At 40.3% G+C, this 129,284-nt stretch overlaps 4 protein-coding genes and 1 non-coding gene across 11 annotated transcripts in view; 3 read left to right on the top strand and 2 right to left on the bottom strand.

The window, feature by feature from the left end:
• GPRIN2 (G protein regulated inducer of neurite outgrowth 2) overlaps window positions 1-18,987 on the top strand; it is a 19,868-nt gene extending 881 nt beyond the window's left edge. For all 3 annotated transcript variants that reach the window (XM_033066708.1, XM_033066709.1, XM_033066710.1), the window contains exon 2: window positions 13,094-18,987. In XM_033066708.1, the coding sequence (XP_032922599.1) occupies window positions 13,111-14,868 (1,758 nt within the window). In that variant the 5' untranslated portion in view covers window positions 13,094-13,110 and the 3' untranslated portion in view covers window positions 14,869-18,987. The remainder of the gene's footprint in view (window positions 1-13,093) is intronic.
• Window positions 18,988-25,438: 6,451 nt separating this feature from the next.
• Window positions 25,439-37,657, top strand: NCOA4 (nuclear receptor coactivator 4). Of its 5 annotated transcripts, none has more exons than XM_033066616.1 (10): window positions 25,439-25,481; window positions 31,006-31,159; window positions 31,612-31,752; window positions 31,872-31,960; window positions 32,421-32,529; window positions 33,109-33,180; window positions 33,567-33,710; window positions 33,940-34,950; window positions 35,272-35,361; window positions 35,867-37,657. In XM_033066616.1, exons 2-10 carry the CDS (start codon window positions 31,019-31,021, stop codon window positions 35,870-35,872), a joined length of 1,803 nt encoding a protein of 600 aa, XP_032922507.1. In that variant the 5' UTR covers window positions 25,439-25,481; window positions 31,006-31,018; the 3' UTR covers window positions 35,873-37,657. The 5 variants fall into 5 exon arrangements, with proteins under 5 accessions (XP_032922507.1, XP_032922504.1, XP_032922505.1 ...); XM_033066613.1 differs by having other exon boundaries at window positions 33,564-33,710; XM_033066614.1 differs by lacking the exon at window positions 25,439-25,481 and adding an exon at window positions 25,492-25,578 and having other exon boundaries at window positions 33,564-33,710.
• Window positions 37,658-41,157: 3,500 nt separating this feature from the next.
• Window positions 41,158-57,857, bottom strand: TIMM23B (translocase of inner mitochondrial membrane 23 homolog B). Its single transcript, XM_033066619.2, has 7 exons — window positions 57,721-57,857; window positions 57,220-57,278; window positions 54,211-54,304; window positions 53,897-53,981; window positions 51,686-51,744; window positions 49,856-49,966; window positions 41,158-41,728 (listed from the first exon to the last, which is right to left on the bottom strand). Exons 1-7 carry the CDS (start codon window positions 57,815-57,817, stop codon window positions 41,613-41,615), a joined length of 621 nt encoding a protein of 206 aa, XP_032922510.1. The 5' UTR covers window positions 57,818-57,857; the 3' UTR covers window positions 41,158-41,612.
• Window positions 52,252-52,454, bottom strand: LOC116999840. Its single transcript, XR_004418630.1, has one exon. It is a non-coding gene; the product is annotated as a small nucleolar RNA SNORA74 (small nucleolar RNA).
• A 272-nt stretch (window positions 57,858-58,129) lies between the features above and the next one.
• PARG (poly(ADP-ribose) glycohydrolase) lies at window positions 58,130-118,015 on the top strand. The gene is made up of 18 exons (XM_033066612.1): window positions 58,130-58,280; window positions 61,315-61,381; window positions 63,686-64,666; window positions 65,680-65,866; window positions 66,995-67,117; window positions 67,830-67,913; window positions 68,978-69,052; window positions 83,913-84,005; window positions 86,057-86,214; window positions 96,935-97,014; window positions 99,041-99,101; window positions 99,729-99,804; window positions 101,783-101,930; window positions 106,918-106,996; window positions 107,777-107,885; window positions 110,601-110,706; window positions 113,886-114,014; window positions 114,554-118,015. Exons 1-18 carry the CDS (start codon window positions 58,145-58,147, stop codon window positions 114,724-114,726), a joined length of 2,865 nt encoding a protein of 954 aa, XP_032922503.1. The 5' UTR covers window positions 58,130-58,144; the 3' UTR covers window positions 114,727-118,015.
• The last annotated feature ends 11,269 nt before the right edge of the window (window positions 118,016-129,284 follow it).

Below are 129,284 nucleotides of genomic sequence, written 5' to 3'. Positions count from 1 at the left end.
TAAATTTCTACCTTTTAGTACTAATGTGCCAGGGAATCATTTACCTTACTGTTTTTCCCCGTGTGTACCACGTGCTTTTTTTAATTCCAAATATCCAATACTAGAAAAAGCTGAGGAATATTTCAGTGCTTTCTGCATATCAGCTTTGTTTTACACTTTTCCTTCCTAGATAAATGATTAATTGCTATTTTAAATGGCAAATACGATTTTTCTCTTAAACCAAAACATGTTTTTTCCAAAGTCACAAATTTGATTTGGTTTGGCTTTTTATTGTCACTAGATTAAATATTTTATATCAGAATCCTTAGTAGAAGACTATTTTGTGTATATGTTGTGATTAAAAGGAAAAGTCTGTGCTGATGCACTCCTGGATTTTAGGGGAAGAGGGAAAGGGGAGGGAGAGCAAGCAATTACTTCCATTTAGAGAACTCTAGGCATGAAAGGTGATGGGAAAGGTAGCCATGTGATAAATACATTTTGCAAGATGTTGATCTCGGGCACAAATGAGATTGACCCTACATAGATCAAAATCTACCTCTCTTCCATTGACTCATGCTTGAAAGTAATATTCTCGTACAAAAATATTAAAATATCAGTGGTTTTCTTGCTCCAAGACACAGATGAAAGCTTGCAGATGGTTGTTTGCATGTTTTTGTGTGTCTGAATATTTGCAGAATGTCATTGTGGTAAGATCTGAGTTTGGAGACCTCTGTGTGGAGTCTGTGTAAAACAATTAGATTTTGAGAAGTTTTCATTTGGGAGGGAGGGTTAGAGGAGGGCTTTATGTTTTCATGCTGTGTCTTGGTTACTCCATAAACACTGCTCCACTTACAGGGTTTTGTTGATTTTTATTGTCCAGACATTTTATCTTGACTGTATTCCAGGGAAAGCTGGAATTGCAATGCAGTTTATCTGTCAGTTATTTAGGGCTGCATAAACAAGAGCAGTAAACTGGATATGGCCTTGTGGTGTCAGAGTTGGTTTGTAATACAAAATGTGATAAATTTCCATCAGATAACCATGCCAATTCCACATTTTTCCTTCCATAGTAAACGATGCATATTCAAACTGCACTTGAAAAATAAAAATGTGTGAGGCAAGGTAAAACAGAGGAAATTTGTTATTGATGATCATTGGACTTCTGAAGTTTGATTTTCTTTCTTGCCTGTTAGGGCAATGACAGAGGGTAAATTGGAGGTAGCTTAATCACTGCAGATGAGCAGAGATATTTGCTTCTATCAGGGAGATACTGTTACACCTGACTGCAGGTTATTTCTGAGCAGAACAGCAACAAAATCCTGTTTCTTCTCCAGTGGACTCTTCTGGAGGTTAGAGAGACTGAATTGTTCATTCCTTTGCCCTAAGTTAATGATTTTAATGAGAATTTTAATGACTGTACTTCACTAGTCCTTTGTATTTGGATATTGCAAGCTATTACACAGTTTGCAGGAGAATGCAGCCCAGGAATGATGCTTTCCGAGGCTAGGGACTTGAAAGAACCTTGTAAATGGTATTTGCTCTGCAAGGCTTTTTTTTCAGTTAATAGGAAAGAAAAAAAAAATCTTATTTTTATTTTCATTCCGATATTTTTGTTGCAGCAAGTATCTTTGGCAGGTGTGTGATAGTTCATTGCTTCTAGTCTCAAACCATTTTGGCCCTAGAGCAACAGTACATGAGGAATCATAGACTGCAAATGATGTTGCACTTCACTTTCCTTGTCAGCCTTAACTCTTTTTTTTTTTTTTTTAAATAAATCGTTTCCCATGGCCATGAGCTGCACCATAGGGACTGCAGGCACTGGCCTTTTAGTAAATTCTTGCAGCTTCACTGTACAGAAATAAGAGGTTTTTAACTGGTATAAACAGTAAAGCTGTATGCATACATAGTATCTCTCTGGGATATTAAGATTCTGAAAGATGTGAATTATCCAAACTTTGAATAGCTTTTCTGTTTTTTTTTTTTTTCCTTTTTTTTTAGGGGGGAGTGTTGAGGGCAATGTTTCAGTGGTGAGAGAGAGATCTTTTCTGTGAGAGCAAAATGAGCAGGAAAATGAAAATAAATGTTGGAGTACAGTGGTCAGGAATATCTGCATGAGGGATACAATGAGCAGGCAGTGAACAGAAAGACACTGCTGAGCTTTTCTCTTGTTAAGATAATTTGATGCAATATTTCCTATGGATGCTTTATAACAATTAATCTATAGCTGTGCAGGTAGTAGTTCATCTGTATGTTAAGAATTCTCCTTTAGGAGTATTCTGTGATTGCTTAGGAGGTTGTTGGGAAGAAGATGGCCTCTTCCATTTAGAAAAGCTGTTAAAGTTCTTCAGAATAAAGTTTCACTCTGAAAAATCACCTTTAGCAACAGGAAACCACAAAAAAAAAAAATCACTTTGGGGCTGCTTAGGTAGATGCACTCAGAGCATGGGAATTGGGTCAGGCCAACTAAATGAAGTTGCCATCAGCCTGGTCTTTCCTAGTTTGGTGTGTGAGCATTAAGCATGTGAGTTATAGCCAAGCACCGTTCTGCACCCAAAAAAAGCTTCATAAGAAAGATCACCTCTAAACTGGCCTGTCCCTGTGTGGGGAAGTTCTTGCAAAATGGTGGCTTGGCTTGTGCACAGTGTGGATTTAATACAAAGCAGAGAAGCAAGCAGGAGTCTTTCTCCATCTGCAGAATATTTGCTAATTAAGCTTTAACAAGGGCACACCTGAGTGTGCAAATGAAGGTTAATGGGATTGAGCAGTTGTAAGACCTTCATTTGGCTTGCAGAGCTTTACTCCAGTCAACAGCACAGAAGACTGACAGAAACCAGTTCATCTGAGCTGAGGTGAAAGATCTGACTCCTTTTCAGCTCAGGCTAAGCAAACCTGGAAATTGGAGAGATGATGAATGCACAAAGCCTCCTAGCTCTCATAAACTGAATTTTTTTTTTGTCAAGTTTTTTAAAAAGCTTTAAAATTATTGCTTTCTGCAGAGAATCTGCTGGGAAAGTTCAGTGTTTATGACTGAGCAGGGTAGATCAATACTTCTTGAAACATCAAGGAAAAACATACATCTTGTTATGGCAGTCTTATTTGGTTCTCAATGACCTCTAATTTTGTGATTTTGTTGATTTAGTAACAAGAGAGCTGCTAATGAATTGGAAAGAAACTTTTGGAGACACTGCCTTCTTCCTATAGATCACCTTTCGTATAGTACATGGGGATCACCTTTGTGCTTCCTTGCCAAAGTCAAAGTGGAGATGTCTGCAGCTTGGTTTATGATTGGGATTAACCAAGAGGAGGGGACATTTGTTTGTTTACATGGAATAGGGTGTAAACATTTGTTCTAGAGGAAGTCCTTCACATACTTGGATTTGACAAAGTATTTGCACACTTTAGTCTGCTGCTCTGGACTGTTACTCTGTCTTGGGTTTTTTCTCCTGATGGTCTCTGGTGTCAAGCCTTGGGAGGCAGGGGCTCTTCTCTAGCCAAGCTCTAATGTTTGTCTTCTCTCAGTCCTGGAGAGTAGGGAAATGCTCCCTTTCATCCCTTTCAGATGTTCTCTGAAAACGTTAGATAATAGTTCCCCATATAGGTCTGATTTGACCAGAGATGAATTGGACACTTGCTTTCCTGAGGGACAGGCATGGCACTTTGACATGTTTTTTATGACAAAATATCAAGTTGGAAATGAAAACTTCCTCTTCCCATATTCCTTGTTTAAATAGATTCAAAGCTACCTTATACCACAATGGCAACTTTTAATACTATGAAACACGGTTAGCTAGTCCCCCTTTTAGTTCTTTTCAATACTCAGCCCCTTGGATAGAGGTTGCCAGCTCTTTTCCAGCTAAGGATATATAAAAGACAGCTTGCAGTGTGAACTGAAGGCTTAAATTAGTCACAGAATCTCTTTTTCCTGAGAAGTTCATCATAGTAAATAAAAGCCTATCAGCACACGTGGCACTGCAAGACAATGTGGTCTGCAGTTGTGACAGCTCTGCTTAGAAAGTTTAGTGAAGCTGCTTATAATAATTAATAATTGCTACTTAATATACCATGCTTATACATGGTATATTATATACATGTATATAATATATATATGTTGTCAGCATGCATGTTGTATAGAGAGGAAATACATACAACGAATGTGAGAAACTCTGCTGAGTTTAAGTATTTGAAATCCTTGAGATTACTTATGCTCACAGTGCTGGAAAGTTGCAGGGGGTGCTTCAAACATCTGCTTCAGAAGCACAGATAGTGTCTGAACTTTACTGGTAAGTTGAGTTTTCTGCAAGTGCAACAAGAACTTCCTGTAGAGATGCTCTATTTATTTCTTCCAATCCAAATACTACAAAAGAAGGGCCAGAATACATTCTCTTCAGCATCTTATATTTAGTACCTTTTATTCTAGGATCTGAGAGTGCTCTGCAATCATGAATTAAGCCTTTAAGTACCTACATTAGGGCCTTCTGCATCTAATCTGTGAGTCACAGATGAGTAAACTGAGTCACAAAGGGAATGAGTTGCTCAAGGTCATGCACTATGTCAATGAGCACAGGCAGAATTAGAAAGCAATTGCCTCCTCTTTCTAATTTCTGAGCAGTTTTTTTTTGAGTTCTGGAAGTCAGTTTTCTGTCAGTCCACAATGTTGAAGTCAGTCTTTGCCACCACTGTGAGCAGCTTCCAGAGGTAGATGGATTGTGGTTTTGAATTCTTTATTTCTCCAAGGTTTTGCATGCAGTTTATAAATGCTGTTATTTAAATAAAGAATTGAAGGGGAATTTGTGACCCTGGTATAGTGTTCAATCCCAGTGGAAAACAAGGGAACAATCAAGGAAGGCAAGTTGCCAGGTTTTTCTAGGTAGGAAAGAGATTCAACTATTGCATGTTGAACAATAATGAGTCATCTTTAATTGTTTTGGTGAAGCATCCTTCAATCTAAAATATTGTATTTATCCTAATGGAGATGTTTGGAGGCTTCAGATTGCTATTACTGTTGTTTATATCCCCACTATTCCTGTTTGATGCTGCTGTAGGAATTGCCATCCTTCAATTAAGGATGATATGTGAACATGAAAAGCTGTACTTGCGGCTATATCTATTCGGTATTTTTAAGGCAGATTTGAGCTTCCTTTGTCTGCCACTGCAGCTGGTTGTAAAGCTTTTATCTCTGTTGGCACAACACTGAGGCAAGGGAGTGAGTTTTATGGGGAGGCTGGGCATGTTAGGCTCAGCTCTGTGCTTTTCTGCCTCCTTGCAGCCAGCACAGAGCACACACTCTGCACTGCACATCCACTCACACAGGTTGGGACGCTGCTTCAGCTGTCCCAGGAGCCTTCACCTGGCAGGGAGGGGTATCCCACTGCCCTCACACTCAGCAGTGCAGAGCCATTAAAGCTGGCATGTCCACAGGACCCTCCCTCTAAATGTCACTGTTAAGCTTTCAAGCAAACAGCAACAATTATTATTATTTGAATATTTCCTACTCAAACACATGAATTTGCAAGTAGATACTCAGCCGGTTTGGGTGGAGTTTGTTGGAAGTGCAAACTGCTGGCCTCTTGTGCAGGTTGCGCTGATACCCAGCTGTACTCTGAGGTTGGAAGGAGGCTGTAAGCAAGCTTCTTGTTTTCTGTATGATTTTTAAGTTCATGCTGCTGCCCAGGCAGCTGTGATTCACACAGTTGGCAGGCTTGAGCCTCTCACAGGCAGAGGCTTAGTGGGCAAAGCTATGGCCACGTGTTTTTGCAGAGTTCCAGGTCAGTGGGATTGCTTTGGAGCTGGTCTGCACAGGACTGAAGAGTGGATACAAAAGGGGGGGGCTCTGAGGAGCATGAGTTGTTCAACACGAGACAAATCCTGTCTCCTCCAAGCTGGAACGTGTGAAGGAATAAGATTTGATCCCATGCTGTGAAGAGGAAAAGGCTCACTAGTGTCTGTCTCTGAAATAAATCCAAATGTGGATAGGCCACTGCATATTTTCTGCATTAAAGATGAATTCCTAAAGAAACTATCAAATATTTTAGTCACAGGACTTCAGCAATACCAGTGGATATCACTGGCCATCAGTTCTTAGCAGCATAATCCTGGAATCTGAATTAACAGTTTCATTTTGCTTAATTCTGATCTGCTTCAGCCAGAAAGACAATTATATTAATATACCACTTCTTTAGGCATGCACTATCCACTGTAATCATGATTCTAGGTCAATCTTGCCTGCTGTCATTATATTATATTTTCACCAGCTGGTGAAAATAGCTGATTACATGACCATATCATCATATTTAATTTGTAATTAAAGTTTTAAGTCTTCTAACTGAAGAGATGAGCTTTAAAGAAGTGAGCTGTCAAGCATAAAAGTGAGCATCAAATATGACTGTACAGTATCTCATATTTTAGCTCTGTTGGGTATACTGTAGGGTAGTTTGTATGCTGAGGCAGATCTCCACGTGGAGATATGGTGGGAGTAATGTTTTGCTCATAAAATTCTTCTAAAAAAAGATGAAGTCCAAGAGATTTTTGAAGTTGTTTCTGGGAGAGATGATTAAATAAAAAAGGTGGCAAAAAAGATGCCACATATTGCAGTAGTAAATCATGTGGTGGTGTCAGGACAGTGTCCCAACACATGCCTCCCTTGTGACAGGGTGCACCTCTCTGGTTTCCCAATAATTTATTTACAACCATGTGATTTGTCCTTTGTGGGAATTCAGCTGAAGGTGTCACTGAAATGGTCTCCTTTGGTCCATCTCTATCAAACTCCTCTCTCCTGGTGCTTTCATTTTAGCCTTGTTCAATTTTAAATTCAGAGTTGTCAGCTCTGCTTTGCTGGCTCAGACTGTGCCCAGGCTCTGGGCTGTCCCTGGTCCTTAATGCTGACCTTCCTGCACGGCTCTTCTAAGCTGTGGGATAACTGTGGGCACTGTGGCCAGCGGCCTTGTCGTTCCACACTGAGGTGAATGCATTGGCAAATGGTGGAATCTGTTCATTTTCTGGTGTGGCAACTCATTTGTTATCTCCCTGAGGCCAGCGTTTGGGGAAGAGCTCTCTGCTGGGGCCCTCAGGAAGGAGAGAGCTGAGGTTCATTAACACCCAGGGGACTCCTCACTCTGTCTTGTCACCAGTCACTGCAGAGATACCTGCCCAATGTGCTCAGCACAGGATGGGGAAAAGGTAGAAGTCGTTTATGAAAGCCTGGCAGCCAAAGCAGTAATTAGCAGAACTAACGAGGCTGTGACCAGTGGCCTTGTGAGGGCATCAGACACAAGGGCTCTGCTCTGGCAGTGCTGGGCACTGAGGGTCACAGCTCTTCTGCTCTCAGGTTTTCCTGTCAAGTGTGCTCCCCCTCCTGAGTGATGGTCCCAGTGACACGGCCCCACTGTCCCCAGTGCTTCTTGCAGTGCAGAACTGGAAATCAACCCCATCCTTTGCATACAAAGTGTGCACTTGTCTGTTGTGTTTGTCTGTTGGTATCTCTAGATCCCAAACCAGTCTGTCCTGTAGATCTGGCTGATTCTTGGAAATATTTAGGATGATAGGAAATATTTACAAAAGGGCATTAGCTGATTAAACTGAACAAGGCATAGTTTGTTTATAATGCTATTCCAAAATGGAAAGCCTACAGAAAGATGATGGATTAAAGGTTAAGTGATTGGGGTCTCAACCTAAGTCTTTATTAATCTAGTTGACAGGATTTAGAGAAATTATTTTTTGTATTGACAGAATTTAGAGAAATTCTTTAATGTTCCCTGACAGGTGATACCTTTACCCCCCACTGTAAGTCCTCTATTTCTTCCTTTCACTTACACCTCACCAAAATAAAATAACAATTAAAAACAGCAACAACAGAACTGCTAATCCCAGACACTTGAATCTCTAAGCTTTTTACCATGGCTAATCCTGTTTTGCCAATGCCTTTCAAGTGGTTTGACTCCCCTCCTAATGTAAATGTTAGTGATTACTGTTAATGAACTATTTCCTTCAGTAGTAGTAGTAGTAGTTAGGGAGAGGCCATCAGCTCTCATAATGCTATCATGCCAATTTTTGTTGAAGCAAAACTGATCTTTCTTGTCTTTTGCAAGTAGTTCTCCATGTGGGCAAGCAAGGACAATTTTTACACATAAGCACACTCTATTTTTTTTTATTTTGATGGTATAAGTTTCTTTAAAATTAGTACAGCTATAAAAGAAATGAATGCCATATTAGATAATGTTCCTTTTTTTGTCATTTTACCACATTAAACATGTATCTTAGAAGTTTAGTCATGGATTGCAGTAAGGAAGCCACATTGCTTTTAAAATACCAGGCCTGAAGCAAACCCAGTGTGAATACACTGAATTGCTTCTGGTACCTGAGGGAGCTTGGCTGTTTGGGCAGAAATGCAGATTTTCCTCTATGTGCTGTCTTGTGCCCCAGGCAGGGATCAGCAATGTTTATGGCTAAGTGACTGCTGCCCCTCAGGATGTAATTTAAGTTCTGTCATTTTAGCAATAAACTGCTCTTAACTTTCAAATTTATAACCATGGTGTTTGCAAGAAGATTATCAAATAAAATTAAGAACCTCTCTCTAGCAGCCTTCTATTCAAGTAAATTTCTTAAATCAATTAAACTGTCACTATTCTTCTTGTATAAAATATAACTGTGTTTGTCTTGGTGTTGTTGCAGAAATTCTGTGTTTGCTTTGTGGAGCAGATTGTTGCATAGCAGAGCAGAATGATGCAAATGAAGGAGCAAATTCAGGACAAAGACCTTGCAACCCCCTAACACTTCCCAGAAAGTGTCTTCTCTGAAAGGGCTAGTGCTCCCATGGAGGGTCCTGATCAGCATCCAAAAATAACAGTCATCATCCAAAAATGTTGGTATAGATCAGATTGCTTAGGTTTTCTCAATTCCACATTTGCATATTAGTGCTCTCACCACTGAAACTTGCTTTGATTTTATAAATTATTTTGCGATCAGATGCTGGTTTTGAAAACATAAAATTAAGAAAAAAAATTTATTGGATGATCAGCCAAGTGAAGATGGGTGAAGCAGCTGCAGTCATTATAGTCATTATTACAAATCTTCTTGACTTCTTGGGTTAACCATCAGAGTTATATAAACATAAAATAGCTGTGGAAGATTTAGAGAAGTCTCTGGCATTGCATACATGTTTCTAGTAAATAATATTAAATTTGTCTGACTCTTCCCAAATTCTGCAACTAACTTGTGGTGTTCAGCATGTCAGATGATTCTCACTGCCTCACTGTTAACTTACTATAGTAACAAAGTACTAAAAGGGGATTCTTAAAAAAGAGGAAAAAGGACTTTTTATGTGGGCAGATAGCACAAGGGGGAACAGTTTCAAACAAAAAGATGAGTGTTGTCAAAATTTCAGTTAAAGTACATGTGTGGAATACAAAAATACCAAAGGATTTTAGAATCATAGTTAATTTACAGTGAATGTCTTTCAATTGATAACATATATTATATTTAATATTTTGAGACTAAATTTACTAGTGCATTAAATAGGTCAAAACTTTAATCATAAGTCATAGCAAAATACACATTTGTTGTTTTAAAGTAGTTCAGTGGAATTAGTGAAAGCAGCCTAGATCCCCTCATAAGCTATCTGAAGCTAAGCCAAAAATAGTGGATGTTAATTCCATTTCTATCCTAATCCTTTCTCTGCTTGTCTAACAATTTTCTATTTATTCATAGCAGAGTATCTACCTCAAAAAATCATACTTTCTTATTTGTGTATTTGAAGTGTGAATTTCCTTTGAAATTTCAAATCTAAACTTTCAGACTCAGAACTCATAGTAGGTGTTTTTGAGTAAAATTCCCTTCCTATAAATTATATTTTTACATTTTAGAAATGAAAGTTAAGCCAAACAGTCTGCTCATACACAAAGAAAGTTGGCTTGGGTGCCTATGTAGCTACAAAATCAGTGTGTTTCTATCCATGTTTCATGTGGGTAATCCGTTCCTGATTAGCTGATTCACAGAATACAAAGGTGTTGCATGGCTGTGACATTGAAGAGGTTCCTTGTTTTGGGGTTGGATTTTTAAAAAGCTGGGCATCTCATTCTCCATACGTGACCCAGTCCCTGGCTGGCAGAGGTGCCAGAAGGACCATCCAGACCTTTCTGCTCCCCAGCCTTTCCCAGAAGCCGTGGGCTGGACTCCAGGCTCAGAGGGAGGTCTGGCACCTCAGGAGGTGTGTGTGTGGTGTTGAGCTTCTTCTCAGGGATTTGTGTGCACCCTGAGCAATCCGTGCCAGCAGTGCACGTGTGAAATGATGTTTGGGAAGGCCCAAGGCCATAGGAGAATTGCTACCATTATGCTATCATAGGAACATTGGTCTGTCTGAGCAACAGTGTTCAGATGCTGTTGGGAGTAGCTGGTTACAATATTCTACGTATACGTGTGTAATATACATCACATCAGCCCATGTTTGGTCATGATTTCACCTGCAGTGGGCAAAAATAAATTTCTTCTGAGTTTTCTGTGGAGGTTTCCTTGCCAGCATCACCCCTCATGTTGCTTTCAGTGAAGTCACTGTATTTCATCCATCTGAAAGTGTTGTGTGACAAATCAGTTTCAAATGCACTACTTCCTACAGAGGCTTCTGCAGCAACGTCCATTGCTACATAAAGAAAGCAAATAGAGGCCTCGGGTTTTGTGTACATGTATCTATTTGACTGCTATAAACTTTGTAAGAGAGCCCTTCAAACTTCCCACAGCCTTGTATCATTTGTAACAGGATATGTTTGAGGCTTCCTTTCCCTGAGTCTCAATATTTGTGTCTAAGGATTTCCATTAGTAAGTGTGCTTTCATCCAGGTGTGTGTGAGAGCCTTTGCAGGTGTTATCTTTTAAAGAGATTAAATGTAAGGTTTTCACCTTGTAGGCAGCTATTGCTCTGATGTTTAATCCTCTTGACTCCTTTGAACCATGTGTGTCAGACTATCTTCATGTGCAGAAGTGGCTGCAGGAGAGGTAACATAAATGAAGGATGGAAAATCACCCTTTTTCTCATGCAGTCCAAATTGGAGCAAACCCTATGCTAGAGGATGTTGCTCCTGGTCACAAGTCCTTGCTACACAACCCACAATGAGAATTTTCATAAGAATGTGATTGCAAATATTATTATTTTTTAACGTTGTCATGCTCAATTTAATTTCATTATGGAAAACAGGTAACACGAGTGGATTTCAGGTGATGGGAAAATTGCAAATGTGTTAGCTGCCAAAGTTAACAATGGAAATGGAATTACAAGCTGCCTGGATCAGCTGTAGAGCTCTTGGTTGGCAGAGGGAGCAAAAGGCGTGTTCTTATCAGTTACGTTGGTACATGACTCTTGAAACCTCTAAATATCACATTAAAAGGATCACAGTGAGAAGCTTCTCACTGAGAGGGTTGAATGTGAGCCCTTGCAGCCACTGTCCTTGATGGTAAGAGTGAACTTCCCTGTTACGTTTGCAGAATGCTTTTGTTCACCATGTGTATGTACCTTTCCTGTTCCACACATTTGTTTTTATTTCTTTATTTAGTGCGCAAGAAATTGTGCAGGTTTCTGTCAGAGACCTGATAAGGAAGCAGAAGGAATAAAGTGTGTCTGAGGGAAAGTTGTCTTAAAATGAGAAATTCTGGCTTTCACTCTCTACATCTGCACAACAAAATATCCAGTAGTACTTGGCTTGGAATCAATGCACAAATACTCTGGATCTTTCTGCTCAACACAGTGAGCTCTTGTAGAAAAGGCATATATGTATTTGTGTGGGTAGATATGGATATATAAGTGCATTAAAATAACTTTAATTGTACAAATGTTGCAACACCTCTGTGACACCGAGGCAATATGTATAGTCAATCAGTGCAATATCTGATTCAATCAGCAAAAATGGATCGCTAAATCTGGTGAGATTCAAAGTCTTCAATCACAACTTCCCTTAGATGTGAAACTGCTGACATAAATGTTAATAACATATGGGGTACTGTACCAACTGGTAGAAACAAGCGTTTTCTGAAAAATAGAAATGACTGAGTCTTCTATAAAAAAGGACAGAAGAACTTCAAGACTTTGGCTAAAGATTTTCTTGGTTTATTTTTATCTTGCCTCTGGTGCTATGAGTGTGCATGTTCCACAGCCAGCATGAAACTGTGGGTTTGGAAAGGTGAGTGGCACAAGAGCCAGAGCATGCACCCTTAGCAGAGGCAGTGCTGAGGTGCAGATTCTCCGTACACAGAGAGGGGAATTTCACTTCCAGCCTTTCACTGGAGCCATCTTTGCAGACACCTCCTGTGGTGCCAGATGTGAGCACAAGCTGGAATGCTGCCCAGCATTATTTGTTCTGGGAACACTGGCAGTGACCCTGCACTGGCCTGGCAGAGGTCATTTCCTTGGGTTTCATGTCATCTCTGTCACAGGGGGTCAAAACAGCTTTGTCCATACTTACTGTACACTTGTGTGGGCTCGGGGAAAACAGTGGACTGAAGCAGTGATCTTCTTGTAACATGAAATATCAAGAAATGTGTAAGGAAAGGTATGGGGAAAAGGGAGAACTTGTTCTGTTGTTGTGGCTTTAGGGTTTAAAAGCTCCATCAGTGACTGGATAATTTCTGAAATGACGATGTCAAGAAACTAAAAACTAAGCTTTTGTTTTGTTTTGACAATACAGTTAATATAATTGGCTTAATGACCACTGTGATGAAAAGCTATACAGTTTGAAAATACTTCTGTCTTTGCTTAAGTTACATGACATCTCTGGATGTCCCAAAAATGGCTCCAGTGAATTTGGGGAGATGGTACTTGGTAATGTTCAAATAGTTATTGTTAAAAGGTAGAAACCATGGAGGAGTTTTTTCCTTTTGTGTTTATGAATTGGGGAAAAAGTGCCAGAATTTTAAAAAAATCCTGGGTCTAATTTAGGGAAAAACTCTTTGGGAAAAGTGAAAATGGAAACTGACTGGTCTGAGTACACTTAGACTAGAGTACTGTGCTTTTTAAAAAGTACTTGTGAACTATGAAAGGCAAGAAGCCCAAGCAGGAGGTCAGTGGAGATTATAGTTTCCAGTACATTTATTTCCTACTTAAATTGCTTCTTTTTCTTTTCCACCATTTCTTGCAGATCTCTCTTTTTTTGCCATGTCATCTGACAGCCACCAGCTGATCACCCATTCCTATCAGGACTCACCAAGTTCTACTTGTCAGAGTCTCTTGAATGTCAACAGTCACCCCCTATCCAAGAGCTCCTCAAATCTGGCCTGTATTGGACACTCAAGGAGTTTAGAGGAAAAGCAAAACAAACAGGAGCTGAAAAAAAGCCATAGTAGCCATATCCTGGAAAACAGGAGTGATGCGAGGAATGTGCAGAGTCCTGGATGGTCCTCCACGCAGCCTGGGATGATGGGACATGGATCAGAGGTCCAAACTATGAATGACCAGTCAGCCAATGACCATTCAGAGGACAGAACTAAGAATACAAACCATGTTCTTGTCACTGAACAGTCCTCAGCCCCCTGGGGAGTGGGGGACACTAAAATGTGTGTAAAGAGCAGCACTGTTGAGAACGTTTCTTCAGCCTGCTTTGTTCACCAGCAAGACATGTGTAAAATGGAAGAATCAGGAGCTGCCCTTCAGAGAAGCCACTCAGACCTAACCTGCAGCTGCAAAGAGCAGACTTATGTCACTCACACAGAAACCAGTGCTACTCACTCCAGCCTAAGCTCTTCTGGCTGCAGGCATGGTCTGCCAGTGGCTAGGATGTCTTTCCAGACACAGGGATATGGATCAGAAACAAATGAAAATGCATCTCACTATCAAAACCTTGTGACTCATCTTCCAGTCCTACCTAGAGGCCAACAAGTACCCACAAATAGCTTTGACAGTGGCAGTATTCCACATAACACTACTGTTTACACAGATCCTGGCACATTTCACTCTGCTGTTCTAGGACCCCACATGCCTGGAAATGGTTTCCCAAACAGGACAATGTTCAGTCAAGCCCCTGGGATTGTTCATGGTGGTCTGACTTATGGTAATATTCCAAACTCTGTGTACTCCCCCATGGTGATGACAGTTCACAACAACTCTGTGGGGCCCTGCAGTCTCAGGCAGGATGCCTTGAAGGCAGATGCCACCATCCCAGCCTACTGTCACTCCTTGCCCATCCCATCCATACAGCTCATCCCACGGTTGGTATGCTCCGTCAGTGAGACAGGAAAAGAGCAGGCAGCACCTGGCTACTTTAATTCCTTTTCTGCTTCAGACATTCTGACATATCCTAAGCTGGTGTCTTCAGTAAGTGAATCAGGCCTGGATGCCAAGAAAATCCTGAAGTGCTGTAACTCTCCTGGAGAACAACAGCAACCTGCTCAGCAGGAGAGAGCTCTTCCAGAAGCCAAGGCTACCTGTGTTGCCCTGAGTGTCCAGCAAGGTGCAGACATGGTAGTGACAACTAAGGATATGTGGACTATGACCTCTATGAATGACATAACCAAAGGCCTAAAACCAGCTCTGGAGCATAGAGATGCCGAGGTACAAACTCTTCCAACCAGGGAATGCAAGTCAGTGGCAACAAGCCCAGCAGCTGCAGCAGAAGGTCACTCACATGTGTTCCCAGAGGTGAACCTGGAGCAAGACTCGGAGACCCCCAAATCTCCAGTTCGTGAAGTGAGATGGGATGATGAAGGAATGACGTGGGAAGTGTATGGGGCATCTGTGGATCCCGAAGTCCTCGGAGTAGCCATTCAAAAACATCTTGAGATTCAAATAGAACAGTTACAATCAGAGCCTGCTGAGGCAGCTGGGAAAAGCAATGAGAAAAAAAGGCCTTTCAGAACAATGATGCATTCCCTGAGATATCCAAGCTGTTGTGCTCGCTCCAGTACTGCAGTGGAGTGAGCACAGCTGTAGGGTGTAGGATAGCTGTGCTGCTTTTAAACTGTACATAAATGCTGACTCTTAAGTGTTAACATAGTGTACGTGGACAGCCCACATCAGGATGAATGGGAAAAGTTCAGTGATCATCAAATCATCATCAATACATTAAAGCAAGAAAAAGTCCATGGCTGGGCCATATAACAGAGAACATGAGATTATACTTAAATAATGCTATCCAAGTGTTCTTGACTGTATTTAATGTAGCACTGTTTTCTTTTATGTTAGTTTTAAACTGTTTTGCAAGGAATGGAACTTCTTTTTTAATGATACATCTTTTTGAAATAATTATGACTTTTTTCTGTATTTTAATAATTTAGGGTTAGAAAACAGAGTTTTAAAAGTTCTTAGCTTTCAATCAAATTCCCTTAAATTGTTTTGGCAGCTGTTTTACTGTTAATTTAATAATCCTGACTATAAGCCCACTTTAACTGTAGGCAAAATAACAAACTAGTGTAATGTTCTATGACAAAGAATTGTAACTTTTTTCTACATAATTATGAAGTAATTTCAGTGTTGCTAGTCTGAACTCTTCCCTTAGCAAGCTCATGTACAGTTGGAGGACACTATCAACGTTGCAATTAGTTTATATTTATGATGAATTACATTCTAAATATCCAGAACTTGTGTTTACCAAGTGGTTAACACAAATGTACAGTATTACCAAAGATGAATGATGTAATGTTAATTGCTTACTGAATGCTTGTGTTAGAGGCCTGAAACAGAAGCTGTTCAGTTTAGTCTGTGGTACCACCATACCCTACAATTCATGAGCCATTTTGGTTTGGTTATATTAAAAGTAATTTCCAGTGAGTTCTTTTTATGTGCATCTATCCTGAGCAGTGGTTGTTTGGCTCTTGCATAAGCCACAGGGGACAATTTGCACGTAACCTTTGCCTGTCTTGTGTTCTCTCTGTGGTCTGACGTCAGGCATCTGCTGAAAGTGAGACCTTGTGTCTTCCGCAAAGGACAGTCCTAAGGTTATTCCGAGTGCCTTGGTCATTTGGGCAGCTAAAAGATTTATTTTCTTCTGAAAACAACTTTGCAAACAGGTTGTCAGTGAGCAATGTGTTATGACAGTGTAATGCAGCTATAGTGCAGGGCCTGATGGAAGTGAAAGATTTGACAAGGAAGCTGAGAATACTGCTGCCAGTGTCATATGTGCCTTTGGTGAATGCCTAAGATTCTTGGGGAAACAACATGTGCAATGCTTTCTTTTATTGGAGAGACAGGAAACATTCATTTCTGTCTCAAAGGAAAATCTGCAGTGTCTGAGAACTTCCTGCTGTGGAATTAGCCACTCTTACTTTAAATGTGTGTGGTTGTGCTTTGTTGGTTTGGTTTGGTTTTTGTTCCAGTAAGGCAGCAGACTGTCTCCACAATGTTCACCTGACATTTGCATATCAAGAGGAACCCCTGGTGATTAGGACAGCTTTAAACTTTCATCTAGAAAACCCTTAAATGTAGGATCTCCTAGCTGGAATGTCCTGTGCTGTATTAATTTAATGATGTAGAGTAGTTAAAAATCAAATTTTCACTCAAGTGAAAATTTAACAGTGGGATTTAACAGAGCTGGCTCCAGTGAAATTCACCTTGCTTTCAGGAGGCTTCATTCAGACCTTAGGACTTTAGCCTCAAAGAAGTCTGAGCTCAAAATAAGTTTTATACAAAGCGAGTGTGAAACCACTGGAATATAATGCCTTACTTAGGATGCCCCTATAGCTGTGAGCATCTAAGTTCTGATAATGATTCTGGATGTTAAAATTCCTTTTATTGAAGCTTTCATAGGAGTAAGGAAGTAATGAGTAACTACATAAAATTACTCTGCTGTTATTTAGAGTTTAGCTAAGCAGTTTCTATGCAGGCTTATTTTATGGCCCAGAGTATTGAACATTGATTTTTCCTTTTCTTCAAACATTTCACTTTGAGAATTTTAAGCACTATAGTGGTCTAAAACCTTGTGCTGTCTATTAGCTTGTCCTCGGGTGTGCAGGAGAATTAAAGATAGTCAAACTAAAGCTTTGAAATAGCAAGAATACCTTCCTCCCATGGCCATTGTAATCCATACTTTATTTGACATGTGGAAAATATGTATTCTCCTTCCCACTCCTGCCATTCCAAACACCAAAATAAATCCCCCACCTGTAGGAAGATTATATAATAAGACCAGTATCAAACTGATCAGAGAGTTTGCAGAAGGGACTAGAATAAAATGGCAAAGTCCCTTGAATTCTTTGTCTGTTGTGCTATAAAACCTGGAAAAAATAATGTATTTCATACAGTTCTTATGTGTCAATTACTTATGGTTTATGCATTGGTATAGCTTGCTACTACAGTCCTAAACACTGATTATCATTCCTGGATGATAAAAAAAAATTACAAGTAAAGGCAAAGGATACCAGTGATTTGCAAGTTCAGAAAAACAGATGCTCCCTCATTATGGGCATTCTGAATCTTCATGTTATTAATCAGGGTTGCTGTTATTTACAAAAAATAGTGCTTATGTTTGAGGACTTCCTGCACTTTTGGAGGGGTTTAAAGTACAAGAATATAATGGAAATCTGAAGAAAAAAGTAATAACAAACTTTCATCTGAATATTAGTTACAGGGATAAAGCAAGTTGTTTTACTTGTCAAAGTCAAAGTCTTTAAAAAGGGTTATTTGGACTAGTTTTGCATTTGGGTTCAATTTTATAAAAAATCAAATGCAGCCATTTTGTATATTGTTTTCTGTTGAAGCATTACTCTTGTAAATGTGAAAACTCTGTTTTTTCATGTTTTCTGACTCAGGAAAATCCAAATCCATTACGTTCTACTCTTAAATATAAATAAAGTAGCAGGAAAATTCACACTAGATTTATAACTTAGTGGGTCAATGCTGAACACAGATGCTTGTCAAGCTAGGGTGAAATCAGGGTGTATTGTTTTCTCAAGCCCATTTGAAAACCACTTTGCACTGCACCATGCTGCCTCTGCTCCTCACACTGAATGCTCAAGTACCAATCCAGCTGAGCAGACTGGGGCTGCCTTTCCCAGGAATTCAAAGGGAGGGATGCACTGGCACACTGGGTGTTTAACCCTTTTGTCTCAATACGCCTTCTTTACATTAACATGTGGGAACAGCTCCAGTTCATGCATGATTTTGGATATGTTATGTTGTCCCTAGACACTAACTAATGTCTCTAGAAGGATTTCATTGTACATTGATACTTGATGGCTGAGATTGATAATGGGCTATGCTTAGCTCAGTGGCTCAGCAGAGATTGAAGGCAATTGATACTAATATCACTGTGCTGTTGAAATAGTCCAGAAAAGGTGTTAGAATAATTCATTTCATTCTGAATTAGTATTTACTGTTACCATTCCTAGAGGAGAGGCTAACACCTGTCAGACATTTGACACTGACTGTTATCATTGCAGTTTCAGTTTGAGGAAAAGGCAGTCATCTGTTCTGTACTGAAATGTAACAAAGATGTTCCAGGGAAAAAGAGCATCTCCACTGTGTGGACAGAGCAATGTATTTCTTCCTGGTCACTTCTCTCCTTACAGCCAGTAAGAATAATGACAGGCTGGACTAATTGCATTATTGGATAGACATTTAGTCTTTTAAATCCAAAGCAGTAATGACCTGTCTGGAGATGTGCTGAGGTAAGAGGCCTTCTAGAAAGATGTAACTCATTATTAAAGACTGAATAAGAAAAACAGTGTAGCTTTGCACTAGGAGAAGTAATGTGTGGTGAGGTTGGGTTAAAGCAGAAGCTGAGAGTGGAGGGGAGATTGGGGGACCCCAGCTCCACAGAGGGAACAGGGATAGGGTGTCCTCCAGACACTGCTACTGCCTCCTCTCCCAAGAGATTTTCCAACTGTGAAATTGCAATGTTAATACTTCATTGCCATCTGTTCCTTTCAGACATGTTGAGGTCATTAATTTGTCTTCTTAAGCCCCCTGAAAATGAAAGCAGTTTATTAGTGCTAAGTAATACTGTTAATTGGCAAGAGAGAAAGAAGCAGCGTGTGGGTTTATGAGTTGGAAATAAATAATTCTAATCAACTCTCACAATACCAGATAAATAACTTAGTAGAACTTGCTGTGTCAGTCTCTTTTGTCTTTCCCCTTTGGGGACTTTAGGGTCTAGGATTGATTTCTAAATTTTATTTCTTTTCCCTCCATTCAGAACTATGGATCTGAAGTGGAGAATACAATGTTCTATTCAGCTTCCTTCCAAAGCCTTGTTATTTACACAGGCCGCAAGATCCAGCTGACCCTCCTTAAAACAGGGGAATCTGATGCTTGTGAGCCTGTGTGCAGAGCCCTGGGCTGCTCATGTCTGCAAGTGCTGCCTGTCCACAGGTACTGGGTGTCCTGCAAGCCCCTCGTGCCCGCTGAGGAAGGGACCTGTGGTGCTTTTTCTTGATGCCATAGTCCAAGCCATCCCATTCCCCTGCCCCTCTACAGGAGCAATTCTACAGAGCCATGTGGTTTTAAAGGGAAAGAGATGGGTAAGCTTTGTGGGTGACGTGGATCAGTGAGAATTTTGTTCGTTTTCTTGCTCAGAAAGCAACCTGCAGACAGAAGTTCTGCCCCATATAAAAATGGTTGTGTTCCCTTTTCACCTCTGCCAGTTGGAATGAGCGTGTCCATTTTCTGTGGGGCAGCACCCTGCCACAGGCAAAACCAGTGTCATAAAGTTGTTTCCTTCCCCTGGAACTCTTTCACCAGACTTGGCACACAGTTGCTCGTGGCTTTTACTGCATCTGTGAAGGGAATGATGCATATCCTTTGCCATGGTTGCTTGGATGTCTCGCTTCCATCTTTCTTGAGGTAGAGAGGTGCTGACAGCCATCACATGTACCAGGGCCAATGTGTTCAGATAGCAGAGTACTAAGCTGTAGCTTGTAAGTCTTTGGAAGCATTAATCCTTTCTAATATGTGACCTAAACAGATGTCATCTGTCTTATTATCAGGCTTTCAGTATACTAAGACTATGTCACTCAGATGGCATGTGAAAGAAGCTTAGAAAACAAAGGGGAGAGACACAGGCAAGGAAACGATGCTGCAGAATTCCACCCCCTTCCAGCCACCTCCTGCTCACCTACAGGCACTAAAGACAACTCCAGTCACAATGGTGTCACAGGTGTGATGAAGGGGAGATTTTGTCTCCGAGGTAGCAGGACATAAAGAATGTGGGTCAGGCATTCCCTTGCACTCCTGCTGGTCAGGATTATGTCTCCGAGCTCCACCTGGTGCTCAGCGCTGGCACATAGCTCCGCAGGACAGACCTGCTTTTCCCTCTGACATCTTCTGGTCTCTGCTCACCTCCGACAATTTTTACTGTAGGGCAGAGATGGGGTCACAGCTTGGGGTGCAGTGAATCCTGCCTGAACACCCTTTTGTTTGTGCTTCCCAGCAGACCAGACCTGCTGACAGGCAGCATTTTGTGGTGCAGGAAGACACAGAGCTGTCCAGACCTGAGTGCCAGCACCTGACCTGTGCTATACTGCCTTCAAAGCAACTCCAACGGGAGCTGGAGTTTCTAGTCCTTCCCCTGACACAGACTCAACACCCTCAGTGATGACACATGCATAAAAGTCAGGCCTTTCCCCTGCTTTGACGGCTTTTTGTAGGCTTGTAGGTAATTTGCTTACACTGCCTGTGGTACTGGTTGTACTGCAAACTGATTCACTCCAGATTGGGATTGGGTAGAAATTCCTATGTGCAGGTTATTTGAATACTGTCTTGTGTTCACATTGTCTGGAAAACCCAACAAATGCAACTGCCTCAGAGAATCCAATTTTAGAAAAGCTTTTACATTGATTTAAATTCACAATGTGATGTTATAATTTGTTATGTGGTAATTTCTCCCTTGTTCACAGTGATCTGTGTTTTCTAAATTCCGTGCTTTTTTTCAGCATCAACCTCACTCTTAACAGTAGAATGAGGGGCTAATTTACTGTCATGCTGCCATAACTGCTTTCTTTAAAAGGATCTTGGGAAAAGATCAGCATTTCTGAGAAAGCAGAAGAGACCTGTTTCGATGGTGTGATGCATGTTGTTCAACAGCCTGCTCCCCACTGATGAGAGCAAACCCTGGAGCTGTAACACAGCTCTTGTGTTCCAAGTCTGCACTGCTAGTCCTTTCCTGCTCCCACTTTGACTGGAATATATGTGTGTGTATATATATACTGGGGAGAGCTGCAGAGTGTTTAGTGACCAAAATCACACTGCTGTTCTGCTACAGGCTCAATCTATGTTTGTGATAGAGCTTTTCTGAAGCAGGTTGAAGCTTTGTAAAAACAGTTTTAGTTTAGTTAAAATTGTTTATACACTGTTTACATGCCTCCCTCCTTCTAGCGTGAGTCCTTCGGTGCTGTGCCTGTTATTTTTTGCATCAATAGGTCTGGGCCAAGTAAGTAAGAGATTTGTTCACATCTGTGCTGGGATCCTAATTCACAAAAGCAACCCATTGCTTCCAGAAGTTCTGCCTTTGGTTGGGCTGTCTGGAGAAGCTACAGAAGACCTTCCTGAGGGCCTCTTTAAATGAAAGATGAGTGTGGAGTTAGGTGTAGTCGCTACTTTTGTACAATCTGAAGTGGAATAGAAGAATAGATGGTAATTTAAAAGTGTGGAGAAATGAGAAATCCCTAAACTAGAGAGAGGAAAAAAGGCAGGCTGTGGTGTGCAGGAAAATGCTATTAAAACATCTGTTTACAGGTCTATGTATGAAAGTGCTTCTGTGGGAGTTCACAAACGTTTAGTTCCTCTCTAGCACTGAGGTACCTCGACACACACAGCAAAGATTCAAGGTGAGTAAATACAGCGCAGAGAGCTTTGAAAGCGCCCTGCAGGGCAGTGAAGCCTTTGAACTTCAGCGCAAGTGGCGGCTGCTCCGCTGGGTTCCTCGGGCGGGCTGGGGGCTGAGCTCGCCCGGGCCCTGCGGGAAGGCTGGGATGGACCTGGCGCACAGCTGTGGGACCGAGGGCCAGGTCACGGCCGGCTGGAAGGGGACCAAGGACACACGTCAGAGAGGATACGTGCGGGGGAGGGTCAGGCACCCGCGCTGGCAGGGACGAAGGGAAACCAGCCCCTTTCCAGCGGCAGAACTGCAGGAAACTGCTCCCGCGGGAGCTGCATGAGGGTCCCTGAAGGCTACAGTGACGACTCTTCTGGAATTTCATACTCTGCCTTGGGGCTTCTGCTGCTTCTGACGGAAGCAGCCGGCAGCTTGGTCTGCCTTGGGTCCGGCTGCATCCGCAGCTGTGCCGGGCTTGCTGCGCTTCCCCATTCCCCCTTCCCGAGGCAGGGATGGACCGCTCAGCTGTGTGGTAGCATTGCAGAACAGGGAAATCACATTCCGGGACATTCAACAGAGAAGTTAACACAGCTGATGCCCTTCAACTACATTACTGCAGTTGTTGAAAGAGGAACAATCTGAACAGAAAATAACCATTCTTTAAACCACATAAAATTTGCTCTAGAGCCATTGCACCAGAGAGTACAGTAAATTCACGAATACAAGCCGCACTGACTATAAGCCGCATCTCTGGGTGTTGGCAAATATTTCGGTTTTTGTCCATAGATAAGCCGCACACGAATATAAGCCGCTCTGTCGTTCGCAGCGAGGACCCGCGTGCAATTAGTAACAGAACCGCGGGAGGGCGGGGTTTACTGGCTGAGCTAAGGCTGTGCAGGCTCGGCCCGCTAGGGGCCGCTGACGGGGCCAGGTGGGCCAGCACGGTGCTGCCGCTCGGGGCCGGCCGCCGCTGCCACTGGGCTCGGTCACCCCGGGTCGGCGCTGCCCTGCGGTGGCAGGCAGGGACGGAGCTTCCCCTGCTCCTACGGCGCCGGCGGCGGGCAGGGACGGAGTTTCCCCGCTCCTGCCGCGGCGGCGGCGGGCGGGGACAAAGCACCCCGTCGGCTCCCCGGGCCACAGCAATGGCGGCGCGCGCTTCCCCCCCCTCCCCGGGCCACAGCAATGGCGGCGCGCGCTTCCCCCCCCTCCCCGGGCCGCAGCAATGGCGGCGCCGGGCCCCCCCCGCTCCCCGGGCCGCGGTAGGGGCGGTCCGGGTCCCCCCTCTCCTCCCCGGGCCGCAGCAGGGGCGGCCCGGCTCTCCCCCCTCCTCCCCGGGCCGCGGCAATGGCGGCGTGGGCTTCCCCCACCCTCCCCGGGCCGCGGTAGGGGCGGCCCGGGTCCCCCCTCTCCTCCCCGGGCCGCGGCAATGGCGGCGCCGGGCCTCGCCCTGTCTCTCCCCTGGGCTGTGGCAGAGGAGGAAAGAGAGCTCTCCCGCCTCTCTCCCCGCCCCCTGTGCTGCCTACAGGGAGCCAGGCTCCACCCGCAGTGCAACAAAGTAGCGATTTGTAACAATCGCAAAATGCCGACTTTGTAGCTGCTCGGCTCAGCACTCTGGCAGGCACTTCTGAGGTTGTATTAGCCGCACCTGATTATTAGCCGCATTTCCGGTTTAGGAGCAAAATCTTAGTCAAATTGGTGCGGCTTGTATTCGTGAAATTACTGTATTCTTCAAGTTCCTTGTGTTTTGAGTGGTGTCCAGTAGTACAGTTTTGCAGGCCATACATAAGAAACGCAGGAAGAGCTTCCAGTTCTCTATCAGACCTCATGTTTCCAGGGGATGGGAAGGGATGAATCTCTCCCTGGTCTTCATTCCCACACTGCAGATGAGCAAGAAAGAATGTCTTTGAGTGTGACAAGGGAGTCATTACACACTTTTGCCAAATAAAGGAAGGATGGGCTTTATGCTGTAGAGCTATAATTGGGATTCCCATTCAGCAAGAAATAACACTGAATTTTGGGTATAGGTATGGATTATGTGGTGTCACACACTTCTGAAGGGAAAAGCTGCAGGTTTTATCATAATTAACTATTTCTGATGTGTCTTTAGATTCCTTTTAGGCATCCAAAATGCTTTTCTTCACGCTCTGGTTGGAGACTTATTGTGAACGCTGATACAGTTTCATCCAGTGCTGAGGAACTGCCCACTACATCTCCATCTTTGCTGCCGTTTTAACATGAGCAGATTATACTGTCTATTTTCCCATAAAACTGCATCTCTACCCAACCTTTTGCCTGTCTTTTAGTAGACCACCAATTTGCCTTTTGCTTAAGCTGATGTAATTTTAAATTTCTTTTTCTGATCCACTATGCAGGTTTGTGTAAAAAGGCACATCTGGCATGGCAAAGGGTATGGCTGAGGGAGGAGCAGTGTGTACTGATGGGTGGGAGGAAAGAGACCATTAAAAGATCCTTGTGGTTCCTTACCCTTGATATTCCTTTAGGGGTAAGATGGAAGATGTATCCAAAGAGCAAATCCTCTTAGGAAGGCATGACCTTAACCACAATGAATCCACACAGAAAGTGTACTGTGTGAAGCAACAACAAAAAAGCTCTCAGAACCATCTGGATTTTGATATTGCCTTGGTCAAGACCGTGGAAGACATGACAGAAACCTGTCATTGTCCACTGTGCCTGCTTGCCCAGGACAGGCAGCTTTTCTTCCTCGGGAGAGTCCTGCTGGGAAACTGCAGGGGGGACACAACAGGTGTATGGGCACTCCTGGTTTTCCAAGGTCAGAGAGGGTTGGTATTATTTTTCCTCTTAAATCCAAGTACACAGAGGACGATTATATAACACACCCTGTGTCTCCTACGTGTTTAGACGAGGAAGCCAAATACCTGAAACGCTTGTTCCTAAGGTAACAGCACATCTGGGATTAGGTGGCTGACTTCTACTTTCTCTTGTGTCAGCGCTGAATAATTTGTACTTGTAAGGTCCTGTTCAGAAGACCTGGGCTCCTTGGTCTGTGCTCAGACGAGGAAATGTGTAGGAAATTGTGACTCAGCTACCACATGTACCCACCTGCTTAGATTTCCATTTGGAGTCCTTTCTGCTTGAAGCCCCCATACATTCTCTGTCAAGCACACACCTACAAAAAGCAGCACTTCACAAATGTGCTGGCTGGGTGGTCACGGGAGGGCTGAATTCTCACAGAATCACAGAATAAACACTGTTTGTTGGAAAGGACCCACAAGGATCGTCGAGTCCAGCTCCTGCATGGCCCCGTGGGGATCGAACCCGCACCCTGGGTCCCCGGCTCGCCCCTGGCAGCTGCAGCGCGCGGGCAGCGAGCAGCAACCGGATCCTTTTCCCAGCTGGAAAGCGGAAGGCGGTACTGGCAGGTGCTCTGCCGTGCTTCACACTTGCGGAAAGGAAAACCCAAACCCTGTACCGCGGAAGGCCATACCGAGCCACGTACTGTGGGGAATTTCCGGTGGACACGAAAAAGACCCGGACCGGTGGCTCGCCCCACGATACACTCCGTGCAGCGAGGATTTGCCGAGCCGGGTCAGGCGAGATTCCCGGATTTTGGCTGCCGTGAGGAGCAGCAGCAGCAGCAGCACCCCCGCCGCCCCCTCAGCCGCTCCCCCAGCGCTCCCTCAGCGCTCCCTCAGCCGCTCCGCCGTGCCGGCAGGGGGCGCGCGGGCTGGCGGTCTCGCGAGAGCGCGCGGGGCGGCGCGCGGGCGGACGGACGGCGCGGGGCTGAGGGAGCGGCGCGCGGACGGCGGTGAGCGGCGGCGGGGCCGGCAGGGCGGGGGAGACGCTGAGGGGGATCCGAGAGCAATCCCGAGAGGAATCCCGTGAGGAATCCCGTGAGGCATCCCGTAAGGCACCGCGTGCCGCGCTGTGGGAAGTGTCAGGCACCGGGCCTGGGTCGTTCAGGTCGGTCGGGAAATGGACGCTCGGCGGCGCAGGGCTCACAGCAGACGGGGTTTTGTACTGATCTCACCCTCGGTGTCCCGGAGAGGTTGTGCCGCGAGCGCTCCTAAAGCCACGTTTCTGATTGCAAAGGCAAAGTCTTTTGTTAGCAGCTGCGCTTCTCAGAGGTTATATAAGCAGTAAATGTCTGGGTTAGGAATGGTCGGGGTTGTGCCACATCGCGTTTGTTTGAAGTTTGTCAGACGTGTGTTGTTCGATGCTGGTAAATGGTGAGAGCCAGAAACCTTCCGGGAGTTTGCTGAGCATTCTGACAGCTTTAAACTCGGTGTTTATGTCTGGGATTAAGAGAAAAGCTGGCAGAGAAACGAGGTTGCCTTTCCCCTGATTTTGGATGAGGCTTGCAGTCAGGGCAGCGGAAAAGGCTGTCAGCCATGTAAAATCGCTGTTCATCCATCCCGCTGCAAGCGCAGAACCTGGGCTCCGTGGAGCCGGAGCCTGGCGTGGGGCCTTTGGGGCCCTGTGCTTCGGGCAGAACCAGCGTCTGTCACTCGTTTTCCGAAGGGTTTTTAAGTGAAATCCTCGGGAAGATGCGTTGTAATGTGCAAGCTGCGTTAAAATAAGTGTGTGTCTACCCCACTCTGGGTATCTTCTTTGGTATTGTCAGTAATTATAGCATGGAGATTTCAGGCCTTCATACTCAGATACTTTGTGATTTCAGCTATATGCTGCTTGTGCATAAAATACATATTTGTAATAGACGGAATAAAATGGTGATCAGACTTCTTCACAGCAGTGACTTGTGACTGTTCAGAGCCCATCTCTTGTGAGGGTGTCTCAGTACAACTGCTTTGTGTACTGGCCAGGCTGTTTTGGGGCTAAAACAGGCAGAAAAGGTAGTCGCATGTGTTCAGGTCTGTGGCACAGACTATATACTGTGCAGACAGGTGAAAACTACCTGAATTTTAGAAAATGTAATACCTGGCACTTCTGTTACTATTTCTTAAGGTGTTTATGTCACTTTTTCCCTTACTCGAAACTCTTAAAGGTTATTTTATTTTTCTTCACATGTCTTGTGATTTAAAGATAGGATGTTATACAGTTCTTTTGGAGTAAAATAATCCCCCTAGTAGGAGCAGGAGCTCCGTACATTACTGGCACGTAATGCTGATGCTGCACTGTACAAAGTGCTTGTTATGCTTGGATGTAAATGGGAAGTTCCCAGATTCAGCTCGTGTACTTAGAGTACTTCACCCCCTGACCACAACTCCCATCTACCTAATTTGGGAGAGTTTCTTAAGAGGAACTAGTGTTTTTTTGGGTTGGATAGAAATCCATGGGGATTTCAGTTCAAGCAAGCCAGCTGGTTTAAAGCCACGTAAAGACAGGTCGGTGAGGCTTTTGGAGCAGCCTTGTCCTGCCAAATGGAAGAAGTCATTCCACATTTATAAATAGAGCCTGTTCAATGGGAGGCTTCATTCCCTTCAGAAGCTTTTCCTCAACAAGGGCTTTGCACAGCCCTGTTTTTTCCATCTGAGATGGAAAACAATGCTTTTCCCAAGGGCAGCGGGATTGTTGTGCTGAGGGTGAAAAGCTGGTAGAACCAGTTTCCTGCCGGCCTGTTTGCAGACTGTGCAGAAGAGGCAGGGTTGCCTCCTCCCACTCTGCTCCCCAGCCACCAGATACTTTATTAAAAGCTTAAAATTATTCTTGTCCAGCTGTTTCTGACCTGTGGGAATTAACATCTCGGGGTGGAGTGTGGGCAGCCAGGAGGCTGCACAGAGCACCTGTGACCAGGAGTTGTAGCTGCAGGGTCTTGTGGTGACACCTCTCCAGCGAGCCAAAAGTCTTCCTGTAAAAACTGGTAGTTATTTTGCTATTTTACTATTAGGAACAATAATATCATCTTCCTTACCATTGAGGCAGCTCCTTTGGTTTCATGTCTATAACATTTTTAGTGATTACACGCTGGCAAGGACACGGGCGTGGCCCATCCCTGGGAGTGCTCAAGGCCAGGCTGGATGGGGCTCTGGGCTCCCAGGTCTAGTGTAAGAGGTGTCCCTGCCTATGGCAGAGGCATCCGAGCAACATGATCTTCGAGGTCCTTTCCAACCGAGGCCATTCTGTGTGCTTTCCTCAGCTCTGTGTGAAATTGTGGAAGCGAGAGTAGATGTGACAAGAACTGTGCATGTGTGCGAGTCACTTTGGTCCTTGCAGGAGTTAATTTGCACCCGAGCGGCTCGGTGTCAGATCTCGGTGCTGGGTGGGGAGCCTCACTGCTGGCTGTGCATGGCCGGGGGCGGAAGGCTGAGCTCGGCAGCTGCATCGACTCGCAGCTCTGCAGCTTTGCTGCTGCATCCGCGCTGGATGCCTCAGTGCTCGGGTCTGCTTTGTGGTTGCATGAAGCAGGCACATTGCCACAATTCTGAAGTTGCAAGAAACAGCGGTTTTGTTGCAAAACGTTGAGGTTTCGCGGTTTGAACTACTAGTTGGGTGTTTGGAGGCGCTCGGTGTCCTGGCTGAGCGGAGCCAGGCCGGGCGGAGCGGACGCGATTCGGCCCGGCCCGGGGTCGGTGGTCCGGCCCGGGGTCGGTGGTCCGGCCCGGGGTCGGTGGTCCGGCCCGGGGTCGGTGGTCCGGCCCGGGGTCGGTGGTCCGGCCCGGGGTCGGTGGTCCGGCCCGGGGTCGGTGGTCCGGCCCGGGGTCGGTGGTCCGGCCCGGGGTCGGTGGTCCGGCCCGGCCGGCGCTGCCGACGTGCGGCTCGGCTCGGCCGGGGCGGGGCGCGGGCTGTGCCGCCCCGATAAGCGCGGGGCCGCTCCCGGGAGCCGTGGCTTGGGGCGGAATTTACAGGGCTGGGAGCCTTCCGGAAAGCATTCCGGAGGCCGTGCCTGGGGATGGAAGCCGCGTTATAAACAGGACATTGCGGGATTGCTTCCTGAGCGCGGAAAGTAAGTGGAGCTCATCTCTTGGGGTTTGCATCCCGTGAGGCACATAGCGGGGGCTGGTGGGGACCCCCGTGTGCTTGGAAACTGTTTGATGGCACGGAAATGGCCAGGGCAGGTGACTGTGTGTTGCAGCCATCTGTCTTCTTGCAGAAATAATTGTATTTCGTTACTGTTGAGCCGAAGTGTGTGATCGCGGGTGTTTCAGAGCATGTGACCTGAAATCGTCTTAAATTCTCCTTGCTATTTGGGAGTAACTGGGAGGCAAGGAAATAGGTGCTTGCACCCACTTAGTTTTGTTAGAGGCTTGTGGAAATTGAAAAGAAGGGTGGATTGGATCTCATGCTCAACATGTGAGTTTTACTGGCTTATTTGCCACAAAGCCTAAGAACAGCCATTTTAACAGGAGCTGGTTGGCTGGAGGAAGGCAGCATTCATTTTCTCTCTACATTCTGGAGCGAGTCTCTTGTAATCGTGGAAAGAAGGAAAAGCAACAAACAGTAGTTTCAGAGATCATTAGAGAAGTGTTTGTAAGCTTCTTAAATTCAATTGTGCCATTACGAAGTTGCTAATACAGAGTGTGATAACAACTCTTGTGAAAATTATGTTAACCTACTGTAAGTACATTATCTATTGTGTGAGCAAATATGGTAGTTCTATTTAGCCTTTCAGACTTTGACTTGTTTGTAAGAATATAAAAATGAAATAATAACTATTTTTTTTTTAAAATTTACTTTTGAATATATTATAGTTTTTAAGGTATCTAATATTCTTGTTTTCTTGGCTGGGTATATTGCTGTCATCTACTTGTTAGATTACATCTGAGAGCTAGGGCTCCCACTTACACTGTTGGCTCCTACTTCTGCAGGCTGTACATGAAAAGCAAGATAAAGTCTAGGGAGTGCTGTGAGAAAAAGCTTAGCTTACCTTTTATTGAGCATTGCTAGCATGGTGAAGATCATGAAACCTTACAGAAGTGAAAGTGAACAATCTGGGGCATCCAAATAACAGGACAAAACTGGTTTCATAGCTCAGCATGGAGAATGATGTATTTTGGACTTCTGCACCATCTGATTTGGTGCAAAATAACATAAACTTAAAGATTACCTTAGAGTTCTCTTGTGTTTGTGCTCTGCAGTTGCCAGAAGATGAGATGTTATGGTGAGGATGGTATTGAGCTGTGTGCAGGGTCTTGGGGTGGCTTCTGTGCCTGGCCTCGTGTCTGGAGGTGCTGGAGAGACAGGAAGGCCCTGGTGTTGAGGGAACTAAGGGAGGTGCAGCCTCTGCTCCTGCCCCACGGTGAACATTGCTTTTTCTATCACCTTCCACTAGCAAGCCACTCTTAGCCCTCTCCTGTGTAAAACACTTTTGTATAGGTCTTGTAGATCTTGGCTGTAGAAGGACTTTTGGGTTGCAGTCTATGTGATCATGGAACTTGGAAGTTGCAGAGTAAATATCCGCTCAGTAACACAAGCTCTTGGTTATCTTGTCATCTTCAAAACCACTTTCAGTTCTCTTCAGAGCAGTGGTAAAATCTGTGACATTTTAGATTGGAACATGTGTACGCTTTAAGTCTGCTAGGAATTTCCATAGCTGTCATTGCTGAGGACTTGTTTTAAATAGAACAAACACTATGAATGTTTAGTGCTTCAGAAATCCCACTAAACTGGCAGGAGAATTCAAACTCTGAGGAACAAAATAACCCACTGTTTAGGAAAAGTGCTTACACTGATCCTTCCTGTTTTTACTAAAAATTCATACTTTCGTTTTCCCCTTACTTGCAGAATCCTTACCATTATAACTTCTGTAGCAGTTTTGTATTTGAGCCCCTTCTACTTGAGACTATGCTGAAACTAAGCTACCACAGCTGTGACCAGGACAAGATAATAGGTAGCTGTTAAAAGTTCTGGCCTTTCCAGCCTAGTAAAGAGTGATCTTTGTAGCAACATGTGGGTTTTCAGTTGATGCAACTGTGTGGGACTTTCTCATTTATGGGAGCCAGCTCATTCACCTGCAGAGGAAAAAAAGATCGCTGAAATATTTCCTGCCCCTGGTCAGGCTGTTCTCCCCCAGCTGAACCTTTTCTGGATCAGCCCCTCAGCTCTGGAGTTTGCTGGCTAGACATAAAAGCTGGAGGAAGGTGACTGGCAGGGGAGGATTGCCTAAACTTCTGTGGTTAAAGCTGTTGTCAAATATCTGTTGGTTTTCCTGTGATTGTGCAAGTTCTGTGGGCTGAAGTGTTTGAGAGACCGTTGTTGCCTCTGGAGGAGAGCTTTATCTATGTTTAGAAAACTTGCATCTGGTAGGGTCTTGGGGGCTTTTTTGTTCACCTTTATAGTGAAGTAGAGCAGATGGTTCTTCATATGATGCCCTTCCTCTTCTGTTAAAGAGGAAGAGAAACCATTAAGAAATCGTTTTTTCCATTGTGTTTTAGGAACACTTCAAGAATGAGTCCACCACAAGACAGAAATAGAAATTCCTGCAGCAGTGAGACTCTGTCAAAGTGCCTTCAAGCAAAGAAGGACTTGGAAACAGCTATATCTGGAATTGTCAAAGCTGAACAGCAGATTAAAGAAAACTGGCGGGAGGTAATTTTAAATTACTTCTTATAGATTTTTTAATAACTAACATTGCTTCAATTAAGCTTTTTATTATTCCAGAATATTTTTACTATTATCATGGTGGTCTGAAATTTTTGTAGCAATTTGCAAACACATTGCTGTCATTTGGCCATGCTCTTGATAAAGGTATTCCTGTATTACTAGCTTAGACATGCAGAATTTCCAAAAGCTGCTGATTGAAACATCAGAATAGAGAGAGATAACAAATAACATTATTCTTTGATACCTCTTTAAAGGTACCCATGGAATTCTTACTGACCTGAGCCATGTGATGTTGTGGGTGACTGTGATTAATTTTTGAGAAATAAGTCACTCCAGAAATTCCAGTTGCCACTGACAAACAGTAGTTTGCAATCAGGGCAGCCCAGGTATGCTCACTCTGCTTGACAGATGTAGAAATGGTGTGTGTTCCCTGACAGGTCAAGGCCAAGATCCACAGCCACATCAGCCGGCAGCTGGAATGCCTGCGCAGCCGTGAGGTGTGGCTCTTCGAGCAGGTGGATCTCATCCAGCAGCTCAAGGAGGAGGCCTTGCAGCAGCAGGCACAGCAGCTCTACTGGGTAAGCCCTGGTTGTCAGTCTCTGCACTGGCATTTTCAAGCCAACCTTGTCCTGCAAGTACTGGCTCAATTTTAATGCTGGAAGCTGAAACAATAACGTGTGTTTTGTTTTCCACGCAGTACTTGGGACAGTTCAATTGCCTTATTCATCAGCTGGAACGTTCCTACAGTAACGAACTGGCAAACCAGATCTCAGTTTGTCTGGAGAGGTAAGTATATTTTATCATGCAAGTTACCACAGTTGGGTTTAACTTAACTTACGAATTTAATCTGATTTTTTTATTCTAATAGAACTAATAATTGGTCTAATTGTTCATACATTTTTAATAGTTCCTAGAAATAAGAATGTGAAAGCAGTCTGAGGTTATAAACCAGGACTGTAATGAGCAGGAGAGGTACTCATTTATGCAGATTGTTTCAAATATCAGTTGTTGATGGCAGCTGAAGTAAGAAGGTGAAACTTGTGTTTTGCTGGCAATTTATTTTGTTCTTGGTTGGTAGATAGCAATTCCTTTCTTGTATGCCATATCAGAAGTCTTCTTTGTTACCGAATTATTGCCAAGTAGGTTGAAAGCTGTTATGGAGTAATGGACTGACTTCAAAAACAGGACAGATGAAGAAGATTGTATTTTTTTTTTCCTTTCTGTACCTATCACCTTACTCTTTCAGACTGGGAAGTCTTACACTTAAACCTGAAGAGTCTTCCATCCTGAATTTTGAGGCTGACACATCTTACCTTCGCCAAGCTATTACCTCATTTGGTTCCATTAAAACGATGGTAAGCACCAGGACTCCCCTGGGTTGGAACACTTGCCTCCAAGATTTTTTTCAGTAGTGCAATATATTCCAAGTGATATTTTTGCTTTTAGTGACAGCTTGAGTGGATCCTGTGCATGAGTCATACAACTTTAGATGTATAATAAATACACAGTGGCTACTAATTACTGCATGTAGTTTTCACTGAGTTTAGTTATGTGCATGTTATTTTAATGTATTTTGGCAGACGCTGAGGGAATGACTACTGCATTCTTGCTCTGTTCCAGCGAATGAAAATTCGTTACTGTTTTCTTTAGATAGCAATAGTTAAACATTGTAAACACTTTCTGTAATTAAAGTATTTTGGGATTCTTATGTAAGCAGCATATTTCCTGTATTATTGAACACAATTCTGTTAAAGGAAGCAGACTCAAGGTAGTATTTTATAGTCAATTTTTCTCCATTATATTTGTAAATGTTGAGAACATTGTTCGCTATAAAGCACTGAGAATTTTAACTGTGCTTTACTTCTTTATTGTAGAATTTGTCCTAGAAACTGGACAAAATGGAGATTTAAATTAATTTTTACTTTTTTTTTCAGCAAACCTCAGAGAGAGAGAATGCTTCTCCCTGGTTCCCAGGCCAGAATTGTGCCCTAATGAACTGTGAGCAGGTAAGATTGACCTCTATGTGTTTAATTGTATTAGAGGGAAGAGGAGAACTCAAGCACATTAGTGAGCTTGAGTAATGCCTTGTGTTTAAGATGCTTGAGTAGCCAGTAACAGTGGCTGTGGTGAGCAGAGTGATGTGATATTGTAGCTGCTCCAGGAACAGACAGGCAAGAACAGAGTATGAGAGTGTTTGTGGGGTGTGACTTCCAGATTTTTTGAGTGTTCCTTGATATTGGAACTAGCCAATTCCTATGGGTTGTAATTAGAGGGCACTGTTTTTCCTTTTGGTGCAGAAATACTGCTGCCTGCTGAATGTGTGTGTTGATGCCCAGCACAGATTGGCTCAGCAGTCACTCTCCTAACCAAGGCACGCATTCTCTCTCAGCAGCAGACGCTGTGTGGCACAGTGAGTGCCTCGCTGGCTGACTGGTTACTTGGAAGCAGGCCTGCGGGTGGGCGCCAGGCTCCCTATGTTCCCAGCACCAATCTTGAGGAATGGATTACCCAAAAGTGTGTGTTAGAGCCCAGCCAGGTAAACCTTTTGTGCACTAACCTAGTTTTGAACAGAGGGGAAAACACAGTATCTGATTGCAAGCAGAATATGGTGGGAATGAAACCTTCTGTAGTACTCTTCATTCTGCCTCATGTTCAGCTGATGCTTTGGCACTTACTAGCTGAATGCTCTAAGCTCTAACTGTGGAAATAGGTACTGAACATTGCCTTTTAGTTTTAATAGATGTATTTCAAAATGTCTTTACTAGGATTTGAATTCTTCCAAAGTCTGCTTTTTTGAGCAAGCCTGGGGAAATCTGAAGGATTTGGAGAACTGGCTCCTGCACAATCAGCAGTGCGATGTTGCTGGGAAGACAGATTCCCCTGGTTGCAAGGACTCCACCTCTACTCTCAACTCATCCTTTTCCACTATTGAAAAGGTGGAGGAATTAGAATTCCTTGGACAAGAAGAGATGGACCTTTCTGACTGGCTGCTCACTCCTGACACAGAAAATGGAAGTATTGCTTCAGATGAGAAATGGAAGAATGAATTTAAACCTTTTAGGGAAGAATGCAATTTGAATGATTGGCTCCTCAAAGCTGAAACATGTACCAGTTGTTGTGGCAGCCAGAGCAGAAGTGTGGAAATTGAGAACCTGGGAAATCTGAAGTGCCTGAATGAGCATCTTGATGGAAAGAAATCACCCACTACACCTGCTGTAAGTGCTTGGCTTCTTCAGCATCCTCAGGCCCCCTTTAAAGTGGAAGATGTGTGCAAAGCTAATGATGTGTGTGCCAGCTTTTCAGAATGTGTGTGTGATGAAAACTGTGGAAAAGAGGCTCTTTGCAAATGGCTTCTGAAGAAAGATGGGAAGGACAAAAATGGAGTTCCGGTCAGCCAGAGAGATGTACCAGACCCTGAGCATGATAAGACCAAGTTTGCTGCCAGTTCCTGGCTTAGCCCTACACAGCAGCTCCCAGGGGAACCCGTGAGTGCAGAGAAAGCAGATTATTCAGCAGAGATTGCAGAACCCTGGAAAGCTTTGCTCGAGAGGCCTCTGACAAGCTGGCTGGCCAAGCCCGAGCACAAAGCAGAAAGCACAGAAGAAAAGGAGCATCGGGAAAAAGCAGACAAGAGTTTCAAGAGTCCTTTCCTAGACCTCTTGGCTCCATTCCACCTCCCCTTAAATGTGAACAGTTGGGTGTTGACTTCAAATGACCTAGAAAATGCAAACCCGCCTCCAGTAGAAGATAAATGGCTTCTGCGCAAGAAAGCACAAGTGAGCAAAAGTTTTGATACATTTGTGTCTTATGTGACAGTTTGTTGCTTTACTAAATTTAATGACTTCATTCTCTTCCAAAGTCATAACTCTTCTGGATAATACTAACTGAAAGTTTTCAGATTTTTTTGTCTCTTTTAATGTTTTCACAATTACTAGTTAACTTAGCACTAAACAAGTTAATATGTTATACTAAATGAAGAAAGCGTTAATCTCAAAAACTCAAAAATCGGTTTTGGTTTTGAACACTTTAGAGGATTTGAAGATACATCAGAATGTATTTATGTTTGGGGTTGGTAATTAAGGTGGTTTGTCTTTCAGGACTTTGGCCTTCCTACAGTTTGTGACCTTTTTGCCTGTATGAAACTCAGTGGAGATAATGAGAAATGGCTGTATCGGTCTCCTTTACAGGTAGGATACAGATTGATTAGCTCAGCTGTTCTAATACATATCTTGGGGGTACAGAACACAGACACTGGCAGCTAATGGCCATCTTCACTTCTTTAAATGTAGTATTTTCCTCCCCATAGACCTTTTTAACAGCTTGGACCATTCTCCTCTGTTATTATTCCTCCTCTTTTGATCTTGTGTAAATCTCTCAACTGATTGACACTTGGTAACTCTTACTGTAACTAAGATATGAAATTAATGTGTCAGTCTCCAGACAGCTTCTTTCTTCCTCAGTAATGGATTTACAGCTGACATAATGTTTTTCCTTTCTGATGATAACTCTTTGTAATTGTTTTTGAAATTAATGAAAATGGTCCCTAGCAGGAGTACTTCAAACCCCAAAAGGCAGGATACTCAGTTCTGGGAGGAATGTTAGTATCACTTTTTTTAAGAGTATCTTATAGTTGTTTTTTTTCCCAAAGTGTTGCTGTTTATCAGAGAATAACCCTATTTTAAATTTGTTTAGATGTGAAGAACTGGAAGTGTTGAAATCATCCTCTTCCTGCTATCAGTCGCACATCACACTGAGTGACTGCAGCCAGCTGAGTGCTTGTGTTTTGTGTTTGGCCGTCTGCTTTCTCTTCTAAAATTTTAACAAAAAGATTCCTTATCTAACAGAGTTATGGTGCAGAAGATCCCTTTCTGTTGTCATTGATTCTGAAATGTAAACCCACTGACCATAAGCAATCCAATGTTTAGAGGTGTTAGCAAATTTGTATCTGTTATTGGAGTACATGGATCTTTAATGGGTTGTCACTCGAAGTATGTTGAAGCCAGTGCAGGTATAAAGCAGAATCTTCCTGGTGCTGTGGGATGCAGGAACAATAAACCACATTTGACAGTGACTTCAGAAATGCTGCTGTTTCTTTCAGCTGCTACAGTGTTTTCATGCAATGGGTTCCAGCTTACTTAGGCTGTACTTGCAAGCAATTTGTTTTATGGAGCAGTTGCTCACTTTGGAGCTTTCATTTGCATCTTGTGTTGGTGCGTTTCCCAGCTAAATATGTGAAATCCAGACATTGAAAAATACATGGATTTGTGGGACCTAACATGTGACAGGAGAATTGGTAATGTACTTCTAAATCAAAACTCTGCTTGTGAATTTTGAGCCTTTCAGAGAACAGGGTAGGGTGTTAGTATTCATGCACCAGTAGATCACTGGTCCCCAGCATTTACAAACTATTTGAATGTCACTGAAAAAGCTGTAAAAGGAAATGTGTGTTTCTGTTAGTTCTAGATAATTCATAATGAATTTTTATCAACAAAACCACTGGAAAGCAGGCATCTTTGCCACATAATATTTAAAGGTAATATTTGGGGAATTAGATGCCTTCAGCAGATTGATGTCATGCTAATTGGGAAACACTCACTTGGTAAACTGTGGCTACCACTGATGCAGTTTAAAGGTATTTAATCTGTGGTTTCCATGTGATTATGGATGTGGAAGTGGGGTCCAGTAACTTGGATCTTCCTGAAGCTGTGGACATAATGTGAGCAATACCTCTTCATATATTTAGCCTTTTGAGCCTGTAGGAATGAGTGCAGAGAGTTCTGTGGAAATGTGAATCATGCCTGTCAGGCTCCATGGAAAAACTGTGAAGTTCCATAGTTTCTGGTGCAGCTTCTACTCACTTAACAAATTGCTCTTAATGACTATGAAAATAGGACCCCTTCTCCTCATCCCTGCACCCTGCCTGGGAATAAAAGTGATTTGAGTTTTTCACAACCCTGTAGAAAAGAAATTGTTATTAAGATCTGACCTTGGTGTCACTTTGCAGTGTCAACACATTCCTGTCTGATCAATCCCATGCATTCACTTAAAAGTAAATTTTTAGTCTGAGAAGGGGAGACTGCACATCTGAAACCAGACCCTGAAAGGGCTTTAACATCAGCAAAACATTTGAGGCTTTTGTACTTTCATAGCCAGGGCTTTCTGCTGGAGGCAGAGAGGTGTTTTAGGAGTTCACTTTCCCCTTCACATGTGTCCTTGTTGCTGCATGGGAAGGCTGCACTGTGACTAACTCCAGTAACAGCCTGATGTGATTATCAGTTGAACTTAATGAAGGGGATTGACGTGCAGCCCACCTCTTCCAATTAATTCCATGTAGTCGTCATTGTGCTACTTTGTCATTCATTCATTATGAGCCTTTAAAACTTGGGGCTATGTATTCCTTTACTCAACTGACTTGTTGTCACTAATGGATATTTATGTAAAACATTGATTAGTCTTTTCCATTAAAAAATAATTGTAACCAAAGTGTGTGTTATGTTTCATTTACAAGATGGTCAACAAAAACTGCCGTGGCACACATCCAGTTTGCCTCTGTCTGGAGGCTGTTGAAGTTGTGCTTCCATCCAGATGGGCTTCACATGCTTTAGTTCACCTCTGCCTGGAGCTGCACTAAGCTCCACAGCAGGGAAACTCTGGGAGCTGGCACACTCCTACACATGCAGTGGGAAACTCCTGTCAGGTACTGCCTTGCAGTGTGACTCCCTGGCCACACAGCTGGTGTGTCTCAGTCACCTGGCTCTGCTCAGCTGCTGGAAGAGATAGATTTGGACGAAATGACCCATTTGCTTCTTACCACTCTTGAATGGTGATTTTAGTAGCATTTGGTCCTCTTCTCCCATGGCTGAAGAACACCTGTGGGCTGACTGTGCACTTGGAGGGAGTTCCTCTGTCTCCCTGGTGTTTGAGCGTCAGACTCCCTGCATGATTGGTTTCTCCACGGAGTATTTTCCAGTATTTAAACTGCAGCCTGCGTTGTTCATTAGCAGAACATTTACAGCTGGGCCTGGCAGCCTTTCAACCATGATACCTTTCATGGGGGGATGTGCGCACTTTTTTTTTAAGTGGACTGGAAGTTCCTTGTTAGGAGTCACATGCAGAACTCCTGAATGTGCATCCTGAATGTTGAGCTTTTAAAGACAAGGAAAAAGTACTTCCAAATTATCCCAAGACAAGGAGGACAGAGTAGTATTAGAGAATGCTATTCATGGGTTCTCAAATGGCTGGAGAACTTTCTTTGAACGAGCTGAGCTGAGAGATTGATGCCCTGTACTGAGGAAGTGCTTCCTTCCCTCCCACACTTCCCTGGAGGAAGGGTGGCCACAGGCCCCTGGGCCCCTTCAACTCCTTGTCCTCAGAGCAGCTCTGAGCGAGTGGGGCAGCTGTTCTTCCCACAGGGCAGGGAGGGGAACCTGTGAGGAACACAGAGCCGGTATTAATCATGCTGGGTAAGTGCCCAAAGGGGTTGGGGTACTCTCTGGTGTCCCTGCCCTGGCTGGCATTGAACAGCACAGACCCAATACTCACAGAGTGCACAAAGCTCCACTTACAACATACCAGTTTCCTATCTAGAATTTATTAAGCACAGGGGTAACCTTCTGTTAAAGCATACAAAAGGATTTCCCCCTCTTTTTGAAGTCCCAGATTAGATCACAGGAAACAGACTATGAACACTGGATTGTTTTTCTGCCCTAACATACATTTTGCCCCCTGTTTTCAGAAGCTGCTTCTGCTTCAGGGTGCCCAGAGATTTCCACCCTAAATAGTATTTTTTCAACAAATTCCTCCAACTATAAGAAAAGTCACCTGCTGACGAAATGGTGTAAGTGAATTTGCTTTTCTGTTCCAAAGACTAAGCAGACCCAGCTTCACAAGACTCAAAACCCTTCCATTACACCTGCTGGCTCAGCTCCCTCACTTGGTGCCAGAGCATGGAAAGCTGCCTTGGATCTATCAGCATAGATACCACAACTAGCACCAAAACCCCACTCTTCCAGAAGACAGTCAAGGTCTCCCCCATGCTCACATTTATGTCATGCTGCATGGGAGGGCTCTAACTTGAGCCAAATCTTGTTTTCAACTTGATTTTACATCCTTTTATTCCTACTGAACTTGGATATATTTTTGGTCACAATTTAAAGCAGCAACTTCGTACTGATTGCCAGTAAACCACGAATGCAGTATGTCATGACACAGAATATTGTAAACACGTTCTCTGTATTCTCCCTCACTGCTGCCTCTGTGCTGGTTGTGTTTCATAACTCAAGCTACAGATTATTCCATATACAAAGATTATGAACCAAAACTTTTAACAGCTGTAACACAGCTATTTCACAAAAATGCTCCCAGCTCTGCCCTTGATGTGAGCAGTTCCAGGAAATCTGAGCACACTGCAGACCAGATAACAGGCTAAGTTGTTCAAGAGTCAGCCTAGCCTTAAGGTTGTGCTAACTATGAACCTGAAAAGGCTTGTTTCTCTATTATCTCCAGTGCACCTGAAGAAGAAAATACATTTGTTAAGCTTCATGGTTTACCTACCTGAATCAGGGCAGACAGTTCCTGGGTCACATTTTAGTCCTGAAAATGTCTTTAGAAAACCTAAGATACATTGCAGAGTTCCTGACATTTAAAAAGCCACCCCTGCCCTCCATCAACCCTCAAAGCAGTTCTCAATTCTTTATCTGGCGTGGTCAAGAAGGCAGGGACACAAGTCCAACCAGTGGTGACCAGGAAACATGCAGGGAAGGAACTCACTGATGCCAGCGGGGAGAGAAAAAGCTCAGAAGAAAGTGCAGGTGTTTTCCTGATGTCCCAAGTGAAAGTGCTGTGCAGATGAAGCCCTTCTCACCCCTCTGCAGCCTGCATGTGGGGGACAGTTTCTTTGGTGGCACAGCCCTCAAAAAATGCATGCTAGGAAGGTCCAGCTCTCACACCACAACAGCAACATGCAGAGCACTATGGAATTGTGGAACATAAGGCTTAACAAAAAACACTTCGACATAGGGGGTGAGAAGAGGCCTGCTTCCTTTATGCTACTTTAAGTGTTGGCATAAAGCATCTAATCTGACCTGGTAGACAAGCAAAGCTAATTGAGTTCACCTGTGAGGGCTCATTAGCTGGAGGACTTGCTCTATAAAAAGCTGGTCTCAGTGGTCATTTGCTGTCAATGAGGCTTCTTAGCAAAGTGGTGTTTTCTCTTGGGGGAAGGTAAGAGCAACCACTTTCATCTTACTGCTTTTTGTGTATTTTGGTGTATGCAATATAATTGTTAAGAGCAGTTTCAGTAGCAAAAACTCAAAGGTAAACTTGGTTGGCATGAAGCTGTCTGCTGACCAGCAAGTTCCCTGTTTTTCCCTTGCTTTGCCTTCCCTGTCTTCAGATCTCCTTAATAATTTACCTGTTTAATTATTTAAATGTGGAAGGAAGGAATTGTTATACATTAACTACTGAACTAATTCCCAACTTACTGTTTAATTTATCTGCAAGATGCTTAGTATGTGGTTTAATTTTCTCACTGGAGAATGCACAGGTTCATTATGGTCTTTGTTCTGCTCATAATCTATGAATGGTACTTCAGGCAGAAAGTTTCTTGCTAATTAAAAGTCCTGTAACAGATAATGAGTGTAGTCTTTACACTGTTTGGTTTCTAATTGTTGGCTAAATGATTTCTGAGATACTGGAGCACCCAAATGTTTTGATAATCCACTGGCAGCTGTTCTGCAACAGCAACTGTATTTCATCCATAAACAACCAGGTCCTTATTTGTCAGAGCAAATAAGGGATTGAAGTCAAGCCTGCTATGCCTTACCATAACCACCCATCAGGAGATGATCAGCCTGCTTGTCCACTTCCCCTCACCCATCAACTCCCCCAGGATTTCATCACATTGTCCTTTAAAATGAATCTATAAATAGATCATGGGGTACAGCCCACTTCTGTAGCAGGAAGAGCAAAGGATAGAAATGGTATTGAGTAAGTACCACCCTTTTTATTCTGATGATGTCCCTTTTGCTAGCTTGCCTTGTGCTGTCAGAATAGCAAGCCCTGCCTGTGCCATGGCTGCTGGGACTGCAGGGAATACTCCATGGACACAGACCTTACAGGCACCCAACAAACCTGGCAGCGAGCAGGGGCAGCTATGGGGGCCCAGCATGCCCAGCAGCTCTGGCCAGGGCTGCCTGAGGAGCATGGCAGGGAGGCTTTGTCTCAGTAGCCACTCTGTTCACTTGCAGGTCCAACAAATATTGTTGCCTCTCCAGCAACTGGCTGGTGGGAAGGGCCAGTCCAGCTACACGGGTGTCAAGAGGTTCCTCCCAGCACAGCTTCCATGTTTCACACTAATTGTAAATAAAATAGCAAGGGGCACCAGATAGATCTCACAAGTGATTTGATAGGTGACTAAGCAAGCACGTCCTCTCCCTGCTCACAGGGACTGCCGGGCTAGGGAGCCCTTCATGTGCTCCCAGTTGTTGTACAGGGCGTAGAGGCCAGTCAGCGTCAGACCTGCGATCCCACCTCGTGCTATCCCGCGCACTCCACCTGCAAGAAACAAAACACATTGCAGCTCATTAGTGCTACTCTCAGGAAACGGTCAGTGAACAGCAACTTCCAAGAAGTTTAAATCCAGAGGCATTTTAATGAACAGTAGTTTCTTTAGTAACTCTCCAGAAAGAGTCCCTATACTTTTTCTACCTTCCTCTACCTGCTGCCAGGCTCATGGTCACTCATCCCTGATCCTGACACCAGTTCTGCTGGAATGGCTTCCTCTCAAACTGTGTTAGCATTATTGCTTCAGGGAACCACTATGGAGCACTGGAAGCCGAGATGGCTTTTCCCAAGTCCTACTTAATCTATTCTATCTGTCCCTATTACATTTGTTTTTACAGTTAGATATGCTCTCCTTCCATTATACAGTCTCCTCCAATTTTCAATTACGATAATTAGCTCTGGGCAGGAGGGAAATAAGTTAAAACAGCAGCTCATATGGACATGACATTGGGCTCCAGAGATTCATTAGGCCATTGTGCAAAGTCTATCACTGCTTTTGTGTCTTTGGCATTTTAGAACTTTTTGATTAAAAAAATAGGAAGTAGATTAAAGGTATTAACTGGCAGGTATTTATTATGGTGTACATTGAACAGCTTTCTTTATTCTTTTATTAGTAATCAGAATTATCACCTTGCAATGGTAAAAATTGAGTCACACGGGTGATAAAAGTCTTAAGGTGCTGGTGAGCACCTTAGTGTAAGGCAGAAATAGAGGGCAAGTTTGCCTACTGCCTGCAGGTAGTGCACCCAGCTGGAGCTGGGAGTCAGGTGCCATCTTACTTCAACTCCATCCACGTGAGCTCTGGGCTGTACAGAGGCACAAGCACAGATTTCTGTTGCTTTTATTAAACAGTAAAATACTTCTGTGCCTTGGCAGAGCTCCCAGAATGCACTATAAGTGCACAGAACACCTGGGAATATGACCCTCAATGCTAGGAAACCTTTGGGGAATTTGATTCTGCAATGTTTATCATTGCAGCTGAACCAAGCTAGATAATGGGTCCAGTGTATAGAACAAGGCCAGTTTCTGCTGACAGCAAGATAAAAACCCTGCCTGCTTTATTGGAGAAACTGGCAGTGCAGTTCAGGTTCCTCAAACTTGAAAACAAAATGTATCTCGGTAATCAGAGAGATTGTTTTTTTTTTTTTTCTTTCCATTATGGGCCATGAAGTTGTCTCATAGAATTGCCTTTAAACTTTCAGTGAGGCAAGAAGCTGTTGGCATCAGCTAGACTGACACTGATCAGCAAGACTGTGCTACCTGTGCTGCAAGGTTAAGTGGGTCTCACTGGAGTTGTTAAACCTCCCTGTACTGCCCAGGCATGCAATGAAACCAAGAAGCTGCAGAAGCGGGACTTGGTATTAGAAGCCATGTCTAGCTATAGTTTCTAGAAATTTCACTGCCAGACCAGCTGTGACAATTTGAGAGCTTTTTAGGGTATAAGGCAGAGTTCTGTTGGGAATTCAACAGTTCTAAGAAAAGTCCTACTGAATACAATCTATGTGCCTAAATCAGCATTTAGGAAAGCAAATGTAGATGTCTGTGTTTGTTAATTGATCCTGAACTTGTTGCACAAAAAACTTTTCATATGAAGGGCTTGCAGCTGGGTACACAAAACTAACCATGTGCAAGCAGTGTCTGGCAAAAAGCCACAGGTGAAATTTAAAGGACACTTTGTGCAAAACAGGTATTTGAGATAATCTGTAAAAATACTGACTCCTCATTCCTACTGGGGTAAATGAATACAACATTAAAGCCCAATTTTCTGCTGTTCATATCAGGATTCAAGAGATTACAGCAGTAACCCCCAAAGGGGGCTCACGACCATCAGGTGTACAAGGAAATGTGTAACATCCCCGCAGAATGTGATGCACTGACTATTCCTGTAGTAGGCTCTTTCCTCACCCCCCAGATTCAATTCCTCTACTTTCCCCTTAAAATCCTATTCTTCTTATGCAAGAACAGGTAGTTGAAGGATGATGAAGCCTGGCTCAATATTCTGTGAAGTCAAGGTTGTACAAGAAAGGCGTCATCTTTAATTTGGATTGCTGAGCTGTTTTCTAGCATCCATGTATGAGGACTTTAGATGTGCTGCTCCTACTACAAAAAATACTGGTGTTCTCATGTGCTGAGTGAGCCAGGTAAGGATGGCAGCTCTGAACCCACTGGCAAAGTCAACCAGAGGGCCTAAAGCCATCTGTAGGCCTGCAGACAACTTGGGGACATTGCTGGAGATGCTTCATGAACAGGGTACTAAACTTGTGCAGATGGTATAAGTGTGTGTTTCTTTACCAGTATTTCTATACTATGCTTCTGCTATAAAATGTTGGGTTTTTTTCCTTGGTAGCAGTTGCTCCTGGCTTCTGAACTACCCACAAAAATTACAAAAATAAAAGGGAAAGAAAACTTTCCCTAACTGGTCAGATTTGTGTTTTTGTGTTTGAGTAAATATGCCCAGGTCTGTGGCAGACTTCAAAGAGTAATGCACTTTAGAATGCAGCCCTGTTGCTGGGCAGAAAATCTTAGGGCCTCTTAGAAAATTAACTTGTTAACAAAAATAAAAAAGAAATTCTCCACTCCCATCCCAGCTGTGTTTGCATGATAGAACATGTTCCCACCCCTCCTCTGCAATCATTCTCTGCAAGCCTTTGATACCAAGTCTGCCCTGACAAGCCCTGCAGAAATGTGGCTGTGAGCCCCTAATCTTGCATGTCCCAGTTAGATAAAGGTTCCAGCTGACAGACACTTCTAGAAGCAGGTATTTTGAGATCAAGCACCTTGCACAAGAGTTGAGAATTGCTGTGGGTTTCCAAAGATAGATCTGATGCTTTTTAAATGGGAAATTAGTTCTCTGGCTTCAGCTTCTGCACCCTTTCATCACCAATATTGTCCCTCCTCTATCCATTTCAATAGGTTCCAGCCTACACTGTGCCATGGTGCAGCTCAGCATTCCAGTGCACTGTGCCATGGCACACAGCACACCAACAGCACAGCTCTGCACTTCAGCATGGCAGGAGCTCCTAACACTGAGCTGCACTTGTCCAGTATGAGGACTAAATCTTCCCATTAGGAAGTTACTGTCTCTATTTTCAGAATGTTACTCCCAATGTCCTGGGATAGTTCCTGGAATGCTTAAAGCAAGAACCATCCAACAGCAAACATTACAAACACATTCACCAAAACCTCAGACCCACATACTTATGCCAAACAAAAGAAGAATAATCTTTAAATTGTGATCAGTTTTCTGTCTTCCAATCTCTCTCTGATACTCTGAGTGAAAACAGCTTCTCTTCCTTCCAGGCCTTCAGGAACAAAAATACTTTTAAATTATTTAAAGGGCTCAGCTCAAGTGTACAAGGCAATCTCAGTTTTGCTCCTAAAGGGCTGAACTCAAGCGTATGAGGCAATCTCAGTTTTGCTCCAAACTCAAGCTCAGTAACCAGAGCATCTCAACCATCAAGCTCTCATTTGTTTGAACATGGTATCATTAGAAAATATCAAGAGTTTCCTCCTGCTCCTCCATGGGGCTCATTTAATGCAATCTTGTAAGTAGTGGACAAAGTCTGTTCATACAGAAATTACTGAGAAAACTGATAAAAGTTCTATTTGGAAGATACATTACAAAACATATTCCATTTTCATATTGCTGCAGTTAAGGCAGTATTCTGCTTAGACTACAGAAACAACAAAGCTTAAAAGAGGAAACATTTCCTGTAGTTAAAAAACAGTGGGAATATACAATTTAATTTACTGATTTAGAAGTACTAGAGCTGTTGAAGTTACTTTGCAACATGATTAAAATTTGCAGTCTTCTCATTGAGTGAAAGCAGCAGCACCTGACAGGAGACTACTTCAGCTACTGTAAATGGCACCTGTAAACCCTGCAAATCCCTGCAGCTCTGAGTTCACTGCCCCTGACTAGCAGAGCTGGGCAGGACTGAAGGCAGCACTGCTCTCAGGGGCCACACATATTCCTAGACATCAGTCCTCAGGAAATTAGGAAAGCCTCAACAAGCTGTTACCTGTAATGCTGCTTGTACATTGTCCTTACCTCTTTCTTATTTCAGATTTTTAAAAAAATCCTTTAAACACCATTTGATTGATAATCCTAGGGACTTGTTATGTGAAAAGGGGTTCTTAAATTTCTGAAATGCCTGACAGCCCTAAACTTAAGTGATGACAAGCAAGTTCTTTACTTTTTTCAAAATGCTGTAGAAAAATAAGATATTCCAGGCCTGTACCTGCAGCAGTCCCCCAAAAGCTCTTCCTGCCCCCTCCCTAGCCAAGAGAAACAAGAAAACAGCCCTGTCTAGCCCAAAGAAAAACATGGGTTGGGCTCAGAGAATAGGCTTTTTACAGCTCAAGAAGTTGTCAGCTAACACAACTGCCCTGAATTACCCACTGGATGTCACAAAACTGATCTTTAGCTCCAGCCAGATTTTACTGCTGGCAATAAAACATTTAGCCCTTCCTAATTCATAACGTATTGCCTTTTCACGGTTGTGTTCTGAGGTCTTAAAATGACAACTGCTACCTTCAGCTATTGCTAGCATAGAATTTCCTTGTTTTTAGACACACACCATTTTCTATACCAAATTATGTAACATCTATTGCTCCAACAGCATGAGATGCTGTAGCTAGGACTGGATTCCTACTGCAAAAAAAGTAAACAGAGGAATTTGGTTTGTCCAAAGAATTAGTTTACTTTTGTTGCTGTTACCCCTCACCTCGAGAGAGGAAAAAAATTATCTAAGAAAAAGAACATCTAGAACCTGTGTAACCCTCAGATAAGAGGTAAAGGTTGGTTAACTTTTTTGCTTGCTGAAGTCCAGCAGGAATGCCAGTGAGAAATTAATTGCTGTCACACTGGGTCAGGCCAAAGTCCCTCCTAGCTCTGTATCTTTTTTTGAGTGACCAATCCTGCATGCTTGAGGGGTGTAGGAGACTCAGCCAGCTGTACCTTGTGACAACTGGAACCATGCATTTTCATGGTGGGAGGGTATAACAGCAACATGGTGCACAGTGAAATAATTTTTGTTTGGTGGGTTTTTGGTTACTTTCATGACTAACACAATTATAAGAAAACCAAATAAAGATGGGCAGTTTAGAAAAGAGGTTGAAAACACGCAAGGAGGCTAAACATTTGTTTTAGATATGTTTGTCCTTTGTAACATTTATTAGAAAACACATGGCATAACAGATACTAATTGCTGCCTTTGCTGAAAACCGAAGAATAAAGAATGGCATTTTATTAAATGGGAAAGCCATCCTTGTAGACTTAGGATGGTATCAGACCTCCTTTTAGCAAAACCTGAATTGACTGTAACTGATAACTGTTGCTGTAACATTGCTATTGCATATGCCACTGGCAGAGGAACCCAAAGGGTTTTCTTCTAACTGAATGTTCTGGGTAGAAGTTCAGTGGTGAACTCAAAAGTTGCTCCCATGAAGTTGTAAGACCGGCATAAAAAATTAATATGCACTCTTATTGCTGCATTTGGGCTAAAATCTAGTCAGTAACTGTGGTGTCAAGTTTAAATAGATGTGAAAGCTGGACATCATTTTGGTCAGATGAATCAAGCAGAAGTTGTTTCCAAACTCCTCACATCAGTTTTCCACTCCCACTCAATAGGTGTCTTTTCCCTAAGGCATGCAGCACTGCTGAGATGGAGCCCAGCTATCACCTCCTCTTAACTGGGATTGAACTGCTTCAGCCACTTCAGTGGGAAGCTTCAATGAGTGATGGCACTGCCACTGAATGCAGGCAGGGGGCTGAACTGCCACTGTCCTCACTTGCAGAGTTTTCAATCCTCTCTTCTCCCACATAAGCTGTGTCAAGTAGCTTTACACAACTGCCCACAATCAATGAATTTAGAACGTGCACGTTCTGTTTGACTGCTGCCATTTTGGTAATGATTAACACTTCTACAAGGACAAATTGTGAAAACTGGGACCAGTTTGGGGCAACGAATCTCAGTCATCATAAAGTCTTCCCACTATTTTTTTCCCCTGACCACTCACCAGATGCTTAATCATTGGTTTCAGAAATTCAATCTAAGTTTTGCAGTGTCCACAGGAGTGTTTTTCAGTGCAGCAGAACTGCTGATGTGATTCCATAAGTGGTTAAGTGTGAGATTATAATAAAAGTCCTGCCATAAATTATCCCATTTCTTTTTAAGTATGTTCCTGATCTCTTTACAAAGCAGGAATGATGGAAGTGGGAAATTGGAGTGTTTGAACAGCACTGCCTGCAACTTGTATCCACCCCTTGTGGACTACAGAGCAGCCTTGATTTGCAATGGCATGTTTGTCTGAGCTTCAAGCTGACACTAAAATATACAGATTTATAACTCAGTGTCCTTGACAGCTTTTATATTTTCCTTCTCTTAATGCCAACATATCATGGTGTTCTATGCAATACAGGTAATTATTACAGTCTTGATATGTCAGATGTGTGCTGATCTTTTGCATGGTTTAAATATTCAGGGTTTTAAAGTAAATATATACACTGATGCAGTCTAAAGGCAGAACTTAACAGTTTCACCATACAGAATAAGAAAGGGTGTTCAGGCATAAGGTGACAGGAGAGCCAGCAGTTTCTCTGCACTATGGCTCATATGCTCAACACACTTGAAATACAGTAACATAATGAATAGAGATTTATTGACTTAATTTGCATTTATCAGGGCTGCCATTAGCTCTGTAGATCTTGTGTTACACAACAAATGTCCCGCTGTGCTCTGGAAATAAAAACCTTAGTAGTGTCAGATGACTGTGCATGTGACTGGAGTAGATATCTGTGGTTGCACTGTGACAAAAAAAGATTACTCATAATGCTCTATACTTCTGAAAGGTAAGGGGGATGCTTCTGCTGGAGTATTAGATGACAGCTCTTCAATAAACTCCTACAGAAAATATTAGGCTTCTATACGCTACCCTTTCCAGATGTTCTTGGTAATCTGTTGTATCACTCATGAAATCCCAAGGAAGAAGTGGATTACAGGAGAGCTATGTGCCCTTGCAAAGTTAGGTCTCATATTTATGAAGGTTGCTCCAGCTAATTATTTTTGGCTTCAAGTAGTCTAAGCCATGGAAAATAGAGTTACTCAAATTGTTTTGCCCCATATATAAAGTAGGCCTTCAGGAACACTGTTAAGACACTGAGGCTCAGTTAGATATGAAAAAGTACATAGGTTAATTCTTGCATTATCTCCTCCATAAAATGCAGGTGTGTCATGCAGCCAAACATTTACTGAGTTACTTAAAACATAAAACTTTTTTCCATGTGCTAATGTCAATCTGTGGTTCCCAGCAATCCCCTAAAAAAGATGATACCTCCCATTGTTAAGTTTGGAATATGTGCTGACAGCCATTTTGCTGATGAAGCTCAGACACTCTCCGACAAACAATTCAGTTTGCATCAGCAAACTCACCTTAAATCTATGCTGCTCTCAAATAACCTTGGTTGTTGGTTTTGACTACTAGGCAGAGAAGCATCCTACTACAAGACAACAGTTTCATGAACACCTAAGTAATAACTTCACAAATGCATCAATTTCTCTGTGAGTAGGGTTTTTGCAGCTCCAGGTACCACTATCACATGATTTACTATCACATGGATCACTTGCAGTAAGTTTAATCTTCATGCAATCAAGCTCTGTTTTCCTTCCCTGTCCCCATTCACTTTGGAAGGTAGTTCTCATTTGCCTGCATCCACTCATGGAGTTGAGAAACAACTAATTTTATTCCTGCTATTGCTAAAAACATGGCTAGGAATGAGGTGGGTATGTATTTTATACCACCTTACCATGTATTTGAGGAAATAAGTGACTGTCTCTTCAATATATATGTACAACAGTCATAACAGCTTTCATTACTGTCAGTCCTGTGCAGTTGCAAAGAATCAAATTTAATTCAGCTGGACTTTTTTTTTAGTGCAAATTTTCCCTAGGTAGCCTTAGTTGGGTGAAAAACACTGGGGTTAGGGGACATTGAGCTAATAGCCATTTTGACACTGTCAATTTTCAGAGCAGGTCAGTATTTAGTAAAAGCAATGAGAATCCTAATAACTAGGATAAGCACAAGAGAAGGAAAAGGAGAAACATTTTGCTACTGTACCAGTGCTTTTGTATAGCATTCCTGTCAAGGTTCCAGCAGCTATGGTGTTCAGGTCATCTTCTGCACCTCGTGTTTTTTCAATGATGACTCCAAATGCACTGTAAAGTAGAGCTGGGTAAAAGAAAAAAAATTTAGAAAGCCTTCAGTGGTCTGAGGCCCAAATCTTAGAATCCAGGCTTGGTGTACCTATTTGGACTACACTTCTGAAGAAAAGATTTTCTCCTTATTTGAAGGGAATCTTCTGCAAAACCTCATCTTTGGTGTTTCTTCTCCAAATCTCTTTCTGTAAAGCTATTTCTTTTTTGGTTATAAAGTAGCAGTCTTCATGACAAAATGTGCTATAAAGCACTGACTGAAGTTTAAGCCCTTTTTGCTAGTTCAAATTTGTTTGAAAATTCAGGGTTTAAAAGGAGTTTCTCTGATAGCTAGGACAAGATAGAGGTCTACCAGAATCCCAAATATAAAGTTCTGCTTAACTCTGTGATATTGGAGGCCATATTTTGTAAGAAAAATAACTTGTTACTGGAATGCACAAACATTTTCTTGAGTAATCTTTCTTCAAACACAGCTGAAAAAACCTGTTAATGTGTCACTTAAACTGAAACCTTGAACTGCAGTGTGCCTGCATCTCAGTTCTCAGACATGTTTTTGTTAGACTTGAAACAAAAAAAAAAGAAAAAACCAAACAAAAAATGGCCCAATAAAACTCAGCAGGCAACACGCATTTCTTATAGAACAAGTGCCTTTCTTGCTGTAGCTCAGGATCCCACCTCTAACCATGCCCTCTGTACTATGCCTCGAAAGCTACTGCCTAAATTAAATGGCAGCTAATCTGCTCCTCAGAAATAAGACTGAAATGAAGTGTCATAGATGCAACTTAGCCTATGCTTTGATGCATTTCTCAAAAGAATCTAGACTGGGCTATAACATGATTTAAATATTGCTAACTTCTACTACAACTTTGTAGGACACCAAGTTCCATCATTATTTTTCTTCAAAATAATTTAATCAATTTTGGATTTTTCCTTCTAAAGTTACTGCATTAGTTTTAATTTTTTAAGATTGTGGGGAGAGGTAAAAAAATTTGTAATTTCTAGGCCATTAGTTATTTCACTGACTTTTATGAAGTAATCTTGTTTTTCTGAGGCAATTGATGTGATTTTATTTCACAGCCCCCCCCCCCACCCAAACCTCAGTTCACAGAAGTTTTTTCTCATACACTGGGTTATTGGTCATTTTCTTTTCTCTTTTTTTCTAACCCACATCAGTTATGAGCAACATTTAGGTTTAGAGTCAGTGATATCATGTGTGATTTTTCTAGCTAATGTAGCATAATTGAAAGGATAAATCTTTGTACTATCACATTTCTTCTTCACATAAACATTTTGTTGACTATAACACAAAGCAAACATTGGGCAGTTGGTCACATGACCAGAGTTTCAACGTAGGGTATTGAAGTTATTTCAGAAATATTAAATTATAGTTTTTTCCTTTAGTTGTAATTTAACTGGAATGTATTAACAAGTACACATTACCTGTAATTTCTAGTTATTTCTGATATAGCTAGAGTTTGTTTATAATACAGTAAAAAAATTGGGTTTAATTAAAGGCTTTTTGCTCGTTATGCTGCAAATCCTATTTTAGCCTTTAATTTCCTTTTTCATGTCTGAGATACTCTCAAGCTCCCAAAGAAAAAAAAACTGCACATTTTCCTGATGGATTTAATAATGATAATTTAGAGAACACTCTTATTCAGATAATACACAAATACACTTTGCCAACAATTACATCTTTAAATTGCTTTCCCTATGAAGCAATGATTTTACTTACCCAGTGATCCCAGAGTGTTAGCCCATAATGCTCCTTGCCTTGTCACCATATTCAGAATTCTATAAAGGAGTTACAGACGTATGAAAACCTTTAGCACTCTGTGTTTACATCAAGACAGTGTTTATGACAGTAAGGCTTGTGTGTTTACACTATATATGTGGTTAATTAAACGGCCATGATGAACTAAATGCTTTTGAAAGCAAATATTCAGTCCTGTAAAGTCTTAAGAAAATCTTTCTCTCTTTTCAAGGCCAACTTGACCCTCCCCAAAACTCAAATCTCTTCCCTCCAAATGTCTAACCCAGGTTGTCCTTCCTTATGTGATGACTACACACAGCTCCTGGAATAACTGATACACTTATGCAGACTTAGCTGAGTAAAATATCTCCAAGAAAGCCTCAGTGCTCCTCTACAAGGACCATGCGTCAGGGAATGTGGGGATACCTGGCAATAAAGCAAGTCTGGACTGCAGCAAGCCAGGAGGGAAAGAGACAGTCCCTTACAATCCCATCCATCCACTCAACACCCAGCAACAGGCCAAGAGGTGTGGCTGTGTGTATGGTCTGTGTGTAGGCTTCCAGACTAGCACTAAAGAGGAGAAGAGAACCTTTAGTGCGCTCTCAGGGAAGCACAATGTCACTTCCTGCTGGCACCAGTTGCTTCCAGAATGGTGACAACTGCAGCCAGAAGAAATGACTGATCTTTATCTCCCAGCAGTGTAACACTATCACAGGCATAGGATGGCTCTGGACAGCTGACTACCACTGGAACTTAGTTCAGCATTTAATGTCTAACATTTCCATTGCTTTATGTTCCTTCTATTGTTTTTCCTTTTTTTTATAATTTTCATTAGGACACAGATCATTACTGAATATGGTTAGGCAATGAACTAAACAATAATGGAACATTTCATTTTGAAACAAGAGGGAAAAAAATCTACGAGGCTAGGGTATTGATAACCTCTAATTACAACCCCCACCTTTTAGCTTCATATTCATCCTGAATTGATATAAGAATCAGTAAATCTAACAGCCATGGCATACTGTGAGGTATTTGATGACAAGTGAATAACAGCAAAATTAACATTCATTAAGAAAGAAATCTGTGTACATTAAGGATAAATTTGGAGGAAATCTAGTTAAGCAAATCTGTTCTCTGCATGAGGGGAAAAACAGAACTTAATGCACTGTTGGAAGGTGATGACCTTCAGCAGACCTTTGCCTTGCAGAGCCAGGATAAAAGCAGCATGTGCACTGAGTGCCACCTCCTGGGCTTGACCTATCAAAGTTTGTGCTTAACATTAAGGCTTTGTCCAATTCTGCTCATTCCAAACCCTAAAATACAATTCCTTTCATCTAGAGCATTATGAAAGAGTCAGAATTATAGTGGTGAATATTTTGATAAAGAAGAGGATGAATCCACTAACAGTTTAAAAAGGAGCAGAGCCAATATAAACTGTACCAGGAAATACTAAATTCCCCTTCTAAAATGCCCTTGTTCCAAAGTATTCTGGGAGTAAAAATTTCCCATGTTTTCCCCCACTTATTCTGTTCCTCTGGTTTCAAATGTCTCTTCCACATAGGTTTTCCTATGTCTAAGCTACCATTATTTTAAGAAGAGGCATCCTGTTGAAACAAATGTTCCTCTCTTTGTTGTGTTCCTCCAAACAATCAGGTAAGGCAAAAACATGGTAATATCATGGGTCCTCATGGATGTCACAACCCAGAACAGCTCTCCCTGCAATGCCTGCTCAGCAGCACGCTCCAATGTCATCCCTAATGCAAATCCAGGCAGGCCCAGCTCTGCATTTGAATCTTTTCCGGGTTGTGAAAAGCTTGGGAAAGAAGGGAGAGTAGTGCTCAGATAAATTACAGCAAAAAATAGCTCAAAGCAAAGCCTGCTGCTTCTGGGAATATTTCTACATATAAAAACACTGCTTTTACTTTGAAGTAGATTTTTAGTAAACATCAAAGTAGTAATTATTTCTCAAATATTTAAGGTAAGGCGTAGGACACGCCAATTGTGACTAAATAAAAAGCAAAAAGGTTGAACTGAACATCATTGTAACTAAAAACTTAAGACAAATACCAACTCCCATTTGTCCCCACTAAAGAAAAAAACACCAAAACATTTATTGCTGCAGTATATTCAGATCTAACCTTGTATAAACTGGAAGAAACAACTGTCATTAAGAAGTAATGGAACACTTACTGTACGTTTCTAGGTTTTGACCACGCCATATTTTGTGTCTCCTTCAAGCCAAGTCTCAAACCATTCAGTGCACCAAATGCCGCCCCTAGTTGGAATAATACCAGCTATTACTTTTTAAGAAGCAAAAGAATAAACAATACTAAAAGCAAATACTGAGAATAGAATCCAGTGTATAAACTAAAATAAAATATCTCTTTACTTAAGACTAGAACAGACAATGTCTTGCAGAACAAGACATTTACAATCTCATCAATCACTGTAGCACATAGGTGTTACCTGGACAGCTGGGAAAAGTAAAATCCACAACCATCTACCTGTCATGCAACATCCTCCAATGGTAAAAAAGGCCAGCTCAAATCTGCCTCGAGTTTTGTTGGCTCCTGTGGGCAAGATAAACTCGTCTGTATCCTGGGGGAAAAATAAACAAATGCTTTTGTATTTTCCAAGTCCAGTTCAAAATGTAAGCCATATTAATTTTTTTCTTTAATCAATGCAATAAACTAAAGATAGATGAGTATTTCTGGAAAATTCTTGCCTACAGTAGCAGAGAGACAGAATACACTAGGTACATATTGCATTAAGAATGAAAAAGGACTGTAAAAAGTTCAATTGACAGAGCATTTTTTTCTTCCTCTAGCTATGCTAACTCTTCATCAATTACATCAGTCAGCCAAGGAACTCATGTTGTGGGAGTTGTTGTTTGTTTTTGGTTTTAATGACTATTTGCTTTATAATTAATTACATCTTGCAGCAGGCAATACAAACCTTCCAAAACATTCCTGTTGTCTGATTACATAGCACCGTTTCCTCTCTGAGAAACCCAGTCTGATACAATAATGCATTAAGTTTCCCCATTACTCTGATACTAAATAAAAATTGCCTTTTTATGAAAAGAGGTATTTCTTTGCACTGAAATAAGTGACCTATTTTAAGGATGTGAAAAATGCAAGGAATACACTCAAAACTAGCTATGATGAGGCATGAAATATGTGAGGTTGAATAATTTTTTGCTTGTCCTTCATTCTCCCACAGGGACACGCTTGCGTTCTTGCAAATCAGTGGTCTAAAAAGCTAGAGGAAAGGCTTAGAGAAACTGGCATATGTGCAGAGATAAGGTGTGCCAAGGCACTTCTTCAGGAGACATTGAAGATGCCTGTTGTTGACAAGGTGCTAAAGCAGCAGATCTCTTTTAAGCTTCTTCTGTGCTTTCCAGTCACAGTATTATCCACCCCTACTTACCTGACACATGACTCCAACAGCTGCAGGCTCAAGGAAATGCATTCTAAAGGGTTTTACTAGCCCACACTTGACACTGAATGTGAATGGCAATACAAAAAAAAATAGCCCCTGAAACTGTGAAGTGTTATCAATGAAATTAACTTATGGTTTCTATCTTCCTTAGGCACTTGGAGAAATTCAGTGTTTACATGAGTTAGTAGTTTCCAACAGTTTTCACTACTATCCCAAGATGAAGCAATCCTTGCCTACATAACATCTAAATTTCTAGAGACAATCTCAAATGCCCATCCTCTAGGCTTCTGCCAAAGGCTGACATGCAAACTTGTAACACCTGGTACCTGCTGCAGGCAACAGCAGCACTGCAGAAAACATCTCGTTCTGCGCCTGCATTCACAGACCAACCAAAAATGTGGGGCTTAAAGCAACAAGTACCAGTGGACATTTGTAACTAGGGGAATGTAAGATTCTCAACAGTAAGGCTGACTTTCCTGCTGCATTGTGAAAACAAGTAGAGGAGGGTCTCCTTGTGTTTAAAGATCACCTCTCCACATGCATCTTCACGAAACCCCCAAATTTAAGGGCTAATAATTTAAGTTCTTATATTCCAAACTATTAGCTGTATCTTTTTCCTTCAGTATTTAGAATCCTAGGAACCTGTGGAGACTGTTTAGTGCAACCCCCATTGTTAAAAGAAGGGGCAGTTAGTGCTGGGCAGAGCCATTCCCACATATTGTGATTCTCTAAGGAAGGAGACCTCCCAGCTTGTACGGGCAACTTCTTCACGTAAAAAAAAGGAATTCCCTTTTATTTCAATGCACTTTGCTATTAATTCAAAACACTATTACTAAACTTGTAACACAGTGAAGTGTTACAACACAGATTGCAGCCTCTAGTGTTACATCAGTAAGTATTTTTAGAACTGTATCATGACACTAATGCCAACACCTTCGCATTTAAAGCAAACTTCTTTTTTGTCTCTGAAATCTATTAGTACACACACTTTGTTCCAAAATCCTGCTATACTGTTTTTAACACCACCATGTTCTCAGACAAACTGTACTAACTAAACAAAACTACATCAGATGTTTTTGGAGAAAGTCTAAATAATCTCAGCTTCTTTCTGACCACTCAACAACAGCAGTCACAGTAGTGAACCCACTTCCACCAGATTTTCTCAATTTCCATCCTTCTAGGAATGTTACATTGTAATCTGGACTACAACAGCTTCTAGGCCCTAGAACTGCATGCAGAGCTTCCACTTACAAAAGAAACAGTGACCCAGCCTACCAGGAAACAAGGCACAGAGGTTAGGAGGTACAATGCAACTGTTGGCCTTTAAGCACTAATTCTAAGAAACTTCATGCTCTCAGACAATATGAACCATATAGGTAGAAAAATGCTAACCAAATAAAATCACTGATATGCATCCTAATTGGATTAACTTAAACATTTTCAGCGACAGTTAACATTTATGAAAAAGAAAAACATTACTTATGATGGCCTTGTTTTATATTAATTGATGTTAAGATGTGCAAGTGTGACAGTGACATTATTCTACAGAATAAATGGGAAGTTGTACTTCATGGTGGTCTCCCTTCAGCTGGGTAATGATATCAGGACAGTGATGTGAAATGGTAAAGCCTGTTATCAGGTCTGGAGCTTGGCTGAACACCTCAGTAAACTGATCGGACTCGTCACAGTTCAGAAAACTCATTCATGAAAAAAGGGGAGAGATTCTGGCTGCTCCTACTGATTTAAGGGGCTTGGAGGAGGTGTGACCAGTACCAGAACTTGTGTGAGGTAGTGCTGGGCTGTCTGCCTCAAAGCAGGGAGGGAGACCTCTTTCCAACAGCTGTGAAACAACAGCCCTACTTATCCTCTGCATTATTAGTGCTCACTTTTTTCTACATGTCCCAGCACTTCAAGATTTATTAGGGACAATACTGAATCAAATCGTCTCTTTCCTCTGTTCTTCAGTTCAAGACATCGGTGTACAGAGCTCAGCACTGCAGAAGGTTTGAGGTGTTCACGTAAGATCGTGCAAACACTGAAATGAACACAATAAATACAAGCCAGCTTCTCACCTGTACTAGGTACTTGGGGTCCAAGTTTAAATACGGTGACAAAGGGCTCATCCCAGTTACTAAAAGGAAAAAATACAGAACACTTTAACATCATCGTTCCGTAGTAACAATTCACATTATGTAAGGTAAAAAGGGGCACATCTCGCGCGTGGCAGCAAGGAAAATTCTTCCGTGAAGTTGCCCAACTCCTTAAAAGGCGGCACCGGCGGCAGCTCGCCCTCTCCAGGAAGCGACCGGCAGCTGGGGTGAGGGGAACGCGATGTCCCTGTGACCAGCGCCCGTCGCGACACGCGGCCCCGCCGAGGCCTGGCACCTCGGCGCCCACCCCCAGCAGGGGCTGGCGGCCGGGATCGGCCTCCCGCGGCCGGGCGGCGGCGGAGCCCTCGGGGCCGCGTGACCCGGCACCAACACCGGTCTCGGTCCCGGCCTCCCGGCCCTGCAGCGGCCGGTGCGCGGACATTGCCCCCCTGGGCCGGCCCCGCCGGCCGCCCCAGTACTCACGCGGCACTCCGGCCAGATCGGCGTGCGAGTACCCGAGCCCGCCGGCGCCGAAGAGGCCGCCGAGCCCGGTGCCCTTGGAGTTCCCGCCGCCCTCCATGGCGGCCCCGCGCCCGCCGCCCTCGCCACCACCAACGGCTGCCGCAAAGCGCCGCCGTAAAGCGCCGCAAAGTGCCGCTCGGCCCCGCTGCTTTGCGGGTCGCCATGGCGACGGGGTGAGGCGCGCTGGGCGCCATCTTGCTGCGACCGCCGGGCCCCGCTGGCCGGACGCCGCTCGTTCCCGGCCCCGGCGCACCCCCCGCGCCTTGGGAAGAGCCCGGCGTGCGGGACGGAGGATGCGGACGGGCGGAGTTGTTGCCGCAGCGTCGCGCCGTCCCCGGGGGGCGAGTGCTGGCCGGCCCCGGCGGGCAGGGCGGCCCCGCCGAGGATGAGCGCGGGCTGCGGGCGGGAACCCCCGCAGAAGAGAGCCCGGCTTGGCCCCGGCAGCCCCGGCGGCGGCTCCCAGGGAGAGCGGCAGGAGCGGCCCGGGAGCAGCAGCTCCGCCACCGCCGTGGGGAATAAAGGTTTGTACCGGCCCCGGGGCGGCGGGAGCGGCCGGGCGCGGAGCGGGGCTCGCTGGGGTCCGTGCTGCCCCCGCCTCCTTCGGCCGCCTGCTCGCTGTCGGTGCGGGGCTGGCCGGCGGTGCCCGCAGAGCCTGGGCAGCGCTGAATGGCCCGAGCTGGGAGCGCTGCTCGGCGCCCCTCGCCAGCCCGGCCCGCCCGCGGCCGCGCCTGGGGCTGGACGGGAGGAGGAGGAGGAGGTGACCGGGCCGGAGGCTCCGAGTGCCGTGTCCCTCTCTGCCGCCCAGGGCATCCCTGCCGTGCTGCTGCCGGCCTGGGCAGCGCTGAGCGGCGAGGGCCGCATGTGCCATGCACGGAGCCTCCCCGGAGCTGCCTCTCCTCGCCGGGCTGGAATTGGCTCTAACTTCGCTTCCCGGTGCCAGCGTGTCCCCCGCATCCCAGCCCCGTGGCGTGGTCAGTGCGCGCTGCTTCCCCTCGGAGACGGCTTTGCGTGCAGGATCTTCATATTGATTTTGTGCCTGATTCTTTGCAAGTTTCCACTAATAGTGCAAATCATCGAGGAGCGAGCGGTGTGAGCCGCTAAAGGCTTTCCGCAAGAGAGGGGACAAATACTTATTGCGGGGAAAAAGGCTCTCAGCGGGGCTGTGCCAGGCTGTCACGCAGGGAGAGCCAGGAGTAATGACAGGAGCTCACAGAAGCACGTGGCTGCCAGCCTGGAGCGCTGCTGGCCCCACGGGGTGGGGTGGCTGCTCCTCCTGCCACCTGACAAAGCTGTGTAGGCAAAGTTCCCGCCTGGCTTCCTTAATTTTGTTTTATATTTGGAACTAACGCTGCCATAATAAATTTTTCATGCACCTCTTTCAGGAATGGAAAGGAATGCATGGAAGGGGAAAAAGACCCCAGACAGATTTGCTGTCATCTGCAGCTGATGAGTTAAAACTATCTAACCCGTAACTAAGAGGCAACTTTGAGTAGATGATAGTTTAGAGGTGTACACTCCTACAGAGTTAATGAGAATCTTCTGAAAATTAGGGTGTTTTCCTCAAAAGGTAGATTGTAGGGGATGATTTGTGTAATGGGAATGGTTTGGGGAATCTTTGAGTAGAAATAAAGATGCCATTAAAAAAAAAATGGCAGCAAAGTCTGGTTCTGTTGTTTACACTGAGAATAAGCATGTGTTGTCTTTTTGTTGCATCTTGCTTTCACCACCTTATCTGTAACAAAAAGCCATGCTGGAAGTATGAAAGTGATGTGTGCTGTATTGGTTGGAGGGCTTCTATGGCTGCACAGATGTTGCAGTTCAGACTAAACCCTTTTTGTTCTGCTCTGGTGCTGCTGCCATCATTTCTATTTATTGTGCTGATGAATAAGTATTTCTTCCTCAGCACAAGTTTACACCTCAAGAGGTAGTCAGCTGCCTTTGAAGAGGTTTATTTGTCCTGTGTTTCAACATGTCTCTTCAGGTTTTTGTGTTTGTTTGGTTTTGGTTTTTTTCTGGCTGTTTATCTGTAGGCAATTTGTATTAACACTTCAAATGTTAGAAGGTGGTGAAATTTGCTAATCAGAATGACTGCTAGATTTAAATTGAGTGAATCTTTGGGAGTAAAAACACTTTAGTTTGTAAAATCTGTCAGTGTTATTTGTGTCTGAGTGGGGTGAAGCTGAGTGTTTGAACGGCTGATGATGGCCCAGGTACCCTTGTGCTTGTAGCCTGCATCCAGCTTGGCACTGCCCCCTGGTAACCCATTCACATGGTGGCAGTTTTGCACTGTTTGTGCCATTACAGAATAACTGAAAATGATTGTAGTGTTTTCTGGAGATTACTTCTCATTCTGAAAATTGTGGTATCCTCTGATGAGGGCATTTGATAAGCAGCTGTATAAGTGTTCAAGGCCTGGAATGTTAGGGAAAGTGTTTATGAAACAATGTCTCTTAAGTTACCTATGGCCTCAGCGATCTTTGTTACAAGTTACACAACCTCCAGAACCAGCAGAACGCTGCTGAGACCTCCCATACTCAGAATGAGAAGAGCCAGATCTGATTTACTGGTTTTGAAGTTCTGCAAAACTGTTGTTATGGTAAGGTACTCCAGCTGTTCCTTACCCAGCTGAAAGCAGTGAGCAAACACCTTGCACAGTCAGCAGCGGCAGGGAGATGCTTTCTCTTGGCAAATGGAAAGAAGGGAAATGGAAGCTAGAGGCCAAATTCACAGAATATCTTTAAATAACAACAAAACGAAATACGCCTTATACTAATAAAGACTGCTTTCCAGTTTTGAAATAATTGCTTTGAATTTTTTTCTCCCTGTTCTGGTGCAGCAACACACAGATAAGACTGGAACTGTGTTGTTGGTAGTAAATCTGAAGAAATTGTGTCCTTCATTTTGTTACTGTTTAGGGGTGTAAGCACTAAAGCTGTTCATGGATGGAGGAGAAAGGAAAAAGTCTTTTTCTGAGTGCTTGTCACTTCTAGTATTGAGCCTTATATTGAGCTTGTATTGAGCCTTATGTTTCACACTATGCTACATACAATAAAGTTCTTGGGTGGGTCCTCAAAGAGGCCTTGTTTGTTCTTTTTTGATTTTAAGTTATGTCATATTACCTCTTCATTCCAAAATTCAGCAGAAGCTTTTTGGGACTCACTGTGGTGGTGATTAAAGGTAATGATGAGAGCTAGAAAGTTCAAGTTCCTTTGTTTTTTTGGTTGTTTTTTTTGTGTTTTGTTTTTAATGCTACACATTCTGTATATTTGTAACCTTTTAACTATATTAAAAAAAATGGTTGGATGAAACAAATCACCACACACCATACCTGGAATTTATAAAGATTATTACAAAACCTACAGCTGCAAATTAAGTATTGCATCACATGTACTTCTAATACTGCTAGTGTCTGGATGCACCCTACAGTAGAGATGCTAATGAGGGCTTAATTGGAGGTGTTTTTATCTTCAGTCAGTACAAGTTATCTTATTCATATACAATGATGTTGCAGTGTTATCATGTTTCATATAATAACAGTGAACTGTGGTTTTTCAGTTTGTAAACAGAGGACAATTACCAGTTGGTTGGAGAATAAAGGATCCAAGACAACGGAGTCCAGAAGGTAAAAAGTACAACATAAACCTGTTCAAAAGTTGTGTTCTTTGAGGGGGCCTGGTGGGAGCTAGGAGTGCAGGTTGCTGCTGGCTAAATGGAGGCAGCCCCATTTCTACTGCTTTCCTTACCTTGGCACATCCTCTGGAGTAACAAACGGATGCTTTCACTACAAACAGCTAAACTAGTCCCCCACCCATCTCTAAACACCCAAGCCCAAACTTATTGCTGACATAGATTCACATCACTGTGTAGGTGAATTAAAACATCTGCTCCTACAAAGCAAAAGATGGGAAGGCAAAGTGGGAGTGTTGCTTCCAGTGGCAGCCAAACACAGTTGCAGATTTGCACTGATAATCCTGTGACCAGCTTACTGTTTTATTGTTAATTTACACACAAAAATCTGTTTTGGTTTGTCTCGTTGGTCTTCAATTGTAGTTTAAATATGTGCAGCTTGATTTAATTACAGCCAGAATTTACAGGTGCTCAAATGTGCGTTGAGGTTTTTTTATGAAAGTTGTTACAAGTTTTTGCTACTGAATGGTATCAGGTAGTTCTTGTCTAATGTGGTCAGTCAGGGGCAGTGACTGCACGACTGCCTTGAAGTTATACTCCAAAGAATGTAACTGTCTGGCACAGAGGAATATCAGATACTGTTTTTCTGTAGTTGCAGTTGTAAATGTGCTGGTTTATTTTTCTTTGATGTTTGCTAGTAAATAGAGAGTGAAGTCCATAGTGATGCTAAAAATAACTGGGAGGACTTGTGATAATGATTAATACAGAAGCATACAGGGTTAATTACAGGCTTACAGGTTCCACTAAATCAAGGATATTAAGAGGATTCTTAAGGAGGGAATGAATTATTTTATTTTTATTAAATTCCCTTTAGAGTACTGCTCTTCTATGCCCTTCTGCATCCCAGGTGACAGAGTAGAGCCTGGGCAACTTTAAGAAGCAAATTTGTTGTGCAAACATTTCATGTGCCTTTCTATTGCAGTTAGCATTGCAGTTTTAATTTAGATTTGTCTTTGTGTTAGATTTAATTTCTCAAGTTGGTGACAGATATTGTCAGTACCTTTAAAGAGTCATTGAGATGGCAGCAGTATCGTAACTCTCATTTTTGTTCATCAAAATTTTCAGGAATAAAAGCACACATGGGACGTTAAACTATCACGAAATAAAGCCCTCCAAGATCCTTTTGTTTTCAAATAATCATTCTGTGGATGAAGTTCCAAGCTATCATCTCTCCTTATCCTGAGTGGTCTTTTAGAAGTGGATCTGTTACCATTCATGGAGAAAGTTAATGCCTTCAGGAATCTATAGTCTGTTAAAATGTGAAGTGGCTGAATTTAGGATGATGTATTTAGGTGGTAATTGTATATTTTCGTATTTAGTGTAAATGGGAAGCTGGGCAGTGACTAGACATAAGGAGTTTAGTGTGCTCACTTTGCATTGGGAGTATACAGTGTTGTAACAATACATTCAGGAGAATATGTTGTTCAGAGTGGTGTATTCACCAAGACTAGTCAGGTTTGCTTTTTTTTAATACCTGTGTGTCCTCTAAGTAATTTTCTTTATCAGTACATTGACACATAAATTAGTATGTAAATGTGAAATGAATTTCTGACATCTGGTCATATAAAACTCAATTCATTTCCCTGTGTAACCATTAGGACGTGTTTCTATTCTGCCTTGCCTTATATGAAGAGAAATCAAGTTATTTTTCTCTTTAAAGCCTCCTGATTTAATGTATCTTTTAGTTTTTATTATCAGTTTGAAATATATTTTACACTTGAGCTTTTGTATAGAATTTTTTTGAAGTTACGGGTTGTTTATAAAAGTAAGGGAGTAGTAGGAGATTGTGGACTGCTGTGCCCTCTTCTTCTTTGATGAATTTGTAGTTCTGAGGGTATGGCCATGAAACCATCGATTTCCTTGCTCATTGTATTTAATAGATAAAAATGAGAGTTATGGAAAACTTTGTCACAACTTCTCATTTTTTTTAATCTGGAGAAAATAGCTAAATTATAGCATCATAGTGTTTAGATTTTAAGATAAGGCTAATGAATGACTGGAATAGATTCCTGAGGTAAACAACTGATTGATCATCCTTTGGAGCCTTTAAATGGAAATAGGGTGTAGTGAGCTGCAGTCCTCAGTAAAACCTGTTGCTTCTGGTAATGCTCACTTACTGAGTAGAATGAATAAAAATCTATACTTTCTGTTGTTTGTTTATCATTGTTCCTTAAAACAAACATGCACAGAAATTTCGTTGAGAAATTAGACATTGAATTCCCTTACTTCTCTTCCACAGCTTACACAGCAAAATTAATAACAATACTGAAGCAAATCCTAAGATGACTTCCATTAAAAAAGAGAACTTTTGTGAGCATGATGTGAAAAAGCTAGAGAACACTTGTCAGCAAAATTATGCAAAAATATCTGTGGAAGTTGGTGTGAAGCAAGTAAATTTGCCTCAGACAGGCAGCATATGTAACTGGGAGGCTGAGGAAAAAGATGCAGCCTTAGATACAGATCCTGTGCAGGCACCACAGTCTGCAGACCTCTTTAAAAATGCCAACATTGATCAGATGCACAACACTGGCAAGCAGAGAGGCTGTGAAGAAAGCAGTGCCACTTGGACTCAGAGGAAGTTAACAGCAGCAGGCCGGGCTTCAAAACCAGGAAATTCGAAACCTTCTTCAAAAGATGTTGAGACAGATGGACAAGTGGCTTCATGCAATTCACAGAAGCTGAAGAGTTGCAATTCTGTCTGTTTAATGGGTGAGCAAGAGCAAGGGGATGTAGTTCCAGAAAGTCCACTTTCAGATGCTGGTTGTGATGCCTGTATATCTGATCTTGGAGGTCCTGGGAGACTGAGCAAATGTCAGAGCAGTTCAGGGGACTCGCCTGCTTTTGAAAAAGAAAGTGAACCAGAATCACCGATGGATGTGGATAATTCTAAAAATAGCTGTCATGGGTCAGAGGCTGATGAAGAAACAAGTCCATTTCTGGATGAACGAGAGGAGATTAATATGTCAAAACCCATAAACAAATCTTTTAGAATGCAATATGGGGATGCTGAATTGGAGTCAAGGAAATCACGTTTTTCTGCCAAGGGCTGTGGAAGCTTTGAGGAAGTAGATAATTCTGTTAAAGAGGACAGCCTGCACACTAAGGCACCTGGGAACTCTTCTGCTCCATCATCAGAATGCAAAGGTGCAAAACAGGGTGTGATGAGAGACTCCAAAATCACTTCTCACTTCATGAGGATACCTAAAGTTGAGGATAAAAGGTGGTGTTCTGTTTGTCTCTTCATCTGTTCTTTTCATGCTTAGAAATTTCCTTTTTTGTGATAGAATTTCAGAGGCTGGATTGTATGAAGAGTTTTGCAAAATGTATTTTAAGATACAAAGACAATTGACGTAAGATTGAAATAACTTATTTCTAATGGGGTTATTTGTGGGGTTTTTTAAGGATGTCTTTGTCCAGTGCAATTCTTAGAATTCTTACTAGTTTGATCTGTCAAAAATAGTGAATCTGTTTTGCTGAACTGTCAATGCTATTGATGCTTTAATTGAAATAGACATGGAAAAATTCACTTTTGAGAACAGTTGTAGAGATGTTTGGGATTTTTTGTTGATGTTTTTGGGTTTGGGTCGTTTTTTGGTTTGTTTTGTTTGGCTCTAGTCATAATTTGGGAGAGAGAAGGACTGGTGATTACACTGCAGCAATGGAAACAGGACCCCTGAGCATGATGCAGGAGTCTGCATGCCAGGTGTTGTGGAAGGACAAAAGGATAATCTCTGCTCTGAAGACGTCAGATTTCAGTGGGATCTGAGAAAGTGAATAAGTATCTAAGGAGTGAACAGGAACTAACAGGACTCTGTATTTTGGTATAGGATACAATTCTTTGACTTGACTCAAGTCCTTCAAGTAGGGCAGGAAGTAGTTTTGCACATCTTTTCTGGGGCATTGTCCATGGACAAACAGATTCTGTTGGGAAGGAGCATGGCTCTGGAGAGAAATGCTCTGCTTTGCTAACCCACGGCAGTTCTGGGAAGGGTTTTGTCAGCCTGTAGAGAAGAATGTTTTGGTAGATATGGACTTGGGTTAGGGTTAGGGTTAGGGAGGGGAAGGTTGTTGGTGGTGGGAGTTCTCCCCAAATAAAGCTTTGGCGTGAGGCTGCAGCAAAGGCTGGCAAATAAACTGACTGCTATTACTGTAACCCTGGGGTGAAAGTTTGTATATTTGCCTATCAGTTTTTTCAGTGGAAATAAAATGTTTCAATGCATTGTATTTTAACAGCAGGAAAGAAAAGTGTGAATTCAAGCCCCAGCGACCAGGAAGGAAGTTTGCTAAATATACACCACCTGCTCTGCCAACCAACAAGAAATGGTTTGGAACCCCGATTGAAGAGATGAGAAGGACGCCGGCGTGTGGGGCCCGTCTGCCTCACCTGCGACCTTCAGCCACCCACACCGTGACTGTCAGGGTACAGTAACACACTGCATTGCCTCCAAAGTCTGCTCAAGTGTTCAGTAGTGTGAAATGCCACGTGTTAGTCGCACATTTTGACATCTTTCTTGTACTATTTCTTGCCATTCCTTGCAAGTGGGCTGGGGCAACTGATTTTCCTGAAAATTGGCTATTCTGGTGCATAGAATTAGGATATTAAGATCCAGAAGAAATATAATAATGGTTTTGCTGCCTCTGTCTTGTTAAGGGCAAGTACTTTTGTTTTGTCGAGGGTTGTGAGTACTTCCTTGACTGAGTTGTAAAGTTTGGGAATTTAGATACATCTGCAAGTGAAATTGGTACTTCCAGCATTTTCATGCTATGTTTTCATTTTAGTGTGATTTTGGTTTGAGTTCAAGGCGTACAAAAGGCTCAAGATAGTCAAGTCATGGAAAAGACAAAGAATGAAGAAGAGTTTCTTGCAATTTTACCACTGCATTTTAGATCAAATCTAATAAGTTTTCCTTTAATCCTTTGAAGTAGTATGCAATCCAATTATTGTTGAAACAAAACGTGACTGGAAAACTATGGGGTGATGGATAAATCCCAGCCAAAAGAAAGGCATCTTGAGTTTAAATACTCTGAGAGACTTAGTGCTACTAGAGGGATGAATAACAAATTGAGTCTTTAAGAATGTGGTGTTCCTTTTTTTTACATTTCTGATGTTCTGTGGAGTAACCTTGAGAGGTTGCTCTATCCATAATGATTCCTCATTCCTTTCAGGGTTAGGTTAAAAATACTATTTCTGCACATGACTATGGTTACATTTGTAACTACATTTTGAAAATAATTGAATGAAAATATGTAGATACCTAAAATGATAAATGAGGAAATCTTCAGCTGGTGATTGGATATATAGCAATTGAATATATTACCTTTATTTGAATGTGTTAAGCTGGCATTCTTTTCAACAAGTGTAATGTAAGATTAACAGATGGGTTTTTTTCTGAGTAGCTGTCATGTAGTCAGTTTGTAGCTTTCCCCTTTCTGAAAAGGATGGCTGTAGATGAGAGCTTTTTTAACTCTATTTTTGCTTACTTTTCATTTCTTCCATTTAAAAACTTGACAGTAGAGTCTGATTTTTTTTTCTCTGTCCTGTTTACAGGTAGATCTTCTTAGGGAAGGAGAAGTACCTAAACCTTTTCCAACTCACTACAAAGATTTGTGGGACAACAAGCATGTTAAAATGCCCTGCTCAGAACAAAATTTATACCCTGTAGAGGATGAGGTAAGATTAAATATTTACAGTTGTGTGATCAAATATTTGTTTCCACATAGATGAATTTTCAGTTTATGGCATTTGCTCAATTGTCAGTCTGACTATGGAATTAGAAAATCAAGTCTGAAAAATTGGATTTTGGGTCATGATGCTTCAGACAGAGCACAAGACTTTTTTTATCCTGGTAATTATTTTGCTTAGCCAATGATTTGATGTTCTGTATATTTCTGTATTTATATGGAGTGTAAACTTGAACTCCTTATAAATCATGTATTTGTTTACTGACGTGTTTTTATATTATATATTTTGCGTGTGCAAAGCAATTTGCAATTTCAGCAGATGTGAATGAATTTGTAAGCACAGTTTGATTATAATACTCTGCCAGGTATTGCCGACTGTGAGGTGCATTTGACCTTTATCCTACTAAAACAATTGCAGAGATTAGCCCTGCATGCTCTGTTGGTCTGACATTTCTTGTCACTGCTTGAGACTTAAACATACCCACTTGAAATACTTCAGACTAGGGTGAATGTAATCAGCAAGTGTGTCCTGTAGTAAAAACTCTATAATGGTTATTGATACTCCACTCAGAAACAAAGAATTCTTATAGCCTCTATTAAATACTCAGTCTTTTCACTTACCAGTTTTACAGGTGACAGTAAATACATCTTAATGTTTTGAATAACTTAATTTGACTTTGTTTTGGGCTTTTACTTTGAAGAATGGAGACAGAACTGCTGGAAGTCGATGGGAACTAATCCAAACTGCCTTACTTAACAAATTTACCTGCTCACATGATTTGAAGGTAGGCCTGTCAGTTTGAAATCAAGTCTATATGCATATAGATTCAGTATATCTGTATACTGCTGATGATTCTGGCTTGATTTTATTTTATTGATGACTTAGTAAAATAAATTATGAAAAAGTCTCTGCTGTTCAAGGGATTTCCTAAAGAATGAAGGTTGTTAATGAGTACTAAGTGTTACCAGTGAATTTATTCAGATCATTTAAATTAATTGCCATTTTAAAGTCTACCCAAAACTGTGTTTGTCCAGCAGTATATACTAGTCTGTGGTAACCACAGCGTGAGGGTTTTGTGTAGCCAGATGGTCAGGGATACACAGGTGAGAGAGTTGGAAATAGTAACTCTTCGCATCAGTTCACTCCACTAAAACTACAATTCAAGCTGCTGACAAAAATCTGGAGATTTTGGAGACTACTGCTCTTTTGATAACTCTTACAGTTATGTTGGCTCAAAGTCTTAGAATAACATAAATATTGATTTGGAGCAGCTTAGAGTTACTATTACGTTTTTTTTGATGAAGAATAATGTCATTTAGGTTATTCCTTAAAGACAGGGAAAGAGGAGGATGCAAAAGCCGTAGCTAAACTTTAAATGAACAAGTAGAGCTTCCCCAGCAAAACTGAGGAGACTTCCCTTGATGTTATTTTATCTGGTATTTTTTAAGGGTGGTGTTGTTGTAAAGGGTCTGTTTAATTTTTCTGTGGTTCTGATTCTTTAAGTTCCTAAACTGGTACAACTTCTGCTGTATTGCTTTTATACCTTAAATACCTTTTATTGGTACTGAATGGGAAACATTTATGTTGTTTGTTGGGAGATATGCCTTGCCTTACTTTGTTTTAGGAGAAAAGAAAAACTCATAGACTGAAGCTTATTCATTCCTAAATGCAAAACAGAGGGCTCAGTATCAAGGATTTGCTCTATAGTAATAGAGCAAATTAAATGTTACGGATTTTGGTAGAGTCTGTGGCAGGTTTTAACCACCAGATGGTGCTGTTCCATCAAAAAGGAAATTTCTTCCTTTAATAATTATCCCTAACCTCTATTTTGTTGTGCTTTTTCCTTAGGAGGCCATATTGAGGTACAACGTTGCTTATTCCAAGAAATGGGACTTTACAGCTCTTACTGACTTCTGTGAGAAGGTAAAACCAGTTGATTTAAAATAGGAAGAAGAATAATATAAAAATGACTATTTAACGTCTCAATGCTTTTGACTTTATTTCCATTTTCAAGAGTAAATGTTTCCAGTTGCCAGATAGCTAAGTGAGCAGCTATTTAGATGGTAGTTTCAGTTGAAACAATAATTATACTTTATAAAGTGGCTAAATTTAAAATTTTATGCATGTAATTGGAGTTCTTCAGTAATATCTTAGCCTCATGAAGATAAGGCAGTAGAAATGCCCTTTTCCTGTTTTATGGCAACCAGATTTATTAAGAAATTGTATTAATATTTCCAGTGTAATTTTTTTTTGTTTGTTTGTTTTGAGGAGTGTTGGTCTTTTTTGCCTTTCTTGTAAAACTTTAATGTTATATTGCAGTGGTGTTTGTATAGACTGTGCTTTACTGGCATAGCTGGAAAATTTTGCAAGTTGGTGAGATGATAAATTTAAACTGTAGAGCCTTTGAAAGTCTGAGGTGGGTTTTATAGCTTCAAGTATTAGGTATTAGTACTTTCATGGGGAAGATGGACAAGAGAAATGAATAGTAGTTCTCAAATGCAAGTTGAACTATTATTAATGTACATCCTAATTGACAACCAGGAACTGTGTTAACTAAAGCATAATGAAAGATTAAATGAGTTGCAGTAGAAATTATTGTATTTTTCTTCAACACTTCAGAAGTACTTCTAAAACACATGTACTTGTTTTCTTGGGAGGGACTTGCTAAGCTCCATTAAGACTCAGTGGAAACTGAATTTGATTTGAAGTGGATTTTGTTTGTTGTGTATGTAAATAGATGTCTGCTTGGGCCATGTGATCAGAGGAGCTGCTCTGTTCTCTCTGTTGCCTGTCTCCATTGCATGTGGGGACTGCTCTTTCACAGAATGAATTAGCTTTTGCTTGCAGCACAGTATTATTACTGCTGACAAAAGGCACCTATAAAAATCCAGGTGGTGAGAGCTGCTGTGCTCACCCATCTTGCAGATTTAGTGCTCCCCTCTCTCATCTCTGGGGTCACTGAGGTGGCTCCATGGTAGAGGCTGTGGACAGTCAGTCTCTGCTCCTATTGACTCTCCTGCCAAGTGGCGTTAACTTGGCCTGTTCATGTGTTACTGAAGTGTACATACTTAAATTAGAATGTTTTAAAGTATGGGTGCTACTCAGTTAAAAGTCTGACTCAGGAACGAACCAGATTTGCATCAGATTGCTGCAAGCACAACTGAGCTTGTCTTGATGTGTTCACACTGTGCATTTGGGATTTTGGAAATTGTGGGTGATTAGATTCAGAGATCATCAGCCAGAGAGCGTAAGTAATATCAGCTGTCTCCAGAGGAGAGGGAACAATAGGGAAATACCTAGGGCTCAATCTTTCATGAGGATCAAAAGGAAATTTCTGTATCCTGGGAATGATGATTTGTTTGTGTGGTTCTCAGATGAAGGGAGGAGATCTGTTTCATACACAGATTTTTGACCAAGTTAAAAGAGTTTGCAGCAGTATTTTAAATAAGAAACAGTGAAGTGCTTGGGACAAAGTCACCTCTTGTAAACCACAGGAGCAAAAGCAAGCCCTGGCTTCCTTTGTTGAATGTATTGTGTTTAGTGAACCAGGACATGTGGAGGGGGTAGATTTTGCAGAAAAATGCTTGAAAGGGATGTGGGAACTTTTCAAGTTTTGTAAATTAACAGGGCATCTTGTTAATTTTTGAAACCTTTCAAACAATGCTTGCAGTCTAAATGAGCAGATCTTGTGTGAAAGTTGACATCCTCTGTGGAAATGACCTAAATATATTGGCTGTAGTGGGCTGTAATGCTTTTGAATTTATTGTGAGTTAATGATTAAGGGCTTACCACTGGCCTATGTATTTTCTTGTTTATCCTATGATTTTGAGGGTACAGAGGAGCTGTTTCAGGTTTTCCCAGGCAAAGTTGAGGTGGTTGATAAAAAGGAAAGCTGGCCTGGGTAGTCAGCCCAAAGGGAGTGGCAGCAGCTCAACAGAAGATGTGGTCACAAATGTATATTAAAAGGAAAAGATTAAAACAGAGTCTGTGATTGTCAGATGTGTCTTTATATTGTTGGGCACTATTGACTTTCAGTGCCTGCTTAACCAGGGATTTTGTAGTCTGATTTAGAAGAGAGCTGTATCTGTAAATCTAATGGTATCTGTTTTGAGGAATGTTCAGATACTTCAATAGGCCTGTGTTTGGTTATAAAGTCTGTTTGTTGTTTTATCTTCCGATTATGGACACAGCTCACCTCATCTATTAACCTCTTAAATACTGTCATATCAGTCTTGTGCTGGGCTTCCTATTTTAGATAGTTCCTTGCAAGTTATACTATCAAAATATGCAATATTTTTAAACACAACTGTGTAAGATTCAAGTCAGTTTTCTTATAATAACAATAGCTACCATTTTATTTGGCTTAGATTTATTTCCCCTTAAGATGAAAACACTCTCAGCCTTTTTAAATAATGGGAAATAAATATCATGTATGTGAGCCAAGATTTTTTTCCAGAACAACACAGCCCACAATTTCTACAGTTTGGTCAAAATGTGGTCAGAAGAGGGAGCCCTCCCACTTTCAGAGGATTCTCTTGAATGACAGTTAATGTGTGGAAGTATAATTCCTCTTTGTACACGTGAAGTAAATTGGGAAGTTTGGATTCTTTTCTGTTTCTTTTGACAGTTTCATAGAACTTGTCCATAGAACAGTGTATATAAAGATCTGGGTGACTGTTTACTTCAGACATCTGACTGTTTTGCTGTTCTCTACAGAATTTCCACAGTGTTGTGTTAATTTGTTTGCCATCTATGTTGATATTGGCATACATGCCTAAGATTTCTTCAGGTTATTACTTAGTGGATGAAAGTTATAAGTGCTAATATTTTTCTTTGTATGTGCAAAATTCTTGGCACTTGGAAGTGATCCTTGCATCTCTTTTCCCAGAACTTACCTAGAAGCTAGGAAAGAGTAAGCAACAAGTCAAAAAGGAAATGTGAGAAAACCGCTATGGATGGAGCTGTGTTGGAACCCATAATGGGTTATAGATCAGCTTTATTTCTGGGAATGATAATGGGCTGGGAGTTAATTACATGCTTTTGCTCAGCAGCACTATGTACTGCAGTAGTTTTTATTTTTCTTCCAGGCAAAACCAAGTTTTGTATTTCTTTTTCCCAAGTGTGTGAAATAAAAAGTCTAGTTAGGTCATTCAGGGCTTATGCCTTAGACTAATCTGTGACAACAGCAACTTTATCTGAAGGGAAGAATAGGGCTTTATCATTTAAGACAATCATGTGGTCTGCTGCTTTAGATTGGGTGTTCTTGTGCCTTATTTTTATTATATTGCTTTAAAGTCTCTTAGGGCTTAAGCATAATTCTTGTCAATGAACTCTTCTTCTTACTGTTTGTATCTGTCCTGCCCTTTCAGGAACAGAGGAGTGTTTGAACCTGAAAGTGGCACAGACCAAATATTAGGTTTAGGTAAATTTGTGTGGTATAGGCAGTGATTGTCTCTGAGCTTCTGCAGGTGTTCTGAAAAATGGATCACAATAAATCTTGCAGGTTCAATACAGTGAATCAACAACTATATTTTGTTTGTTTGGATTCTTTGATCGTCTTGCAGGAAAGTTTAGGAAATGGAGAAGATACAGGGAGAGGAATCAGGAGTAATGCAAAGACACATGATAGTTTTCATATGAGCAATGTCTCAATAAGTCAGGATCATTTCACCTTTTCATCTTGGTTGAGGGACATGAGTAATGGGTATAACAGTGCTAGCCAAAATAAATGTAAGAGAGGGTGAAGAGGAAATTACTGTCCATTCTTTAAGTGCAGGAGTTAAGGGACACCAAATGAGTGTTTTTAGCAGGTAAGGATTTAACACAAGGCAAAAGTAATTATTTTGATACTGAATAGAGGGCTGTGGAACCTCTTGTCAGGGGAGCTAGAGGGTGCTATGGCTTTACATCAGGTTTTGAAGGAATTGGGAGAAATTGCTGTTACAAAGGTCTCATTGACACTCAGAGATATTTTGGTGGACTCTGGGAATTTGATACTGAGTACTGCATATAAGGAAGTGCTGCTGATTACTTGTGCTTCTTGCTGTTAGACTTTTCTAGGAATCCTTTGCTGATGTGCTTTCATTGTACTGATGTTCTGTTGTACATGGAACAATTGGCCATTTTTACATTCTTATGGCTCGACTGGATTGAAGCTGAGAGTTGAGACAAGTGGTCTTGTTATGCAGGGTCTGTTGCTGCATAGTGTGCAATATGAGATGCTGCTGACAGAAAGGTATGACATCTATACAATAGATTTTTTTAAGAGGCAAAAATATGTTGACATTTTAAATGCTTGAATTACTTAAGGCACTTATGCTTTTCAAAATTTTCTTTTCCGGGTTCTCTTTAAACCCTTGGTACCTACTTGACTCAAGTAGGAATACTTAAAGGGGATAAGCTATCAGTATCTTTACAAAGATACTCTCCACTGTGTACTACTGTTTCCAACTGTTAGATTTCCTTCTAGTATAGAGAAAACCGTGTCTGTGTCTGCAGTGCCTGTGTATGGATACCTTGTGGTCTTTGTCTTTTGGGAAAGCTGGTTGAAGCCAGTCAGTCTATTTAATGACCAGTAATTGCATATTTGCTGTTGATTCCCATGTAAATTCAGCATTTAGGAAATCCTTTTATATTATGAAAGAAGCTGTATAACTTTTACCTTTGGATTTTTCTATGAGATTGAAAGAAAAATTATGATGATGTCTAAAAAGACCAGTCTCTTCCCTTCTTCATACTTAATTACAGAGAAGAACCTCCAGCACGAGGGAAGAATTTACCAGACTACTTTCTCTGTACTCTTCTTTCTCCTTTCTAGTCAAATGTGCGCTCACTGGTTTTAGCCTCAAAAGTGACTGTTAGCAGTCGGGGGTTTTTTGTGGCACAAATTTCAGCTCATTCTAAAATCTGATGAAAAGCCATGTAACAAGAAAACAAAATCGCTTGTCAAACTGAAGGAATATATTGCTATTTTTCTCCACCCGTTAAAAATAATTGTCTCAGAATTGCAGCTGTAATTAGTTTTGATAAAAGGAGTTCCATTTCTCACTTCTTTCCACTAAAACTTATATGATGAATGCTACTGCATGCTGGATCCTTCTAGAAGTCCAGAACAACTAGCATGTGAGATTTTGTTACCATGCTTTGACATGCAAGTCTCTGTATGTGAGTTTTCAGAACTTCACTTAATACCTTTTTAAAATTTTCCGTAAATGTAATTTAAAAATTATAAACTAAATAATAAATATGTTAAAAATTGATCTATAAATACAACTTTTTCTATTTTCCACAAATACCACGCATCTATATTATATGTGACTTGGTCTTCCAAAAGTCTGGATTCCTTTTCTTGCAAAATTGCAGTTAACTCTTGTACTAGAAATTGGTTTTTGTTTTCACAAATCCTTGCCATTTTAATTTGGGCCTAGCAGTATTTATATGAGTATGTGCACACACACTTTATAAAATTCCACTTTTTCTACTTGCAGGTGTTGTGTGCAGATTCCAAAATATAAGAGAATATTCTAAAAGTGAGGAGTAATGGAGCTTATTACAATGAGTCTTGTTAGTCAATGCTTTGCATTTAAGAATAATTGAAGTAAATAGAAGAACACTAATGTATTTAACTGGAACAACTAGCATGTATGTTGCTGATTGTGGTGCAAACCTGTGAAATCTGGGATAATATCTGCAGAATGTACTTAGTGCATTTTTTGGCCAAACTGGAGTTTCTCATATAAATGTATGTTACTACCTAGCATACTAGCATGTCTGGCTGAACTTGTTACTTTCAGAGAATGTCAGATACAAGTAATTGAGTTAAGATAGAGCATACTAAATGATAGAGAGCTGTGCAAAACAATCAGACATGCAAATATTGGCCGTGTGTCTGCTTCCTCTCTTAGAAGAATTGGTTCCAGTTTGAGATAACTGAATAAAATTAAGAACTTTCTTGTCAATGAAATACTCTGCTTCAATTGCAGAATTGCAGACAGCCACAGAACCACACAGCTATTGTGGGTATATAGTTTTATCTTTAATAACCTCAAAATTAACTTGAGAAAATTTTCAAATTGTCTGGGTAATTTTGGAAATTATGGTTCCAATTTTTTTACCATTTTTTTTAAACTTTCATCTAAAAAAATGACTGTAAATGCAACATCTGAAGATGATGCAAATGCAGTATAGTTTATTTGTATTATGATTGAGCTCCAGATTTTCATTAATTTTAAAAAGACCAAACACAGAACACTGCTACAGTTAAGTATGTGCATATCTTGGGAAATCTTTATGTTCTGATAAGGCTTCACCCCACTCCTGTCTCCTTGTGGGTCTTATGAACCATGACAGTCTTTCCTGTTTGTTTTGTTGTTTGAATGACCTGCTTGAAAAAGTGATTGCTGTAATCAGTGAAACTGGAATAGAAGGAATTTTGAAGTACCAAATTGTTCTGGTGACTGGGTTTTTGATAAATAATTTTAATAATTGTCTGGACAGTACTAACAGAAGTAAGCCATTGTACAGAGATGTCAGCACTACAAATGTAGGCTTTTAAGCAAGAAACAGAATGTCCCAAGGCTGAAAATAGCCTATCCATTGCTCCTTATTGGATTTTACTTTAGTCCAGATGTTTTCAAGCAATTTTCATTACATCAGATTACCTTTTTAAAATCTAAACTGAAAAGGTCTTTTGAGTGTGCAATGAAGGGTTTTCTTTTCACAGCAGCAGAAAGGAATTTATTCCCATTTTGAATAAAAGGTAGGCTTTCCTGAGGTGGGGAGAATATGCATCTTGTATACATTCAAAAACATTAGAAATAAGCATTTTCGAGAAAGAGCATTGAATTACAGGCTTATTCTTAGTTTTTGGTACTGTCTTGGCAGAACAGTCAAGTGCTTTAAAGTGGTGTTTTATAAGCACTGTTGCAGTGACTGTTGAGTTGGAATTATCAGGGAAGGGATAGTTGCACATAGCAGGTGCAGAGATATAACTATACTGTGTCCCACGTGCTCCTGGATACTCAATGCTTTAGTGAAGATCTATGTAAAGACACATCCTGAGAGTCTTTCACAGTTTTTCACTGTATTGAAAGCATTCCTGTTTGAAAAACAAAAGAAAAAAGCCTTTGTAAATGTAAAATTCTGGGTTTAAAGGCTGCCTTCTGATATTTGCTTGGTTTTGTTTTGGGGTCAGAGGACTGTTGAATAGATTTCTTTACTTCCATTGGATTATGTGTAAGTCATCATTTATCTGTGCTCACCTATGTAGCCCAAATGACTAAGAGAAACTTCTTTTTGTGGTGTTGTCTTTCCTTAGCTGCTTAGTGCTTTTGGATGTTTTTTAAAAATTTTATTTACAATGTATTGAGCTGTTAGAATACAAAAGCCCCACGAAACAAACCCTGATGGTCAAAGCTTTCAAGAGAAATGCTCACTGAGAAGGTGTACATGTAGGTAGGGAAGTGATAAAGACACATTACCATTTTTTAGGATGACTATGAAGTATAAATTAACTGGATTGTAACTATATTCCTTTCCATCTGAAAAACTGAATTTGTATATATGGCTTCCTTGGAGAGTTTGTTACTGATGCCATGCATTCTTTAAGGAGCAGGTTTACAGATGTGGCTGGATGTGTACCCTCAAGATGGTCTGCAGGTCTTATTTGGTCAATAAAATATTAATTGCTGGATATTTTTCTTTAATTATTGGTCATTTTCAACCTATGTAATACTGACAGTCAAGCAAAAAATGGTCTGTAGATTGGTTAAAATCTGCAATGGTATAGTTTTATCTTTACTTGATTCGGGTTTTTTCCCCTTCTGCCTGTGCTTGACTTTTGGTTTGGTTTGGTTTTTTGGCATGTTAAAGAAAATGCAGTTTTCATAAGGGTAACAGCTGTGCTGTTTCATGAAGCTTTCTGTGCTGAAGTTTCAAAAGTGGTTGCAGAATGGCTTTAGATTGGCAGGTGAAAGGTACTTTATCTTTCCCTGATTACAGCTCTTCTGTAGAGACAAGGTCATTGTCCTCTCCTCTTCTCTATTCCCCTAGAATAACTTGAAAGTACTTAGAAAGTCGTATTTGACTTTTCATCCCAAGACTCTGGCTTTGGAAATGGCCATGATACTTCTAGCCACGATAGAACCACTCTGCAGGAGCATAGAGGTAGAAGCTATTGGAGGCTTGAAGGGTAGTGAAAATGACTGAGGTTAGATTTCCAGTTCCTTAGAAGTATAAACTGGGCTTCTAAAACCATTTAAGAGGAGATTGAAAAATAAACACTCATTCTTCTCTCAGATTTTGTTTAGAATGTTTAAAAGCTTTAAGAAAAAAGCAGCATTTATTAAGGATAATACACCTGAGAGATTATTCCAGAGTTGGATTGGCAGAAGACATGAATGAAGCTTTGGGGGGGAAAAAAATTAAACAAAACCAAATTAACCTCTGCCTTGTAAGCTGTCTTCTCTTTTCCTTTTGAAGTGTCAGTTTGTGATTTTGATAAATGTCAAAAGCATTCTTGTTCTCAAATAAGATTCTTCTCTGCATAATCCAGTGTTACGGTTTCTTTATTCTTTCCTCCTAAGATTACTTTGTCCTTCCTTTTGTTTCTAATCAGACAAGTCAAGTGCTCAATAGATGGGATGGATTTGACATCTCAGTGTGTTTTGAATTAGGGATCTGGAAGAGCCAGATGAGAGTATTCTTTCCTGTAGTTTTGGAAGTTCATTGACATAATAAAATGGAAACACACACCACACCCCACATTTCTTCTATGTTTCAGTCTTGTTAATATGTACAGTATTTGACATAAAGAGTCTGTTTTACAGAGGCATGTGAGTTACTGGGCTCAAACCTGCTGTCTCTGTCTGGGTATGAATATGCTGATAGTTGTTACACAGTGTCTTTAAGTAGAATTGATCTCCTCCCTGGTCGGAAAGAGTAGAGAGTACTACTTAGTGAAGCTTGTTTTGGTGGTTTAATTTAAATGGATTAGTTTTTAAAGTCATCCAGTAAGAACTTGTCTGGGCCTTTGTGTTTGTGTGTTTGTTTGTTTAGTTGTTTCTCCCTAGCTGTTCCAAATGTCAGATTGAGAAAGTCTGCTTTTAGGATTCTGTCATGTTTAAAGGCACCTATGACAAGGATTAGAGGAAAAAAGGGAGTACAGATTACCAGTCTGAAGTTAGTTACTTTCTAAAAGGTAAAAGACTTCAATGTCATAACATAATTCATCGTTTTATTGGCACTGCAGAGTTCTAGTCATGGATTTAGACTGCACCATATTTAAGTGTATACAAAAAGCATAGGAATTCTGGATGGGACAGGAGAACAAGTAAATAAGTGCAGGCTGCTCTGGAAGGAAGAGAAAATGAAAACAGTGCAAAAAAGCAGCAGCCACTTGTTGTGATTGTTTGAGTACACTCAGGTGTTTAATGTCTCAAAATCATGGAACCATTTAGCTTGATAAGGACCCTGAAGTTCATAGAATTCAACATTAACCCAGCACTGCCAAGTCCACCAGTAAACCATGTCACTAAGCACCACATGCACACATTTTAAAAATACCTCCAAGGACAGTGTTTTCAACTTTGAAGTATTTAATGTGCCTCAAAATACCCTATAAAATTATAAAGAAATGTTTTATTTGAGACAAATTGGAGATAACGAAAAAGGAAAAAGAGCTGTTCCTGAAATTAGGAGAATGAACTTACTGTAAATAGAGTACATACAAGTTATTTGGCTTGTCCAGTTATTTAGTTCAGCATTATCACCTCTAACCATATGATATCTTACATTAAAATAATGTGGAAACTTGTTGCTGAGAAGTTTAGTGTAGATGGTTCAGAGCACTGACAGCATGAGGCATTGTGGCAGCTGTGAAGGAAAAAGAAGGTCAAAATCCATTAGAATTAGGAAATAAGAGACACACAGCCTGAAGGAAGCGCTCTGGTTTTCCTCTTCATCCTTAAGAACATGATTGAGTTGGTCCTTGTCCTGCCACAAAAGTTAAGATGGGGATGTAAAACCAAACAAATTGTAAACATTAAGCTATTGCTGTCTTAGCATGCCTGTTGCCATGATGGCTGTGCCTTCCCATGTGATAGATGGAGCTGTCCAAATTTGTGTACCCTATGTGCTGTTTGTTTGCTTTGATGAGCTGTCAGATTTAGATTTAAACTCCCTACTATCACTGTCACCCCATGCTATCTCAGATCCTTCTTATTAGGCCTGTCAGGCATATTCCTCCGCTGCATTTTGGAGGACTGGTTTATAGTGACAAGAGGCCATTACTTACAGCTGTGTTTAGTCAGGCCTCTTTGCTGCAGGATAAATGTTCATTTTGCTAAACTGCAATGCAGGTTTGGCCAAGAGCTCATACCTCTGCTGTGGCTCACTGAGCCGTTTGCGTCTTAGGAATTGCAGCTCTAAAGTCCTGTTCATTTAGTCAGTCACTCCAGTGAAAATAGTGATGGAATTGCCAAATTATTTTTTTGGTAAAAAGCAATTCATGCTTTGCAACTCTGACTCCATATACTTTTTCCTCATGGTATAACCCCTGCATGTATTTAATTCCGACATATTTTGCATGATTGAAGTGCTGAATAAAGTCAACATTGTATTTATGTTTTTGTTTCAAATACTGAAGGAAGCTGTGAAGGACAATAGTGCATAATAACTAAAGGAGAAACTGATCAATTGTTTAAAACCAAAATTGCTACTGTACTTAAATGTGTTTTCCTTTATGAAAACTTCTTGACAACCATTTAATATTTTAGAATTCCTTAAGTTATAAACTGATTGTTAGTTCCTTTAAAAATAGAAACTCAGTCTTTTCTCTTAATGTTTGCAGAGTTGTAGCCTTGAAAAAGTTGTACACAATTAAAAACCACATTAGTGAATTCATACAGACATTCCTAGCAGATTTATTTCCAAATGAGGTGCTTGTTTTAACAACTTCATTCTGACTAGAGCATTCCTGCTTTTTCAGTGAGAAGAGTTGCAACTGAAATCTGCCTTTTTAACATAACAAGGGTCATGACTGATTCTTTCTCACTTATCACCCACTCTGCACACATCCAATAATGCATGACTTTTTGGTAGGCTGCTTCAACTTATTACTGCATGGGCAGACTACCCCCACCTCTAGGCTATTTTTCTGTAGAATCAGCAAGGTGAAGGATCTCAGAAAACTGTCAGATGAACATGGGAGCTGATGAAGTGTGTGTTTGAGTGGATAGAACGAACACATCCCTCTTTCAGTGGCATCAAATATGTAGAATGTGTAATGTCACTCTAAATATGCTGGATTTTACATCAGTACAAGTCACTGCTTCCTGAAGAGAGTTGCCTTCTAAATAAATCTTCCTTAGTTCTGTGACCAGATGTTCTCTCTGCTGATGCTACATTCTCCAGGTTGGTGTTCGCATCGTGGGATGTCCGCCAGCTGTAGCTCTGTTGTCAGCACTCCACATCCTGGAGTTCTTTTACCTTCCATGATTGAGTGTTCCTTTTTTGCTGCTTTCAAGGCCTGAAAAGACTGTCACAGGTAACACCAGGCTCTGTGTTGCACTCAGCATATCTGAGAATATGCAGTGACAGTGGTGGGGCTGCAAAGCTGCCCCAGTAATGGTGTGCTGGGAAGGTGGTCGAAAGAGCCAAGCAGCCAGGGATTTGCAGGTGCTCTTTTTCATAGAAACCTCAAAGGAATGTTACCAGTACAGGAAGAGTGTATGGGCAGTCAGGGTAAGCTTTAGTTACATGGATGTGGCCATTTGATAGAGAGCAATGCTGAGTTAGGAGTTTCTTGACTCTTGTGAGTTTGTGAACACACAGTGATCATATATTTGAAGTTGTGGGGTCCTCTGGCACCCAAACTCTTCTAAAAATTCATTTCATTCTTGTGTAAGAATAATCAGAAGTCAACAAGAACCCTTTTGGGCAGTAGCACCTCTAAATGTTGATGTTTTTCATTAGTGGAGATCTAGTAGAACTCATGCATAGAAATACTATAGAGAAGAAAGCATACTCTGGTACATCATTAGGAAGGTAAGAAGAAGGAAAAGTAGGATTTCAGAGTACAAGAAGTGACCTTTATAGTTAAGTATTCTGCATCAGAGCTGAGCTGTGCAATTGCTGGCCTGTCTCTGTTTTGGGAAGAAATTGTCTCACACTATTATTATGTTGTTTTCAAAGAAGCATAAAGAAAAGGTTGAAGTCTTGACAGCTGTGACAAAGTCCGGTGCCATAATGTGTCACCAGATAAGTGATACTGTATAGTCTGTGGCAGTCAGCAAAGCACAGCAGCCACTATTTATGTGTCAACTTTAAAAGAGAGGAAGTGTTACCCGAAGGGAAGAGAATATCAGAATTTGACAGCCTGGTAGACATCTGAGGTTAAATGTCAGTTTTTGAGTAGCTGTAACTTACATATTCATTTTATGGGTTGAGATCTGAAATTCCAGGCTCTAAATGCTCATTTGGTTACTTTATGGCACTTAAAAACATTGTACCTAAAAACAGAGCAAAGTTTCTTGCTAGAGCAGTTAATGTTAAAGGTTAGGTCATAGTTTTCAGGGTTTGACTTATGCTGTGTAAATATATCAGTGCATATGCAACCAGCCACAGGAGAGAGAGATACATCTTGCTCTTTTCCGATCTTAAAAATAAATTTACTTTCAGGAGTAATTTGTTTATTGCTTGGATTCTTCCTCATATCAAATGATTTTCATGTTTCCTGGGCTTGCTGTTCTTTGTAAGTTCTCATTTCATTTAAAAACTTTATATTAAACTCTCATTTTTATGCCTCCACAACTAGCATACATAATGCATACAAGGTAACTGTGTAAGTCTTGGCTTTGTTATATTTTCCCCCTTTTCTCAAACAGAAGTTGTTTGTGCTTTGAGCATTTGTTTGTGTTTTGGCTTTTAACCTCCTGAATACTCTTATCCCTTTATATTACTTGGAGCAGGAGACAATAGAGCCAAGATATTTCTATAGTTATTTTAATGATCTTGGAAGAGCAGAAGTTGTTAGCCTTCAAACAATATTTTCAGCGTTTATGTGGATCAGTGTGTGTTGAGTCAGAGGCACTGTATTTTCCTCTTCTCAAGAGAATTGCCAGTGTCTCTTTTATATTATGAAGTATATGTGAAACTTTCAGTTGAAATGTGAATTACAAAGCCCTGATAATGTGACTAAAAAGATCTCTTCCTATGATTGCACAATTAGTCTTAAATAATGTAGAGACTAACGTTGATAATACCTTCATGCTGTTTCATCCATTCTGTCTGCATCTGATTTTGTGCAAAACTGATAGCAAATCAATTTTTAAAGTGCTGCTTCAAAAATAATATTGTGTAGTTTTAAAACCACCATTTCAGAATTTTGAGAATTTTAGTCTAGAAGCCGGTAGAAAGTAGTGGTCTCAAATACAGATTCCCTGGATGCAGGGGAAGGAGGGAGGCAGACAACTGAGCTGTGACCTTTGTCTTCTGTTCCCCAACTGTAGTGCAAGTTGTGTGTTTTCTTGTCTCTGCTTTTTGCCTTGAATGCAGCATGCAAATCTAACAGCCACTCACGTCTGATGCGGTTATCTGATCCACAGATAACGGGAAAAACTTCACAGCATAGAAATGTGCTTTTCTCTACATCTCCCTTCAGCAGACTGTGAGGGTTTTGAGGCTTTTGTGCTGCTTCACGTATTGCAACTGTGCCACTCTGTGGCATTTCTTTTTATAACCTCCTGTCCTAGCTTTTCTTAGAAGAACATTGCCCACCTTAAAGAAATTTTTGAGTCTTTGAAAAATAGGTGTGTGATACATGAATAGGCATGTGGGTGGGTTCATCTAAACCCTTGGTGTAGGATGTTGTGCTCAGAACTGGCACTTGCAAGTGGAAGGGAGATCCTGGACTTGCTCTGAATATATTGGCATGATTGGCTTTGGCAGCTGAACACATCAACAGTGGGCAAGACAGTATCAGGGGAGAACTGAGAATGGGACAAGAAAGGTTTGATGTGATTTGTTCTTGGGTATAAAAGCTTTGAGAGGCCTTGTGAAACATTGGTGTGCCCATTTGTTTTCAGTGTTGTCAATTCTGGTTTCCCCCTCTCAGGAAGTATGTTAGGAGAGAGGGTGAGGCAGCTGAAATAGTTGTTAGTACCAGGTGTCCTACAGGAAGAGACTGAAAAGATTCCAAGTTCAGCATGTGGGTCCTGGCAGGCTGCACCTGCTATGTGACAGTGACTGTAATTCTTGAGGGAACATGGTAGGGATGGACAGCAGAAAATGCCCAGGATTGCATCCTCTTGCATAGGGTTTGCTGTTGCTGCTGCAGAGGCCCACTGATCTGAGCCAGGAGTGTATTTTATCTGTCCTTAAGAGGAGGATGTCACAGGTGCTTGGCTTGGACTCTGACCTGAATATGAAATTTGAATAAATCATTCCAGTACTTCTGTGGTTAGGTAGTGATTTTTCAAATGAAAATTTGGTTCATTGCTTAGGAAAGAGTAAAATGATAACTTATTCAAGCTTCCTTTAAACGGCATTTGGTGACATGTTTTCTCAACTGCAACTTTTGAGACTTGTTTCTGTATCTCAGTCAGTGGATTATTTCAAGGTAAAAATTCAGTGAGGCAGTGCTGTGAAAGCGATAACAGATTTGGCATGAAGCTAAATGGACCTGTTTTTTTCTCATTTCTTTTGCATGGGTCCTGTTTTCAGAAACTTTTGATTCAATTGTTAGTTCTGAGGTAAAAAGCTTTTTTCCCTTCTTCCTTTTTAACAGGTTCTTGAAGATGCAGAGGCTCAACATCTGTTCCAGTCCATTCTTCCTGATATGGTCAAGCTGGCACTCTGTCTCCCTAGTATCTGCACCCAGGTGAGCAGACTCAGCTAGCAAGTGCCCTGTGGCACAGCACTTCTCTGCAAACTGCAGCTGAGGCTAAGGTCAAAAGGGTCATGATGTGTTCTTAATAAAAGCTGTAAATTTTGTGCTGAGGGCAGATGAGACCTAGGGAGCAGAATGGACAATACACATCCAGAATTACGTAATAGAATGTGAAAACAAGTTAATCTCACTTGTAGTTTTAGCCTGAACTTCGGTAAACATTTTCTATATGCTGAAGTTGCTTCTTGCATTTCTTAAATGAAGTGACCATGCAACAAATCAGGTTATAAAATCACACTTAGAAACTGGAACAATTGAATAATCTGATTCAATTTTTTATTTTAGATTTTTTTTAATCTTAGAAGTGATATTTTCATAAAGGTTTCATATACTTGGGAACATACTTTTTTCTGTTTAGAGCGTGCAGTACTTGCACACAAACAAACCTTAACTAATTCTGTATTAATGCTATGGGAATTAATTCTGTAAGGAATAAAGCTGATAAAAGTGAGTAGGGCTGATGAAGTGAGGATATATAGTAGGGAACGTATTAGTAGGGTGACAGCAATTTGTGAACTCTTTTGTTAGCATTTTCTAGATTGATTCTGTTGGTGAATAAGGAGGGAAAATCTTTCCCTACCCTTTTATACGGCAAGGGTCCTGAAGTAGATACATAACTTCAAGCTATGAATATTTCTTCCCTTTTTTTTTCTGGTAACTCAATGAGGGAAGTTGTTTGAAAATACTGTGAAGTTTCTGAGCACAAGCACAAGATCACATATTGTTAGGCAGTGTAAATTGTGTCAGGCTCATTCTTTTGGTCAGACATAAAGATAGATTTGTTCCAATATAACACTATCCAAAATATTCTATTTTTATAGGTTTGTAGAACTTATTAGAGTGAGCTTCTGAGGCTTTTTCCCCCGTCTAGTTGTGTGACATCATAATATAACTTGTTAATTAAATAGCCAGAAGACAGAATGAGATTCAGTGAATGTGAATGTAGTGGTTATAAGAATGATGGAAAACTTGTTTGTTTTCTGGAGTAAACAGGGCTGTGTGTTCAACAGCCTAAATCAAAAGCAGTTTCTGTGTTCACAACTAGAAGGATGAAAATGTAGCTGTATTGGAGCTGGGCTAATGATGATGGCTGAGAATTTTCGAAGCAGGTGAAAACTGTGTTCTCATTCTCCTGTCAAGTGGTAATGATTACTGGACTCAGCAGTCAGAATGATGTACCCCTGCTATGCTCCATATTATCACACAATTAAAACAATAAAATACCATCAATGTTGTCTGCCAAAGCATAGAACCAGAGGGCTAATGCCTGATAAAATGAAAGATGTATAATATTTCAAGTTGGAGAATTCTTTCTTCCCTCTGTCCCTTTACTTCTTTTTATATTGAGGAAACCCTGACCAGAGTAAAATAAAACTTTAAACTGAAGACCAAAGAAATTGAGCTTTTTGTTCATTCTCATTATAAAAGAATGAATAATTACACACTTTCTACAAATACCATTAGGGTTATTTCTTCAAGTAGGTTGGAAAAAAAATTCAAATCAAGTCATAGAGTTATGATCTGTGGTATGACTTCCTTATTTCTTTGTAATGGCCAAAGCATGGTTATTCTAGCTGAAAGCATTCCCTAAGGGTTCTTAACTATTCAGATATTGAAAGTGGATTTTTATTTCAGTTTTTAACATTGCCCAGGATTTGCAACATCCCATCTATTTTTTCCCCTCTGCATTTCCGATGGTGTTGTTTGATAAGTTATATTTTCCTGATCTTTTTATTATTGATTAGAAATCTGCAGTTTGCCAGGCAAGCCTTTCTGAATTGTCTTGAATAAACTGTTCTTGACTTTAACAGTGCTGCTGATTAAAGGCTTTACCAATGGCCTAAATTACTCTTGCTCTAATATAACAAATGTAATTTTGTGCCTCTGTTTTTTCTTTCAAAAAGGGTAAGCTAATTATTCTTCTCTCTCCTTCCCTCCTTTCTCCCCTGTCCCTTCCTCCCCCTCATTTCTTTTGTTGGTAGCCAATACCTTTGCTGAAACAAAAGATGAATCACTCCATCACAATGTCACAGGAACAGATCGCCAGTTTCCTGGCCAATGCTTTCTTCTGTACTTTTCCACGTCGCAATGCGAAGATAAAGTCTGAGTATTCCAGTTATCCAGACATTAACTTCAACAGGTATGGCACTCAGCAGTGAATGAACCTGATAACCCTCCCATGAAAATGTGGTTGTCGTTTAGGGAAGGAACTCATTTGTTTCATGCTTCTGTCAATAAATTCACTAGTTTACTTTTTGTCTTTCTTTCCTATTACCTGTAAGGGACAAGAAAACTGTGCAGAAAACTGTGTGTCCGTGTAAGAAAGGATATTGTGCACAGGAAGATATGGTTAATATTCTGAGTTTTTTTGGTGTATGAGCATGCACAGACACACTCTTGCTCTGGCATAATTAGATTGATACAATTCCCTGCCTCCTCGTAAGCCAATCATCTGCAAATGGTATATTTTAGTTATGCTTCAAGTGTTCTGTGGATTTAAATTAAAGGTTGGTGTTTCCCCAGCCACGTTTCTGTTGTCTCCTATGTCATCAGTGGTGATCTGCACATTAAGTCAGATCAATGGGACTTCATTCTTCAACATCCATACCATTATTTTAAGGCAGTTGTAGAGCTGTGTGTTAAAATTAACCTTTTCTTTATGCTGCAAGTTAGCCTAAGAAAGCCACAAAAAGCTTTTCTTAAAGATATTCCAATGTCTAAGCAAACACTTCTTTTTCTTAGTGGTAACTTAAAACAGATTTGATTAGAAATCTTTCTTCACATCTTTTTAATAATTTACATTTGCTTCTTTCAATCTTAAATGAGGGAAGTAGATGGAGAGATTTTCTGCTACATGGGCTTGTAGATTAGAAATATGAATTCATCATTTTTTGGCAATTCCATACAAGTGTAGATCAACCTTAATTTTATTAGGCTGAAGCTTGGATAGATTATTGATCTAGAGTTTTTCTTACTCCTCACTGTTAACAGATGTAGTGTATGTGCTCTGACAGCTGAGATGAAATATAAAACCAGTATTGCCTGTGATCCAGCACACTTGTATGCATGTATTATGAGAACTGTATTAGACTAGGACTTCCCAGAATAAATGTCAGGCATGCCAATGAGCTAATAATGATGGTTTTGGTGGCTGCTGCCTTTAGGGGCTACCACAGGTACTGTATCACATATATTGTGTATTTCAGAAGAGAGACCAGGATCACTGCCTTGGTGGTTATCCCAAGAGTGCAGTGGGTTATGGAAGAGAAGTGTGGGTGGACATTATCATGCCATACAATTCAATGTATTTTTCCAGTGATTGCTAAGAACAAATACTTGAGAAGTACCACTGTACATTTAAAAATACTGATATTCAGAGCATTGAAAGAGGAGAGGGAAAGGTCTGGAAGGAGTTCTGTTTGACTACACATTTCTAGCTGTAGTTTGTGGTATTTTAAAGGACTTTAGGCTGCTGGTTTTTGTTGTAATTTAAACATTTTATAAACCAAGCAGTTTCTTACCAACTACAGAATAAAATACTGTTAAATAACTGGGGTAAATTCATATACTTCTCTATGAACATTACAGAGCAATGTAGTAGTGATATTGTGATAGTGTGATAGTATTACAGTGTAGTACTTGTGGTTGATTCAGGGCATAATACTGCAAACTACTTCTAAATAAAAAATCTTGGCAAATTATTAGGTAAATATTTTCCTACCATGGACTCAAAGAATGACCCATAAAAAGTATTAAGCCCATAAAAAGTATTCAGAATTTTCTGCTCTGTTCCGGTCAGTCCAACATTATTTTCTGACTTGGCTGCCTGGTGCTATCATAGTAAGGTCCCACAATGTTATTTGGAAGGGGAAAGACCAGACAACCTTCAGGCCTTCCTTTTGCATTATGAATGAGGCAATGCTCAGTTTTAAGTCACACAGGGTAGAAAGCCATTTTTATTTGTGCAAGAACAACAATATTGCTGCCAGACTGAAGAAGAGAAGCTAATGTCTTCTGGTTATTGAGGATTAAAAGTGGCTCTTCCTCAGTGTTTGCCAATTTATGCATTTATTAGATTAGTACAGTTTCCTTTTCCATTCCTTTTTTTTTACTTAACTATTTTTGCACCAAATCCACACTCTTACATCCCCTGTGTTTTGAATTTGATAATAAGCAATTAGTGAGGTAGAATACAAGGTGTGGCAGGCAGTGGATGAAATTTGAGAGAATGTGTCAGTGAGAGTGGGACTGGTAGGATAAAAGCAAAAAGAAGAGTTGTGGAGAGAGTACTGCAAGGCTGTACAGAATTCTGCTACTGTATATAACCTGACTTAGTTAAAATCTAAAATGAGGGGGAAGAAGGAGGATACGTAGTATCTTACGTCTTTTTTCTTCCTGCCACCTGTATTTTCCTGCCCTGCAAAGTTACTTCTTTAGTAGCAAGGACAGAATAAACTGTGATGTTTTCAGCTATTGTTTCAGACTTGTAAAGATTACAGGATTTGGTTCACTGCCGTGTGTGTTTTCAGCTTTTTAAAAAAAGCTTTTTGGGAAGCTGGATGTACTCAAAAGGCAGTAGGCAATGACTGAAGTTAAAATATTTATGACTCTTTTTCCTGCTTATAAAAATGTTTTGATGTAAAGTCTTTGGAGACTGCTGCTCTGCTCTGTCTGCTTAGGGATGGGCATAACAGATTGTTCACACACCAGCCTTTTGTCCCCACAGTATTATTGTCTGTAGCTTTTTTCAGACTTAGTTCTTTCCTCAGCATAATTCATTTGCTACATGACTGTGAATGAATGACTTTGTTCTTAAGGTATCAAAAATAATCTGCTGTAGTTCCCTAACAAAGCCAAATTACTGAGTGCTGGATGCATTTGAGGGGTTTTCCTTTAGCAGAGGTGGTGTTCCTTGATTCCTTTATCCAGGTCCTGTCTACATTCGTGCAAGAGGCTGCCACTCCTCCCCTCAAATCCCTGAGACTGAAAAACCAAAATTTGCATCTTCTAAGTTAAAAACACAACTGTGTAAGTTTTCTTATGTTTTTAGTTTTACACAGCAGTCTTTTGGCAGGTCACTTTGTGCAGACTTAAACATTAGTACTTTTTTATCCACTATAAAATAGTTACAGTTTTTACATTTAAATGCTGATATGTTCCTTCATTCCTCCCAGTCTTCTCCCTGCTTTAGGTTTTTATGTACTGTTAACTACCATATTGTAAGTTCCACCCCTACTCCCCCCAAGGTACAAATCTGTTTGACAAAACAAGGCAGTCACTGCAAGATGGTTTAAAATTTAAGACTCATAGAGGCAGAAGTGCAGCTGATTGGGAGGAATGCTGCTGTATGTGTTAGTATTAACATACATCATCGATGCTTTTACCACTCCTCTCCTGCTGTTAGTCTTGCCAAATGAGAGGAGAATCAATGTGACCATTTCTCTCTTGACATGGAAGCACTTGGTTTAATGGTGTGTTGTGACACTGACTATCCATTTTGATTCCTTATCTTGCTACAGACTGAAAGTCACCTGTGTATAATTAAATACTCAGTAATTTAATTGAATTCTTCCCTTTGTTGCTTGGCAGGGATGAACCTGTTATGAGTCTTAAGTCATTAATAACACAATTAATTTCAAATATAGTTGATAGAAAGGATTCATAGTTTAAGAGCTTTAATATTTATGAATTCAAGTAGGTAGAATGATATCATTCAGTGACCAAACATTAGATCATACTAAATAGCATAAAATATTGCTTCTTTTCTAAATATCAAGCTAAATTTAGAGTGTTCAATTTTTTGTTTTAAACACTACTATGTATGTATGTATACTAGTATATATATATATGTGTGTGTGTGTGTATATATATATATGATGACAATAGATTGGGCAGCTTTATTCCAAAATAATCCATCACAAAAGAAAGAAATAGTTGAATTGGCCATTTTGTTTATCTTATTGATGTATTTTTCTTGGAAGTGGCATTCAGGTTGAATGTAGAGCCTGAATTGCATTGACTCTCTACATTTATGATGTTGGTTGCAGAATTTAAAATAGTTGATTGTGGTGATGGTTGTAATTGCACTCTAGGTGCTATAGAATTTAGTGATTTAGGCAACTGTCTAGTTTGGTTATATGTGAAAGCAAAATGTGAGGAAAAATGTGTGCAATATTGAATTAGTGTTCTGGAAAGGACACAGGTTTGTCAAGGACCTGCTGTGCTTCTGCTGTGTCTTTGACCTGTTACAGATCTGTTTTAGCTGTTGTGTCAAGTTAGAAGAACTCCTCCATTTTCCTTGTTCAAAAACTCAGTAGTTCAGCTGGAGATGTAATAGCTCCCATTAAAGCTGCTGGGGTTGAATTCAGAACTGAAGGCAGTAAGTCTAACAGCATAAGCCTGGTAGATCTTCTGGCACATTTATTAGTGCATACTCTGGTCTGAAACCAGCAGTATTCCACTAGGACTGAATTTCTTCATCTTTATCAAACAAACCTTTAAAGTAATTTCAAGTGATTGGAAATGAGGAGAAAAACACACTAGTTAAGATATATTTCTTTTATGGAATATGTAATATATGAAAGGAAATGGGAAACTGTATGGTACATTTATGCAGGAGAATTGAAATCTAATTTACCAGTAATGCAATTATCTCTCCATAAACAACATCAATTTCACAACACTAATGAATATTCTCTGGGGAATAAATTATCTAATGACTTTGAGAGAACTTAGTTTGGACTGAGATGTATTGCTTCTCTGATAAGTGGTTCTAGATTTTCTGAGTTAAAGGACACTGATCCTACAAAACTCATTCTGTTATGCCTACTTTGGGCATGTGAACTCATTAGCTGTGGATGGATTACTTTAAGTATAATTTTCTGTAAAAAAATTTAAATCACATTTGTGTTTGGTAAATGTGGAAACACCCTTTAAATACACAACTTCAAAAGGACACTATTTTTATGAATCTGGCATAATTACTTTGCTGTAGTGATTAAAACGGTACTGAATCTGAATGTTTTTTAGCTTAATAAATATAGTAATGCAGTCCAGATCTTAGCTGTACCGTGCTCTTGGTTGTCCTTTGGTTTAGATCCCCAGGGTAAAACGTTTTAACCTGCTATTTTCTGGTGTTGAGTACTTGCAGTTAGCATCTTATCATTTCATCAAGGTCAGATATCAACCTGATGTATTTTAAGACTCATAAATGACCAAAACCCTTTGTTAAAATGATTTATAATGTGCCAAGTTACTTGCCACAATAAACAGAACTACAAAATGAAAAGCACAGCAAAGAGAGGTGTGAGTATATGGGAGTGTCTGAAATGAAAGATAGTTTTTTGGATCTAGATTTCCCAACAAAATTACATCACTCCATATTTTTGTTTGCAGACATCTTAAAAGTCATTATTTAATCTAGAGATGAAATTCTAATTCAACATAAGGTTGTTGAATAGTGCACTGTTCTTAAATAACTTCTTAGATGACGACAGCTTGTACCTATGACACATCACAGTAAATACAAAATTGCCCATGAGGCTGAAGTATTGAATGTTTTCTTTTTCTCCTGCTTGATATGAAGGAAATTAGAAAACTCTAAAATGACGTCTTTTATAAGCTGAGAGAAGGAAGGCAGTTTTAATACAGAAAGGTAGAATTCATATTGAGTGGAAGAGGCACACACCAGGCACCAGAAAAGCAGAACTGAGGTTGCTGTACCTGGCTTGTGTGAGGTTGTGCTCTGTTTTTCTATCAGGAAATGCAAGATGTGGACAGTGGCATTTCCTTTTGTTTTGTCAGAGGGATGGTCCAGTTGCTGCCTTTCATCTCTTTGGAAGGAATTCCTCATTTGAATTATTCTGCTTTTGGTTTCCATTAAGTCCAAATTTCATAGAATAAAGTTGTAGTATACTGAATAGTTTTCCTTCTAATTCTCACTTAAAAATATTTTCATTGACTGCAGAACTTTCTAGTAAGGGTTTATATTTTATATTAACTATAAGAATGTCCCATTTTAAATTTGCTAAGGTTTCCTCATCTTGCATTATCTAATTGATGTCAAAGTATTGACATTTAAAGCTGTCTAGGGCAGTGGTCTCCGAACTTTTTTGATCACACATACCTATCAGTAAAACATATTTGAGCATGGACCCCCAATGTATTTGTATTTATTTACTTAGGAATTACATTCACATGCTACTTTACTAATGTATTGCATTATATAACATACAAAAAAATTTAGAAACAGTGAGATAAAGGTGAAGTAACCACTACTTCAAAATGTTTTTTATTTCATGAATGGGACAAAAATATATTCTTTCTGCAGCCTTGTGGTTGTATTGCACACCTCCTGGGGTACTTTGGAGACCAGAGTGGGTCTGGGGTATTGCTGTTCACACAATAGAGTGTAGTTTGTTTCCCTTGGTAAGGGAAGCATAAATTATAGCAATGAAACAGTTGTTGCAGCTCTATTCTTCAGGAGAAGTCTTTGACTGCTCCTATCTCCTGTCTTTTTCACTGAAGTGAAGCTTTAGAGATTTAAAATTCCATTTTAAAAGGTAAATATATGTTCTGAATGGGGGAACCCCACCCAATAAATAATCAACAAAACAGCATTCTCAGAAAACACATAAGGCAAAGGATATGAGTAATTAATGTAATTCCAGTTATTCCTATATGGTAAACAGGTTTGCTTTCATATATTTAGAGAATGAAATTGTTGTCTGTCTCATGCAATTGTGTGATAAGCACATATTATTATGGACACATTCCAAATCTTACATGGTGGGCTCCTCTGTGCACATTAATGCACACAGCTTTGCTTGACCTTTGATACACTAATATCTACAGACTGTCCTTAATATGGATGTGACTAAGGTTGCCTTGAGCTCAGTTGTATAAAAATGTCAAATCATACTGAGAGAGAATCCTTTTGAAACTGTTTTGGTAAGCTGTGCTTAGTATTGGAAGTCAAAGCTCAGAAAATACTTCATTAGAAATATGATACTGGTTTTGAAAAATAGAAAGTTTATATTTCTCGTTTGCTCCTGGAACTCCACTTTTTTATTCCAAGAGGTTGGGAATTGCAGGAGAAAGATGGAAGAGATGCTTCTTATGTGCTTCACAGTGCTACTAATGCAATCCTAAATGATGAGGTTATTGGACCATTCAACACTATATTAGTTTTTCCTTTAGGGTTCTGAAATTTCAGTGGTGAGGGTGCTCAGCAACTGGGGATGTTCAGCCACTTAATCAAAATAGCCCTCAATTGTATTGAGGGCAGTACAAGTTTGACAATAACATATATAAGCATATTATTTCCACCCCTACATGTATATATACATCAGGTAAGCATAGGCTTGAAATCCAGCAAGATAGAAAAAGCAAGGTTTATTTGGTTTATTCGCTTTTTCAAGTGTTTTATCATCCAATACCTCAGACTAAAGCTGTTAAGTGATTAGCTATGTTCTTGAGGTGGAGGGAAAGGTATTTTCATTTCTGCCTGGACTTTCCATCATTTTCCCTGCTCAGTTCCTTTACTGGGTGAAATTCATCTAACCATATGACTTATGTGTAAATCCTTCTTTGACTTTTATTTGTAGGAGAAGATCAGGCTTCAGTAAAATATTTTGTACTTATTCAGATGTTCTGTTATCTTTAGTGAGATATACAAGAAACAACACAAGTGTTTCTTCAAGTTCAGTAGTGAAGACAAAGACACTTTTTAGTGTCTATGGGGTAGTGGAGGAAACAGAACACATGGTTAATTGTAGGGATCACAAGTACACAATGGTGTATCCACACTTCTGCAAAAAGGAGCCATGGAATGCCATAGATTTATGAATGAGAATTATTTTATTTAAGTATGATCCATACAGCAAATTTTTGCACATTATTACAGTGTATGCCTTTCTGGGGCTTACGGTAGGTTCCAACTTCAATGTAAAGACATGATTACTGTCTTTGAGAAGAAACATTCAAAGGAAGCCCAACCTGGGTATCAAAATATCATTATGGAATCACTGAACTGGGAGATTAAATCACGTGATTGTAATGGCTCCTGCTGGAGCCAGTTCTTAGAGTAACATCAGGGGAGCAATTTAACTCCTTGGAAATTAAATTTTACAGGTAAATACTGTATTTTAATTTTACCTTGATCAAAAACGATGTATTTGGGTGCTGTTTACTTAAGCTGGTTCAAATTCTCTCCAATAAACCCCATGCAAGCCAAGGTCACTTTTGTGAAGCTCTTAATATTCTTAAATAATTTTTCTCCTGTGTGTTCAATGCACCCTTTGAAGTTCCTTGCAAGTTCAAAGTCCACTTGCCTCAGCACTGGAAAGAGTTGGGAATAGGTTCTTTGGTGCTTTTGACTCCAGCTTTAGAAGGTGGAAATGTTGGTTGCAAATATGATAGTTTTGAGTTGATAGTCAAGACTGCAAAAACCAGAATATTAATTGCACTTTTTAAATGCTTCTTTTCCACCCCAAAATTTTTAAGGAAATGCTCGTGCAAAAATATGTTTTTGTAATAGTTGTTGAAATGGTATGAACAATTGCCTTGTAACTTTACTGTATGTTTACTCGCAGTTGTTTTACATTTTCTCAATATTAGTTCTTACTATTTTTAGTATTTTATTTCTCATGTATTGGATTTCTCTTCAGAACAATTAAATGTCTGAATATTTGCTAGGAAAGATTTTTCATTTAGCCACAATGCCTTTAACAGTCTACAATGTCATTAACACAAAGTTCACGCATCTACTTTCTTGTGTTTTAAAATCTCTGGCCTCTAATGATTAAATGTGTATCTGTGGAGATCTTCTGTTTGATTAACACTGGTACTCCCTTGGCTTGTCTGGAGCCAGACATGAATTTGGTGATCAGTCCTGGAGGCTTTCTCAGCTTCTATAGCTGAGAAATTGAAGTTTCTGCATGGCAGTGGGAACATCCTGGACAAAGCTTACATATGCAGTCACCAGTAAGATTTCATTACTTCACCTGAAAGTGGACTTGCAGTGCTTTGCATTTGATTTACAATGCACTTTATTTGGATGAGTTCTCTCATTGAAATTAATGGGTTTTGACCCTAGGTGGTTCTGTCAGGAAATTATGTACTTTCCACTTAGAGATTTGGATGCATTTTTATGTTACTTAATATCTTAGTGATGCCTTCATATAGCTTTCTTCTTTAAAATATTTGCTTCAAAAATGAAATTTTCATATTTTTGCCTAATTGATTATTTCAGAAATAAGGTTCAAGGTAAAAGGTTTGTAACTTTGCCATGTGGTGTCCTCATTTAAGTTAATGAGGTAGGACCAGGCCATTATTGAGTCATTTAAATATCACTTGGTTTCCCTGTTGCATTCACAAATATGACTGGTTTTAGCTTGATCTGACTTCAGGCATAGTTCTGCACCTTTCCTGCCCAGCCTGCTGTTTATACTGAGTCACATATTGCCTTTGTGGCATGAAGAACTCCCTCCCAAGAGATTGTGATGTGAGCAAGATGTGACTTTGATGTGAAGAGGCAAAAAAAATTAGTAAAGGCATGGTCAGGCTGACAGATAAATTAACCAGTTTAAAGGCTGCGTGTGAAATGAGACTTCCAGATAAGAGATTGGAGGTAATTTAGGCAACACCTTCACACACATGCACACATTAACTCCTTTTATAAACCCCTTTGTACCTGTGCAAGCTCAAGGCCTTGATAGAGCTTGCGTATAGGCCTATTTTAGAATAGAGTTTACCTTCCTAAAGTTCTAGTTCCTCATTCAAAGTTCCCTGTGCTAATAAAATTAACCTCTGTGACTTAATATAGATTTCAGATGCAATTGATCTCTTCAGCCTATATATATCATAAGGATTTTTAAATGCTGAAAAAAATCTAGTTCACCTCCTTGCTGAATCTAGTTCAATTTACATCTCAGCATTCTGGTTTTAAGGGCAGATTGTCATTCCAGTACCCAGAAACAAATGAATAATGTTGTGTCATTGCTTTACTTAGACTGTTTATTGGGGGGGAATGTTGTATCCTCAGGCCTTTCAGTGGATCAGACATCTTTTAGTAAGCTTCCTATTCAAAGGGTATTATTTCTGAAGTCATTGCTGTTCTTCCTTCCAGATAAATTCCATTATGTGTTGCCAATAACAATGCCTTGTCACTCTGCTGGAAGTGAAATTAAGTAATGCGTGCTCAGTTTCTGGAAGATAGATGATGCAGTAAAAGTATTTCAGCTAACCTTAAAAGAATACATTCACTTAATGGCTAAAAATAGGATCCTTCCTTTTAATGCTTAGGTTTTGTACAAATGCCTGTTAGAATGGCTGTAACAGCCCAGTGGATGGAGCCATTTCTGTTGGGGAAGGTTCTTTAGAAATACTGCTGGTGCAGTGCAGCTCTTGAAAGCAGCAAGGTTGCATTAATTCTTCTGAGCAACTCACTGAGCTGAAAGGAAGGTGACATTTGGAACTTGGAGTACTCACATTACATGTTTTTACCCCTTGGTCACTTATGGCTTGTTAAACGTTTCTATTGTTACAAATAAAACTAGTGGCTTTCCAAAATGTTCATATTGAAATTACAGTTCTTGGTATAAGAAAATTGGTGCAAGTGAGAGAAGCTTTCGCTTGGCATCTTCATCAGAAATATAGCAAGTCAATAAACTCATTAGTCCTAAAATCTTGAATTACAGAGGGGCTGTCTAGAGAGTTCTTTCTACAGTACTTAAATCCAAGGCTAATGAAATGTGTGCATAATAATTGCAAAAAATCAAATTGCAATTAGTAAGTAGCACTAATTGCTCTGCACTGTATCCCTGAAATCTAATTGTTTGCCTCTATTTCCTGTTTTTCAGGTTGTTTGAAGGGAGGTCACCAAGAAAGCCTGAGAAACTTAAGACCCTTTTCTGCTATTTTAGAAGAGTCACAGAAAAAAGTATATCCTTTATTCTTTTTTTGAGCTGCAAAACAGATAGATGAAAAATTTAATCCTATTAAATTTAGAAATGGCTACACAGCCATGATGGAAGTATTTAACAAAAGACAGCTTGCAAAGTACACTGATATTCATACTAATGGCACTTCTTACCATATGTGTGATGCATGCAAGCAAATTATTTGCCCAGAGCTCATTCTGTTTTATTTTTTCTGATAAATGTATGTATAAATATATATGTGTATATATATAAGGGGTGTGTATAAAATACAGAAATATATTTTTAGTCCCCTGTAGATATATGTATATAAAATGTGTGTGTATATCATTGTGTAGATATGTAGATATAAATATATGTATTTATATAATGCTAGTATTATATGCACCCACTTGCCTCATGACATCAAAGTGAAGATGTAGAGGGAACTTGGGACCATTACAGTCATTAAAATCGCAGGCTTAAAGATTTTGAGTTAAGCTTCACTTCTCCTGCAGAATGCATATTTAGTCTTTTGACTATAATGTTTGTAGTTCTGAGGGATTTTCCCCTACCCCTTACTTGGTTCAGACCATCGTCATCATTTTAATTCACCACAAAATAGATGCAGCTATATCCTATTTCAGCTGTCAGACTTTAAGCAGTATCAATAGAATTAAATCTCAGAGGTAAAAAGTAACTTGTGATCTATGTGTGGGACTGAGAAGAAATATGATGTGCCAGCTTTTGTAATACTCACGTAATAACAGTTTTGTGCAAACCAGATCCTAAATTTAGGCAGCTGTCCCTGAGCCCCTGAGCATGTGAAATCTGATGGGAATTCACTTTATGAAACTACTGTATTAGATTTCCTAACATTATAACTTTAAATAATGCTTAATGAGATTCTTGGATGCTCTTTTCTTGAATTAAAAATTCCTATCATACCTTTAAAAATACGCCACTTCGTATTCTTTTTTTTGTCCCAGGAATTAGTAAGGCTGAAGTAATTTAACCCTATAAATTACTGTAATAATTTTGCTACTCTTTCTATTGTAAATAATAATTGTGTTCTCTGTAAATGAGCACAGAGGAAACTGAAGATTTTGTGCTCAAAGGGTGAATGCTTTATTTGCAGAATACCACAACTGATACCAGAATTCTCTTGTGAAAGAGCACTTGATTACTATGCTTGATGGCTATGCACTTTCTTCAGAGAAAGTAACCCCTTTTTAAACCTAAATTTTAAAACAAGCTTAGGACCACTTAAGGCTTTTTTAGAAGGATGCATTTGTGCTTTACATACTGTTCTCAATGTTTTCACAAATCCCAGTAGACTTAATGTAGCAGAAAAGTAAGTGTTAATTGAAGTTTTTATTAAGATGATATCACCTAATAAAAGGTTGATATTTTCTTCCTGAAAAACTGAACTGTTTTGAGTGAAATAAGGAGAAACAATGATACTGCATCCTTCCTGCAATGAGCAACAGCTTCTCTTTTTCACTCGAGGGCAGGGGTCTTTTCTCAATTGGAATACAGTGAATTTCACTTGCATCCTGGCAGGGTTAAAAACATTGCATGCTTATTGGCATAGTTGGACTTTCTGGAAATACGAGCTGCTGCTTCCTCCCTCCATAGCTTGAATACTGTCTGGGTTGTCTGTTGACACTGAACAGTGGTTGATTTTAGAGGTTCACAGTCTCTTTTTCTCTAAAGCAGCACATTTAACTTCAACTACTGGGTCTTTCTAGTAGTGTTTGCTATTGTTAAAGTGGAAATCACTTAAGAGATAGTTTTTCCTAGATCTGGAAAAACTAAAATACTCAAACTGCAAAGTGGGAAGAGAAGTAATATTTTGATCATCATGTTACTTGTCTTCAATTAGAGCTGGGCTGTCAGGGGAAAAAATCAGTCACTCTTGAGGAAAGTTAAGCTCTTGGTATCTGCCAAGAATGATGTTTGTAGTTTTCAAAGCTTGCCAGTTAAGATAATGAAAGGGCTAAGCTCCCACACTTAATACATTTTCCTTTGGGGTTGATTTGCCTGTAGAACCTACGGGATTGGTGACGTTTACAAGGCAGTGTCTCCAGGAATTTCCAGATTGGGAGAGGTAAGTCAAACATCCTGTTAATGTAAGAGATTTTGTAAGTCCACAATAACTGAATGTCCTTCATTTGGAATTGATTCAGTTCTAGAAGTACTACAGGAAACAATATTTGCTATGGACTGTTGTAGAAAGAAATACAGAGGGCAGCAGTGAATTGTGACAAGTAGTTTGTGTCCTGAGTTTTCCCATATGTTTGTCTGTAAAGCAAACAAATCTTAATTGAAATTTTAAAACAGTAGCATAGCTTTGGTGCTGTTGCTTGAGTGAGGGGAAAAAGAGAGGGATGGCTTGATTTAAGAAATGGCAGGAAATAGGATGCAGGATGGGTGATGACCAGCATGAGCACAAGTATTGCAGCTTCATTGCTGGGGTACAAGAAGAACATAGAACTTCAGATTTGGGGTTTCGTGGTAAAAGGTGGAGAAACTGAACAAATGAATCTGCTAAGCTTTTCCACATTGTTTCTGCAAGGTAAACATGTTTTCTTTGATCTGTCAGGGTTTTTGATTTTTTTTTTTTTTAAGCCACCATTTGTGTAAGCAGTTTGGGTGAATTTTGTTTTAAAATGAATGTTTTTTTCTGGGGGTTGTGAAATGATCCTTTCTGTGCAATATTTTTCCTCAATGGTAGATCTCAGAAAAAACTATCTAGATTGCATGTCACCTATGAAGGCACCATTGAAAACAATGGACAAGGTATGCTCCAGGTAAGTGCATATAACAGTTCATATGGCTTTCATGTCTTTGTCATACTTTCATGGTCTGCCAGCTTAACAAAGTTACTTCTTTATCCTCAGTTGACTTAAATGACAAGATGTTATGCATCATAAAAAACCCATCAAGATTAATTCCATGGGCAGTCTTAGTACTGTCAGTGCTCCCCAGCTTATCTAGGTAGCACATGTACCTGTTACAGAAAGGACTGACAGAAAATCACAAGTCCTGGACAGCTTCAGGTCTTCTGGTTCAAGCCAGGATCAAAGATTGACAAGACAAAAGATTCAGGCTGTGATCTTGATGGCTTGTCAAAGTTTTCAGTTTATTTGAAAAAAAATCATTCTTGTGCCCCAGACAGTGACCAGGTCAGTGACCCAGGAGACTTTCTTGCTGCTGCCAACACCACTGTTTCAGTCTGGGAGGCAGTCAGCAAAAGAAAGTCATGAGGAGGATGTCCTATCCATATCTATAGAGAGGAACATGTCTGAGTTTTCAAATTAGTTGTTTGCTTTCTGCTTTTCTTTAAAAACAAAAAAAAAAAAGTCTGCCTTCTAGAGTTGTTTTACAAAAAAAAAAAATCCAAAATTAGAACTTTTTTAGCCAGGGACAAATACTTCATTGGAAGAGGAGGAAGATGAGGAGAATTTTTTTCTGCAGTGCTTTGTGCTCAGATTTTTAGATGTCTCATAACTTTATGAAACTTGAGCAGTCAAATGTGTGCTGAAATTTTCAAGAACTCAGCAATTGTTCAATAATGACCATTTTTCTAGTGTTGCACTCTGCATAAGGGAGTATTGCCTAGGATGTGTTCTTTTTCCTCTTGGCTATTTCAAGTCTTACCAAAGAAAATAGCCCACAGGTGATGTGTCTCAGGTGAGGCCCAGGACAGGGTGGGTGTTTGTGCAGGACAAGGTTGGGGCCCAGGGGAGGCTGCTCAGCACAGTTACAGTGCTTGGGGCCCTGGCACACTGCACATGAATGGTTTTCATATAACTTTTTTTATCGTAGTCAAGTTTAGCAAATCTTAAGGAACTGAAATGTGTTGGTATTTCCAGGATAGGCTAAAGGAACACATGCTGCTGTAGTGGCTGGCTCTTGGTGTGCTTTGGACTCTGCCTCCTGGGTCAGTTTGTAATCTTCACAGGTGTTCATGTCACCCCAGCTGCTTCTGTCCCCTTCCTGTACCTGTGCTCTCATCAGCTACCTAAGTAAAAACCAGTAAGAAGCTAATAGCATTTGAAAGATGAAGTAACTTTTAAAAATTAGAAATTTATATGGGCAGTGAATGTGAGATAATAGTAATTACTTTATTGAATAAACAAACTTCTTTTAGAACTGTTGTCTGTATGAAAATGTAATTTGCAAAGTTGCAGCAAAAAATAGTCCAGAGCTTCTCTGTTTCAAGCATAAACCTTTATAGTCAAAATTATTTGCCTTGTTCAAGTGCATCTCAAGGACAATTCATAAGAGAGTGTTAGTACATTTCAAGAAGAATTTGTTAGAGGGTTTTCTGGGTACAGAACTGTTACAGGGGCAGTGCTAATCTAAAGATACTTCAGTGCAGAGAGTTGAGGCAGAATGCTTTCCAAAGGACAAACTAATGATTTTTCAATGTCCCTAAAAAGAATGCTGTTTTCATCTTTTACATTTACTGAAATGTGAAATATATGAAATTCTGAAACATATGCCTCTTCAAGGGAAACCCACCCAACTTGGATTTGAGGCGTTTTGAGATGCAAAATTTCTTTTGCTGTTTAATGTCTCATTTGTCGTAAGTTTTCTGAGAAGATGAGTGGAAAAAAAGAGGGAGACATGATCATGTTAATCAGTCTCTCTGCTTGTAGTTTTAAGTGATAGCATCAGATTTCAATACAATAATTGAAATTTGTACAGGATTTTATTTACTTTGGTAATGAAAGGATTTTTTTTCTTATTCTATCATAATCCTCCTGAATGTATTTTTGCTAGGTTGATTTTGCAAACCGTTTTGTTGGAGGTGGTGTGACTGGGGCAGGACTAGTACAAGAAGAAATTCGATTTTTAATCAATCCAGAACTGATTGTATCAAGGCTCATCACTGAAGTCTTGGATCACAATGAATGTCTTATCATCACAGGTTAGTCTTTGCAGAAAACGTTTCACATCAAATTCTGGTTCTATATATGCAACTTCAAGTTGAAGTTTAGTATGTTTAAATGCTGTAAGGATTTATAAAAAAGAAAAAAGTTGGTACTCATTTGACAAAGAGCCTCCTAGTTCATCCCACCTAACACCACAAGGGACACTGTCCCATAGATGTTTTGTGAAAGGAGAAAAAATAAGTGACAGCAAGCAGAAGAACTTATTTTATCCTCTGTAAATGTGTTTGAGGACTTGGTATCTTTAGCTGACAAGAAAGAATGGTGATGGGCAATATAGGTAACAGCCACAATTTCTAACTATTAGCTGATACTGCTTCTCTTATGTTAAAGGATGTGGGGGTTTTGTTCCTCTCCTGAATTTGTAGCATTTGATGCGATCAGTGGGATTGAACACTGAAGAAGAGGAGCTGCCTTGTGATTACCTACAAGGGAAGAAAGTGGAAGAGTAGAAAATCTGCATCCATTAGAAAAGGGTAGAAAGTTAGGAACTGTCTCTGAAGGATTTTGATCTTGCAAGTTTCACATACGTGTTTGTTATTTGTGGGTTAGTTATGGGTTCCTAATTACATCAAAAACAACCTGCTTCTCCAGTATGCTGCTGAGGGGTTGTGAATGGAGATGTCTTGTCTGTCCAAAGCTTAGCTGAAAGGGTTTTTTTCTTTTGCTTCCCTCTCTGCCACAGAGCTTTCATTGTTTTATTATCCATTGGATTAAAACAGCATGAAAAACCAAATGTCACTGTTAAGAACTGGAGCAGCCCAGGTCATGCTGCATGTCTCAGTTGTATACATGAATGATCATTTTGCATGACTAAAGAAATAAAATGATACTATAACACTATTTTATTTACACTAAAGAGCAACTATAAAGAAGAAATATATGATCAGAGAGATCATCTCTGGGTAAATGTTATAATAAACTATGTTTACATTTTTCAGTTCACTATAGCAAAAATGTTGGGTCTAGTTACCTGAGCTCTCTCAAAAGCCAGGAGTTTCTGTAGGCATTTGAACACATTTCTTGGAAAAATCCATCAATAGCACTTCTTTCTTTCACATGCATACACAGTGGAAATTTGAGCTTAAATCTTGCAGATCTTATTCTGTTCTGAGTTATTGATTGTACTGGGCAGAGCATCTTTTGTTTTCAGTCTTATGCTTTGTAATCTTTTAAGATAGTGTTTTATTTTGTTTTTCCACTCTGCCAGAATTAATGCCTTTTCTGTGAAAAGTTTTTGATAAACTGGCTTTTGTGATTACATTTTAAAAAATTGAGTCAGAAAAAAAGTTCTTGGCCATCAGAGACTTCTGTTCTGTATTTTGGATATGATACTATATAAACATATTTTAAGCACTCCTCTGAGAGAGACTTCTTTGGGAAGGGTAAAAACAGAGCACAGCTGTCAGTCTGGGTAATAACTGATTAGGGGGAAACACTAAATTGAAAGACCTTCTTCCATTCCTCTGCAAACAAAAATGGAGATTTGGCATGGACAGATAAAGGTGAGAATGTTTTTTCACTGCAGCAGCATTGTCTTTCTTATTATTTTATCTTTCAGTGTTTTGCAATTAGTATTTGGGATGTGGAGTTCTTCTCTAATGGAAATATCCATTCCATCATTTTTATTTAATCCCTGGAGCTTTTCCACCTTGGTTCTTAGCCAAGTCTCCTCTGTGTCACGATCCTCTTGATAAATTGCATTTCTTGTGATGCATCTTGACTCGACAGCCTAATGCGTATAACTGTGTAGCTTAAATTTGCAGAGGAGCCCAAGAAATTGGGAGATAAATTAAATTTGTTGTGATTTCACAGTATCTGGTTAAGATCACTGCTGTAATGACTATGAAACTGGTCATGCAAACAGTCGAGTTCTTCAGCACAGACATCTACCTACAGAAATGTCAGCAGCAACACCAGAGATTCCCACAGCTGCATTTCTGGTAGAGCTGTGAATAAGTGTGAGTGGTTTTCATTCAGATTTTTTTCTTTCTTTCTTTTTTTCCCCCCCCGTTTGAGCTCATACATTCTCAGGCAGTGTTAAAAGCAGAGGAAACTGTTCCTTGTTTGCTTCAAATCTACAGATCTCTCAAAGGTCAGTCAGGACTACATCTTAGCAGGGCAGTTTTGGAGACTTCTGACCACATTAGCCATGCAGCAAATGAGATGAGATGAGATAATTGGTTTGGCTGGAAATTTACTCAGAGAGGAAAATTGGTTTTCAGCTAGATTTAGCAGGCTGATTGTGCCAGTGTTGGGAGAGCCAAAGACTAATGGTGGTACAAGATAAGGATTGGGAGAACTGATTGAAAGGGAAAGGAGGACCTTCCTCTCACTTATGGCACTGATTGTGCCTTTATGTTGGTGACTAAAAAGTAAAATCTTGCAACTTTCACATCTACTTTTTATTTAGTGCTACTGGTCCTGCCTCTTCAGGGGTATAATTTCTAGCTCATTAGAAATACTAGAGGAGCACTATAGTGGGACTTTTCCCAATCCCTGGAAATGTTATAATGCTGTACAGATCATATGCAAATTTAAAGCTGGACTATGGAGTCTGAGAAAGGTATATTTATTTTTAGTAATAATTGCAAATCTGTCTAAGTTAAAAGTTAAACACCAACACTTGACAATTTCACTTTTTGTCTGATGCTGTAACTTTTACAAGTCTCACAAAGGATAAATTTTTGAATGGTAATTGTATATACATTCTTTTGACTTTAGGTAGGCTTTTTTAGGTTTTGTAGCTTGTTTTTAGAGTTCTGTTGGAACTTTATTTGTGGTTTGCCCTTTTTTTACCTTTTTTTTTAATATAGAGAAACAAAAAAGATTCACCAAAAACAACATTAACATATCTGGCTTTATTCTATTGCAGGGAGAGCAAAAGCAGTATGGAAGTTTGTATCCCAGTAGTTCACAGGCAGAAGTATTGCCAGTCAAATAATCATTTTTGTCTGAGAAATTTCCAGAGCTTCACTTATGAAAACTCATTGATTTTCATTAATTTCGGTTTTCTGGGACATGACTTTAGAGTCTGTGTGATTTCCTAGAGTTTCTCCAGTATTGATTTTTTTATATAGATATATGTGTGTATTTGTGTATATTTGCTTGTTTGTTTGTTTCTGGTGCTTTTGTCATCAGATGCTACACTTCCATAAAAATTAATGAAAACAAGGAACCTTGAAAAAGCCATCCTAATACTTTATCATTTAATCTCCCTGGTACAATATCTCGATGACCTAGAGTTTTCTTTCTCCGTCTTAGACACCAAAGGAAATGCTTCCTTTATCAAGCTGGAAGTTTTGCTTGGTTGTCCTTTAAAGAGAGCTCTCAAGAGTCACATACTTCCCTTATCTGTCATTTCTTGCTCTGTGCTCAGACTCTTTTACCAAGCGTATCAAGAGAACTGAATTTTACTCATGTCAGGAAAAGTCTTAGTGAAGACTGATAGCCTGCAATTCAATTAGAAGACTGATTTCTGAATATGGAAGCTTCTGTGGTTGTCCTTTGTCTGAGGGCATGGATGTGTGTGAATTCACAGGCATATTTTGTAATCCACATTTTTCAGATGATTTTTTTATCAGGAAGTGAACTCGGTGAGCAATCACTTAACATCTCACTCATTTTGCATAGCAACTTTTCAAAATAGCCTTGAGTGAGATTTATGTGCTCTCAGGATGATTAATCTTCTAGACTAAATAAATAATGAGTGGGTAACAGGGCAGATGAGTTAAATGAGCATTGATAAGTCTTGTCAGTTAAAATTAATATGGGCAAACGGGGAAAATATCTTGATATATATGCATCATTGTAAACAGTTTTTAACAGCTTGTTTCCTATGCTTGAGACTACTGGAGGTAAACATTCAAATTTCCTTGTCAGTGAAGTTTAAAGTTAATAGTTTTATGTTTTTGATTGTTCAACTTCAGTTGCATTTTTACTTAGGGATTGGAAAACTCAGATTAAGTTTTAACATTTGTATTCTCAGGATATTGCTGACCTGTGCGATAGTTAAGCAGTATTCTTGTCTTAGTAATCAGATGTTTTGTGCTGTCAGCTTGCACTTCTTTAAAACTTATTTTTCACTGTTCTATTTATGGGCAGAGCTGGTATCACAAACTAAGGGATTGCTTCACAGTTCTCTTCTTACTCTTACTGTTTATAATTGTGCCAAACTATACCTGCCTGAATCAACAAACAAGTCAGCTCAGCTGATCAGAGTATGGTGCCAATACTGCCAAGGTCGTGAGTTCACTGAAGAGTTGGACTTGATGAGCCTTGTGGGTTCCTTCCAACCCAGGCTGTTATGTGAATACTTCTGAAACTCAGCTGTTGTGAGCTCAGAACAGGCAGAAAAGGTGTGATTTTGTGGCATTACTTCAGGGGTATTTCTCTGAAGTATTTGTGCAATGAACAGGTTTTGAAACAAGGTCCTGAAGGTCTATAAAATTAAGTGAAAGGCAGCCTTTTTGAAAGGTTATGATTCTTGTCTCAGTTAAAACACACTCTTTCTTTGTCTTGGGATAAACCTTTGAAAAGGAGTTGGTATAGCAGAGCATAGTATCTAAAATTACTGGTGGCCTTAGGAAGCTGCTTTCTGACAGCTTTTAGTACTTGCCAAGATACCCTGTTGGACCGTTTCAAAAGCAGCCAAATATGTTCCACACTGTGGTTCTTTGGGTCTTTGTTCTTTTACAGAGGTAGTTTGTTGATGCTGACCACTTCTCATCATATACTGGGCAGCACAGGTAGATCTGCACTCATGTTCTGTGGTGGGTGCTGCTCATCACCTGTGGCAAGGGAGCTTTACAAGGAAATCTTGTATTCGTGGTGCAAATACAAATTCTGTGTTTCCCATTGCTTCTGAGAGCTGCGTGTTCATTTGGAGAGGCAGTGATTCCTATCCAAGATTTGAAAAAAATCTGTACCTATTTTATATGTAATCTGGAAAATCTTTTGTTTCAGGTACTGAGCAGTACAGTGAGTACACAGGCTATGCAGAGACTTACCGCTGGTCAAGGAGCCACGAAGATAAGACCCCTAGGTAAAGTTCCACATAAGTGTTTTAAGTGAAGGAAGAAATAAATGTTAGAAATTTGAAAACTTTTAAGTATTTCCTAGCATTTACTTGATGTTGCTCTCTTCACTAGAGCAAACAAGCTAAGAAAGTTGCCATATTGCTAATGCCATACTAATGCTAATGAGTGGTACCTGCCCTTATGTCGCTTCTTAGACCAACATCATTTACAGTTTAGAGATACATGGGTTTAATGCACATTTTTGTTAAGATACTGAGTGAACTATGGTATGCAAAGTCACAAGAAGTTTGACAGCAATACCTCAGATGCCACAGTGCAGATGATTTGTGGCAAAATAAGAATCATTACCATGAATCTGCGTAGAAAGCTCTGAGCTCTTGAATTTATTTCTCCAGCAATGTCATTAGAGTGTATACACAAAATTACTCATTTGGTATAGAAACATACACAGTGTACTCTCATTTAAATGTTGGAGAAAGACAGAGAAACACTGACCTTGCAGTGTTCTTACATACTTGATAAATAGTGCTGTGTAATTAGATTTGTTTCACGTTCATGCCCAAAGTCTAGCCAGAGTATTTCCAAATTTATGGAGAGGCCTGTCTCATTTCTGATTCTGCTTTCATTCCCAACCCACAAAGAAAAAGTATTCCATTGTCTGAGTTCACCTTTTCAGCTGCTTCTAACAGAGAAGCTGTGAAGGGAATTGCTCATTTTGAATCGGGGTTATATGGCTGATATTGAACAACTAATGTCTTCTACTTTTCTTCCCCCTCCCATTTTAGGGATGAATGGCAACGACGCTGCACTGAAATTGTTGCTATAGATGCATTTCACTTCCGACGTTTCATTGATCAGTTTGGTCCAGAAAAAATTAGAAGAGAGCTCAACAAGGCCAGTAACTTCTTAAAGCAGTCTGCAGTCTAATGTTTATAGAGCTTTCTCAAATATCTTTATGTTACTGTCTTCATCTAAGGAAATTCTTGCTTAGTTGTGTCTCATATGACAGAGTTTTGCTGTCCAATGTTAGAGCAAAAGATTGTCAAGTATATTTATTGTCCTGTGATGTGCTATTCAAAGGTGTATTTTATATAACTTTCAAAAATGTAAATGAAAGTTGGATATACGTTTTGTTGACTCTTCCCTCTCCTGCTTCCAAATGATGGGCTGAGAGTTGGGGGTTGCTCATCATGGAGAAGAGAAGGCTTCAGGAAGACCTTATTTTATTAATCCAGTACCTAAAGGGGCTTGTGAAAAGTAGTGAGAGGAACTTCTAATATGGGCAGATAATGACTGTACGAGGGGCTGTGGTTTTAAACTGTCAGAGGACAGATTTAAATTAGGTATTAGGAAGAAATTCCTGATGTGGAGGTGGTGAAGCACTGGAACAGGTTGCCAAGGGAAGCTGTGGATGCCCCATCCCTGGGAATGTTCAGTCCCAGGCTGGATGGGGCCCTGAACAACCTGAGCTAGTGAATGGCATCCCAGCCCATGTCAGGCAGGTTGGAATGAGGTAACCTTTTAAGGTCCCTTCCAACTCAAGCTATTTTGTGATTCTAAATGATGAATCTAAGTTCTTTCCCTATGATTTGTGCTGTTGAATCCTACTCAGCTGTGCAGTCAAGGTAGAAAAGGAGGTGCCCCATGTTTTAAGATATTCATAAATACGGTGCCATTTGCTTTTCATCCACCTTTCTTCTTTGCTCTTGGGGTGTTGACATATTGCCTGGGAATTTACCTTTTCCTGTATTGACATCTTCTTGAGATCAGATCCAGGTGTTCATAAATTCCCTTTATTTTCAAAATAGCTGTAAGGGCTGTTGTAACTACATATGTGTGTATCCATGCCAGTCAGAGCTTATGGTCTTCAAGAAGACTGACAATGCAGGCCAGTTTTCATCCTTCAAACAAAACTTCTGGACTGACATGGAAAACTAGCATGCTTCCTACTAGTAATTTTTTCATATTTTTAATCATTATCATTATATCATTATTATACATTCAAAGTTGTCAGTCCTTGACCCTGCCCTAAATCAGCTGTGAGTGTACAAAACTGCACTTTGGTGCAGTTTGGACTGTGGTCCTTGGCAATCCCACACATCAAAGTTGCCAGGTGGAAGATCTTGTTGACAGGGAAGCTGGAGCTGTGGTGGACGTAATTTTTTTCTCTTCCCTGCCATCCCTAATTTGGGATCTTGTCCTTAAGTAAGATATTTGAGATGTTTCCCAGTCCTTGGTCTCTGCCCTGGATTACATGCTGCATAATGTTTGGGAACACTGGGTTACTTTCCCAGGCTGTGGCAGGTGCTTTATCATCTGCATAGCCAAGGTTCTCCTGTCACTTGTTTTTCTTCTTGTTTTGCTGGTGCTCTTTTGCTGAAGCTAAAGCAGCCTTTTCCCAGCTTCTAAGGTTGTACTTCTATAGGGACTAGTAATTGCCATCAGTGAGCTGTTTATGGTTGAGACCTTAGCTTTCAACCTGTGCCAATGTTTTCAAACCATTTGCTGTTATCCCATGCGCAAATTTTATCTGCTGGCATGCTGTGTCTGGAATCAGTCTCCAGTTCACAAAGCAGATTCTCCTAAGTTAATAAGAAGGTTAATGGGGCAGAATTAGGGCCTTTCATGGCCAGTATAAGGCATAGGTAGTGAGAGGTGTGTGGCCTGTTCTGGCAGTGGCAGTGCTGGTTTTATTGGGCAGTGGAGTACAAGAATGTTTATTCAGTTATACTCTGCTAGTGTGCTAGTTTTTGGGATCAAAACGTGCTGATGAGTCTCCTTAGTGTGATTCTACATTTACAGGTGCAGTGAGCCTCTTCTTTAGCTTGGATGTTGAATATAAGAGCTCAATGCTACTGTTATTAAAGCCTCCTGCTTTCTGCAATACAGGACGATATAGAATAATATAGGATGCATTTTGAATAAATTCAAACACACTGCCCTAATTCTCAGCTGGAAAGAGAATACACCCTCTTGAAATGATGTACAATGCTGAAGGACTAATTTAAATTAGTTTTGAAACTTTAGCATCATGACTAAAGTAACATTCATCAGCTTGTTTCTTCATGGTTGGTAATGAAATTAGCCCTAAAAAAAGACAGTGAAGTACAGTTTGTAAACTTCACTGATATCTTTGTACAAAATTCTAATTACCTATATGAGTGAATTTATGATCCACCTGTAATTTTCACTGTATTGAATTGGTTTGGATTTTTAAAATTAATTATGGTAGATCACTGCAAGATTTATAAGGTGTGTTGGTTTCACTGATGTTTTTTTAGGAGGACTGATTTATATTTAAAGAAAACTTCAAATCTTGAGTTAATTTTCTGTTCAGGCTATCCTGAAAAGTTTCCTGTAGCTGTGATGAAACTGGGGCTCAGGACCTGTATCTTAATTTTTAACTTGAGTCCAAATAAAGCAAAAGTCTTCCTGCCTTCAATTTTTTGGTTATTGGTGTTGAATTTAAATGAAGACTGTTGGTGTATTGAAGTAGTTTGAATTCAGTATTGCTAGAAGACAATACTGATTTTTGTTATCATTTTATTGTTTGAAAGTATCATACCAGGTTGTCTCTCAAATCCATTTCTGACTCTTGTGTTTCTGCAGGCCTACTGTGGCTTCTGTCGACCCAACGTTTCACCTCAGCATCTCTCTGCAATAGCCACGGGAAACTGGGGATGTGGTGCCTTTGGAGGGGACTCCCGATTAAAAGGTAAATTATAGCAATTAGTTAATGTTCAAATTAATCAAATAACTTACATTTTGATCCCGGGCCATATATTTTTGTTCAAGTACATTTTTTTGCTTTTGTTCTAATTAATACATTTTTGCCAAGAAATGGCATTCTATAGAATTGCTTCATTAGTGCTGATCTTTAGGCCATGAGTAACGTGACCTTAAACAATAAAAAAGCATTCTACTCTATTCTTTGTGCTTTAGACTTTGATGCTGTTTTCAGTTTAAAGTTTGGAGCAAGCACATGATGGTGAAATACTGGGTTTGTAAGCACTGTAGCATGAAACCTTCCAAAACACAAACATGCAGCTTTAGTTCACAGAAGAACATGTTCATTGCAGTTGTCAGTCATATAAATCAGTTGACTTTTCTGGAGCAGTCTTTTTAGATTCTACCTAAAATTCATATCTCAGCAAAGCTGTTTAAAGTACCTGGTAATTTGCAAGGCTTCACAAATTTGCTGGCAATGGTTAATGTTCAGTTTTTCTCCTTAATATATTGCTGTATGCCAGAGAGATTTCCACTCACTCAGTCATGCTGCTTTTTTTCCTGACTTGCCTGCTATATCACTCACTTGCTCATGTTCTTTTATATTTAATTAGAGTATTTATAATGCAGCAGGTATCACATGTCTTCATTCATTTAAGACCTTTTCCATCAATTTAAGAACTGATGGATCCTGACATATAAATTCATATCCTGGTTCATATAATCCTAAATAGAAATTTACATTTTTTGTTGTTTCCAAGCATTTGGAGAGTGTTTAAAATTTGCTTTTCAGAACTGATTTAGGTAGCTACAGTGAGACAGCCACCAGGCTACCAGCTTCATTTCTTTCTTAATGTGTTTAATTCATAAAGCATCTATTTTTTTCTCAATGCTCATTGAGTTCCTGGCAGTTGTTTTTTTTTTTATTTCCATTAGATAAAATAGGCTACCAAATGCATATCTTATCAATATCAGGGCTAGTATTTACTGTAGGATCTGAGCATACTTGATCTGTGTTAGAAAGGTTTAATAAATACTTCAATTTGCATAAGATCTTGGATCTGAACTGTAATATCCCATGTATCTTTTTAATGTAGAAGAAGGGATGTCATTTCCTCAGGTGAAAGTCCAGAAGTTAAGTGGGATCAGCTGGGTGCAAGGGGCAGGAGAACTCAGATCTCTCCAGGCCCCAGTGCCACAGGCTCTGTTGTTCTTCCTGTGATGCTTCTTTCCTTATCAGTAACATGGAAATTTCCCATGGTATTGTGTATCATTAATATCCAGAAGATTGTGAAGTCTGATTCTTGACAAAAATTTTGATCCTTGTTTCATAAGATCTATAGCAATTCAGAATAAACGATAGGATATTTTTAATATCTTATAAAGTGAAACTGCATTGTTTTTTGGGATGAATAATAAGATTCATTAGGTTCTGTTCCCCTATGCAAGCTAGTTAATTAGACTCTTTAAAAGCTGAACTACTGGAGCTTTACTAAATCCACAGCTGGTTCAGTAGTTTAATTAAAATATCATTCCCAGATTGAGATTAATTTCACATGTGAATCATGTAATTTATAATTTTGGCTATGGGTTTACAGGAGGAGTTTTTTTTTTTAATTAAGGAATGCAGTGTTTTAATAGGTCTGTGTTTAAAAATGTGAAAGATCTTTGAGCTGAGCTCTGAACAGCTTTCTATTTAGCTTCCACTAGCAGGTGGTAATGCACTATGTACACTGTTCTATTTAAAATTAATCTTTACAAAGACAATATTAATCACATTTTAATTAACTCTACTTACTGGGTAGAAAAAGGAAGTATTAATATCAGAGCTGCACCAACAGGCTGTGAAGTAAGACAGGCTGCAGCAGATGAAGTAGTTGCTGTCTGTGATCCGTTGTTTGGACTGTTGTAGTTGCCTGAAATGAACCTGTGATTGATTGCACACCTCTGTGACACTCCAGCCTGGCACTGCTGGCTGGTGAAAAAGCTGCACTCTTCTAAGTTTGGTGCTGCCTAAAATGGTCCTGGTTTTCTTCTCCCCCTTCGTTGTTTCTTCTCCCCCTTTATTGTTCCTGCCTCTGTGGTCTGGTGCCCACCCTTGTCTCAGCACTGCCTCTTCACTCTGCCAATTCAACTGCCATTCTAGCAGAAAACAATTAGCTTTTATTCTTCACCTGTAACTGTTCTGGCAGTTTGGTGAATGGAATTGGCACAATGATGTCTGATGAGCACCAGAGAGCTGCAGAAAAATCAGGAGCTGGGTGAGAAGTGGACCAGAGCTACTTTCTCCAATTGCAGTGGGTCATTAGCTTGGCTCAGCAGCAATACTGATCAATAATTCAGATGATTTCTCAAGGTGAATCGTCAAAAACTATTTCCAAGATAGGATTTTTTTTTCTTTCTTTTGCATGTAGACGAACAAAATCTGTCTATATTGTAACATTAGCTGTTGGCAGAACTTGGGATGCAGCTTGGGCCGATGAGTTTGACAGAAAGCTGGAAATTAAATAACATGAATTGCATTGCTGACATTGCCCCTCACAGGTCAGAGTAAGCCATCATATTCCATGCTGCATACTTCTATTGTAGATATGATGGACACCTTAAATTATGCAAGAAGAGAGTGCAGAACCATAGTTATTCTCTTGGAGCTGGAAGTTGGGTCAGCTCTCACTTTGCATAGCTTACCTAGCGAAAGGATTGGCTCCATTCCTTCTTACAGGTGGCACAGAATGGGAATTGCAAAGTGCTCATGGATGGCTTTTACCCACTGCCTGTGGCTGTATGGGCAGCACAAGCCAGGATGGAAGGTGCTGCTCTGTTGCCTTATGCTGCCACAGGCATTTACTGGCTAATTAATGGCTGCATGCTGCTTGGGGGCAGACATGGACCAAAATAAATCCCTCTCAGTTTTTAGCACATTGTTTATCTGGAAGTAAGGTCACTAACAACTCTAGCAGAATGCTTCAGCACTGTTGACCTGCAGTGCCCAGCATTCTTTGCTTTATTTTAAAAATAGAGGTAATATTTATCCATTGTTTGTACTGCTTTGCAGCATTCACATGGAAACAGATACTGTGGCTGCTTGCTGTAAACTTAAGCTGTGTTTTTTCCTTCAGCAAATTGTTTTATCCTGTGTTCATGTGTAATCTTTCTTTGTTGTTTCAGCCTTAATTCAGATATTGGCAGCTGCTGAGGCTGGACGTGATATTGTTTATTTTACCTTTGGAGATGTGGAGCTGATGCGGGACATTTACAGCATGCATACTTTTCTCTGTGAGAAGGGCCAAACTATTGGTGAGCAAAAAGAAATCTTTGTGTGCACAAAAGAGGCATAACCACCTCTATAAGTAGAAATTTTCCGATATGAATTCTTTTCACTAAGTCCTGAGCACAAGCAAATGGATCTCGGTTTATTTGTACCTGTTTTCAGAATGGGGAACTCATCCTGCACGATGTGGTCTGACATGTTGTCCAGTTGCAAAACAAAAAAAGCAATGTATCCATTTTCCTACTGTAATTGTTATGTGTCATTTAATTTGTGGGCCAGAAGAACAAAACTGGGTAATTGGCAATACATTTGTAAGTAATGTGTATGCAAGCCTAATGTAAGGATAGCTTGTGCAGGAAGTTGAAGGAGCCCATCCTACATTCTGAGCAACCTGCAGACATTCCCATTACACAGTCGTCAGCCTCCTCCATCACTGCTCTTTTAGAAGTGTTCCTAGCCACTGTCTCAGTGTGCATGTGCATTTCTAGCCTTCCTTTGCAATCAGACATTGCTCATATGGCCTGTTCTTACATGATGTTCAATGATTTCTTTTTGGTTTTTGAAGGGGACATTTATAGGCTGTTGCTGAGATACTACAATGAACAATGCAGAAACTGTTCTACTTCAGGACCAGATGTCAAGCTGTACTCTTTCATATACAACACCATTGAGTCCTATGCAGATTCTACTGATGATGAGGATGAGGATGAAGAAAAAGGGTTGTGTTTTGAAGATTAAAATAAATGTATTTGATCAGAATAATGTTTATCTCCTCCCACTGGTATATTGTGTGAATTGCTGGACATAATGAATGAGCTGGCTTAATTTATATTGATGCATTGATACTTATATGTAACACCCAAACAAAAAAACCCACAAACACCTTTGAGAGATGAGATTTATTTGTTTGATGGTTTCATACATGAAAACCTTGTTCATGTGTGTACAGAAGAAAATTCTTTGGTAAGTCTGGTTTGCATTATACCTTGTTAAGTAGAGTATTTTGGTACACATGTATATTTCACTGAGACTGCTGAAAAACTTCAGATTTCCCTGTACTCCTTTGCCTTTATTTTTCAGACCTCTTATGTAGATTTCTTATGGAAGCTTAGAGCTGGAGTACAGGCAGCCATGTAACTCCTCAGAAGATGTTAGAGAGAAGCATTTTAATGATTGTTCTTACTGAAAATTGTCACAATCCTTAAGAGTGCCAAGATGTCATTGGTGTTCTTACCAAAGTTTTCATTCATTTAACTTAAAATGTCCTGGGTCTAATTTATTTTTTTAATGATAAATGGTTAAAAATTGAAAAGTTCTGGGGGAGCCAAGAATGCATTTCACAACTGCATGGTCTTTACCAAATTAGACATAAAAGTTAGCATAAAGGAGCAGACAAAAACCAACAAGAGTGGGAAAATGAGAAATATTACCAAAGCTGGAAGCAGAGGGAAAGATTTTCACATTAAACTCTTCAATAGCATTTTGTTAGTGCTATCTGTTACCACATTGAGCAAGGTCTTAGACACGTTAGTCTATTGGAGATCTCTCAAGATTCAGTGCTGCTGGCAATATTTGAGTTAAGGTTTGCTGGTGGTGTTTATATTGTCATATCAGTTCTCCCTTATCTCAGTATGCATATATGTGAGTATAATATCCCCATGGGATATGTGAGTGAGGAAACAAATCACATATCAGTGGGAGGAAAGTCTGCAGGCTACACATAAGAGCATGAGGTCCTGTTAGGAGTTTCTGCCTGTGTCATTTTAGACATGGGAATAACAGTGAAGAGTTGGCAAAACATGTAAAGCCCATGCTATTACTATCTGTGAATACCAAATTAGTGTTGCTGTAGTACATTAATAGTTTACAAAACTGCAGATTCATCTGGGATAAAACTTTTTCAGGTTTATGTACTGGACAAATCCAGTGAGATTTTTGTCTCTTTGTAGTTTTAAGCCCAGTTTAAGTTTCAGCCCAGATTCCTACGTTTAACCTCTTCTATGTTAGATTTTTTTTTTGTCTTTCATAGTTGCTATTACGAGTTAGCAATACAAGTAAAAACTGCAGCAGGAAATGTAGTGACCTAAGTTTCTTAATCAATGAATCCTTTTGAGTTACGTCAGATAAAACTCTCCAAGCCTCAAACACACCATGGTAATTAAATGCTGGAAGCTGTTGGCAGTCTGGCTTAGAATAAATCACTCACTACTTGATCTGCTCTGGGGGAAGCAACAGGAAAGAGTCTGGGTCGTTTATAAACACCTTCAGGGTGCTGTACCTTGGCATTAATTCTAAGTGGGCAGCTTGCAGGTGTCTTACCTGGGAAGTGATGGACACAGAGGTATCTTCCAGTACTTCCCACCAGCTGTATTTTTCTCCACCACCATCCATTATAAGGGAAAGATTTTGGCTGGAATTTCAGGCTTTTTTTCTGTGTTTGCAACCTATGTCCTCAGATTTAGCAGAAATCTTTTCTCCTGCTCCTGGTGTTTCAGTGTTGGCTCAGATTCTGGCAATAGGAATAACTGTTTCATTAGCTCTTTTTTGGGCATTTAGTTTCAAGTATGATAGTTGATAGTGCTTCTAGATGCATTGCTGATGATAGATGTACCCTGTGAATTATGACAAGTGATGGAAGACTGGTGCTATCAGCCAAACTTTTTTCACCTTACTACTCAGGATCTCATAGAAGAGATGAACAGAATTTATTCCTAAACAACTGGAAAAAAAGTACAACAAAAAGGTTTAGATGGCTAGAAATGATCTCCCCTTTATTAAATATAAATACTTCTTCATTAGTGCAATATTGCCATTGTGAGAAGTGATTGGTCAGGTAGGAAAAATGTACCAAATATGATGGAATGAAATTCTATTTCAACTCTGGAAACAGAAAAATTTAACTTTGGAGGGATTCTCTGATGATCATATTATAGGTATGCAGTTAGAAGAGTTCTTGCAGTGTCAAGTGCTTCCAGGATAATCCTAGTCTTTTTATGCAGTCTGTAGTTTCAGTGATACTGAGCATTTTCTAATATGGGGACGAATGCCTTTTGTTTGAGATTGTTCATTAGAATATGTTTACCATACTTTTTTCTCTTGTGAATTATGCTTATACGGACAGGAACAAAGGAAAATAACTCCTTTTCAATTTTATGTGTTATCTGAAAAAGAATGATATATCCTGGATTCTGTTATTTGTTCCTGATCTCGTAATGGGCAACATTGTAAGAATGCTTTGAATATGATTTTGATCACAGTCAGGCTGAAGATTTTTTTTGTTATTATTGTTGTTGTTGTTTGTTTTGGGTGGGATCTTTTTTTAAGCAAAGTAGCCCAGAATTAGTTAACAGTGGTGTTACATTCCCATGATGTTCTAATTCACTAAAGAGCTGAACTGCCCAGATTGCTGAATGTCAGGCCAATACGTGCTCTACATCTTTCTTTTACTCCCCATCCACCACTCCCCTTTTCCAAACTCCCTGAAATGTTTCCTTTAGCTGGCAATGCCTTTGGTGCTCTGGGAGAAGTAGTGAGAAATGGAGATGCCAGTGATCTCCTTGTGCAGCCTAGAAAGCTTCAGTTTCACTCTTCAGGAAACCTGGTGATGGAGTATTCTGGGTTTGGGATTTTTTTATTATTTTAGGGATGTTTGCTATATGATTTCCAATAAAAATGAACTTCCTACCAAAACTGTTTTTGTTTTATACTTTTTAGCAGCTAAATTGAATGCTTAATATGAAACAACAGGCAGTCATGTAGATTGCAATGTTGCCTCATAAGTCAAGTTTGGTGTCTGAGCACTTCTGTTGTTCTACAGCTCTTGCACCTAAATTGCTCAGTTTTGAGGTTTCCTTATCCAATGAGGACTATCCAATACTGTATATATTAATTTATAAACTGTTGAAGTGTTCCTGACATTCTTCTAAATTTACAGTTTATGCACCATTATATTGTATTGATTTTTCTGGACCTGTATGCTAATGTTTACATAATTTTGTAGGAATACAATTAAAAAATTCTGACTGAAGCCATGTTGTGTAATTTGTCACTTTATATACATTTGAATGCACAGGACGTAATACTGCAGATAGTTCTAGTAAATTGTCACATAACACAGAGCTGAGAATTCCTCTCTACATTGTTGTGGTGGTTGCTTCTGTCTGCATAGCAATGTAAAATGCAATTAGCTATTGTAGATTGGAAGGGTGTCAGTGTGAGTTCGAGGTTTCATCCTTGTGTGTGGCCATATGCAGATACTCTGATGTTCCCAGGCTTGTGGTAAGCAAGTAGATGTTGGATTTTTCATTGAATTTCATGAAGGAAATGTCACTTAATAAAAGTAAATAACCCCCTAAAATATATAAATAATTACATGTTGTAGAAGGGTTTTTATGGTTTCCAAGAGTGGGGCTGAGATCCTCCTAAATAAAACAATTTCAAGCTTTTTCCAAAATGTTGTTTTAAGCCAGTAAGAAATTAATTTTTTTAGCATTACAGGAAATTAGGCTAAAAATATAATTTCATTGCGTCTAAGGTTTTATATGTAGGTGTGCTTATGAAGTTTGACACGTTGATACTAAAGGATTTCATCCATCAAACAGCAGCAATGGAAGCAAAGATGGTGACTGACAGACACATCTGGGGGAGCAGGAGTGAGCAAGTGGGTTGTGGCTGAGCAGGGAGCTTCCTGCACTGTGCCCAGATAACTCTGCTCATGGAAATGGCCAAAGGGATCCCATTTTCACGAGCAGTGTTTGGCTGAGTGCTGGATGAGCTAGGGGTGGCAGGCTTTGGTTGCGTGACAACTGGGAAGGGACAGAAGGGTTGATGCCCTTCACGTTGTACCTTGGAAATCCCAGGTGCAGGGGAGGCAGAAGGTGCTCCCATTGTCTGCTGCAGTGCAGAAGCAGCTGCCAGTCTGTCCCAAGCTGTCACTGATCTCACTGTAATCAGCAAACACCCTCAGGAATGAACTTTGTTAATTCTTAAAAGCAACCATAGCCTGTGGAGATAACCCTGAGGATAAAGCACAATTGATAGGGTTGCTTCACCATGGACTTTTCCTGGTTTTCTCCATGGTTTTCCAACCTAGGTCAGTGTTTGGAGAGAGGAATCTCAGACACCTGAATTTCACAACTTACCATGTTTATATTCACAATCTACATCCTCTCATCCTGAGCAGCTTTCTATGACAGAAGGATGGACAGATGGATGTCATACCTTGGGATTCCAAAAGCTGTTACAAACTCTGTCAGGTTCACTGAGGTAACTCTATATTAGCCAGTGTAGGGTGATGCAATGTTTGCTCTGGATGGATGACTTGGGTTTTTTCTTTCTTTTAATTTCTTTTTTTTGATATCTGCATAAAGTCATCTTTTGTTTTGTGGCACCTCTGTGACAAGAGTGAGAACATCCATAAAATCATGGAGACTGCAAGATGCAACAGCTGTCTGAAATAGTTGGGTTTTTTAAGCTCAGAATTGAGTATTTATGATCTTGTTTTGTGCTAACAGTGTTTCATGCTCATTTATCATTGCTTAAGTGAGTGTGACCTGGAAGTTGCATAGGAGGTATTTGTCACTGATAACTCCATTACAGCAATGCCATCAATTTCTGCTGAGCTGAGCTGTCAGCCAGGCTTTCATTGCGTGGTCCTGGAAAGTGGCACTCGGTCTGCAGATAAAGGAGGCATGGTGTGTTCCAGGTCCTCTTGGTGACACTGTGAGATGTGTGTGGGTGTGTGCACACTGTGCTGTGCGTGCTCACACACTGAAGAAGCTTTAAAGAAGCTGCCATGAACTACTGGAGTGGGGATCATTGCTAATGTAGCTTGTAAACCTGGGAAGCAGGGGACAGAAGCCTAGAGAGAGGTTGCAGTTTTTACAAGCTGGCTGTGCTTGCTGGCTCTCTGTTCACACACCTCAGCCTTTTGCTGTCAGCTGTCCTCTCTCTCTGATGGATTGTACTGAACACTCTTTGCATAGCTCATGTACCTGAAAATGACAAGGTTTTGTGCTGTGGTTTTTATAAATGAATAAACTGTAAATTGAACAGGTGATTTTAAAGATATGCATTTTTTTTACCCTTTAATTGTTGAATTGCTAAGAAGACCACTTTGATATTCAAATTTTTAAAGAAATGGAATACAATGAAGGCATTTCTCCATTGGGTGTAAAACAGTAAGAGTATGCTTGGTTGGGTACAGGCTACTGAAAAGCCTCATCTCCTTTTGCCCAAGTGATAAACATTGTTTTATATAAATCTCCTCTTGGAAAATTAATGTAACATGCAGATAAGAACCTACTTTCTTTGTACAGAACTTTCTACAGAAGAGAGGCTTTGTCTATTCTGCTCTCAGTTGTTTTCACTTGGAAGTCCCAGCTCAGTAACATCTCTTTTTTTTGTTTGCTTTTTAGCAATGCCTTCTGTAAATGATTGGAATTTTTATAGCTACTACAGCTGCTTCCTTTTGTAATTAATATTATCAAAGTGAGATTCTGCACAGATAAAAGCTGCATTTACCAAATAGGAAGGGAACAAAGGACCAGTGAGACAGGTTTGTTTTAAAAGTTCATGTTTAGAGTTAACAAGAAACAAGAATGCAGTGCCACATGTGATGTTGCCAGTTTGGATCCAAGACATCTGCAAGTGTGTTAGCATCTAATCACTGTTCCTGTGCAAATCCTGAACTTTCATTCCAAGGCTGTTTTTGTAGGGAGGCAGTAATGACAAATTACAAACTTTGTTTTAATATATCCGTATGTCATCACTTCTTCAGTATGTCTGACCTTAGCTAAATGTTGCAGGTATTATGGGTGTTTTTGCCTGGAAGGACAATGTTTGCTAGCTTTTATAAACTCTAATTTACACTCAGAACAACATCTGGAGTGCATGAGGAGTTAGACTCCTGTAAATCCTGTCTGCATGTGCTCTGTAATGGCTTTTGAGCATCTGAAATCTTCAGGGTAGTGGAGGGTGCTAGGAGGCTGCAGGGGAAAACTGCAATCTTCTCGCTCAAAGATGGTGTTTTCACCTTTCTTTTACACTCACTTGATGGAGATAGAAAATTATTTTGATTGTGGGGGAACTGTTACATTTATTCTCAGAAATTGCTAATAGTACCTGTTAAAAAAATAAACCAGGAAAGGAAAGAACAATTGGGGGCAAACTTCAATGTTTTCCAATTTATTACAGTGATCTTCTATAGTCATGCTCTCTAAATGTGATGCTTAGATTCTCTCAGAAATCATGAAGACCAGCTGTAAGGGGGGCAGGGATGTATGTTCCCAATTAGCCTTTAGTTTCAAAGTTTGCAGGTCTTTGAAAAAAAGACAGAAAACACTTTCAGGAGGCAATTGATTTTTGTTTTTGTGTTCCCATTTGCTGGGTTGCTGTCTCTCATATGTTGGTGTCCAAGCAGAAACCCATACACCTGTATGGGTTTCCTTTGGTGCCTGTTTGATTGATGTTTTTCATTTGAAAGACTGTCCTGACTGGATCCTGTTAGTAGTCTTGCTTTGCTTATGGGGGAGAAAAAACACAAGGATGGTGTTTCCCTGAAAACACCAAGCATCACCATCTGGTGAGCTCTGACCATAAGTGTCCAAGTATGTCATGTCTGTTTTGGAGCTCTGTGGGAAAATGACAAAGTTAAACACCTTACATGTCTAGAATCTTGCAACTTTAGAATTGGTGTAGGAAAAATATGAAAAGTTTTCTCCAGGCTGCCTGGTTGGTTCAAGTTGTTTTGCTTTGTGTACCTGGAACACCAGAGAGTAGATTTTCAGTGAACTGTTTCTGTAGGCTTGTGCATCTTCATTACTAACAGTGTTCCCATATTAATGGGGTCCTCTTTTGTGGCAGTGAATAACCAGGCCAGTGAGGAACTGGATCCATGTGTAGAGAAGGCAGGGTGTCCCCCCTGGCACTCTTGGCCTTGCAGAGCTCACTATGTTAAAGATCTTTTCCCAGGAGTTTAACTCACTCCACTTTTGTGTATTAGTCTCTTGTGCTATTTCTACATCAGGTGTTGCCTATATAGGGATGCTTAGGAAAGTTCATGATCCTGAACTCTATGAATTGTCACTAAGCAGAGAGAAGGGGTTTTTTGCTTCCATTTGAGAGGGGAGGGAGCTAAATCAAATCAATTAATTAATTGTGTCCCCTTAAGATTTAGATGTAGTTTATGACATCTGCTTTAGAGATGCTTCAGAAGAATCCTCTTTCATGGCCTTACATCAGTGAGGACTTGGCTCCTCTGCACATGTACAACTGCCTTTTAGCTGGAAGTTGATGGGAAGTGCTGAATTTGCTCTTTTTTTTTTTTCATTCATCAAAGCATCTTGGCATACCAGATGCAATAATGGCACTGTATAGATCAAAGTGTTTCATCGTGGCACAAAGTTAATTTTGCCAAGATTTGAAGACTTACCTTTTCAGAATTAAAGATTAAGAAAATTGCTGTGAATAGCTAAATCCTGTTATTGAATAATGACAAAATTTTCTTTAATGTACTAGGAATTGATTGGATCTAAACCAAAATGTCATGAAAATAAATTAAGGTAATTGTAAGTGTTTCACACAATTTTTAGGACCTTATCCTTTATATAAAAGGGTATTTTCAAATCTAGAGTTATGTCTATCTTCAAAATGCCTGCATTGTTAGGTAATTATCTCATTGCAGTTTTAAGTCATTATTTTGCCTGTTGCCTGAGGAATTTTACAGCAGAGCAGTATTAATAAGATGCCAGGAGAACAAATTTCATAACTTAATCTCTGTCATAAATTGAACTCATATAAACAAAGTGGCATTTTCATTCATAATTAAATGACCTGCAGCAAATGTAGGTCAGGAGTGAAGGGATGCTTGATTTTACATTCCATGGAAAATCAAAACTTTTGCATTTTGAGGAGATAGGTGAGAAAAAATACAATCAGTGTCTTGTGGACATGGATTGAACATACCACAACTTTGAGAAAAGGACGTTCCTAATTCATCCACATTGTAAATCTCAGCTAAGGGGCATTTAGACTTCCCTGAGCATTCAGATGAAAAAAAAAAAAAAAGACCTACTGATTGATTGAGTCCACTCCTTCCTCATTCTGTCAATTCCATGTACACAAAAGCCAGCAGCCAAACCCAACAGATTGAATTTAGAATACAACAGATTTGGAGCTTTTTTTTCCTTATCTGAAATTGGACTACTTGATTGTGAGCAATCATGTGGATGAGATTTTTCTAATGACAACTGAGTACCTCCTAAAGTCATATGGCTTCAGCATCTGTAGCTCTAAATCTTTTAACTGAATCTTTTTGGGATTGGTTTTGTTCTAAAGTTTTTGGAGACTTAAAATTGTTTCCAGTCACTGGCATGAGACCTGTAAACACTCAGATGAACCTGCACCTTCTCTATGTCAGTTTTGGAAGGGGTTTGTTACCCTGACTTACATCTGGAGCCTCCTTTGCCTACTAGGAAAGGCTTTGGCCCCAGTAGTTTGCAGGGTTTCAAGGCAAATCAAATTTCTGTTTGCTTTAGACAAGCATCCCCTTCTTTTTGCCTCAAATCTTGATTACATGTTCAGAGAGCCTCAAAATGTTAATAAATTCCTCTGAGACTGGTTTTTATTACAGTCCAATGTAAAATTGCACCCGTGAGAAATGCCTCATCAATGACCAAAATAAGGCATTTGTATACTTAAATGAGTAGGGGAAGGCTTTGCTGTTCTGAAAATTAATGTGACAATGGCCTGACAGAACTATGTCTTAAGGGAATTAAATCCAACTTTGAATTCTGATCTCCAGGTCAAATAACTCCAGGTATTCTCTGCTGCCTTAATATTTCTCCAGGGCTGAGACATAACACAAACAGCAACTAGCAGCCCAGGTATCAAAAGGTTGTAATTGGTTGTTTGTGTCTTAAAGCCTTTCCAAAACCGAATATTGGTAATGCACCCAGGTGGGAGGAGTTCTCTGAAGTGAGCTGAAGGAAAGAATGAGCCGGGGGAGATGAGGGACCCTGTAAGTGTCCCTTATCCCTTGCTCAGGCAGTGCTCAGCAGACACAGCACCTTTTCCTTACAGAGGGCAAACCGCTGCTATACATCCAGTCCTGAGACACGTGTGTGTTTTGTCCCATGCTCGAGAAGGTGTGCATTTCTTGCAAAAGCCTCTTTATTTACTGAAGTGCTTGCTTTTCATTTGTGTTCTGGGTAGATGGCTCCTCCAGCAGTTTCTGCTCATGGGCTCAGCCTCGCCCAAAGCTTCCCCCTGTCTGCGGGAGGAGCCGATTCAGGCTCGGGGCTCGCTCCCGCTAAGCCGCTGTCCCAGGCGGAGCCCCGGTGGGGGCAGCGTGTGCCAGTCGTGCTCAGTGGCTTTAGAGTACTGGCTGAACTGACAGATCCAAACTCATTTACTTCAGTCTTGAGCTAATCACAGTCCCCAAAGTGCCGTGCAATCCTTGCTCTTCATAGCTATATCCTTCCCGACTATAAGGTCCGAGGTAGTGATGACTGAGGATTATGATTTGCTATAGGGATTCAGTAAGAAATGACAGGTGGGATTTATTTCTCACTTGCCAGACAGCTTTGCAGACTTTTCAATATTTTTCCATAATTGGCTTCAGTGACAGCCTCCCACAGGCACTATACACATCCAGGGAATGGGTCTATGCAGGAAAGGTCTGTTTGTTAAGGCAACATCTGTAATTGCCTTAGGCTGTCAGAGCAATAGCACTAAAACTCCAAACCTAGCATCATTACAGCCAAAATCCATCTCACTGTGGGTCCTGCCTTTCACTTAATGATGTTGTTCTTCATGTGGTGTTCTGTGCATTGAGATATTATGGTTCATCAGACCAGGCTTTCATGCAGCTCACAATGCCTTCAAATGGAGCTGTAGATACACTCTTTTCACATACATGACATAAGCATGGATATCCACTGGTAAGTGGCCTGCAGAGACTGGAGAGCTGGACACTGTTACAGTGCTGTGTGCTGAGTTCCACAACTGCCTCATGTTCATAAGCATTGGAACAACTCAGTGAGCTCAGCATTGATGGGTGAGAACTTTGTACAGTAGAGGGATCTCCCATAATGTGACAGCATGGACTGCACAGCAAACTGTTCTGAATGGAATTTAGAGAAAGTAAAAACAGTTTATTCCAAGATGATAAAACAAACCCAAAACTACATACTGAGGTTCAAGTTTGGGGTGAGTTGTTGCATTTTTTCTATGGTACCAACCTTATTTTTCTGGAAATGTATTTGGTGATATGGTGGCTGCTAGTGGATCGAGAGTCCCCATGAAGCATGAACAGTAAGCTCACCTTGGTAACTGAGATGCTCACAGTCTATTCAGTTCAAGTGTTTCCTCTTTACAGGAAAACAACTGAACAGTTTGCTGGCAACTAAATATAAAGGAAGCACAGAGCTGCTTCAGCTGTGAAGCAGAATCACTCTCTAATACTGTCCAGCTGAGTTCAGCACTGTGAATGTAATGTTTTCAAATGGCCACCATCAGGAAAATAAGAAATTATTGTGACTCCACATCTAACAGGTTGGATATTCCCAGGCCATGCCTGAGCCCTTGGGTATTTTACATCAATGCTTTTGCAGATGGTCTCTTTGGCTCTGGCATCAGAAGAGAAAGGGCTGGGAATGCCAGAAATCATGAAGTTTTTAACTGTACAACAGGTTTGGAGTGCAGCTCCCAAGGACCCCATTGAAAAGTTTTTACTTCTGAAAAACAGAAGTCAACAGAAAAGCCTGTTTAGTTATTACAAAATAACTCAGTAGGGACAGTGCTTCTAAGGGAACTCTAGCTTTGAGGCACAACATGGTGTTGATTAGTGCAAATAAAGCTCTTCAAGAGTCACCTTTCAGCAATTACAATCAGACACTGCCACTGTGGCTTCAAAAGCTTCATTAGCAAACCCTGCTCCTAGTGAGAGCTGTAAATCTCATACCCCAGAAGTTTTAGCTGATGGAGAACTGTCTTACCTTATTTATTTTCTTCCAAATGAAAGATAATTACATATTCCTTCATCTGGATAAATAGCATTAAAAATCAAAATAGATCATCCTGAAGAAAACACAGCCAGTGGTACAGTTCTAAAGAGATGAGGATAATTTTCCAGTTGAGTATAAAGTCAGGGTGCCTTAAATTTTTATTGTTACCTAAAGCAACAATCTAACAAAATGCAATGTGGTTTAGATGTAACCAAAAGAAAGGTATCAAAAAATAATTATTTTAAAAAATTTTTGTTAGGATTCTCTGATGAAACACCTGCAAATACTGAAAACAATTTTCTAGCAGTTTTCTCTTAATCCACTGGTAAAGTAGAAGAAGAAGATATTTTCAATTCTTTCTTGGTTGAGGAAAAAGCAGTTGGCAGTGCTTCATTCATTGTCATTGTGCCAAATGCTGGCAGGCTCTTTTGCAGTGCCAGTGGTGATCTGTTTCCACAGTTAGTGGGAAGACTTCTTGCTGTTTTGCCTGCCAATGTACTAACCTCCCATTAAAATAGTGGGACAAATTAAGTTTAGTGCTCTTGCTAATTTCCACATGAATTCATTATTTGGCAGCTATAATAAATGTTGTATGCCAGAGTTCCTCCTTAACCTACGTATCTTACTGACTGGCTGCTTTGTATATACTGTAGTTAATTGTTTATTCTAACAATTTAATGAAAATACAGTAAGGTATCAAAGAAATAATTACAGCAACAGTGGTTTTTGTTCTTGTAGCTGTAATGAGCTAATTTATTAGGAAAGACTTGGGAAATCACCAAGTAGAAGTTGTGTTTTCCCTATTTTCAATCAGCTCTGCTGTCTAGCTTGTCTCTCTCTAACAGATCTGTGGCCAGACAAATGGGCTCCTGCAGTTTGATTCCATCCAGAAGTATATTTGGAGAATAAAATCACTTGAAAATAATCTATTGGCCAGAATCAATCAAGGAGCAGTCTTGGGTGTTACTGGTCCTCCAATAAAACGCTCTGTACTTGTACCTCTTTTCTCCAGAGCATCACAGCCTGAAACTTTAGAACAGAGAATGAGTAAACCCAAGACAGCTGTTACTCAGATCAAACTATCAATGTGAGTTTGTCTCTTGACCAAATAACGATGGCCTGCTTGCCCTTAGGTTTGACACGATTTCTCTTGTGAAGCTGGTACAAATCAGGTGCTTCAGTCAGGTGGGAAGGAAGCTTGCAGGTCATCCAGGGCTCAAAGCAGGATCAACACTGGAGTCACAGCAGGCTGTCCAGGGCTTTGTTCAGCTGGTTCAGATGCCTCCAAAGATGGAATCATGTTTCTGGGTCCCTGTTGTGATATTTTTTATCCTCTGAGTGAACAATATTTTCCTTGTGTCTGGGTTGAACCATTTCTATTTCAGCATCTATCCTCCTGCCATGCAGCAATGTGAAGAGCCTGGTTTTGCTGGCTCTGTCTGCCTGCTGAACTTCCCCCCTCAGGTTATCCCTGTGTCTGAGGAAAGGGCAGTCATTGCTTCCCTCCAGCTCCTGGCTGTGTTCAGTTGGCACAGCCCAGCATGCTGCTGGCTTTCCCTGCTGCCTCACATTTAACCTGCCCAAAGTAAGGAGCTGTGTGAAACTGGGACTGACTTTTCTGTCCCTCAGACATCCAGCAGCACATCTCCTTTACCATGGGAGGTTTATTCGCAGAAGTCAGGGATGTTACTGAAGCTTATGGCACACAGAGGCAAGGTTTCAGAAAGCAAAGGGAACAGAAATAACCCATGTGAACTTTTCTGCAGGAGGTGTCAGATGTAATTAAAATACTTCTCTTATGTAGGACTGGGGAGGAAGAAAAAAAAGCTTGATAAATTATTTGGTGACAATATAAAAAGGTATAAAAACAGGGGTTTGGCACATGTTTGAAATACCTAGGAAAAGTCTCCAGAGCCTCTCCTTTGAAAACTGACTGGATCATTTGTTGCAGTTGTTTGGTCTGGGCTCTAAGGCTTTTAGGTCTCAGATTTAAATATTAGACAAACATAATGACCTGTGTGACATCCATGTTAGGCTCAAAGTGAGAGCAGGTTTTACAGTTTCCAAAATGCCTCGCTTTGAGAAGAGGTGGTGCTTTAGATTTGAACCTCTGTTAGTTTGTAGTCTGTGTATGTAATAAATGCATTGGGAAAAAAAGGCAAATGGTGTTTCTGGCTTGGCTTAAAGAGAACTTCTGGTCAACATTGTCTCTAGTGGAATTACATTACTAAAAACAATGAAGAGTTGCCAAAAATACATAAATGTATCTATCTCAGGAGGGGGAGCCATTAATGAGATTGTCCTTCCATGAGTAATCCTGTACCCAGACCACCTCCTATGAGATTACTCTTTGAAAAAACAAGCCCACTGAGAAGTCGTGCTGGGCTGGAGAGAGAGTTGTGTGGAGCAATTAACCGCAGGAACTCTCTGCTGATTGCAAGTGGCTGCTGATCTGCCGAGGAAAACCCTCGTACCAAGCCCAAGTGAAGGAGCAAGGCACTGGAGGGGTGCGCAGCACCACACCCTGCAGCAAGCACATTGTGCCCTTAGTGGGCAGCACAGTGAGTTTCCAAACCCAGCTGTGTTCCAGTTTTGTTAAAACGTTCTTTGGGGTGTTTAAGCAAGTTGGATGTAGTTTTGTTAACTTATGCCTGAGTTAAGACAGAAATGAGGCGGAAATAAGTAAGCAAACTTGTTAGATTCACACTGGTCTGCTACAGGACATAAGGATAAATACCAAAATAAATAATGGCGAGTGTTTCTTTCAGCACAGCAGGCAATTTCACCTCTGACAGCACAGGGGTGCTGTTGTGACTATCCTGTGCTGTAGATTTTATCCAGTGCCAAACTTTTCTAACACATAACACTTCCTCATTATGGAGCTGGCACAAGAACTATGAGAAGTAAACTGGCACACCTGACTCTGTGTGTGCTAGGAATTGCAATTTTTTTCAAAGTTTTCATTCTCCTAATGGATTCCCATTCCAGCCAATTTCCAAGTGTGACGGTTTAGCAGGAAGCAAAGCCAGTGTGGATCTCCCTTTGGCTGGTCGGAGGGAGACACAAATATACAAGTGGACACATAAATGGACAGGTAAATGTGAATTGTAAATGGAAATTGTAAGACTTGAAGCACCTCTTAAGAATTCTTACTATTCTTACAAAAAGGAATTGTGAGCAAATAGCTTATTGTCCTCATGGGCTCACTGGAGAGCAAATGGATGAGTGGCAAGCAGGTGATGCTCAGGGATGCAGACTGGTGACAAAGTGACACCAGGAGCCTGCAGCAGT

The sequence above is a fragment of the Catharus ustulatus genome, chromosome 8 (genome assembly GCF_009819885.2).
Source record: "Catharus ustulatus isolate bCatUst1 chromosome 8, bCatUst1.pri.v2, whole genome shotgun sequence".
Classification (NCBI taxonomy): domain Eukaryota; kingdom Metazoa; phylum Chordata; class Aves; order Passeriformes; family Turdidae; genus Catharus; species Catharus ustulatus.
Note: the sequence above shows the minus strand (reverse complement) of the source record. Positions and strands in the feature narration are given on the sequence as shown.

Bases quoted from the DNA above. Each gene is read 5' to 3' on its own strand.
- TIMM23B (XM_033066619.2), bottom strand. From the start codon at position 57,817: ATGGAGGGCGGCGGGAACTCCAAGGGCACCGGGCTCGGCGGCCTCTTC. The intron at 57,279-57,720 runs GTGAGTACTGGG...TTTTCCTTTTAG, and splicing joins CGATCTGGCCGGAGTGCCGC to TAACTGGGATGAGCCCTTTG. The intron at 49,967-51,685 runs GTAAGTAAAATC...TCTTTTACCCAG, and splicing joins TAACACTCTGGGATCACTGG to CTCTACTTTACAGTGCATTT.
- PARG (XM_033066612.1), top strand. From the start codon at position 58,145: ATGAGCGCGGGCTGCGGGCGGGAACCCCCGCAGAAGAGAGCCCGGCTT. The intron at 64,667-65,679 runs GTGGTGTTCTGT...GTATTTTAACAG, and splicing joins CCTAAAGTTGAGGATAAAAG to CAGGAAAGAAAAGTGTGAAT. The intron at 114,015-114,553 runs GTGAGCAAAAAG...TGGTTTTTGAAG, and splicing joins TGAGAAGGGCCAAACTATTG to GGGACATTTATAGGCTGTTG.
- NCOA4 (XM_033066613.1), top strand. From the start codon at position 31,019: ATGAGTCCACCACAAGACAGAAATAGAAATTCCTGCAGCAGTGAGACT. The intron at 31,961-32,420 runs GTAAGTATATTT...TTACTCTTTCAG, and splicing joins ATCTCAGTTTGTCTGGAGAG to ACTGGGAAGTCTTACACTTA. The intron at 33,181-33,563 runs GTAAGATTGACC...ATTCTCTCTCAG, and splicing joins CCCTAATGAACTGTGAGCAG to CAGCAGACGCTGTGTGGCAC.